The sequence below is a fragment of the Cajanus cajan genome, chromosome 11 (genome assembly GCF_000230855.2).
Source record: "Cajanus cajan strain Asha chromosome 11, NIPB_CcT2T_4, whole genome shotgun sequence".
In the NCBI taxonomy this organism is placed as follows: domain Eukaryota; kingdom Viridiplantae; phylum Streptophyta; class Magnoliopsida; order Fabales; family Fabaceae; genus Cajanus; species Cajanus cajan.
Window position 1 is genome coordinate 32,062,733 of NC_138527.1, and position 141,413 is coordinate 32,204,145.

Genomic DNA, 141,413 nt, shown 5'->3' on the forward strand with positions numbered 1-141,413 from the left:
TTTTGAGTTCCGAGCAAGCAACAGCCAAGCCGAGTATGAGGCATTGCTAGCGGGGATGAGTCTGGCAAAGGAGATGGGGGCAACAAGTCTATCGGCTAGAAGCGATTCACAGTTGATCACTGGGCAGGTAGCGGGCACTTTCCAAGCGAAGGACCCTCAACTAGCCAAATACTTGGAAAAAGTCAAACTTCTATCGGAGAATTTTCGAGAGTTCTCGCTCAACCACGTACCGCGGGAGCAAAACTTGAGGGCCGATCTGCTCTCTAAGCTGGCCAGCACGAAGAAACCGGGAGCCACTCGGTCGGTCATCCAAGAGACCTTAACACAGCCAAGTATTAACGAGCCACAGGGGAATGTTCTCTTCATCCAAGAGGAACTTGACTCATGGATGGGCCCTACATTGCGTACCTGACTCGGGGGGAATTGCCAGAAGACAAGAAAGAGGCCTCGTTGATACAGAGGGAGTCAGTCAGGTTCGTGGTTATCAACGAGCGGTTGTATCGAAGAGGCTTCAGTTCTCCCCTTTTAAGGTGCTTGACCATGTCACAAGCGCAAAGAGTAATGGAGGAGATACACGGTGGAATGTGTGGAAGTCACATCGGGGGACGAGCGTTAGTATACAAAGTGGCGAGGGCAGGCTACTTTTGGCCGAGTCTGAGAAATGATTGTGTCAATTGGGTCCAGAAATGTGATGGATGCCAAAGGCATGCTACCCTGCACCATTCCCCGGCTGAACGACTCCACTCAATTCTGTCTCCTTGGCCATTCAACAAGTGGGGTATTGACATCCTCGGCCCGTTTCCGATAGCTACAAGGCAGTTGAAGTTCTTGTTAGTGGCGGTGGACTACTTCAGCAAATGGATCGAAGCGGAGCCCGTGGCGACCATTTCAGCAGAAAAGGTAAAGGCGTTCTTATGGAAGAGCATAGTATGCAGATACGGGGTTTCTCAGGTGATCGTGTCGGATAACGGGACACAGTTTGCAAGTAAGAGAGTCCGCGAATTCTGTCGCGGGGTCGGAGTCCGAATGACGTTCACTTCAGTCGAGCATCCCCAATCTAACGGCCAGGCAGAGTCGGCCAACAAGATAATCCTCGCCGGGCTAAAGAAGCGTGTCCAAGACTCAGGCGCTTCATGGGTAGAGGAGCTTCCTCGGGTTCTATGGTCATACCACACAACAGTTCATTCATCAACCCGGGACACTCCATTCAATTTGGTATATGGGACAGATGCCATGATCCCGATTGAAATCGCGGAACCCTCAGTGCGTACCATAGCTTTTTCCGAAGAGGATTCCGACCAAGGTAGACGAGTAGACTTGGACCTGATCGCCGAAACAAGGGAGAGAACAAGGATAAACCAAGTGGCAGCCCACAGAAGAGCGGCTTTCAAGTACAACACAAAGGTCGTTCCGAGAGACTTCGTTGTGGGAGACCTCGTTTTGAAGCGGGCTCAGCTAACACCAATGAGGAACAAGTTATCGCCTAAGTGGGTCGGCCCCTACAAAATTGATGACGTGGTCGGCAAAGGGGCTTACCGACTGAGGACCTTGGATGGAGGCATGATACCAAGAACGTGGAATGCTGCAAGTTTGCGTTTTTACTATAGCTAGTCTCTTTGTCCATTTGTATTAGGTGCACTCTTTTCCTAACTTAGTATTTTGTCCCCGTAAAAATATGAGGGGTTTTTGCTGAGAAGGTTTTTAATGAGGCACCGATCTTTCAATTCCAATAAAATGTTATCTCACTGTTTTCTATCATGACTCCTAACATATGTTATTTTAAAGGCACACAAACTCGTGATTGTCGGCGAAAATCGCCCAAGTATAAAAAATCGATCAACTTGTCACTGATTGGTAAAAATCCGACTGGCACAAGTATAAAAAATCGAAGAACTTGTCACTGATCGGTAAAAATCCGACTGGCGCAAGTATAAAAACTCGAAGAACTTGTCACTGATCGGTAAAAATCCGACTGGCGCAAGTATAAAAACTCGAAGAACTTGTCACTGATCGGTAAAAATCCGACTGGCGCAAGTATAAAAAATCAAAGAACTTGTCACTGATCGGTAAAAATCCGACTGGCGCAAGTATAAAAAACTCGAAGAACTTGTCACTGATCGATAAAAATCCGACTGGCGCAAGTATAAAAAATCGAAGAACTTGTCACTGATCGGTAAAAATCCGACTGGCGCAAGTATAAAAACTCGAAGAACTTGTCACTGATCGGTAAAAATCCGACTGGCGCAAGTATAAAAACTCGAAGAACTTGTCACTGATCGGTAAAAATCCGACTGGCGCAGGTATAAAAAATCGAAGAACTTGTCACTGATCGGTAAAAATCCGACTGGGCGAGTATAAATAACTCGAAGACAAAATATTAAACGACCCTACTACACAAAATGTATTCCGATCTAGTTCTAGCAACGAACTTCAACTTTTAGATAAATCTCTAGTCGGTATTTGGACGACTAGATGATTTGAAGTTCATTTTAACTTAGACAAAATTTTGGCATTTCCCTTGTCGGTATTTGGACGACTGGATGATTTGAAGTTCATTTTAAACTTAGACAAAATTTTGGCATTTCCCTTGTCGGTATTTGGACGACTGGATGATTTGAAGTTCATTTTAACTTAGACAAAATTTTGGCATTTCCCTTGTCGGTATTTGGACGACTAGATGATTTGAAGTTCATTTTAAACTTAGACAAAATTTTGGCATTTCCCTTGTCGATATTTGGACGACTGGATGATTTGAAGTTCATTTTAAACTTAGACAAAATTTTGGCATGTTCCCTAGTCGGTATTTGGACGACTAGATGATTTGAAGTTTATTTTAAACTTAGAAAAATTTTGGCATGTTTCCCTAGTCGGTATTTGGACGACTGGATGATTTGATAATCAGGTTATCTTGATTTGATAAACAACTCGAAGACGATTCAAAGGCCATTAAATTAATTTCTTCCATACTCGGTATTGGGGCGATTAGCTACGGCAATAAGACATTTTTATATTGAAGGAGTCGGCGCTTGACCGATTCAAATCTTGTTTTAAAATGGAAAGAAGATCCACTCCCATTTAAGCAAGAAACTTCCACATTATTGTGAGCCGGCATTTGCCCGACCACTAAGCTAAGTCATCCCAAACTTAGAAAATTATCCACTTCATTTGGAGACGGCATTCTGGCCGCTATTGAATTCGGATTTTTGACGCTCATGCGGCTACGTTTTAAATCTAAAAGTTTATTCGGAATCTAGGCGAACTCCTCTCGAAGGAATCTGACCGAGTACGATTGAAAAGCGTTCATATAGCAAATTTTTAGTTCAATTTTGAATTCGGAATTTGACCGACTATCCCGGGAAAAATGTCCATATGACTTTGAATTTTTTAGTTCAATTCTTGAGTTTGGAATTTGACCGACTATCCCGGGAAAAATGTTCATATAACTGAATTTTTTAGTTCAATTCTTAAGCTCGGAATTTGACCGAGTATGCCGGGAAAATGTTCAATTTGGAATTTAGTTCAATTTGGGCTCGGAGTTTGACCGAGTATGCCGGGAAAATGTTCATTTAACTTAGAAAATTTCAGTCCAATTTTGAACACAGACTTTTGACGAGTATGCTTGGGAACGATTCTTTCAAACTTAGGAGAAATTTCTTATTGATTTTTGTAAATCGGATTTTGACCGAGCTCATTATCAAGCTCATGTTAACTTGGAAAAAATTCCCGTTCATTCCAACTACTTATAAGAGGCAAGAACCATATGCGAAGATAACAAAGCACGATATTGCACACAAGGAGAAAAGTTTCATAAGCGATCCAACAGGAAGACAATAAAAGTTCTCAAAGGAAAATGCCATAAAAGCTACAAAATGTAAAGGCGAGACAAGATCCTAAAAACAAATTCAATCATCTTCGGGAGGATCCACGAGCTCGCCGTTTACAATCTCCTTGAAATACCCGAGTCCCCCAAGGTCGACATCAGCATAGAGAAACTTCACTTGGCTGGTGGCAGCATCGAAACCTTCAGTAAACTTTTTTAGTGAGTCCATCTTCGCGGCATGAATATCACTTTGCAACCGCTCGACCTCCAACTTCGCCAAGGTCAATTCACCCTCGAAGACTTGAGCCGCATCGGCGCTTTTGTCGCGAGCAAGTCGGACCTCCACCAACTCTTTCTCAAGGGCCGTCTTCTCAGCAGCCCAAATCTTCCTCTCCTCATCAAAGCCACGTCGCCCTTCGAGCAAGTTATCTCGCTCATTAGCTAACCAATTAAAATCAGCTTTGCTCTTAGCTAAGCCCTCCTCAAGGGACGCAATCTTTTTCCCTTGCAGTTTGGTTTCCCGCACCAGCCCTCGGATCTTATCCTCATTGATCAACGAGAGGGCAGAAAGGCGATTAGTAAGGGACTCGATCCCCTTAGCAATGGAGAAAGGGCTCATTTTCTCCAAGTCACTTCTATCACCTTCGAGCAAGTCGGTACCCCGAATGTGTGTGGAGTGGTTAAACTTCTCATCCCAAAATGAAACGGCGTCGACAGGGTTGGCGCCATGATCCACAGGTTCCCAATTTTCCCCGAGGCAAGCGCTAACGGTCCTTTCTACAGATTGGACCTCGGCATCGCCCTTGTCGGACTCGAGACCCACTGCAGTTTCCAAATTCACCACGGACACGGACTTCTCGCCTTCGCGTCGCCGCTTGTGGGAAGATTCACCAGTTCTTTTTGCCACAGTGACAGGATTGGCAATCTCCGCGCCCTTCTCGGTCGCCGATGCGCCGATCCCAGCAGCTTGGGAGGCTCTCTGCTGCTTCCAAAGTTTGGCCAACTCCCGATTGCTCATACTCGCCATCCTATCTGCATGGTGATCAAGTGAACATTATTACATTAACATGAAAAAATAAAGCGTCACAAAGAAACGACAAGATACAAAGGGTGATCGGTGAGAAACCGATTACCTATATATATTTTCAATTCATAGGGCCTATTTTCTAAGTCTAACAGTTTGGCGGTGTTGAAAACCGTTTTCAATTCCTCGAGTTTCCTAACATCCTCTTGATCTTTCTCGGGAACCTCCTTAGGACTTAACCCGCCACAGGAGTTTGTTTTCTCGTTCCAGTACAAGGGATACCCCCTAAGTAAGCTCTCGTTGCCAGGTGTACAACGAACTCGGAAATAGTATTTCTTGAAGTCCTTGTAGGACGACTGAAAAAGGGTCAACATTCCCCGACCCGATACCCCGTGAATGGACAACCAACCACTGCGTTTGGTGACACGGCATTCAAAAAAATAAAAAAACTTTTCTACGGTCGGCATTATACCGAGACCCCTACACAAAATTTCGAAGCCTCGGATAAACGCCCAACTATTAGGGTGCAATTGCGTGGGTGCCACATTCAAGGCGCTCAGCACCCCCTTTTGGAAGTCGGAAAGTGGCCACCTAACTTTAAGCTTAGAGATTAAAGTGGCATAGCAAAATGTAAAGCCCTCCACACTACCACCTCTAATACACACGGGTTCCCCGTCCACACAAGGCTCACAAATAAGCGCATTATCACCCTCGATGCACACTACATGCTCCCTGCAAAAACTGTCCATCTCAGCCCACGAATTCATTAGAGATGTACAACGAATCACGTCCTCTTTAACCCACTTATACGAATCTTTATAACTTATGGTTTCCATGGTATAATCAAGTTCGAACTTACAGGGGAAACTAAGGGTCCTCTATAATGAAGTAAGGCTAAAAGGGTTTAGATAGGCGTACCTAAAGACACAAAAAGGACTCTTTCTCACTCAACAACTGCCACCGGAACGCCGTACACCATCGTGGTTCAAAGCGGAGCAAAGGCCTTCGACGGAGGGGTGAGAACGCAGAAAGGGAAAAAGCAAAGAGGTTACAAATGATGAAGGCCACCCCTATTTATAAGAGGCCAAAGGTCGCGCGTGGAGGGGAGAACCCAAGGGTTGCACCGCGCGTGGAATGTAGCGACCCAAAACCTAAGGGGCAAAAGGGAGGGACCCACACCATTAACTTTAGCAACACGCTTGACCACGTGGCATCCTCGTTATTCGCACCCCTGCCACGCCGGTTTTGCATTGAATGCACATCTCTCTCTGCTCGATTGAAGTGAAGAGACACGCCTTTTCATGCCTCGGAAATTCACAGTTCAGGTGATGACTCGAGTCTCACATCACTCTCGGCGATAGGACGATAAAATCCTCTCACTCGGTAATCACCCGATTAGCACTTCAGGCCCTAAGCCCTATCGCCTTGATAGGCTCAGGGTTGGAAGGCAAGTGTACCGTCCAGGTCGGATCCCGACCTAGACTTCTCGGAGATAGGGCGACAACGACTCTCACTCGGTAATCGCCCGATTAGCACTTCAGGCCCTAAGCCCTATCGCCTTGACAGGCTCAGGGCTGGAAGGCAAGTGTACCGTCCAGGTTGGATCCCGACCTAGACTTCTCGGAGATAGGATGACAACGACTCTCACTCGATAATTGCCCGACCCCAGGGGCTCAGTACAGCCCTACTCGACCGTATACCGACTAGGCTCCTTAAGCTCAGCTCTGCTCGCCTACAAGGGGGCCACTCGGCATTCGCCTCACTGGGCCCTCGGTTCGGGGACGCTCGGTCGGATTCCGAGTAAGACCGCTCCCACTAACCAAGGGTCATCGTGGCAAGAGCGGTTCAGAAAATCCCTTGATCCTCGGGGCCCAAGCGGCCCATGAACGACGTACTATAAGACCTAAAACCCTAGAGTTGAGCAGACAGATTACACTTTTGAATGCTCTGACTTTGAGGCTCGACCTAGGCAGAAACCCTAGTTCATCCCGTGGCCGGAACAAACATAAACTAATTGTAAGTTATGATCATTATCTAAATAACTTTGTGAAATTTTTTCTCATTGCTAATAAAATAAAACTTAAAAGATAACAGCAGTCTTTAGATCTATATACTTCCTAAATCACAGTAACTCACTTAGATCACAATAGAAGTCTTGCATAGGTTGACTGTAGTCTTCAAAATAACCATCAAAATCCTCTCCCGTAGTACTATCCGTATCTTGCTCCTCGGATTCACTGTCCTTCTCATCTGCATGCTGTCTTCCGCAACGTGAGCGCATTTCAGCCACCAAATCTGAAACGGAACGGACGTTCACAACCAAATAGCATAAGAATGCCGCAACTGGAGCCAGCTTCAAGTTCATCTTCATCAAAGTCACCAAGAAACACCCAAACCCAACCAAGAAGTTACTCACACCAACTTCGAATCCAAGTTGGAGTTGTCTCGACAAGCTCATTGCCATCAACCCAAATGCCCCACTCCAAATCACGTTCATCATCTTGCCGAATCCGCTTTCCACTTTCCCTTCTTCGCTACGGTCTTCCAAAACAGACCACAGAGAGGTAAGTGTTAAGACCACAAAGCCCACGTGTGCTTTCAACAACAAACTCCTCCCAAGTCCCCAACTGCATCTTGGAACGAAGAGCATAAAGATACTTAAAAGTGAGGCTACCACGGTGTACACAACGATCTTCAGTGGGTTCCACTGTCCGAACATGTGTTGGAAAGAGGGGCTTAGGGCATAACAGCTGATTCCAACTATGCTTGACACAAAGCCCGTGAGTCTCCATAGCAACGGGTGGTTTAGGAGTTTTGAGATTGAGTTATGAAGGGACTGAATAATGGTCATTGTTGTGAGGAAGAATAGTAGCTTCAAATTCAAGACAAGATATTGAGTTAGAACTTAATTAGGAGGAGTATTTAAGAGATAATTAGTTAACTTTGTGGGACAGTGACACCCTCGTGGAAAGACAGGCTCCCTCCGTGTGGGACACAATTAACACTTTAAATGGACGTGGAAAATGGTTGGAAGATGTCTACTTGACCGAAAGTGAGGATCTTTTGGGACATTTTTCCTATTAAAAGTGAGTAACCCCATGGTTACCAGGAACTTACCCTTTTTTTTCACTTTTTTTGCGTTTATTTTGTCTTTGAACTGATGAATTTCTAGCGTAAATACAATGTACTTTCGATTTACATGTTTTTCTACAAATTTTAAACCATGGAAGCTGGCGTTGTCTGTTAATTGAGAAATAGGATGATGTATAACTCCTTTGCTAGAATTGCGTGCTAATTGCTAATTAAGGAGAATCAAGTTGTAGTAAAGTTGAAGTAGGTTGATTCTACTTGCCGTAAACACGAGGGATGCAATCAAGTTTTTATGTTCGAATAAATTTTATTAAAAAAATACTCACTTTATGACAGACATTAATTATTATTTTTAATAATATATATTTTATATTAATATCATAATTATAAATAAAAAAATGAAGAATATACAACATGTGAGCCAGTGGTAAATAAGTTTTAATAATGTTTGTATTCAGTTTTGTGAGCTAGTGGTAAATAAATTCTAATAATGTTTGTATTCAGGTTTCTACATGAGGGGGTAAAAACAAAGTAAATGAATTTGGAATGTTTGTCGGCACAACCATTATTTAAGTAATAAAAAAGACTGATTCTCTGGCTGCTGCATCTCTTGACGTGCCCCATTGCAAAGCAAGATTCCATGACCTAATTATACCATCAGCAGAGAGTGACGCAAAAAGAAGTTACGTTCCGCGCGAACTACCTCTAGCACAAAATTCATACAAGCCAATGGATAATTTTATACTCCCCTACATGCCATTGAACAACAACAGGCTACTTTCACCATAATTCTTTTTAAAGTGCTCCAATATATAATCCATATCACGTTCTTGAAATAAACTAATCAAATACGTGTACTAAAATGTGTTAGGATTTTGTGTTAGGCTGAATGGAGGTAATTCAAGTCCTTTAACATGAGATATAAGTTTCATCATAACAATTATTTGTACGAAATGATAGGAAATGAAAGTTAAATATTGTTATGCAAACTGACAGAACTGATCAATTTCACTGAAAAATCCTTATTGTTCCTGTATCTTTCCTATATTGATTTCCTGTTACAGACCATCCAATATTGTTCATTCACGTGAGAGTTGAAAATGATCTATAAATCTTGGGCTAGGAGCGTGTTGAACAAGATTGAAAATCATCAAGTTCTCCAGTTGCTTGCTTTGGTCTTTTGATCTCTTTGAGAATTATAAATTACAATATATATATAGTCGTAGGCATGAAGGGTGTATATGAACCAGCAGCTGAGATACTTGCCTCTTTTGTATAATCTTTTAGACAATCTATCAAGTTCTGACTTCTAAGCAATATTATATTGAAAATTATGCAGATACTATAGAGAGGATATTTGTTCAGTATTTTGTGTTTTCTCTCCTCCGAAGTAAGAAGATGAAATTAATTGTCTTACCTTCACTGGTCTTTCTTTATGAAGCATCTTGTGAATACTGAAATTTCAGCAATCACTAGTACAAAAGGGGTCTTTTACGTCGGATATTTTGAGGCTTTTACGTCAGAAAAGGTTTCGACGTTAATACGGGAGACGTAAATTTACATCGCTTGTCAAAGACGACATAAATTTACGTCGGAGATGTCTTGTGCCCGACGTAAAAAGGGGTTCTTAAAGGGGAAAAAAAGGCAAGAGTTTATGTCGGACTGTACCTTGTTCAATGTAAATTTACGTCGGCCAGTGCTAGGTCCGACATAAATTTACGTCGGACATGGTATAATTCGACGTAAATTCTTGCGTTTTTTTCTTTAAATTTTGGTTGTTTTTTGATATACCCAAAACTTGCATATATATAGTCCAGAATATAAAACCTAAACCAGACAGCCCAGAATAGAAATTTAAATTATATTTCAAAATTGAATGACAAAGAAAATAATATATAAATCTTAAAAAGCATAAATTATGACAATGTAAATCCTATTATCCTAAAAAAGCTATAAAACATATGTTTGTCAATGCTATCAAACTAGAAACATAATATCTAACTAACTAAACTTAGAAATCTAACTAATATATACTTTGAAGAAAAAAAGTTGCCCATTGTTCTCTTATCTTGATGATCTCATCTTCGGGCAATGGAGATGGATCTTGAAAGACCTGAAACATTAATTTAAGTGTCATTAATATGCAATGTTAATTATCCTAAAGGTAAATATACTTAAATAAATTTTGATATGAATTACCTGCGCCCAAGAATCAGTAATACCCGCAGAAACTATGGCTCTCATCCAATACATGATGTAATAGCCACATTCAAACGAGTCTTGTTGCTTATTACACTAAAATGAGAAACAAATAACTATTATTTCCAAAGTCAATAAATTTAAATATTATTGTCTGTATTAATTAATTTGCTAACCTTAGGGTATATGAAGTGCAATGTCTTTGATGATCTGCTTCTTCCACTTAAAATATTAGCTCCAGACACGATTCTAATTAATTGAGATAAAAACAGATGTTAACCAATATATATAATTACAGTTTTAAAACATAATGAAAAATTTTAGTTACCCTTGTAATTGACATTTAATTTTGTGGCTTGGTTTTCGATGTAGTGAACAAAATCACACCACGGTGTATTCCTTAGGAATGATTACCATTAACTTCCAATGAGACCTACATTGTATGACAAACAAATTAGTTATAAAATTACCATGATTAAAAAATCAATTAAAAAACTAACCCGTCAATGTATGGAGCCATGTATATATCTCTTCCTGAGTCACTCATCCATGTATGCATATATTGCAGGATCTGAACCTGAGTGTTTCCTGATTTTTGGATGGATTGAGGCTCAATAAATCCATATACTTGTGCTTGTGCTTGCTCCACACTCAATTTGTCCATGTACCTAACACAAATAATTATTATAAGTTAAGTGTAATTATTGTAAATTTAGACTCATAAAAGAAAATATGACTTACATGGCCCATAGCTGTATGATAGATATATTTAACATGGAGTTTCCCCCAACAATCTTTAATGCATCAGGCAGGGATATGTATAGTGGAACATCAGAGTTATCAACTCCAAAAACTCTAATGTCCCACTGCAATTGAATTGGCTTCTTCTTTAATCGTGGTAATATGGTTAGAAGCTTAGGTATGGGATCATCCTCAGCTTCTGCGATATTAGCATGATCAACATGAGGTTCTCTCATGACCTCCTTACCACGATTGATAAAATCCTAAAGAAATAATCAAAATTAGTTAAACAATAATACAATTATAAGAATATAAAAGAGAAATAATAGAATTACCTTTGTCCGTGCTGAAAGCGGCATGACCAAACGTTTTGGCCAAGATAAGAATGTGTCGGTTGCCTGCCCCACTAGTTAAACCTTTGTATTGGGCAAAGGCACTGGAGCAGCAACATCTTGAACTTGGTCAACCACAACCCGTGTCCAGTCTGGCTGTAGAGGGACACCATGGATGGTTGAGCCACCCTCAAATACTCGGCCAATAGCCACTAATCGTGGGGGGTCATCCTCAACATATAACTCACACTGGTTTGGTACATCAGTGTGAGTATGTTCCGCTGAGGGATCTGGAGCAGCATAACTCCCTTTAGTGCTGACTCGAACACCATCATGAGCAACTACAGTCTGTTTTTGAGAATGAGCCAAAAGTTTAAACTTCTGTTCAAACTCTTCTCGAATGGTCTTCAATTTCTCTTCAAACTGCATCTCCATTCTCTACATAGCCTCTTGACTACAAGAGTTAACAGTGCTACTTGATGATCGTGCACCAAAGAAATCTCGGTGGCTCCAAGAACCACCAACACCACGCACACAGCCTGCATGCTCTGGCCTTCCTATGGCCGTTGTGAGGATATCATCCCAACCATGGGAAACAAATGACCCCTGGGTGGTCTGCTCAACTAAACCCTCCTGCAACATATTAGCAATAAGTATTGTAATACCCATTTTTTTTATTATTAATTATTAATGGCATTTTCGTAAATTTTTTTAAGTTATAGGGTGTTTTGGTAACTTGGAACGGCCTGTTCCAAAAGCGGAACGGGCCGTTCCAAGCACCAAAAAGAAACTAAGTTTAAAGATTGAGAATGGGCCCAGAACGGGCCATTCCAAAAGGAGAACGGGCCGTTCTGATTTTGGAACGGCCGTTCTGGAGGGAGAACGGGCCGTTCTGGATGGGTCCCGAAACGGGCCGTTCCAGTTCAAAAATTTGCGTAAATTTTTTGAGCCCAAAACGGGTGTTCTGCTTTCAGAACGGGCCGTTCCGGGTTAGGTAGGTAGAACTCTATAAATAGGGGGCTGGGGGTTAGAAAATGGAGAACTTGAGAGGAGGTTCTAGAGAGAGAAAGAGGAGAGAGAGAAAAAGAAAGAGAGAAAAGGAGAAAGAAAAGAGGAGAGAGAGGAAGAGAAATCTAGAGAAGGAGGTTCTGCCAGGGGAAAGAAAAGAGAAGGGAGAGGGGGAGGTTCTGCCCTAGTTTCAAATACTGCTTTTCCAAGTAAGGGTAGTACTTATAAGACTTAATCTAGTATGGATGAGCATGATAGGGGTAGTATAACTTTAATATGCTATTTTGTTTATATGAAGATTGTCATGTATTTAAGTTGATGGTTATTTTAGGTGTTTAATTATTTAATTATTATATTGAATGATTTGGCATGGTTATGGAAAAGTTTGTATGTAATTATATAATATGCTATGTATGTGTGGTTTGGAAAGCTAATAGAACTTAGAGGAGTAAGGTTATGGTATGGATTAGATCTCTTAGTGGGATCAGGATATAATCTTTGGAAAAATATGGAATTTGAGAATCCCATGGTGAGGATTCCAATATGGAACTTTTCCAAAGATTATATAATAAACCACTTCAGATGTTAGGTAGATTCTGAAGTACTCCTCTAAGTATTCTATTTGCTACCGGTATGGGGGCAAGGCTGAGTCATACCGATGGATGAAGTGGCCACGATCACCAGGGTTATGTGACGACATAATTCAACTGTATATTTTCCATGAGAGGTTAGGTGTGTGACATGGGTTGATGACATGTTTCACCATATCAACACTTGGTTTGGATGTGTTGAGGCCAACATTTGGTTTGGATGTGTTGGTTACATCATGGATTATACAGTGGTGTGACTTTGTTTTGGATGTGGAATATGTATACATATGGTATGGATTGTATACATTGGTTATGGATTCTTTATTATTATAAAATATGTATGCATTGGCATGGATGTGTATACATTAGATTCTAGATTGGTTTATATTTGGCATGGAAATAATTATTTATAATGTTCATTTCTTTGGTATGGATACATACTGTTGTTGAATATCTAGTTTAATGATATTCTATTTTATTGTACTATGGTTGGTTTTATATGTGCTAACCCTTATATTTCCATGATGTGGACTGTGATGATCTCACTATGTGGGGGAGCAGATTAGGTGTGATGCTTTGAGATAGCAAGAAGTCTTTTGGGTAGCTGCTTTGAGAAGTGGCTAGGCTTAGAGCTTGACCAGCACCTAGGATGTCTATCTTATATTTTCATGATATTAGCTTTTTGGATTACTGTATAATATAAAAATATGTTATATATTTTGGAAACAATTTATATATTATTGTATATTTACACTCTAGCATAACTGGTCCTTGCTCTATTTTCTTTATTATATATTATATTATTTTGGTTGATTTTGGATGTGACGACCTAGGGTGGGTCGTTACAAGTATACCCTAAACTACACTTATGAATTAAATGAGTTGAAATGAAGAGTCTTAGTTTGTATATTTTTACTTATTATTTTACCAGCAACAACCCTTGCAGACTCAGAAGTCATTTGCCCATCTGATTTTGTCCGGGCTGCTATCCACATCTCATGGCGGGGAGGTGACTCCACACAGTCAGCAGACTCAACCCTTGCTGCCTCTGCCCTAGCCTTCATCATTTTTTTTTAATTCATATCCCCTTCTTGACAATAGATGGGGTGCATCATTCTTGCTCTGTCGTTCTTGGGCAGCTATTCTTTTGGCCTGTAATAATACAAAAAAGAAAATGAGATTAATTAAAATAACGATTAAGTATTTGTGTCAATGTAAGAGTTATCAATAACTAACCTGCCAAGAAGGGTCCAATCGAGTGGCACGAAATTGCATCTAGTCCTCATCAGTGATCTGGTACTTTAGACAGAGAGTCTCATTTTGTCGCTCTCCAAATACATACTCCCGTGTCAAGAAAATCTTGAAGTCTCTCCACCTGGTGATAAGGGCAGATAACATCTTCCTCCTCATGACCTTAATGTTGGGAATGTCAAAATTTTGCTATAAAAATAACAACAAATAATAAATAATGTATTTAAGTTATATAATATTGAAGGGATGTGAAAGTATATACCTGAATATCCTGCCACATGACGTTCTTTTCAGCCTCCTGAACGTCATCCCATGATGGAATGATAATAGAAACATGTCGTCGAGCTAAGAATCCCAAATAGCTTTTAAACTTTGCAGCATTTGGGCCTAATGCCTTGCCAGAACGAAGATCCACCTCAATCGGTGTCCTCTCCTTGGCAATGCATCCAGCTGTCAACCCAGACAATCAGGTGACAGATCTACTTTCCCTCCTTCCACTGCCAAACACCGAATCCTCCATAATCCTGAAAAAATTAAACTCTCATTATTAAAATAACGAATTAACTGAATAGACAAATAAAGTAAAAAAGATAATAACAATATAGCAACAAAATAACTAATAAAAAAACAAATATTACACAAACAGAAACCTATTAGGTTGGAATGTTTTCCCATATTTTTTCATCATGATCACTTCGAATAGCATGTATTTTGTCCACTTCATTGTCCGCAATAGGACCAAATGATCTGCTTGAGAAAGACGGTGTCTCATGCATATCTAGAGACTCATCTTCGTGAGTTCCATGCATGGTTCTTCCTTCGAGGACCACTAACCATTTCTCATTACATGGATCCCTGACATAAAAAATTTGTCTTGCTTGATATGCCATAATAAAAGGTTCATCCTTATAACAGACCTTGTTCAAATCAACCAAAGTAAATCCTAAATCATTTGTCCGCACACCCGTATTGCCATCAACCCATTTACACTTGAACACAAGCACTCTAAACGTAACATAATCAATTTCCCAAATGTCTTGTATGACTCCGAAATAACTCATAGATGCTATAATGAGATTTTTATCTTTAGAACTAGCAAAGTGCACAGCCTCAGCCTGAATTGTAACCCCATTGCTTCCATCAATTTTCTTTTTGAACCGTGACAATCCACATGTCGGACACACTTTCAGTGTAGCAAAATCATTTGTATACAATACGCAATCATTAGGGCACGCGTGTATCTTCTTATACTCCAAACCCATTAAACATAGTATCTTTTTTGCCTCATAGTTGCGATTAGGTAACGTGTTATCTTCTGGAAGCATTTCCTTCAACAACTCTAATAATTCTATGAAACTTTTATCAGTCCAGTCATTTCTTGCTTTTAAACTAAACAATCTTAAAGTTGCTGATAATCTTGTAAACATACTGCATCCTGGGTACAGTGGTTGCTCAAAATCAGACTTTAAGGTATCATACACATGTGCTCTTTCAAAATTTTCTTCACCAACATCACGTATCATCTCTTCTAAATTATCGTTCATCCCTTGAAAATTTTCAGTTGTTGACACCGTTGGCATGTCTAATATTTCTCCGTGCCATGTCCATATTGTATAACTCTTCACAATATCATATATAAATAGGTGATCACGTATTTCCTCAATTTCCTGACGTATCTTATTCAAACAACGAACACATGGACAATAATATGCCCCTTTGATGGGTTTCCCATTTTCTCTTGCAAACTGCAAGAACTCTTCAACTCCATTTTTGTACTCTTGACTAATGCGACTTGCATTCATCCAACTTCAATTCATTATCTATATATTAACACAAATTAACTATTGACTCATAGTTATTCATAATTTTTCTAACCTAAACTGCAACCCTAAAAAATCGATAGTAATTTCGGATAAAACCCATAAATATTTCTATTAATACGATGATAAACTAAAGGTCAATGCCTAAAAAGTCCCTCTTTAATGCATTTGGAACGGCCCGTACTGAAACCAGAATGGGCCGTTCCAGATACACAATAAACAAAGATTTATGCGTCTGGAACGACCCATTCTAAAATCAGAACGGCTCGTTCCAACTGCAATAATTCTGTGTTAATTGTTTATATAGAACAGCCCGTCCTGGTTTTGAAACGCCCTGTTCCAGATCAACAATTAACAAACAAATAAATCAAGCAGAATGGCCCGTTTTGGTTGCAGAACGGACCGTTCCAGATGAACATTTAACAGAAAATTCAGAAAATAATTTGTTGAAGAAAGTTACCTCAAATGTGGAATGTGCAGACTCTTAGAGGCTTAGACAAAGGACGAATGTGCAAACAAACGAACTTAGAGACTGAGAGAAGAAGATTGAGAGACTTAGATGAGAGAAAATAATACAAAGGGACGCGCGAGAAGTGAAAGGAACGTTGGGCATTTTAGTGGCTAATTTACGTCGGACCCCCCAATGTCCGACGTAAATTAGTCACTCCATATTTACGGAACTGTCATCGCATTTTTATAACAACGTCTTTATGTTTTTCTGACGTAAATTAGGTGACGTAATAGCCTATTTTTGCACTAGTGAATCTACTCGGTTTTCACTCCCTCGTCATTTTTGTTCACTAAGCTGAGCTAAGCTTAGGCTCAATCTTTGTTTTAGTTCTCCACTTTTCTTATATTGAATTTTCTATGAACCTGCAGTTTGTCAGAAAGAGGTGAAGAATGAACTATTGTAAGAAACAATCAAACAAATACGTTTTTGATGGTATGCTGATGGACCATGAAACTCTTTCGACTTACAACCAGAAGATATATGAGATCTCTAGTTTATTAATTGGAAATGAAATATTAACCGAGAAATACACAATCACAATGTTCTCCCTAGATCAGTGAATAATTAATCTACGGTGTGCACCAATTTCGTGAAGATAGATACTAGATTTATTTTCCTTCAAACAACCCAAAGACTTGATAGTATTTTCTATCGTATGATCTTCCTACATATAATGAGCAAAGCAACACTCTTGCGAGATTTTTGTTTGTTAGATAGTTGTTTGTAATAGTCAGTTTTATAACTGAATTAGTTAGCGGATGTTAGCTAACTAATTCTATAAATAGTTACTAAGGCATAAGAAATAAGGCTGATTTCTTAGATAACAATTGTAATTCTTTTTCTCTGTATTCTCTCTGGTAATAAAGTCTCGAGGTTCTTTCTTTTATAGAGCTTCCTGCAATTTGAGATTTTTCGAACACCGTTCCTAGTATCTTGTGTTCTATTAGTTACTGTAATAACTAGTATCAGGAGTCTTATTCTTGGGGCAAACTTCTTGAAGTCATGGAAGAAAACCATATCGCAAGCAGCTTTGCGTGAAATGGAAGAAAGGTTGGAAACTTGCATTTCGGGGAAACTGGAAGCGAAGATGGTGGAACTTGCGAGTGCGATGCAAAAGACATTACAAGATTCATTGAAAGGGACGTTAACTGAATTATTACACAAAAATTATCATAATTCTGGTATGGGTAATCATCTTTCTAGTTCGGGTAATCATCGTGTTCCTTATGCTTGTGGTACTAGGTTGGCTAGAATTGATTTTCCTAAATTCAATGGTGAAAATGTAAATCAATGGATTTATCAATGTGAGATGTATTTTGCAATTGACCTAACCCCTTAAGAATTCAAAGTGCGATTAGCTGTAGTGCATTTTGAAGGCAAGGCAAGGCAATGGCATCATGCCTTTGTAAAGTCCCAAAAAATTGATAATTGGCCAAATTAGACTGAATACGTGAAGCTATTAAGAATTAGATTTGGGAATTTGTGTGAGGATCCTATGGTGGAATTAATTGATGAATTCGAGACAGCGTTCTACTGTTATCGCTTATCATGAAGAATTTGATGCCATCATTAATCAGTTGGAATTATCTGAAGAATATGTACTTAGTTGTTTCTTGGGAGGGTTAAGACATGATATCATGTTAGTGCAGATGTTTCAATCAACTACAGTGATGAAGGCTTTTACCTTGGCAAAGCTCTATGAATCTGCCAACCAAGGGAGAAATTCAGTGAAATCAATTTTGTCTAAGAGCTCTACCAAACCCTTAATTGCAGCAAAACCTGTCACTTTTTCAGAGAATCAGGTAGATTCATCCAAAGGGAAGTTGAGGAGATATCTAACACCTACATATATGAATGAGAGGAGGGAAAAGGGACTTTGTTATTTTTTTCATGAACCTTTTACGTATGAACATAGCCTGACACACAAGAAACTTCAGCTACACATGGTGGAGATTGATAAAGAGGAGGATGATGAGACATTACAATCTGAGACAATGGTGAATGAGACTGAATTTGGGGATCCACATATTTCTATAAATGCTTTGACTGGGGTGCAAGGATTCAGAACTATGAGAGTTACAGGAAGTTATAAAAAGAAACCCTTACACATTTTGATTGATAGTGGTAGTACACATAATTTCTTAGATGTTAATATAGCTAAGAAATTAGGGTGTAGGATTCAAGATATGAAGCTTTTACAAGTAACTGTTGCAGATGGTAATAAAATGAAGATTGAAGCAATTGTGAAGGAATTTAGCTAGTTTTTACAACATAATAAATTCCAAGTTGATATGATGTTAATTCCTTTGGGTTGCTGTGATATGGTGCTTGGAATTGAATGGTTGGTGACATTAGGAGACATTGTTTGGGACTTTGACAAATTAAAGATGGAATTTACTGTGGTTGGTAAAAGACATGTGCTTAGGGGTTCTACACAGGGCAATGTGAAACTAATCAAGAATCAACAGATGGAGAAAACAATCCTAAAGGGAGTACATTTGTCCATGATTCAAGTTTGTAATGATGAGGCAATATTGCTGCAAAATTTGACAACACATGCTAGCCAAACATCTACTCCTGCACTAATTTCAGAATTATTGGATCAATTTGATGATATATTTGAAGGGCCTACTCAATTACCTCCTATGAGAGAAGGGTTTAATCACAAAATTCCCTTGTTACAAGGTACAAATCCTGTGAACAAAAGACCTTACAGATATGCATGCAATCAAAAAGGCATTATTGATAAGCTTGTTCAAGATATGTTGGCTTCTGGTATGATACAGAACAGCTGCAGTTCCTATGCCAGTCCAATAGTCCTAGTTGGAAAAAAGATGGATCTTGGAGATTATGTGTTGACTATAGAGAACTCAACAAAGGGACAGTTAAAGATAGGTTTCCAATTCCACTAGTGGAAGACCTTATGGATGAACTGAATGGCTCAGTCATTTTTTCAAAAATTGATTTGAGAGCAGGTTATCATTAAGTCAGAATGGAAATTGCGGACATACATAAGACTGCTTTCAAAACACATAGTGGTCATTATGAGTATTTGGTCATGCCATTTGGGCTTACTAATGCCCCTGCAACTTTCCAAGGTTTGATGAATGTTATTTTTAGTAAGTTCCTTAGGAAATTCTTGCTAGTTTTCTTTGATGATATACTAATATATAGTAAAAGCAAAGTTGAGCATTTACAACACTTGAGAAAGGTTCTATCAGTCATGAGAGCAAACAAATTGTTTGCTAAGAAATCCAAATGTTATTTTGGTGTAAACAGGGTAGAGTACCTTGGGCATTTCTTGTCGAAAGATGGAGTTTCTACTGATCTTGTGAAAATTCAAGCTGTCAAGGATTGGCCTTTACCTCAAACTATCAAACAGTTGAGAGGGTTCTTAGGCCTCACTGGTTATTACAGAAGGTTTGTCAAGGGATATGGAACTATAGCAAGACCATTAATTGATATGCTTAAAAAGGATAATTTTTCCTGGACGTACAAAAGTAAAGTGGCGTTCACTAAGTTGAAAGAAGGAATGATAGCAGCACCTGTACTAGCTTTACCAGACTTCAACAAGACATTCATAGTTGAAGTAAATGCCTCTGGTTATGGAATTGGTGTTGTGTTGATGCAGGATCACCACCCTTTGGCCTTTATTAATAGAACCCTCAATCAACAACAACAAGTTCTTTCTATTTATGAAAAAGAATTAATTGTAGTGGTATTTGCAGTCCAAAAATGGAGACATTACCTTCTTAATATACATTTTGTGATTAAGACTGATCACAGAAGCCTCAAGTACATATTGGATCAGAGACTTACTACTGCCTTCCAACAGAAGTGGTTGGTAAAACTCATGGAGTTCAATTTCTCTATTGAGTATAAAGAGGGCAAATAAAATGTAGCTGCTGATGCATTATCTAGACTTGAAGATATTCAATCTCTAGAAGTTATTTGTCAAGCCTTAAATGTGTATAATCTACAATCAGATATGCTTCCTAGAATTGTTCAATCCTTGTAGCAAGATACAAATATACAGAAACTGATTTCTGAGTTACAACTTGATGCTAACTCTCATAAATACCACTCATGGAATGGATCAGAATTGAGAAGGAAGGGGAAGTTGGTAGTAGAAAGAGATAACCAATTAAGACAAGATTTGTTAACATGGATGTTTTGCACTGCAACAGGAGGTCATTCGGGTAGACATGCTACATTGCAGAGGATTAAGGTTGTAGTTTATTGGAGAGGAATGACAAGGGATGTGCAAGATTTTGTGAAGAAATGCACTGTGTGTCAACAAAATAAATATGAAACAACAGCTTCTCCAAGGTTGCTGCAACCTCTTCCTATTCCAGGGCATGTATGGCAGCATATTTCTATGAATTTCATTGAAGGATTACCTCAATCTTAAGGTAAACAGTACATTTTTTTGTAGTGGACAGGCTTAGTAGGGCTGCTCATTTTATGACCCTTACTCATCCTTACACTGCATTCACTATTGCTCAATCCTTCCTAGACAATGTATTCAGGTTGCATGGTTTCCTTGAATCTATAGTTAGTGACAGGGATCTTATTTTCATTAGTAAATTCTGGCAAGAAATAATGGCATGTCAAGGTGTGCAATTGAGGCTTTCTAGTGTTATCATCCACAAAAAGATGGACAATCTAAAGTTATGAATAGATGTTTAGAAACTTACTTAAGGTGCATGTGTTCAGAAAACCCTCAACAATGGGTTAAATGGATTCCTTTGGCAGAGTGGTGGTACAATACTACATATCACACAACAATAAACGCCACTCCTTATGAGATTGTGTATGGCCAACCTCCACCAGCTTCATTGCCCTACCTACCTGGTGAATCTATTGTGGAGTTATTAGACAGAAGCCTTACAAAGAGGGAAGAGATGTTAAAAGTTCTTAAGTTCCATTTGAGACGAGCTCAAGAAAAAATGAAGCAATTGGCCAATAGACATAGAGTTGACAGACAATTTCAAGTTGGAGATTTGGTTTATTTGAAACTTCATTCCTACAGGCAAGGCTCAGTAGCAACTAGAGGTAATAAGAAATTGGCTCCTAAGTACTATGTCCATTTTCTTGTGATTGACAAGGTCGGGGCAGTGGCTTACAAATTGAAGTTACCAAGCACTTCCCAAATTCATAATGTATTCCATGTTTCTCAGTTAAAGAAATATACTGGTGATGCTATAAGTTCCTCAGTTTTGCCTAGCCATATTACTGACATGCCTGATGCAAAGGAACCAGAAGCTATTCTTGACAGAACTTTTGTCAAAAGAAGAGGACAGGCAGTGACAAAAGTACTAGTGCAGTGGAAAAATCAATGTCTTGAAGATGCAACTTGGGAGTATTATTCTGATCTTCGTAGGAGATTTCCACATTTTTGTAATCCTTGAGGACAAGGATTTTTTAAAGGGAGGAGAATTGTTAGATAGTTGTTTATAATAGTCAGTTTTATAACTGAATTAGTTAGCGAATGTCAGCTAACTAATTCTATAAATAGTTACTGAGGCATAAGAAATAGGGCTGATTTCTTAGATAACAATTGTAATTCTTTCTCTCTGTATTCTCTCCGGTAATAAAGTCTCGAGGTTCTTTCTTTTATAGAGCTTCCTGCAATTTGAGATTCTTCGAACACCGTTCCTAGTATCTTGTGTTCTATTAGTTATTGTAACATTGTTCTTTTCAATGTTTTTGTTATTTGATAAAATCTCATATGATGTCCTTATTTTATCAATCTGATTTTTGGACTATACAAGTTTATTGTCTTGGATAATTATTACGTAACGCGTAATTAAATTTTTTAATTTATAAAAGAAATAGATAATAAAATTCAATTTTTTTTATCCATCACAATTATATATTAAACTACCACATCATATAGAAAATATCCAAAATTATAGATAATTCAAACTACACAATAATTTCTTCTATTAGTATCAACAAAACATTTTTATTATGTTAGATGCCATCCAGCCAATATATGAGTTGCATATATACAAGATAAGCTTAGCGACTGGCTGAAATGATGCATAATAGACGAGGACATAAGTATAACCAATGATCAATTTCTTTCTTTATTGGGTTGTTGATAAGCGCTCAAATTATATATTTTTTATGCTTAATTTGGCGCTCTTTTTGGGATAGATGTAAGTAATTTTGGTTGTATTTGACCCTCCAAATAGATAAACTAAGATTAATTTAAGGAGTTACAAGAGTGTAGTTTCTTTGGTTAAAAATATTTCCTTTTTGTGTAGATTTTAATGAAGTTGGAAATCCAAGGCTATAGCTCCAAAGCCAAAGTTGTAGCCACGAAGCCTGAACCAAAAAGAAGTGTTCTAGAGAGTTAAGGCTATAGCTTCAGATCCAAAGCTGCAGCCACGAAGCCTGAACCAATTCCAGAGAGTTGAAGCTTCAGCCATGAAACTAAAGCTCCAGCCTCAGAACATTCTAAGCAGTCCAGAAATTCAGAGCTACGGCCCCTATTCCAAAGCTACAGCCTTGGAGCTTTGTGCATCTTTGAGCACTTCTAAAGCTGCAGCCACACATCCAGAGTCGCAGCCTTAGGTTAAAAATCCCAGCTTTCACGTGGACAAGACGTATTTTAGGGCAAGAAAGGAAGGAAAAGAAGGAATGGAATGGAAGCAAAGAAAAATAAAGAGAAAGATCACCCAGGAGAAGATGAGAGCTTGAAGATTAGATTTGAAGATTTGCTTGCTTGGGAACGAGGACCCATCTTTATTTCTTCTCTTCTATTGTGTAATCTCATCTTTTTATTTGCTATGACCCTCACCATGAGTGGCTAGTTTCTCTTGAGTTGGATTCATTGTAACTACTAACTCTATTTCTTCTTAGATTTATATGATATTCAGTTCTATTACTTGTGTTTAATTCTTCTTTTAATGCTTAATCCAGTTTGTTCACCCGTTTTATGATATTAGGTTTTTGAACTTTGTTGGGAAACATTTTCAAAACCCTGAACTGAATCATTCACCTAATAATCTCTTGTTCTAGGAATAGACTTGATTTTGCTAGTCATTTTGGTTCAAGTTATTGTTTTAATGCAAGGTGTTAATGTTATATCATAGAGGAATCATGTTTAGGATTAATCACCTTAGGGCTCAATTTTGAGGAATCTGGTAGAGCTAATTATTAAACATGGAAGTAATAGAAGTGGAATCATATTTATTTGATGAAGATTAAAGAGTTAGAAAGTATATTTGAATCCAATCTCTTTCTCATATAAGGTTTTTTATTAAATTCATACGATTGCTTTTAATTGCTTTATTATAAACTTAAATCAATATTTCATTCACGTTCTCCATAAACAAGAAAGGAAATTATTAGTATCACCAAATCCCTGAAGACAATATCAAATTATTACAACGAAGCTTGGTCCGCTTGCCAAGAGTGAAAAATCCTTCACCAGTTATGGAATATAATCTGATGTTGGCTTCATTCTCTTGACTTGTGTTTTTGCAGAGTGGTTAAATTTGGGGGGAAATACTGACTCTAGAATGTTTCAGCTCTTAGTCTTTTCCTACAAAATGTCAATTTAAAGCGGCTCTAATAGATTTACAGAATACTTATGTTAACACAGCTTCATAAAAAATAAAAATCAACTGCTCTGATTTGAAATGACCTGTCATCTCTTTGTTTTATTTTGTTTGATCGTTTTAGAGAATTCTTATCTATTTTGATTTGATTATCGCTTTATGATATTAATATAATATTAAATATTTGTTTTTATTATATTTTTAATATTTTTTAAATAATATTCTTTTTCTTTTTCTTTTTTAATACGTATTTTATCGATAAAAATCTAAAAGATTCGTGAGTATTCGGAGAAGTTGCATAATTTTTTTTTAATGAAGCCCAACATATTAATTGCTTTTAAGTTCTATACCAAAACTATAACCATATCAAACAAAATAATGGAACAGAGAAAATACAACCAATTGATCGAGATACTTGGAAGAATACGAAATTATCATTTTTCATTGGCTACTGTACTTTAAATTTATTGAAAAAAAAGTTTGTAATATTTACTTTGCTTTCCTAAGTTTTCTAATTTGTAATTTTGATTTGAATTTGTATGGCAAATGAAAATTGGACTGGTTTACCATCCTGATTTGAATAAGGACTGATGCAGGTATATAGAAGGGAAGTTTTAAAAGCTTTTGACAAATAAGCCGATATTTTTTATGTCCGTTGAATGACACTTGATACCCAAAATATGTGCAGAAATTTTCCAACAGATATGAAAATATGTCTATTGTTCAGTTTGAGATTATTTCATGGTCCTTTTTTTCTGTTTTGGGACAGTTACAATAAAAAAAAAATTTGCCCCCCGAGAGTTCTTTCCAATTCCATCAAAAGGATTTTGGATATGTAATATGTTGCACCCGATGATTGAAACTAGCTAGTTTGACATCATCTAGTTTTTGCCTTCCTGAAAGGCTGAAACTGAAACCTCCGTATTGTTGTGCTGAGAACCAAATTAATTTAGAGGTTATATCTACAGGCAGATGAGAAACATGGAATGTGTGTATGATAGGACTTTGTTATCTCTTTTTACGAGATGTTCATTATTGATTATGGGTGTGCTGCTTCTTTGTTCCCCCATACAAGAGTGAACATTAATGCAATTGCAAAATGCATAGTTAAGTGTAACTTTCAAACCACTTTTTTGTTTGAGTTACCTAAAGTGGTCAAAGTGGAATAACTTGCTACCCACACACTCCCTTTTTGATCTTATGGTGTTGAGTGGGATTTTCACTAACCAGTAAATCTGATTCAATAACCCACCTTATAGGGACCAGATTACTTATGGTCCCAGATGATCATATGAATATATACTGATATTCCGGTTGATTATGAGTTTACTCTATGGCTTTTTATCTATTTGGCACCCAATATGGAAGTGTCTGCAGTCCTAGCTCCAATTATAGTGTTGATTCGTGATCGATTATTGCTTTCAACTTTTTTGGGTGTATAGTTTATTGCCTTATCCAACCACTGATACGAGATCCATACGAAATTTATTATTATGGAATCACTTGTTATTCCACCCCCAGTGTTATCTACTTGGTTAATTTCACCTGGTTGAAAATGAGTGAGATTGATTAACGATGAATCGTGGTAATAGTCAGCAATTTTTAGCTCCATCAAATCGTCACATGCAATACGTACACAACCTCAACAATCCAAAATTATGCATCAAACCATGCCCTTTGTTATGACTCTTTCAGAGTATTATTGCACAATAGTGCATCGATCGATTTTACTTGAAATGAAAGGGCGATAAATATATGCTAAATTTTTTATAAACTTTCGATTTTTGTTGGTACACAACTCCCCAATTCCTTATTCTATAAGCATGGGTACCGAAAAATTACCCTTCGGATGGGATGTATTTTTTAGTTTTTACATCTTTATTATGTGTTGCAGATATTGTACCTATGCTCAAGTTTCATTGTATTAGGACATAAAGGGTAAATTAAATATCCATATTCCACTCCAAAACATCTAAAAGTACAAAATATCCTGTATAATCATAAATATCCAAGATGAGTTTTGTCAAGAAAGCTATCAAGACTAATTAAAACAGAGTTGACCGTTTGAGTGTCTACAACATGCCTTAGATGTTAAGCTGTTTGCGAAAGCATCCTAGCTACATGCATGCATCACAGTTCATGGGGTTGTTCTTTCCAATTAAAGCCACGTATTCGTGAGAAATTATTTCCAATGTTGTCATGGCTGAACTCTAGGGTATCTACACCACTTTAGTATTAGCTTTTGTCATGAACTTTAATAATTAATCTTCTTTCGGTTGAGGCTGACTGGTGGAGCCTTGATCAATTTTTGACGGACGGTACTAACTAATGACTCACATCGTTGTTAATCCTATTGTAGCGAGTATTTAAGAAACTTAGAAGGAAGAGTAATTGGCAGGTTAAGGTTACTCATCCGTAAATTTTCCTCAATCCTCTTAATTTGAGTTATTAACTCTATTTTAGTGAGTCTTTTTGTTGTCACAAAATTACTTTAACTTCAATAATAGAACTTAAGTTCTTAATTTATCTTTATTCACAAAAATATTTTGAGTGAGCCGTATCCTATCTTTATTCACACAATAACTCTCAATTTTAACTTTAAAAAAAATTATAATTAAGCATAATAGTTGTTTATAAAAAAAATCTTAAAAAATCTATGTATTCCAATTGTATTTTTCAAGTTGTTTAAATTAAGAATAAGTTTAAGCCACTTCATTGAAGATGTTTTAAGAGAGGTGAGAATATTCTATTGAACTATATTCTTTATTAGAGGCAAGCTATATCTTCAAATAATTATAGAAGATATTTCTTTATTAGGGAAATATATTATCAAAGAAAAATTTATGTAACTGGCATCTTAATCAATTTTAAACAATAAAGGAATAAAGGAATAAAATATATACATACTTTAAAATCAATTCTTTCTCTTTTTACTGAATGAGAGACCTAACTCCTAAGTTCAAAAAACAAACTACAACAAGACTAAAAACAAAACCTCACAACAGAGAAGTATCTCCCATTTTTCTTGCAAAAGTATATGTCTTTTCAATAGGAAGAAATAATATTAAATCGATTTCCCTATTTTGAACCTTGGAAAATTGCCCAATAGAACACAAATTTCTTTAAAAGCATACAATAAAATATAGTTAAAAAACAGCTCAACCCGTTTTCAATTTTATCAACTAATCAAGAGATATAATGAAATTAATCATCGTTAAAATTTTAATTTTTATTTAAATAACTATTTAATCCATAAGTTCCTTCTGGCATTGGGTACCAACTGATCGTAGAGAATAAAGTTGGAAGGAGACGGATCAAAAAGAAGGAAAGACATTAGATCAAACAAACAAGGGTTACAAGGAAGAAAAGAATAATCCCTGTTGTTTTCTTTCCATGGTACTTTGATCACATGCGAATATACATATACTATTTTTCGAGAAGAGGAAAACACTTTACGCGTCTCGTGGGCCCAAAGTCCCAACCCCCGAAGATCATGTGCGAGATTATAATTTCTTTCGATACTTGAAAAAACAATTTTACCCTCAAAATCACACTAGAAAAATATTGAAGAATTCTCTTAAACGTGAACAACTTGCTCTCATTGATGAATAAAGTAACAAAATTACCATTCCAGAACTACATCATAATTCATAACACAAAATCAAACCGCATATTATTGAAAAGGAAAGCGTAATCTTCGTCATCATCATTATCATAATCAGAAATCCTTAAGCAGCTTGCGAACCTGTTCCAGCGTCACGAACAGCACGACGGTGAACGGTCCCTGCCTCGAGATCGTAGGCACAAACCCCTTGTAAAGGGCCATGGGCCCCTCCGCGCGCACCGTCTTCAGAGCACAGTCCAACGCGCCGGCGTACGGCGGCGCCGCCCCGGGCTCCACCTTCATGTTCATCACCCTCGTTTTAATAACGTCCACGGGGTTGGACGCCACCGCGGCCACGAACCCCGCCGCGAAGCTCGCCGTGACGTGAGTCCCGAGCCCGTCGCGCATCAGACCCTTCTCCAGAATCATCTCCTTGAACTGATCGTACGACGCGAGCTGCGATGCGGTCACGAGCATCGCGCGGTTCACCGTAAGCGATGAGCCTCGCCACAGGCTAGCCACGCCCTCGCTCCGCGCCATCCGCGTGATGGCGTCCACCACGGACTTGTAGTTGCGCCGCTCCGCCGCCGGGAGCCTCCCGTCGGCCTGCATTCGGACCATGGCCACGTCGGCGGGGTTCCCGACGGCGGCGCCTACGCCGCCGGCGATGAGACCGGCCTCGATCTTGCGGGTGAGCGGCATGGTGCCGGCGGCGGGGTCGGTCCACTTGGTCTTGAGGACGTCGTAGAGGCCCATGCGGGTGGTGGAGTAGAGCATCTGGCGGAGGACGGTGGCGGAGACGCCGGAGAAGAGTGCGGCGACGCCCTCCTGCTGGACGAGGCGGACGCCGACCGCGATGGGGCCGACGCGGGGCTGGGGTAAGGCCGCCACGTGGACAGTCGAACCGGTTTGGAACGCGAGTGCGGGCCGGAGGTTGTGAAGCGGTTTAGGGACATTAGTTTCGCCCTGGAGCTGCATGCGGACCTTGATGAGGTCGAGTGGGTGTGTGGAACATCCTGCGATGATGGAAGCGATCCCTCCCTCAGCGAAACCTTTGACGCCCATGATGTTTTTGTTTGGAATGGAGTGAGGAGTGAGGAGTGAGGAGTTAACTAGGGTTAGTTGTGTTGGTTTGAAAGAATGAGAAAAGGTTGAACTAATGAGACCAATTGGAATTAGGGTTCATCTCACTGGAGACCAGGAGATGGGAGTGGAGGCCGCAGGCTATGGAAGAAGAGTGTGGAACCGTGGGCCTTTGAGACATATGCTGAAACGATAGGTTTTGGTTTTGGTGTGAGGAGAGAGAGAGAGGGGGAGAGGCTTTTATAGGGGCACTAGTAGCGTGTTGTTTGGAAGGTACTAGCTAGCAGTAGGAACTAGGAAGGATCTACTTTGTAACGCGATTACAGGACGCGCCAACTTGTCAAAAGTCGAATGGAACCACTCTCTCTCTCTCTCTCTCAATAAATTCACGCGCTTCTAGGAAACAGTCCTTCTTTTCGGGAAATTAAAATATATCCGATTAATTATATTTGTTTAGAAAATTCATTCGTCTGTTAAATTTGACGTCAATTCATAATTGAGGAAACTCACGAAAGCCAATGCGTTTTTGAGATTTTTTTCTTTTTAAGGTAACATCGGATGAGAATTCGTCAAAATACATTCAAATCTCTCGATTTTTCTAAATTGCACTAATTTTTTTTTAAATCTTTTAAAATCATACACACTTTTTTAGTTTCAAGTAAATATTAATTTATTTATTTATTTATATAAGTAATACATACAATTCTTTATATAAAATAATATTATTTTTATATTATTAAGAAAATATAAATTATTAATATAAGTGTCTATAATTAAATAAAATTTGATTTTTTATTCAATTTTAATTCTCAAATCTTATTTCAATTTAAAAAAATAAAATGACTTCAACAAACAATTTAAAAAAATAAATTGAGTAATTATTATTTTTTAAAATTAAATATAATATTGTTTATAAATGAAGAATAAATACATATATAATTCATAAAATATGAATTTTTTTTTTTCATTTTAACTAATGATATTATTTTAGAAGAGATGAGTGATTTTTAGAAATTAAGAAGAAAGTATGTCTCATTTTAATATACTTGAGGAGATATAAGTGCAATATTTTCATTTATTAATTATTTGAAAAACATATATTCATATCCATTTAATATTATTCAAAAAGATATGATCTTAATTATTTAAGAAACGTTATATTGTCTTTGAAAAAGAAAATAAAAGCAACATTATATTGTCTCTCCCACAATAGATATCGCTGTAAATATTAAAAAAGAATTAAGAGAGTTTTGTGTAATTTTAAAAAATCTTAGGAGATGTGTAATTTATTATCTTTATTGATTTATAAATTAAATAATAAATGTTTTGTGTGCTTTATGTTTTTGTGAATAACTTTTACTTTAAGTGAAAATAAGAATCAAAATATGCGATTTTGATAATACAATTTAGTGCCTTTTTTAATTTTACATTTTGAGAATCTACATCAATAGATATAAGATATTTTAATTAATTTTTTTTGTATAAAAGAATCCTAATCAGTATCTGTAGTGCACTGATTAAAGAATTAAAATAAAAAATAATTTATTAAAAAGTGTATCAGCACACTCTTTTATATGATTTTATTTTAAATTTTAATAAAAATTTTCTACATATTAATTTTTTAATCGGTATCTTTTGAACATTGTGAGACCCCATATCCGTTTTTTTTTTTTCTCTTCCTCACTATCACTCTCATACTCTTTTCTCCTTCCCTCATTCACTCTCAAATTTCTTTGTTTTCTCTTTGCCTTTGGTCTTTCTCTGGAACCATTAGGTGATGGAGCTGAGGAGTTGTGTTGGAAGCTAGCACAGGCGCAGGTTTTCTTTCTTCTCCATTGATTTTCTCCGTCCATCCTCCATCTTCTTCTCTATTCTCCGCGATCCCGAAGCTCGGATTCTTCACTGAGGTAAGGGAAGCTAGTTACTTTGCTGTTTTTGGTTGAGAATGTGTCCTAGAAACTCAATTGTTGTTTGTTGGTGGTTGATCTTTGGCTGAGATTTAAGAAAAAACTAGTTTTCGGGGTTTTTCGGGGTTAGGTGAAAATTTGGTGATCTTTCCTTGTTTGTGGTTGCATGTTGAAAAAGTTGGTATTTTCGGGTTGTATGATGAAAATATGATGTTTTGGACCGATTGCATGTGCCTGGGGTGTTGATTTTGCGGGTTTTGGGTGAGATTTTCGAACTGGAGAGAGTTGCTGTTTGAATTTGCGTCGGGCGCAGTTCTTCGCGCTGGGCGTGATTTGAAATGGACAATTTTTGGGTGAACCGCGCTGGGCGCGGGGAGAACCACGCCGGGCGCAATAGACCTCTGTAGGTCTCTGGTTGAGAATTGCGCTGGGCGCGCTTTTAATGCGCCGGGCGCGCATGTGATTTTCAAAATTGGACTTTATAGTCTTCATGAAAGTTGTAGCATTGGATTTTAGCTTTCCAATGGCGCTAGAATCACCCAAAAAGGAGTTTTAGAACTCTAGATATGGCTGTTTTAGTGAAGAGGGGTCAAGCTGCTAGCATTACTTATAGCTGTTGCGGTTTTTAGAATTTTTAACAAGGTAGATGAAGGATATAGGACCTGGTGACTTCATGAGAGTTGTAGGAAATCTTCTTATCTTTCATATGAGATAAGGATGAGTATGGTAGGAGTAGTATAACTCCTGATGCCCTGTTTTCTGTGAAGGTTTCCATTTCACTTTTAGTGATTTGGTTAAGTTGAAAGTTGTTTTAGGTGCTTAGGTGTATTGGTGTTGTTTGGGTGAGTAAGTTGACAAGATAGATGAGTTGTAAACAAGATGGTTGGGTCGTATTATGTGTTGAACATGTTGTGCATTGTGAAGTTGTTGATCATGCTATTTTAAGCTGTTAATGATTAGTGTTATTGAGCTGAATGATGATATTGATGTGCTGCGCGGAGCGCGGCCCTTGTCGCGCTGGGCGTGAGACTCCTTGGGAGTCTCTGCCTCGAGAGCACTGGGCGCAATTTGGTTTGCGCTGGGTGCGAGACCAAGGGAGGTCTCTACCTTGCCTGCGTTGGGCGCGGGTTGGGGCACGCGGGGCGCGTGAGACTCCTTAGAGTCTCTGCCTGGACTTGCACTGGGCGCAATTGGGTATTGCGTCAGGCGTGTGAGAGCTTTGAGCTCTCTGGCTAAGTCTCGCCGGGCGCAGGCACGCTAGCGCCGGGCGCGCTGGCCCTGGAGCCCTCTGGTTGTGCCACGCCGGGCGCGACCATGAGTGCACCGGGCGCGTATGAGGATGTGAAGTTATATGTTGAATTTGCTGATAATATGGTTTTATGCTGATTAATGTTGCCAATGTCGTGTGATGAGAAGTTGTGTTGTGCTGTGTGATGCTAATGCTGAACCTTATTGTTGGAGTCGAGCTAAATGATATGCTGATAGTTGCTGAATTATGATGTAATCGCTGAGCTGAGGTGTAGTTGATAAATATGTTGTGCTGACTAGATGTAAATGCTGAAAAATGATGTTAAGTTGTAATGGATGTATATCGCTGTGCTGAGCTGGGCTGTTATTTATGATTTAAATACCGATATATAATATGGTTGTGCTCTAGAATGATGAGTTGAGTTGTGAGTAGTAAGCTGTGTTGAATACTACTAGCTGTGCTGTATGTTGAGGTGCTGTGCTGTGAGCTGTTTTGCTGTGCTGTTTATTGCTGAGTTGTATGTTGTGTTAGCCACTATTGTGGTGCTGTTATAGCTGCTATGTCGGTGCTGTTAGCCACTATTGTGGTGCTGTTATAGCCTATGTCGGTGCTGTTAGCCACTATTGTGGTGCTGTTATAGCCGCTATGTCGGTGTTAGCCACTATTGTGGTGCTGTTATAACCGCTATGTCGGTGCTATTAGCCACTATTGTGGTGCTGTTATAGCCGCTATGTCGGTGCTGTTAGCCACTACTGTGGTGTTGTTATAGCCGCTGAGCGGTACTGATATTGCTGAATTGTTGTGGTGTATTATAAGTTGTGCGGGTGTGTTGATAACTGTAGAATGTCTTCTATTCATATATTTATATATGCATGTTGTTTCTTTTCACTAGCTTACCCTTGTTGTTTCCATGTGGTTTGGACTGCGATGATCATACTACGTATGGGAGCAGAGCAGGGATAGGTTGGTGGCTTACGGCAGGTCTGCAGTTGGCAGATAGAGCTTGATTCTTGTGGATGATTTGGTGTTTTAGCTACTAGGTGTAGTAGCGATTGATGTATTTTGTACATTTGAATCTAGTCAGACTTGGGCCATGTATATATGTATATTATAGACACTATATATACACTTGTTCCTTTCTGTCCGATTTTCAGGTGTACTGTGTAGTGTTAGTGACCAGCTGGATCGTTACAAACATTAGTTGACAATAAATTTTACATAAAATATAAAATTATGGATGAGCTAATTTACATATCCAATAATTAAGTTAATCACAATATAAATAATCAATTATAAATATAAAATATAGTTTTATATTTTAAATATTTTAAAAAGAAAATTATAAATTAGTTTAAATGATTATGCACGTCAATTTATTGAGTTGAGTTTATTTTGACACTCTGAACCAACTAAAGCATTATGACCAAAATTAAGTTATGTTTAAAAATAATATTAGTTTACACAATATATCTTTTTAATTTGTAAAGTAAAATATAATATATATATATATATATATATATATATATATATATATATATATATGAGGAAGGATTTTTTTTATAGAAGTAAGTCTATCTAAATTTATTCTGTTCAATTACTCATGTTCTATATCAAATTTCAACGATCCAACCATTGAATTTAAAATTAGGCTATGATTCAGTAAAATCAAGTCACTTAGACTGTTTACCTGTGTTATAAGAGATTTCCTTATTGAAATGTGTGACAACGCATATAATTTATCTATTGTGCATATGCGATTGACTTGTTGAATTGTGTGATGCATTTGTTATGTTGTAATGTTGTTTAAGTTGAATAATCAGTGTGTATATGATGTGTTGAATTTATATGCTTACCCATTATGTGAATGATGTTGGATTACATTATTGAGTTATCTTAAGTTGAAATTATGTTATATTGTGTTGATAAATTGCATATTAATATTGTGTTGAGGTGGGATAAGTTGTTTATGTTGATAGTGTAGTAGTTTTAAATTCTATGCTGACTATGTTGATCCTTTACATGTTTTCATGTGACTGGATTATAATGATCATATTTGATATTAAAATAGAACAAAAAAATAAATTATCATTGAAATTCAATTTGAGGTTGTGCAAGGTGATAGCATTGAAAATCTTGAGTTATCTCAATGTAACTAGACGATAATAATATTGTTTGACTAATTACTAAAATTTTATTTTCATTCATGAATCATGAGTACTAAATAACTCTCTCTTTCTCTTCTCTCTCTATATATATATATTTATTATATAGTTTATTAGTTAAAATACTTTATTTGTATTTATATATCTTATGATAAGTATATCCAAATATTATAAACATATGAATTTTAAATATTTTTTTTTTATATTTTCCTTATTAATAATTAAAATTTAAAACCATTAAGTATAAAAATCTCGCATTGCTACTGTATGGCGCATCAAATTTATTGGTATTAAGCCAAATAAGCCAGAATAAAAAAACTAATCCTGAAGTCACGGCTACCCGAAAGGTTAATCACATAATTAGTTTGTGAGATTTTCTTTTTTTGAAAGACAAAAATTAATAATTTTACTCTTGATGTAACACTTGGTACTTCAAATCCGTAGTTGGCCATTTAGAGTCAAGAATGGTAACTTATTACTGTCAGATTGATTTATTATTAAAATATGGTTGAAAGTATGTTACAACGAAAAATTATATAAAAATTGTTTTTCGTTGAAAAATATAGTTTTTAAAAAAATATAATTAACATTACAATGAACAAACTCAACCTGTTCCCTTAGCGATAAAATAAAAATAAACATGTTGTAATAGATCACCATTCACTCGTGTTTTAAAAAGTTGATCAATTTTATTATTATATTATTTCATTTTTAATTATGTTATATATAATTTAACAGCAATTATTATTTTTTAAATTGACTTAATTTTTTGATTTTTTTAAAAATAAATTATATCAAATATGATATCTCTGATTCTCTCTATATATAATAATTATCTTTTACCAAGGAGTTTTTAGGCATAATTTAAAAAAAAAACATTTTTAGTTGATTGTTTTGACAATATCGTTTTTAGATATCATTTTAATTTTTTTACTAATTTTAATATAGGTTATATTATATTTTGTCATTTATCTTAGTTTTGTATTTATTTTGATCATTTATTTGTTAAAGTATTTATTTTAACACTTTGATCTTTTATCATCTTTATATTTAGTTTAATTTGATCTTTTTAAAATCAAATTTTTTAATTTTGTAAAATAATTTTAAATTAATTTTTGATTGATTAAAAAACAAAACTTGTAATATTAGATTCACCTATATAAAAATTATAAAATTTAATATGCACATTCAAATTCAAAAAAGTCGTATTAATATAAATGTCTATAATATTAAGTCACAAAAGACTCGTTAAAGAGCTGTGTTCATATTTAATCCATTATTACTAATTTTTATTTATTTTATAAGATAAATAATACAATTATTTTCTATTAATTTAAAAATCAGCTTAATGTATTATAATCCAATGCAAATTATTATTTATTCTATTATATAAGAGGTTTCCTAGTGTATACTCGTTTATTTATTTAGAACGAACATTTTAACAAACTATGCATTAACGCATTTTATGAAAATTAAAGTTATATATTGTTAATAAAAGAAAGTTGATACATGTTAACAACTTAGTTTATTAATACATGTTAACTTGTTTTTTCAGAATAAACATGTTAGCAAGTTATATCTTTGGTGTTTATAATTTTGTGAAAGACAAAGTTATCACCCGCTATTTGCTAACATAGTTTTTGAAAAACAAACAAGTGTATATATTATAAAACTAAACTAATTAACTATGTTATTGAAAATATATTTTGTGATTTATTTGTTACAGTCTAATAATGTTTAATCATCATTATGTAACCAAAAAACAAAAAGTTTAGTTATCATTATTCGTAAATTATAATCTACGTGACCAAAGAAAAGAGACATGAATTATAATCTAATACCTTCTTAAGTTAAGTAATGAACTTGATTTTTAATACATCTCATGTAACACGTTAATTACATCAGTCAATATTCGGAAAGTGGCAATGAATTCAGAACTCACAAGGGTGGACTTTAGGAAATCACATAAATAATAATATCCATCCAACATAAATGCCACCATCTACTTGAACGTTAACCACTTGCTCAAAGAGAAGAACTAGTAAGCAGAATTGAAAAATAAAGGCGACGTAGAGTCCAATGGTTAAAAGCGTCCATTGCATGGAACCAAATGCTATTCTAGATTCTTGACTTTGCAAATTGCAAATTTGTCTTCTTCAAATGTAAACCAAAAGTGGATTTAATTAGACTTAGAATACATTTGAAATAAAGTCAGAATTATTACTTTATGTTATACTAGTAAGACAATTGAAAATTAAAAAAATGTTATCCTTTTATTATTGGTATAGAATAAATTGTTGATTTTATTATAACTATTTTGAAATTATATTTATTTAATTAATTATGTAAAAAAATAATATTATTATTATATTAAAATTAAACATAGCAAAAGTTTCTTCCTTATACATGCCTTCTACTACCTTCCATCAGTTCCATGTGTCCTAGATGCTGGGAAGGACTGGTTCAGATGTTGATCAAGTGAATTGTACAATAGTTTGTCTAGGAGAATAAGAATATTGTATAAGAATAATTGGAATATATAGAAGATTAGCGACTATAAGATTTCTTAAAATAAAATATTAAAATTCTGCATAGAAATTGTTGAACTAACTTTATAAAAGCAATTATTGCATGATATTAATGGTTCATGAAATGGAAATTTAGGTCAGAGGTGGTGTCTGGGGCAGGCAGAACTGAACCTTCCCTAGTTCCCAACTGACCCATGTGGGCCTTACTTTGGAAATTTCTTCCCTTCCTAGTTTTAGGTTACAAAAGGTAAACCCAAAATTAAATAATAAAAAACACAAAACACTGTCGTCGCCTGAGAGATTCGAACTCTCGCGGGGAAACCCCATGTACTTAGCAGGCACACGCCTTAACCACTCGGCCAAAGCGACAACTTGTTATATTATACCCAAACTATAATATTTCTCTAATTTACTATTTTTATTTTCCGACACCCTACTCTACATGGGAGCCTTGGTTAAATTTTGAGTGTGGATTTTTCTGGTCTAAATAATATTGATTAAGAAATAAAATAAAATAAACTTAGAAATCACATTAAAGATATATTAATCATAGTAGGAGCTTTATTTAGTATTTTCTGAATTACAAGTAAATCTGTTTGTTTACTTTTCTATATACATGCATTTTAATTTTATCAAATACTCCCTTGAGATTAGGAGCTTTGGCTAATCTTGTGTAATAATTGTATTCTTTTTATGGATTCATGGAATGTGGTCTCAAGTGTACATTGAATCACCCAACTAATCCTTTTGTTATGGTCCTCATGCAAGGCCCAGAGATGTTCCAACTCACTCCTAATGTAACGGTTGTGAAACATTGAATAAGATTAGATGACAATCTTATTAACTATTGTAAATGTAATACAATGATAATTATTCTAGTCTTCCTCAATTGGATCACATACCAACATTCATTGTTCATTCTACAGTTCAAATAGAAACAATTGCCTTATTTTGTGTCTGGTGATAAATGAAGAGAAAAATGACATTGTATAATAAAGTAAAAATTATTGCTACTGGTTTAAATATATGCCAAATCAAGGCATACCAAAATCAAGTTTCTATGTGTTGTTATAATCTAAATTAATAGTTTGATATATGCTCACTACATCTGATCTTTATCATAGATATGTCAAGTTTAAAGATGTCAAGTAAAAAAAAAAAACAATTTGTTTTTTTAATCATCTCATTTTTTTATATATAGAAATGATTTGGGTGATTTATTCTGAATCAAAATGTAAGTTTTGTACTTCAGATAAAATGTAAGTCGCAATTTGATGAGATAGTCCTCCATCAAATTTAATGCGTTGCGAAATATAAATAATACTACCAATTCATTTTCTTATCTGCTCTCTCCTCCTCCATTTAACAAGGCCTTATAACTCATACTTTGAAAAAACAGAGGAACAAATTTGAATTTAATGAATTTTTAATGGTATGCTTATAAAATAAAATAAATAATAATTCATGGTATGGACCAGACATTGCATTCGGGCCAAAAAGATTTGTAGCCCATTATATGAAAACCGAAGTGATGGGTCTACCAATGAAGAAGAGATGCCTTTTCATTTGAAAGTTAAAGTGGAGAATGCAATAAAAAAGGGAAGAATGTTCCCTTCTTGGTTGTCCTTCCATAGTCCAAAATAAAGTTAGTGATTGTGCAGTTTTAAAAACATCACAAACTTTGAATCAGACTCGAAGACAACCATCGAAAGCATTATTACAGGAGGTACATGTAAGAATTTTATCCAAACACATTATTGTAAACTTAAATACTTGAGGTGTTAAAAGTATCATTACATAATGCTATTCCTCGAGTGTTTAGAGTTTAAGGTGAAATAATTATTGAATTGAAACAAAATTGTAGCACTGTATAAATTTATCCAGGCCAAATATTTTGACATTTTTTTTGGAAACTTTAAAAATGTAACTTTTCGTACATTTACATTTGATTGAAAAGTATGGCTGTCGTTTATTCTCTGGCTATCAATAAGAGCATGGACCTACATGTTAACTGAGGGAAAAAGTGAAGAGTACCCTCCCTGCCATTCCTCTTTGATCATTATTGACCAAGAAATTTAATTCGTTATAAAAGACAAAAACCTAAATATTGTACCCTTCGTTCCATAAAAATATTGTGTTTGAAATAAAATAAAAATCTTAAAATAATTAGTATATTAATTTTTCAATGTAGTATTTAGTTTTTTCTTTTCATTTATATCTTCATAATGATTTTTAAAAGATAATTATTGTATTATATTATTTCTTACAAAGAAGATTCATCGCAAAGTTAATTTTATAAAATTATCGTTCTCTTTCATTTATTTAAATTTGAGTTATTTTGACATATCACATTCTTGATGTCATATATAAATTTGAGTAGTCAATTTGAATGTGCCACTCTATTAGCGACCCACATAATTCAAGAAGAAATGCAAACCTTCAAATTTTAGTTAACATATTAGTTCTGTATGTTTAAGCTTCTTTTTTTTTTCTTTAAAAACGCTTATTTTTAATAAAATAAAAACTTTTTAAATTATTTTTTTATGTGTTTGTCTATTTTTTTTTTCAAATAAGTAATTTTCTATTTTTTTAATAGTCAACTTCTACTTATTTCTTAAATATTTTTTTTAAAAATATTTGTTTAGGAACACTTATTTTTAAATTTAAACAAATAAAGTCATTATAAGGTCTTGACTTGAAAATAAAATAAAATTACAAACAGATTATACAATAAAAGATAATCAAATAAATAAGTTTCTTAAAACAATGATTTGCATCGCATTGTATATATATAATGTTAAGTTAAGGAATTTGGACAAGGAATAAGTCTAAATAAGTTAGACATCAAAGAGCTAAGTTATTGAAGTAAAATAAATTGTTGAATTGTGAAAGCCAAAATGTTAATCATATGTATGTACATAGTGTGGTGGTGTAATATGTATTTTTTATTTTTCAAGTAATTTTATAATATATATATATATATATATATTTTTTTTTTTTTAAGTAAAACATAAAATTTACTCAATGGATTCGGTTGAATTTTCAACACTAAAATCCAATATCAATATAAAGAATACTAGATTTAATTAGGTTGGGTTAAATTTTACTTGAACATTAAACATACTCGAGTTAGTTGGATAAAATTAGATAAGTGTAAGCATAAACACCCTTAAATCTAAGAGATAATAACATATTAACACAAAAATAATTCTTAAAATACCATGTTTTATTATTCTACTTTCAGACCTAATTATAAGTAATATAAGAAAAATACTTATAAAAAAAAAGTAATATAAGAAAAATTATCAATAACAAAAAGTAATTAATATGTTACTTTTATTTAATTGTATCATAAATTCAAGTTTTATTTTAAATATATCGTTTACTTTAATAAATTGTTATATTTAATATTAGTTAAGTGGATGGATAAAAAATAAAAATAATAAATGAAGTGTATTAAAAAAAATTTAACACCAAATAATTTCAAAAATTAAAAATTAAAAATCATAATTAAGATCGGGAAAAAATTAATTTATTATTTATTTATAATTATAGTTACCGAATAAAATAAAAAAAATGTTTTGAAAATGAGATAAGAGCATCTTTAATACATTAATTATCTTAGAGTGGTGGGCCCTTTATTACTTTTATAATTAAAAAAAATAAAACTTAGTTGTAAAATAATAAACCAAGAGCGGAAATCAAAATGTATACGTTATAAATTGTAACCTTGGCATTCAATTGAAAGTAAAATAAAATGATGAAATGCAAGGATGTGGGGTTATAGGTGGACCCATTTAGTAACTTTTTTTTTTCTTTTTACAGAGATGCTGGGTTGGATGGATAAAATATTTTATGAGGTTATTAAATAAATAAATAAATGAGTAATTTGTACATATGGGACCTATTTAAAAAATTCACATAAGATGTTGAGTTGGAGATGTTTTTAAGTAAATATCTTATTGTAAGTCCAACATTGTTACATTATATTTAGCTCACTAATTTTTTGTTTTAATGATTAAATTTTAAGCTACCCTGACATTCTCATATATAAATAATCAATAATTTTTAGTTTTAAAGTTAGCACCCCTATTTAATATTAGACACAACTTAGCTTTTAAGTAATATGCAATATCACTTAGACTTTCTATAACATTGATTTTTAAAAAAAAATATATACATGTTTAGAGTTAAGCAAATTGTAAGTAATTTTGGAGCTCAAATGAACTAGTTATCGATCTAGAAAATTTATTGCTGAAATAATGACTGTGTTTCACATGTAAAATCTATATTTATAGGAATTTTATGGTTGATAATAGTGGGTACAAGATTTTAAAGATTGGTGATTAAATGACAATTATTTTGAAAGATACACTTTTAAACATTGAGCAATTCATAAGCAGCTTGTGATAAAGTTGTTCTAAGGTTTAATATTCCTATTAGACCCCCAACTACCAAACTGATAAGCATTTTATACCATCACATAGTTGACTGTCATTAGTAGATATTGTGCCTTTGAGAAATTGTTATTTAATTACCAATTACTAAAATTATGCAATCATTATCGTCAATTACATAATACTCACAAATACTTTTACATTCGAAACATATTCGTTAGTTAAATAATGAATTTTCTAAATAGATGTAACATATATTATGTCAAAACGTCTAACACATAATTTACTTTATATGAAAATCAGGTGACAAATCCTTGTTTTATGTCGATAAAATTGTAAAAATGTAAGAAAAATAAAGAATATAAATAAAAAAAGAAAAAGAAAAATAATCCAGCACACCATGTAATGACATTTAATGACAACTAGACATAATTTGTATTATTATTATAAATAAATAATTCATAATAATCTTAAACTTGCATATGTAACATTATCTTTAACCCTTTTATTCTATAAAATTATAACTTGATATTTAAAGTCTTCTTTTATGCACCTAAAAAAAAGAGAAATATTTTACAAATGAGTAAAGAATAAAGATCCTCTTCATTTTTTTTCTCTCCTTTTTATCATTACTAAAATTTTAAAAGTATTTCTATTGGGTTCGTAACATTTACACTCTCTAAACAAAAATCAGGAAAAAGAATAAAAATGTCTAGACTACTCTTACTCTCTTGAGAATATATCCACAGAACACAGGCACTGGTGACCCACCTATGGTGGCATTCAACTGGCATTAATAAATAATAATAATAGAAGGGGCAGTAATAATAATATTATTATAAGCGGATGCAAAGAGCACATTGTTATGATGTGAGATTCTAGGCTTGTTGGCACTTTCCAAGTACAGAGATTCTACCATCCTAACTCCTAACTCCTAACTCCTAAGGCGAAGGTCATTAATTTCAATATTTCATTTTCATCATTCAGCAACAGTGGCAACGTTACTAGTTGCATTTAAATATATCGGAACGCAGCGTTTTTGTATATGTTATAAAAGAAAAAGAAGAAATAGTTAAAAAGAAGAGAGTTGAAAGTTGAAACGTTACTGTGGAATGATGCAAGGAGAGAAGGATGTCGAAACGGCAAGTCCCGGACGACAAGAGAAACGACAAACAGATCGCTGTGTCGCATATTCGCAATTCGACAATCTGAGCTGAATCGAAAACCATAAAACTCGATTTCAGGGCCCAAAACGCACTGCGAATCAATTCATTTTCATGCTCGCGCACTCGCACTCACACTCACACTCACACTCACTGCCTCCCCACTCGTACTAGTCAGTAGTCACACCCTGCGCCACCCATTTTCGTTTCCCCATTCTGCCCCTGCTGGGACCCTCCTCGTTCCGCCGCGGAGCGCCGTCCAGCTCGCCGCCGGAGGCTCTCTATGCATACCAAGATTACGACGCTCTGGATCCTGTGTTCGGGGCTCGTCCTGGGTGCGGGATAAGGTGAGGAGAAGCGAGAGCGATGCTGGTGCCGGGGATTTTAGGGTTTCAGGGTTTGGTCTATTTGTTGCTGGCGTTGGGTTTTGCGGTGATTCGGCACGTCTGGAGGAATGCCGAGGCGAAGAGGGAAGACCTCGTCATGAGGTTCGCGGAGGAGGATCATGCTGACGTGGCGGAGATGGAGGTTGCTGCGGCTGAGTCGGTGGAGTACTCTTCTCCGGTTCCCGTGGAGTACTCTTCTTCGGTTCCGGTGAATGTTTCGCGCTGGTACCAATGTGCGGTGTGTTTTGCGCCTACCACCATGCGCTGTTCTCGCTGCAAGGCTGTTAGATATTGGTTCGTTTTCATTCCTCCTGTTTATGTTTTTGAACTGCTATGCTATGTTGTTGTTAATATTAACCTAACAGGTGGAAGAAATGGGTAGGAAGCATGATGAGGGATTATTGGGGGTGCTAGAATTGGGAAAGCTTCCTGTGTTGATCTTATTAATTAGAAGTGATTAGCATTTGTTAGGAAGGGATAAATGGTGGTGGTGGTTGAATGGGGGGGGGGGGTAGGGTTGATGAATTTAGTTATCTAGTGCTTTGGTCTCAATTTTAGTATTTCGTGTTCATGAGGCACTGAGATTATACTTGTGTAGATGTTTGGGAAAACTTTATTGTTGGATGAGAGACTTGAGTCCAATATTCTTGATTCATTCATGTTTATATTGCCTTGTCTTTAATGTGGCCTGTTTTCTCATTCATTCTATCGAAGTAGTTGCCTGTTTGAATGCTGGTTTAGAATAGAGAAACCATGTCAATGCTACTTAAAGATGTGATAGCTATCCAAGAGTTCAGTATCGCGATACTCAGACATCGACGCGTGTCGAGTAGTTATTGTGGACAATTTGTTAGGTGGATCATCAAAAAACACATCCTCATTGTGGGACCAAACACGCTATAAGGCGTTTCCATTGTCTCTGATGTTAGGAGCTATTGTTCTTTTCCTTTTGCTTGTCGACAAAACAATAATGAATGTTCTGTGGGTGATTGCTGTTTTCTTAATGTTTGTCTTTTTCGTGTTTGAAATTGAAACGTGGTTGTTTATTTAGAGCTTCATTTTGTCGTCTTCATATTAATGCGTCTTCATATTAATGCGTAGTTTTACTAATGGGGCCAAATGTGCAATAAGGTCTTTCCATTGCCTTTGAAGTTAGGAGCTATTGTTCTTTTCCTCTTGCTTGTCGACAAAACAATAATGAATGCTTTGTGGGTGATTGCTGTTTTTTTAATGTTTGTCTTTTTCGTGTTTGAAATTGAAATGTGTTTGTTTATTTAGAGCTTCATTTTGTTGTCTTCATATTAATGTGTAGTTTTACTAATGGGACCAAACACGCTATAAGGCGTTTGCATTGCCTTTGAAGTTAGGAACTATTGTTCTTTTCCTTTTGCTTGTCGACAAAAATAATAATGAATGTTTTGTGGGCGATGGCTGTTGTTTTCAATGCTTGTCTTTTGTGTTTGAAATTGAAAAGTGTTCGTTTATTAAGAGCTTCATTTTGTCGTCTTCATATTAATGCGTAGTTTTACTAATGGGACCAAACACGCTATAAGGCGTTTTGCATTGCCTCTGAAGTTAGGAACCATTGTTCTTTTCCTTTTGCTTGTCGACAAAAATAATAATGAATGTTTTGTGGGTGATGGCTGTTGTTTTCAATGCTTGTCTTTTGTGTTTGAAATTGAAAAGTGTTTGTTTATTTATAGCTTCATTTTGTCGTCTTCATATTAATGCGTAGTTTTATTAATGATTGACGTAGCTGCATTCCTAAATATCTGTAGTTTCTTTTGCCTGTGTCTCTTCTCGGTTCAGTGACATTTCTCAAGCCATCATTTCAGCCTCTTATCATGTTACAAAGATTGTTATTCATTCTCACAAGCATGCTTTCTTGTAGTTCGGGTAAGTGTCAAATTAATCATTGGAGACAAGGTCACAAGGAAGAATGTTGTCCTCCAACTACCACCATGGAGCTGAATGATGAAGATATTTTTTGCAGGGCATCAGTATCCCAAACTCAGTCTGGTTTTCATGGTAATGGTTTTGATTACACACAACTCTTGTTATATTGTTTCGTGCATGTATGGTTTATAATTTAGCTAGATTCTCTGCAGAAATCAAAGGAACACATGATGGGATTTCATATTCCAATGACTCGTATTCCAACCTTAATCCTTCAGTTGCTGCAAGAAAATCATTTGATGATAACTATCACAGCAGATTTGCCAAATCTGTCTGCGATGATAATAATGATGATTCAAGTGTTGCTTCTGCTCATAACAAAGAGACAGTGTTGACCCCCACAATTTCCTCAGAATCTACATATTCTGTGAATGTTGAAGTTAAGGATTCTAGTGCAAGCAAAAGAAGCAAGACAAATCCTAGCAACACTAATGATGAGACTCGATCTAAATCAAAATTTCCCAAAGTTAAATCTGACACATCTCATGATGAGGCAGCAAATTTGGGTAGCCATGAACGCAGAAGAAAAGTTGCAATAGTTGAAAAATCAGCTGCAATAGATGCCTCTAAATGCAAAACTGTGCCTTACTTGAGTGGTTCAAGTAAATATGCTGTAATTGATGATGTAGAAGAAGAATCGCATTTGTCCAAATACAGAGAAGCACGGAGATCATCATCTAGTTCTCGTGATCGACCATCCTCAACTACTAAGGGGGATTCTCTTTCACAGTCCAAGTGTATAAAAATGGACAATTATCATACCTTACCCACAAAAGTTAGTGCGATTCCAAATCTGCAGCAAAATGTTCGTAGTGGTTTGAAAACATCAATGCAAAAAGTTGTCCAGCAGTTTAGAAGCTCAAAAGAGTCAAGATCCAATTCAGCGTCTGCCGAAAATGAGGTTGGGAATATATTTGACCTATTTCTTTATACACGTAATAATAATTTTGTCTCTGTTGATTTACAAATTGCATATTTGTTTTGGCAGATGGGCTTTCCTTATGAACTCTTTGTGGAACTTTACTGTTATGACAAGATGAGGCTATTCCCCTTTGGCCTTACAAACTGTGGGAATAGGTATTGTAGAGTTAATTCTCATTGACTGGTATAATTGTAATATGTTATAGGCTATGTAAGTTGTAAGTTGTAACTGATCTAGTGAGAGGAAGGAAAGAGCTATGAGACTCTTATTTTGTTTTGGAGCTTTATGTTTCTTTATTTTTTCTTTCAATACTCTCATGTGGGGCATAGTCCTACAATTATGAGCATAGAGTGTGATAATTGCGATGAAAGAAACTTTTGCAAGTAGAGTAGGCCTTTGAGAAACTTTTGAGAGAACATCTAGGAAGTGGTCTAGTTGCTGGCTGGCTACTGTCGTACTGTTATTCAATGCTTGTTTCTTTGTTGCGTTTCATGTAGTTCAAGGGAGGCACATCTAGTGCTTGTTTGTATAGCTTTTCTCTATTCGACATTAATTTCCTTCTAATTGAAATGTTTCTCCTGCAGCTGTTACGCTAATGCAGTTCTCCAGTGCTTGGCATATACTAGGCCTCTGACTTCATATCTTTTTCAAGGGTTTCATTCAAAACGATGCAAGTTCCTCTTAATAGTATCTTCATGATTAAACTTGTCCAATTATCAAGACCTTGTATTTAATTAAATCTTCAAATTTCAAAATGCTTTCACTAGGTCAGAAGAAGGGATGGTGTTTTACATGTGAGTTTGAGTATCTGATTCAGAAGGCAAAAGAAGGGAATTCTCCACTTTCACCAATTGGGATATTATCTAAGATACACAAGATTGGAAGCCATCTTGGGCATGGGAGGGAAGAAGATGCTCATGAATTTTTGAGGTGAGGCAAATAATTGCTGAAGCTGTGAAGCCATCTTGAATTTATACGTCTGTCTACATGATAAATTGCTCAACTGGCAGGTGTGCGGTTGATACAATGCAATCTATTTGCCTCAAGGAAGCAGGTGTTTCAAGTCCTTTGGCAGAAGAAACAACTTTAGTTGGTTATACTTTTGGAGGTTATCTACGATCTAAGGTTGTTTCCAGTTGAACAGTCTATTTTTTCTTGAGGTTCACATTTTCAACTTTTACAGAGTAGGAAGAAGATAGTTTCCCTCTATATTGAAATTTATTTGGTGCAAATTTTAGATAAAGTGCTTAAGATGCCTGGGGAAATCTGAGAGGTACGAGAGAATGATGGACCTGACTGTTGAGATTGATGGGGATATTGGAACTTTGGAGGAGGCTCTTGGGCAATTTACAGCACCTGAAATCTTGGATAAAGATAACAAGTATAATTGCAGCAGGTTTGTTAATTTTCTTTCCATTTTCATGTTTATTCCAGTCTAGCCTATTATTTTTAACCTATAATGTTCAGGCCTTTTTATTTTCTTTCCTTTTTCCCTAGCAAGTGTAATACATTTCTTTTATTAAAGCCAAGCCACGTGGCAATTTAATTTTCTTTTCATTTTTTAATGATAGATATTAAATCGACTACTATTCAATTTCTGTTTTGCAGTTAAAATTGAGCTTGAAAAGATCATAAATGATTTGATAGTAAAAATTGTCAAGATTCAGATTCTTAGTTTTTAACTAAAGAGTTAAATTCCTAAACTTAATAAGCAATTGCTGATTTGGTCTCTCTTGCCTGAAACTATAGTTCTAAGACACAATCCATCCATTGTGTAAAAAGTCATAAACAAAGCTGCGTGGAGCTTTAAAAGTAATAGTAGAAAAGGTCCTAAACCTATTGGAAGGTTAAATATAAGATTTTATTGGGAGGGGAAAAACTAAAATGATTTAAAATTGATGAGAAGCTGTAGTAGAAGTGTGTGTTTTTTTCAGATGTTAATATGTTAAGATCCAATTGCAAGGTATGAGACTTGAGTCCCACATCGAAAGTATGAGATTCTAGTGTGGGGTTTGTAAGGCCATGGGCTCTCCAACTATAATAGCTAGCTTTTGTAGTGTGGTTATCAAGGTTCTTATCAATTGGTATCAGCGAGCCTTGCATCATGTTTGGGGCTACTGTATAGATAGCTTGTGTGGGTGCCATAATAGTTCAAAATTATTGGTTAATAGAGAACCAAAGTGAATTTACCAATAAAGCATGGTGGGATGTTAGAATCCAATTGCAAGGTATGAGACTTGAGTTCCACACTAGAAGTATGGGATTCTAGTGTCGGGTTTATATGGCCATGGGCTCTCCAACTACAATAGCTAGATTTTGTGATGTAGTTCTCCCAAGGTTCTTATCAAAATATATGCAATATTCGCCCGGGACTAGTCAAATGGGCTAGTGCATGGCCAACCCGCGTTGGCATTGGGGTTGTGGAGCGTGGTGGGATGTTAGGATCCAATTACAAGATATTTGACTTGAGTCCCACATCAAAAGTATGGGATTCTAGTGTTGGGTTTATAAGGCCATGTGTTCTTCAACCACAACAACTAGCTTTTGTGGTGTGGATCTCCCTAGGTTCTTATTAGAATATATGCAATGTTCACTCAAAACTAGTATGTTAAATATATGATTTGATATGATTTATTCATTTATAATTAGGAAAACTTGTATAGTGAAAATTAGGGATTCTACTCATTATTAGCCGTTATCTTTTATTTTCTTATTTCCTTATTTTGTATCCTTATTCATCATAAATAGAGGATTACATGTGTGGTAACAAAACACCCAATTCCTATATGGTGTCAAAGCTAAAGGAGTTGTAGGCTTTTTGATGGTGGTGTTCCACCAAAAATGCCGTCATTGGCCCTTGCACGTGTCCACATGTGTTGCCACTCTCTAGCATGTACGTTTCTACATGAACAGTACTGAAAACAACTACGGATCTCTTTCTCTGGGAAACCACACCACCAAAGTCACCACACTCGAGCGATCACAACTCCACCAAAAATGTCATCGCTCATGCTTAAATGCATCTCCTTTCTTCGACATGTGCGTTTCTGCATGAACAATATAGCGAACAATTGTAGATCTCCATGGGCAATTGTTGAGCCACTCTTTCTCTAGTGCAACCACACCACCGGAGTCACTAGACTTTGGTGACCACAGTGCCACTAGAGGTATGAGATGTTAGGATCCAATTGCAAGGAATAAGACTTGAGTCCCACATTGGAAATGTGAGAACCTATTGTGGGATTTATAAGGCCGTGAGATCTCCAACTATAATAGCTAGATTTTCTGATTCGGTTTTCCTGAGGTTCTCATCAGAATCTATGCAGTGTTCATTTGGGACTAGTCAAAGGGGCTATTGCTCAACCAACCCACGTGGGTGTCGAGGTTGCATAGTGTAATGGGATGTTAGGATCCAATTGCAAGGTATGGGACTTGAGTCCTATGTTGGAAGTATGAGATTCTAGTGTTGGGTTTATAAGGTCATGGGCTCTCTAACCACAATAGCTAGCTTTTGTGGTGCTGTTCTCCTAACATTATTATCAGAATCTATGCAGTGTTCACCCAAGACTAGTCAAAGGGGCTAGTGCACAACCAACCCACATGGTGGGATGTTAGGATACAATTGCAAGGTATGGTACTTGGGGTTGCAAGGCAGGGGTGTTAGAGCCCGAGGAGGATTCAAGAAGATTGACGGAGATGAGGTTCTTTTTCTTGAATTTCCAAGGCGAGATTCATGGGCAAGGAGGAGGGTTTCAACCTCTTTGATGGACAAAACATCAAAGCGGCTGCTTATTAGGGAGACGGTGGACTCATATTCCTCCGGTAGGCCCTCAAGAACAATGTCCAAATGTTCTTTAGAGGAGACAGAATCACCAATGGCTGTGAGAGAATCAACCAGGTATTGGATGCGAAGAAGGTAATCGAAGATGGTGCAGTTGTCAAGGGTGGTGTTGCGAAGATCACTGCGGAGTTGTCGGGCTTTAGCGTTTGTGTGGGAATGAAAGTACGCATGAATCTTGTCCCAAATCTGGAATGAGGACTTGCAACCGATGACGCGAGTGAGCATGTCCTTGGACATGGAGGATTGCAACCAGGAAAGAAGTAACTGATCTTGCCGTTCCCAAGCAAGGTACTCTTCAGAGACACGATTTTCATCTCTGTCAGAAACCGTGAGAAATTTTGGAGGAATTTGAGGATTGACCAGAAAGTGATGAAGACGATGGCCTTTGATGACCGGTTCAACTTGTTGGCACCAAAGAAGATAATTCTTGGTGTCAAGTTTCTCAGAAATAGTATGGGCGAAGGTGAGAGAGGGAGACGAGGAGGGTTTTGCTGGGGCAGCATGAAAGTGTGGTGGTGCAGTTGAGGAAGACGATGGTGGTTCTTCGGCCATGAGGAGAGACCGGCAGTGAGAAAGAAAATGGCTGAGAGAGAGGGGAGGAGGGATTGAAGGGATAAAGAAGGAAAGGATCGATGAGCTCTATGATACCATATTAAGTAACAGAAAGAATTGAGATGAGAGATTCTTGAGAATAGAGAAGAGAGATTGAGCGGAAGCAATTTAGTAGAGAAAGGAATTATATTTTCAGTAGTGATCAACATTACAACTTGTCTATTTATATGTATCAATAGCTTCAAAGGAAGCTATAGACACATTGACCTGTTGAACAGGTAACCAAACCAGAAAACAGAAAATAACGAACAGATAACAAACTAATACAAGAATAAAACTAATACAATGCGAAGGAGTAAAGATATACTCCAATAGGGATTGAGTACAGAACCAGCTTTGTTGGCAGTTTTCACTTTCTACTGCCAAAGAGAGGTGCAGGCAGCAGCACAGGGTGGTGGAGGTGGGGTGTTTGTGGTTAGCAGCAATGAAATCGAAGAAGTTTTTGGGTTGTTGGTTGTAGATGAAGTGAGAACGTGAGAGTGGGAGTGGGCTGCAAATGAAGAGAAAATAGAAATTAAGGATTTAATTTTAAAGGGATCTGACCTGGAAATCTGGGTCCACTTTGCCTAGGGTGGTGTTTTGGCAGCAACAAAGAGAAGTTATAGGGTTGTTGGTTGTAGATGAAGTGAGAACGCAAGAATCCAAGAGTGGGCTTCAAATGAAGAAAAAAGAGAAATTGGGGATTTTTTTAAAGGGATCTGACCTGGAGATGTGGGTTCACTTTGCCTCGCTGGGCATTGATGCTCTGACAAGTTAATGATGAAGATTGAAGATGATGAACCCAAGCTGATATTATTTGCCAGACGATCCTGTGAACAATTCAGTATGCCACTCAACTTGTAGGATTGTACAATCCTACAATTAAACTTGCAACTTTAACATCGTTGGTCATAGTTCCGCAAATATATATTGTGTACTAGATATTTAGAACTTTAGGTATTTTGCTCAATACATAGTTTGTCTTCTGGATTTTTGCGACTTTATGTAGACTTCTTTTTATTCCAATTTTATGAAAAGACTGAAGTAGTGCTACAAATGTCATACAGTTTACAGGGGGGAGAGAGGTATTTTGAGGGTTACTTTTTCTTTCCTTTCCTATGTGGGAGTGGGACACGGACACAATATTGAATCATTGTATGTTTCTTTCTGCCTATCCAGATGTAAAACCTATGAGAAAGCCAGGAAGAAATTGACAGTATTGGAGGCACCAAATATTCTCACAATTGTATTAAAACGATTTCAGGTACATCTCCAATATTAATTTTGAAGTTTCTCTTGTTATCTAGTCACTTTGTTCTATGATGTTATTTTAGTTTTATATTATGTATCTCATGCATATTCTGCTGTCTACTTTGGCAGTCTGGTAACTTTGAGAAGTTGAATAAGTCGGTTCAGTTCCCTGAGGTTCTGAATATGGCTCCATATATGAGTGGAACAAAAGATAAATCTCCACTATACAGCCTTTATGCAGTGGTTGTCCATTTGGATATCATGAATGCTGCATTTTCAGGTCATTATGTCTGTTATGTGAAGAATATCCAAGGAGAATGGTTCAGGACTGATGACAGCAGGGTGAATTTTTTAATCCTGATATACCTTTTCTGTGTCTGAATGCTCCTCCCCTCCCCCACGTCCCTCCAAAAAAATTAATTAGAAAAATGTTGCTGTCATTTGCTCATTTGATTTTTGGCTTTGATTTTTATATGTGCTTGTCTTTTAATTTGACAATGAATATATTGAGCTAGGCTTCAGTACACTAAGAATCAATAAAGAAAAAAACTAAAAATAGGAAGAAAATTTAATATATTGAACTATTCATTTAAAGTATTTTTTATATATATATTAAGTTTCAGAAGCATCATAGGATATTTATAAATGCTTATTTAAAAGCTACTGTTGCGTTTTGTTTCTCAAATTTAAAGAAATACCAAAACTTTCTAGAAAACATTCTATGAAATACCATTGGAAGTTTATTTCTTAAACTCGTCATTAATTTTTAAGATACTCCTTTTGTAAAAGTGAGACTATCAATATGCATAAATCATTTGAGGTGAAATTCTTATGTAAACTGAGGATGTCATTTGTGTTTCTATTTAGGTAGAACCCGTTGAATTGTCAAGAGTCTTATCAGAAAGGGCATACATGCTTCTTTATGCAAGGTAGTAGGCCTGTGAATGTTGATGTATAATTTCTGGTTTGATGTTCATTATTTCTGTGGAATGTCTCAGCAATAATAATAGCATTGTTTTATGCTAATTTTAAAAATCTTCAGGCACACTCCCAAGCCACTGGGTTTAGTAAGTAGCAATGCTATCTCTTCTGCTGGAAAGTTCAAGAGGAGGAACCTGGAGGCTATCCCTGCTACTTCTAAGATTAAGTCAAATTCCATGGCCACAAGTGGTGATTCTTCCTCCCTACAGCAGAAGAGTGTCAAGTACCCTTACCGGAATGCTGTCGATGATTCCTTAAGCACTGATTTTGCATATCCAGAAGAATGGAGATTCCAGTATGGGGGGAAAAATACAATGGTGGATTCTTCTAGCGAAAGTTCACTTTTCAGCTCTTCAGATGCAAGTTCTTGCAGTACTGCAAGTATCAAGGACTCAGCCAGTACTGCTGATTTCTCGGATTACATATTTGGTGAGGTGGGACCCAATTGGTATAGCCACTATGGCCTTTCATCTAACTTGGTGTCATCCTCCTATGATAACTTGGATACAGATTACTTAGTGAATAGTGGTGCAAGTAGAAGGCTCCGGCAGGATTCAGAAGATAAACCAGTTTTGTATGCTAACAAAAACAAAAATCAAAGTGGCAGTAGGGGAATTGACCTTAAAAGGTATATCACTGCTAACCATTATGACAAAAAATCTGGTGTACATGTGAGAAGAACAAGTGGAGACACATCAGCTCAAACGTTTTATTGAGTTTGAGTTGAGAGATATAAGCAACCATCTTGGATATTTTTGGTGTAGTGAAGAGAATCAGTATTTCGCTAATCCTAATAGAATGAGGATTCCTGTTCAATGTTCATTCTGTACTCCAATGACTTTATTTATTCATTAGTATATAGAACAAATATAAACAAAATGAGAAAACAAAAATAAAAATTAAATCGGTGATAATTCACCATTTACAATATAGTGTATGCAGTTAATAATCACTTTATAAGAATCTTCCGTTGAGATTTGATTCAATTTTACTACGTGGAGTTTTGGAAGCAACTTTTTGTACTACCGTGCTCTGCAGCATTTACTTTTCGTGAATTTTTTTATCCACATATGTCAGTATTTCTTTCCCTATTCTTCAACAGTTCAACTCGGGTTATGGCAGGTAGTGATTATTAACATGAGGCTGTTTACGGCAGATAGTGATTACAAAAGTGATTATCAGTGTGGTTGGAAACACTTTCTGCATTCAATAAATCCTGTATATTGAGTGCCGTAAAAGTTACAACAGGTAGCTTCCATATCCGTAACTAAACACGCACTACATGTTAAACCCTCATGTTATTATATACTTTTATATGAAGACTCAAACATGGTATCCTGATACAAACTATAAAGTAAAAATTAAACTTCACTTGCATAATGAGACACGGTAACCCTAAAATGTGAGAAAGCCAGGGGTTCTAGACAGCTCCTAGAGGCTAGAGTCATCATTATTCTATAGTCTTCAAAACTAGAAAATATTGTTATCAGTCCCTACTCGTTATAGCTCCTAACTGAGTCAGAATCAAGGACAGAGTTACTGAGTAAAACGCCTCATCTTAAAGGCTGGCTTGTGCATGGCAACCTTCAAAGTGCTCTTCAGCATCCCTAAACCATCATTTCCAATACCTTGCACCCACAACACACTTCTTGTCCTACCACCCACACTCACTATCTCAGCCTTTACCACTCTGGTTTTCACTGACCCTAGTGCCCTTGATATTGATGACATCAATCTTGGACTATCCTCACAACTCAATGTAGCCTTCACTAGGCCTTCATTATTACATTTTCCCAAATTCAACTTGTCTGCCCCACTAGGAAACTTTACATCCTTTGATGGGTTAGCAGAGTTATCTTCTTCCAGTTTTGTTACCTTCTTCTTCAGCTCCTTCACTTGCTTGATAGTCTCTGCCAATACTGATGCCTTGTCCCTCTGTTATGGTAACAAAATATAAATTCAGCAATTTTGACAAGAAAAAATGGGGACAAGATTGTAATCATTCACTTTTACACGATTTTATTGATTTTAAGGAATCCTCACAAAAATCCAAGGCATAATAAACCGTTTGATACTTGTGTCTAAAACTTACTTTGATCAAGTTGGGGAGGATATTTCGAAGGGTTTCATATTGACCATTGATTCTCGTTCTCCGTCTCTTTTCTGCTTCACTATGTTTCTTAGCAGCCAATAATTTGATCTCTGCCTTTGATCTTGGCTTCAAGAAACTGGTTTTGTATGTCCTAGAGATGAATGGATGAGGAAAGCTACCTCTTATCATTTGAGCTTCTGAGTTATAGTAATTCCGAACATGTTGCACGCCCTAAATGGAAAGATTTTAGTAAAACACAAGAAAACACATTTTAATTGAACTATAAACAGTTGAACTTGTGATAACCTTATTACCTGTCGAAGAAAAACCATGGTATTCAACTGATTTGCCTCCTATGGAAGATTGTATGCTAAAAGAGGTAAGTAAAATGCAACTAACTCGGAACAAGGAAGATTGCTATATGTTTGCCGTTGGTCACAACTTTCTTTATAAGTAAGGAACAGATCTTCTTTAATGAAATATAAATGAAAGGTGTAATTGCAAGTCCAAAACATATTTTTTCAATTTAATAAGATTAAGAAAAAAATTCCTTCCAATAATGACCCATCAGAAGATAATCACAACATTATCAGCATTTAAAAGAGGAATGCTCTAAAATTTAATTTTAAGATCCTTACTATAAAATCCTTGATTTGCTCCCACACGATATCTTTCTGAGTAAAATGTTTTTTTACCACTTAACTGAATTTTTTGTTTCTCACTTGGTTATAGAGCACGATGGGCCCATTAGGCCCGGTTGTGGCAGTGGTCCCACATATAAACCTGGTTATGCTTGCGATTATTATAATAAGTTTTCATTTTGGGGGTATTAACTTGGTATATATTGTAGGGTATTAATTCAGGGATTAAGATTTATTTTTAGTTTTTAACTACGTTGTTTTAGAACAGTGAAACCTTATGATGGTGCATATTTTATTTGCAGCATTTTACCACGTGGATGTTGAATACTCCATTGTTCAACTTGACAATGATTCCTGCATGCATGTAGCTACTACCAAGGGGATTCAGTTATTGGTTGGTTTAACGTTAAACACTAGTTGGATACTAAAGAGTGAAGACAAGGAAGGCGTGAAAAAAAAAATGAGAGAGAAAAATGTTGGGTCAACAAGTCTTCTCTATTGTGTTTCTTTATTTTTCTTTCTTTTCTACTTTTGCGATTTTTATTGTGTTCTCTTTTAGTTTCAGAATCTTGAAATATTAGTAAAATGATTCTTAAAAAATAATAAATTAACTGTGAAGATTTAACTTAAATCAATGGTTAGGATGAGTGGTCCATTAGTTATGTAACGGCGTATTATAAAATGAACTATTTAAATAACACGTTATATTATTAATACATAATTATTTTTAAAAATTATTAAATATATAACATATTGGATTCACTTTGTTAAACTCAAACACATCAAAAGTCTTTTTAATCGGGATAGGTTAGTGAAACGAGTAGGTCATAAACACTTCTATATAATAGTGTAAGTGTTCCTATACCCACATCCACATGGTGTAAGGTGCACGATTTGCATTCTTTTTCTTCTTTCTCGTGGTTAATATTTGCCACAACATTTTCTGGGAATGAAAAATCATTAGAAATTTCTTTCGCTACAAGAAGTGCAACTCGTCTGAAATAGTTTTTTTTTTTTTTTAAAAAGGGTACATCATATTCAGTGATTTTAAAATTAAATTACTCTATTTTTATAAATAAAAAATTCGAGAAAATATGATCTAGAGAAAAATCCACATAAGATTGTTGACTTGTTTGTTGAAATCTGTAGTACATGAACTTCTTTGAATCAAATTTAACTCTTCTAAAATATGAAATAAAATAAGAAAGTATTTATTTATTTATTGTTGAGTTGAAATAATTATATTTAAAGATTATTTTATTTTAGTGGCAAATTCATTTGAACAAAGGGCAATTAAACTTACACCTAATCTTAGTTGTTAAATTAAGAGATAATCTATTGACTCTAAATTTCTCAATCAAAAAGAAGGCTAAATTTTTTTATTGACATCTCATTTTATTGATTTTAACTTTAAACAATTTAACTCTTTTATTATTAAAAAGTTTAATTTAGTCTGTAATTTTTTTTATGTGTTTAATTGAGTCGAACAATATTAACTTCTTATGCATGCAGCACGATAAAAAATAAAAATAAAAATTACACATTGCCTTGTAGAAAAACCCAATTCCTCTTCTCATTGCACGATTAAAGAACGAATTCCTGAATTGCTTTAAGTTGGTATTTCAATGTAAGGATTGAAGAATTGGAACAGTCGTGCGGAAGGAGAAAACTTTAGTGAAGTACCGTATTTGCTCATATTCGTGAATGGTGTTGTTTTATTAAAATTAAAGTTTTATTTTAATAATATATATTTATATTTAATATAAATTTAATAAGCTAATACATTAAATATAAATACATATTACTAAAATTAATCTTTAATTTTAATTAAAAAGCAACGACAGTGCACCCAAGTTTTGTGCAATTAGAATTTACAAGGACCTCTCTTTCAACAAATTCTTTATTGCTATTCCTTCCTTCAGCGAGCACCTCCACCTCTCTCTCAGGTGGAAGGATTCAATTGAATGAAAATTTTCCTATATTCACAAAACTACCAATTCTTCTATTGAATCAATGCCACGCTTGGGTTGAAGTCCTAACAACACACCACACTTAATATACTAATTTTTTATGGGTTAGAATTTATTCAAAATTACAAAATTAAAAGAGAATCATTAAGTAAATATTATACTTGTTAACTTTTATATTTTATAATAAATTTTAACTAATTAAAAAGATTGTTTTCAAAAGAGTATTTTAAATAATGTGTTAGTAGCATTATCTTTATGTAACTTTTTCTATTTATACCTTTGCGTAGTTGATAATTAACATTAGTTTAAGCATGAATCCAAAAAGTTTAAGTGAGACATTAATGCTATTTTGAGTAAAATTTGCATGGGAAATGAACATTATTAAAGAAAGGGCTGTATAGAATGAAGTGGTTAAAAATATTGTAAACATTTGTAAATTAATAAATTACGATAATTTAGTTCAAATTTATAATTATTAATAAAAGAAATATCTCTTTTAATAATTATTTTTATTTTCATTTTTTCTTTGAACCTTTTGTCCACTTATTTATACAATAACTCTACCAATAATATATTAAATAGAGGATAAAATGAAAAAATGTATAAAAATGATAATAATGTTTGTAAGTAAAAATCAACATGAAGTGACTCAATCCAACTAATATCTAAATTAAATATTTTTTTATGCGTAAAAAATTAGAAGAACTAGAGGGAGTGGACCAATTTTACTGTGACATGGTCACGATGTGTAATTCACTTTAAAAATATTTTTAGTTTCTTTATTTATTTTTAGGATTCAATTTAATCTCACTATTTTAAAAATGTCCATTTTAGTTTTTTTAATTTGAAAAAAATATTTATTATTACTCTTTTTGTCCAAATTGAAACTAATTGCATTAATGAAATTAGATAAAATAATAATATTGAACGTTTTTTTAATTAAAGGATCAAATTGAATGCTTTAAAAATAATGAAATTAAATTAAACATTTTAAAATAATGAAATGAAACTGAATAAAAATTTATCTAACATTTTTTTTCTAGATAAATTTAAATTTTCTTTTCCTTATCTTAGCAAGATTATGAATAACAATAAATTGAGTGCTTACAATTAAAAAAATAATTACAAAAATGAAGGAGTTATACAATAAGAAAAACTTAATAAATTTGTTTTTAGTCCCTATAATTTTTATAAAAAAATTTATTTATGCTTAAATTTTGTTAGGAAATTTATCAAATACGATCCCATAAAATCTATTTACAAATATCTCTGTTAGTGAAAATATCACATTAAATCTAGTTGATGTTACATAATTATTTCAATTATAATTTTAAATTTGAGAAATTAAAAATATATTTAAGTCATAAAAAATATTAAATAGATAAAAAAAATCAAATTCACCTAGAAAAAAATGTTACATAAATTTCTTTTTCAATATAATTATTTTTTGAATATTTAATTTGATTTCAATACTTTTAAATGATTTAATTTAATCTTCTAATTTTTAATATTAATGTTTAGTATTGTTGTTTCATCCAATTTTATTAATAACGTCAATTCAAATAAAATTATGATATTAAACATTTTTAAAAAAATAAAAAACAAAATTAAGTCATTTAAAGATAATAAAATTAAATTAATCTTAAAAATAAATAAATCAATCAAAAGTATAATTTTATTTTTTCTAAATATAGAACTCTTAAATACACATGCTTGCCAATTCTACTATAACACGGCCACCTCATCGACCTACACGGTTTCGGTGGGATAGGTGTGCGTTTTATGTAAATTGTTAATCCCAATTTTCTCAACTCTTACTATTCATGTTAAAGCAATAGAAGGTAGAATAAAGATTGAGCCAAGAGTAAAAAAGAAAATTTATCCTTTAACAAGACTTATTTATTATAATAAAATGAAATATAAAACACAATTCACTGAAGAAAATATGTTAAATTTTGTTTTAATATTAACCATCTAACCATAAACAAAAGGTCAAAATTGATAGTTATAAAATACTACCGAAAGACTCTTTTTACTTATATATATATATATATATGACTTTCTTCTGATTATCGATTGTATTAATTATATTTTTATTAAAATACTTTTATTTAATTAACAATTTTTTAAATAAAAGATAATAAATTCTTAAAATTAATTTGATAGAAAAATTTTCTTCATGAAGATAAATGAACACACAAATATTTCTATTTTTCAAATATTAATTAATTAGATAAAAAATAATTAAACAAAAAGAGAAAATTTTAGTTTAAAAGATGTTAAAGATAATTTTAAAAAATAGTTTAAATTATTAATAAACTTAATGGTCTTAACTAAATTAAATAATTTTTGAAAGGTGTAATTATTAACATATGACTAAGATCGGCTATAAATCTAAAGGGCGCACATAGTCGGTTGGTCATGTCCAATAAGGGCACAGTTACTAATAATGTAAAACATTTACAAGTCTAATTTGAAATAATGTAAAACATTTACAAGTCTAATTTGAAATGTACAAGTTTTAGTGCATATTTAGTTACACGTCTTTTTGGACGTGATTTAGAGAAAAATTATGTTTAAAACGTAAAAGTTATAACTTATAACTTCTATTTTAACGTAATTTATCACGTTGAAAACTTGGATCAAACATACACTTAATATTTTTCTTAGTATGCAAGGTCTTAATTTAATCCTTAAGACGTGAGGGGTGTCCTACTCGAGCTCAAGCAAAAAAAATTATTAAAAGCAAGTCTAACACATTTCCTAAAACACACATTACAATATAAATTAATAACTAAAATTACTCTAGAGTTGACTAAAGAGTTGCCTAAACAGCCTTTATATCCATTCTACTTCATCTGGTTGTTGTGAAGGCCTGAAGGCTGGGTCCCCCAACAGCATACCCCTACCCTAGTCAAATGCTACTCATGTACCAAAGCAAGAGGTTAAACAAGTAAATAAGATTCACTTATTATATGAAGAAAATTAACATTCTTTTTTTATTTTTTTTTTCAATTATGCTATGGCCCATGACTTGGTTGTTTTTGCTGTTAGATCATCCAACAGCTTTTGGCAGAGATCAAACACTAATCTCTATTGGAATAAGGCCAGGCCAAATGACAAGCTATTTAATCAATTTGGACTAGGTTCCACAGACGGCTCCTTTAACTTAAAAGAAATCGTGTAATAAAAATAGACAGATTTAAGAGCAGGCACTTTCAGTAGAGACAGCAGAGATTCAACAGGAATCTCAATTACTTGATTCTTCCATATGCAGTAATAGCAAATGTTGGAAAAAGCAATAGCGTGCCATAAATACTAATCAGAGAAAACAACATGCAGAGGTGAATTTGCAATGAGTTTTAAAAGGCACAAGGGTGACTGAAAAGAATGAACGATTGAAACCAAATGTTGTGCAAAAGAATTTTTCATAAAAGATGCTAAAAAAAATCCCTGTATTTTTGCTGTCTTTCGTGCAATGTCTTGATAAGAGATTTTCTAATGAAAACCAAAGCAAATACTTCTCCATTGAGCTAAACCAAACCAATATAAGCTTTGGCTTGAAACATTTCAGTCACTTCATTTCTTAGGTGAGTCCAACATGCTGAAATTGTTCACTTACATGCCCTGGTGATCCCTAGACCCTAGTAACCATCGGTGTAACAATTTAGCAAGACCAAGGGGGATAAACAAGAGAGCATACTCTTTGAGAAGCTGAGCCGAATTGATAAGAGATCTCATTAACAACCAACACAGATAAAAGGAAACTCAAGTAGCAGTCTTGGCTTCCACAAAACTAAACTAACAAATAGTAAAAAAAAAAAAAAACCTCATTCAGATAACGGAAATCGACTATTTTCTTTAAAACTCGGAAGGTGTCATTAGAAGTGGCATTACAAAAATGGTAAAATATGAACAAGGCAATGCCTCTTTTCCAAAATGACAAAACCCCAAATCAACAACTATACTCTAATTTCCTGTTTTCAATTGTTCTCCACTCCCCCAAATAATCTGTGCAAAACACTATCCAAAAACACTACTCAATACTCAGTACTCACTAATCGTCACTACCAACCTACATGATGCTACTAGAATTAGCAAAGAAAGCAGTGCGATCATGATCACCTTTTGCATTGCAATTTGCATCACTTGTCAAAGAGAACACCAACAAAGACATCATCATCTCCTTCCGTGAACTCCAATTCACCATCATCCAAATCCAAATCCAAATCCGAGTCACTATCAAGAGTCCTCCTAGTTCTGCTCCCTAGGGCTTTATTCGCCACAGTCTTTACCCTCATTCGCCGCTTCTCACTACCTCGCAACCCTACGTTTCTCACAAACCCTAACCCTTCATCGTCATCAGAAATGTACACGTATTGGGCATTTTGTTTAGCGAACACGTTGTTATGATTATTCTCCTCCGTCTTAACCTCATAATACATCAAAGCCACACTGGCCTCGCAGGAGTAGTACTGGCGGAGCTCCTCCCCCTCGACCACCGCGTCGCCCACCTTGACCGGCGGCTTCACCGCCTCGCCCTGGAAGGACTTCTGGCAAGCCTGGCACAGCAACGCGCAACCCTCGTACCTCTTCTCGTACTCGAAGAGGTTCCAGCAGTAGGGGCACGCGGTCCAGAACGTCAACGCTGCGGTGGCGCGTTGGAGCTCCAGGTCGTGGAGGGCGCGGCGTTCGGGGTGGGAGAGCACGTGCCAGGCCTCTTGGACACGTGCGAGGGCTTCGTCGGCGAAGGGGAGCTTGTCGGGGCTGGTCGGGTCCAGGAGGAGGGCCAGCGTGGCGTACTGGCGGCGCGCGAGGTCGCGGTTGGCGCCGTCGGAGGGGCGGAGCTGGAGGACGGAGTAGAAATCGGCGGCGGAGAGGACGTCAGCGACTGCGAGGACTCGGGCGGTGGAGTCGGAGGGGGGGAGGCGGCGGGCGAAGTCACGGCACTGGGCGAAGCGGCGGAGGGAGAGCATGGAGGAACAGGTGGCGATAGGGTTATCGGGTTCGGAGGTGGATCCGTTGAAGGGATCCATTTGGGTGAGGGAGAAGTGAGAAGAAATGGGTTAATGGGTTATGTTATGGTGAAGGATAAGTACAAAGGGTTCTTTCGTCAATTTCAACTAATTATTTTGTTCCATTTTTTCTTTTTCTTCCATTGCTTTTATTTCCATATATATATATATTATGTTGTGTAGTAGAATGATACCTATATATTTACATGGATTACTTTCAATTTTACCTATGTTAAAATTATATTTGTTTATAAAATTACTTTTATATTGAAATAATATAATTAATTATTTGATTTCTTAAAAAATATAAAAGTATAAGTATTCAGGTTGAATGCAGTCTTTTATATATATATATATATATATTTTACATAAAATGTTTATAAAAAGTAAGATTTTTTTACGGCATCAAAATTTATTTTAAAATTTAAAATGAATTTTAATCATCTTAAATTTAAATATTTATTAATTTTAAAATGTGAAATAATATATGCATTTAATTATTTTAAAAGTATATTATAAAATAATAAATTATTACATTTATTGTATTTATAATTTTACAAATAATACTTTAAATATTTCTTATAGATTAATAAAAATCATTTTAAATTTTAAAATAAATTTTAATATCGTAAAAAATTTGCAGACTTGATCTAAGATTATTTTTAAAAAATTTAAAAATTATTTAATATCTCATTTTACTAATTCAAATTGATAAATAATCATAAAATTATTTTATATATTAATTTAAATTAATAAAACAAAGTATCAGATAATTTTTAAGTATTTGAGAACTTTGGGAGGCAATTTGGAAAATGTGAAAAAAATTATTGGGAAAAAAAAATAGCTACTACACAAAGTAGAAATCGCCCCCCTTCAAGGCTTCAATGGTTATTTGGGAACTGAGATAGCCAATTCGTAATTGAATGCTAAATTTCTAGAAATTAACGAGTGGAGCAAATCAAGAGTGCATCAAGATACTACGCTAGTAACAAAGGGGTTGAAGTTGTGGCGGAAGATGAACAAAAGAACACAGCAATGAACGAAAGGGGCAACAGGCAGCGAGGGAAGGGAGGCAGAGTTGAAAAAAAAAAACGTAAAGTTGAGAATAAGTTTCTTGCAGTAGCTTTTCGGAATACTACTTATTTTAAATAAAAATAAAAATAAAAACTTCATAAAAAAGCTACTTTTACTTTTTCCAAGTGCTTTTACTTCCAAGTTTTCGGTTTAACCTTTACTTATAAGTTAAGCTAACAATAAGTTGGCCATACAAATCTTAAATTTAGACTTTCAGCGGCAGCTGATACCACTTCTTTTCCTGTACCAATCCAAATTTTAATTCCCATGTCATGGGAATCAACTTACCCATCTCCTTCTTTGAGCATAAAAGCATAGAAATATGGAAGCTATTTTTTTTCCTAAAAACGTCCTATGCTCAGGTATACAATTTTTAATCTTGTAACATGAGTAAACACGTTTCCTATCCATATATTCTAGGAAATATGATGAGATAACTTGAAACAAACACACTCTAAGAGTCCTATCAGTTTGATTCTAGCTCAACCAAACCAGCCTGGTTTTCTTTTAATCTTTTCCAAACTGATACCCCATCAAAAAAAATTTGCATTTGCTCCTAGAACTTCTGCAGATTTTTATTTTGTAATGAAGATATGCATAGATGCGAGAATATGCCAATCAGTTATATCCTACTTCAATACTTCATCCATGAATAAGAATTTTACAGTAAATGATAAATTAGAGGCAGGAGCAGGTGTAGCATACAATCAAAAACTTTTTTATATTCCACCTCCTCCCCTCCCCTCAAGGAAAAGAAAAGCAATATTTACTCAATAACCAAACCAGTTAAGAGACAATTGCTTTTCATCAATGTAATACTAATTTGTTCTTAACTTGGATGACAACGAACCATTTTCCTTGCTATTCATGGAGAAACTCTTTCTCAGCCAGAAAAGCACAATGTATGTATGAATCACGGTAACAACTACAATGAAGACCCCGATATAGACACATGCAGTTGCAGCACAAACATAAAGGTACCTACAGAACAAATTGATAGGGTTATTTTTCAAGTTTATATGATATCTATAAATGTCAAAATCAGGAAAAATCCCTATAACTTCAACAACAAATTCAAAAAAACCACAAGGGATAGTTCTGTGTTATGCATCAACTTTTAAACATAAGATTCAAGGATGACTCACTTGGGAGAAAAGACACTCCAAATAAATAAATGATTCCTCATCAACAGCAAGACAATCGTGTACGCAGTCAACAGAACAGAATTTATGCTCAGAGGTACTAGGCAAGGAAATCCAAGAAGGGTCTTGAGAATTTCTCCAGAATTTCCATTTCTAACTAGTGGATAGACTGTGGCCTTGACAGAGATGTACAGCACCATACTAAGAAAGAATAACATTGGGGATGCATAAGTAATGATGAACATTAGAAGACCAGAAAGGAAGGTTGAGTGACTTGAAATTCCCTGCCAATGGAAGGTAATAACTTGCTGATGAAATAGATATTATGAACAACTCAAATCTTAAAATGAAGAGTAGAACTAGAAACTAATATGCTCTTTTTAAAATAATCACAAAAGAGAAATAGGAGACATTACAATAAAAGCTCCAGCCACATCAATTGTAGCTAGCGTATTACTGTTCCCAAGAGCAAAATGGCCTGCCATTCCCAGATTGTACAGAGCAGTAATCTAAGAAATGCACAGTATCAGTATCTGATCAGCATTTTAAACTCATTTAAACACTCATTATGCATTAAAAGGGCAAGATGTGTAGGAGGAAGTACAAGTAACATGGCATAATCACAGTGCAATTTTTCAGTATCAACTAAAGCAATTTTGTAATTTTACAACCATTTAATTTTGTTAGAAAAAAAAAGAAGATAATATCACTTCTCAAAAAAATGAGAGAGAAGCGCTTGAAAATCACATTTCCAACTATGAACACTATACCAATAAAATTAAGAATAAATAGTATATACACCGATAGCATAAAGGTCTTTTACACTATCATCCAGTCAAAAACTGTCACATATGATAAATTTATTGACTTTTATAATAACTACTTTAGAAGTTATGCTAAGGAAACTTTTTGATTGGTTGATAATATAAAAACTTTTACAGTAACATTACATGCTTATTAAACCCTAAAATTAAAAATTTATATATAGAAAAAGTCCAAAAATGAACTTAAATTACCCATAGATTCCAGTGCAACACTTTCAGAGTTAGCACAATTCTCTTGGAGCCAAAACCAATGTGCAATCAAAATATAAAATAAAATCCAACATTTATTAATGGCACTTGCAACTAACCTCAACCCACTGCTTATGATGTGACCCACTTGAAGAAAAAGTAATCATGCTGGCCAAGATATGAATAAAGAGCAAAAACACAGGCATCGCATTGATGGATTGTTGAAGCAACAACTGCAGAAGGCACCAGGAAGTTACGTACAAGCATCCAACTATGTACAAGGAATCTTTTAATACCAAAATTGGTGTCATGTTCTGAATTTCAACAGGAACAGAAGCAGACAAATAGAAGTTCCACCTTGAGCATATTTCAGGAGTTTGCATAGGCATAACCCATGGCAAAACCAATACAACAGTGATAGTAGTGATTCCCAGAACAGCATAGAATATTTGTACTGATAAGATGGAATCCTTATTGTATGCGGCAGACATGTACTGATGTTTCATAAAATGTTGTAATTCCAACAAACCAGACATTAACAAGCTGAACCCGATCACTATTAAAACTTTTGTTTTAGACTGCATTACGAACAATACAAATATGCCCAAAATGATGACCATGGCACATGATGCTATCTGAATCATGTTTATATATTGGCTTCCAGCCTGCTCAAGCCACTTAGAAATGTCAGGAAGGTTAGTCCAATTTACACCACCTTGATGCCAGCCTTTCAAAATCCTTCCAGAAAAAAGAATAAGGATCAATGAACTTATTTGGCATCCTGATATATTGTTTTGTTCCTTTATTGAACTGAGTAAATAACGTGCTTTATCAAGGTCTAAAGTCTGTATTGCTTTCCGAAAAAATAACAAGTAAATTGTGGATGTTAAGAAATGCCAAATATAATGCTCTTCCTCAATCATGGAACTTGATCCCATACTGATGACAAGGATCAGGACACCAAACAAAATGAACACCTCATCAATTTTCCATGGCTTTAAATAAGTATCAAGGTCTTGCATCTCCCAAGCAGGAACTTCTTTGTGGATGACAAACACAAGTCCCAAAAGTATCAAGCATGATATGATCAAAGCAGCAACTCCAAAAACAAGTAAATTAATTGGTTTCTGCACAAACACAAGTGTGATGAAAAAAAATAGAAAGAGAGAAATTTTAAGAGAAGCTTTAAAGACACAAATCAGTTAACATGATGGCAATATTCCTCTCAATACTGGCTATTGATGATCTCAAATAATATTCCAGGTTATACAAGGTCAAGAAATTTTGACTCAGAAGATCACACATACATCAGTTGCTTTGTGTGATAGCCACTCACTTGCTGAGCTCAGAAACTCATGATATGCTGCAACAACGCTGTCATAGCCTTCTGTACTATTAGACCTAAAAATAAATGTCAAGTAAAATTGTTCACAAATATTTGCTATGGAATTTTTTAAAATCTTGGCACAAGCACAACAAAATTGTCACCATACCTGATGATTACTTTAGCCTTCCAGGCGTCATGAAGAGTAGCAGCATTTAAATACAAGCAACAAAACAACTTTTCCTTGCTACCTTTACATTCACTGATTGTGGGCCCACTATTAGTAACGAAGGCATCACATGGAAAATTTCTACAAGACAAACTGGACAATTGTGTTTGAAGTAATCTGAACAATTGCCATGAGTTCAGCTGCAGTGCCCTCAACTTTTGGTCATCTAGCTCAGCAAAGAAGCAAAAAAAACAAAGGATAAATCACATAATTTTACTGTTATAACTTGTTAACATATAATATGCTTGATGAAAGCTGATATCAAAAAATGACATATCACCTGCTTCATTCTTCTGTTAAATAGACAAGCATAGACAGAAAGAGAACTAACCTGTCAGAGAGTCAACCATTTGAGAGATCAGAACACCAATATTATTTTTTGGAATTGGCACGCCAAAAAGTAAAGCTAATGTTGGTGCAATATCAACCTGGTGCACAATAATAAGATGTAAATTGCATACATATTTAACCACCTCCTACCCAGGATCTCTAGTTAAATGATATACTGTCACTTGTCAATGACTCAGTGGTTGAATTGTTAGGTTCAAGATTGACAAACGAGAAATAGGGAGTAATGAGATAACAAAATACTTTTCAACAGTGCAGGTAACAAATTCATGTAAAAACATAAGAAGTTCACCACATATGTATGCATGCAGACATAATTAGGGTAATGCACTAAATGCAAGAAGATTCCCTCATGCTTGCAATAGAGGTAATACATCAAAATGCAAGGGAAGTTAAGAAAGTTATCAACAATGGTTAGTTAGTTCTTTGTGCTACAACCTACGAGCATGAAGTATAGCCTCATTTCATTACCTGAAAAATTGTGTCATGATTGGATGATGAATGGTTAAAGGCATGGGTTTTTGGTTCAATAAATAGAGCTATAGAATCTGTTTCCTCATAGGATGAACCCCCATGATTACCATTCTCGGTCATTCCATGGTCACTGACTACAACCTGTATAAAAATTTGCAGCAGATATTAATCAAAACTTTGAATGATGTAAATAATAGGGAAGAATCATATGTTAATCAAGTAATAGTAAATTCTTGTAATAATGTGCAATTATCTTTGTATTTATGACACCAAATATAAATATATGCTCTGCTGTGTGATTCAAACACTTGGAATTTATAACATGTCTCTTGTCTTCTCTTTCTCTTAACAGTGTGCAGGCTCAAACATGCAAATGCATCCTAAATTAAAATGATACAAGAACTATATACGTTAAGAAGCTAATAGATAATCATAGGAAGGAGATGTGCACACAAAGGCTTTATTGAAATCTGACTTTGATTCAAATGTTGGCAAGCTGGGAATAACTAACATTACTCCCCAGCTTGGGGTGGGGTGGGGTGGGGGGCATCAGAAATCAATCCCTATCTTTTAGGAGAATTGCAGCATCTCATTAATCAGAAGGATTACAGTCAACTATTCTATTTTTATTTCATTCCTGTAATTTTGGTCCTCCTGGTTAATTCTGGGAATATCCTATTAATTATTTCCTTTTTCATTCTCTTCCTTTTTTCTATATAATGTATCTATGCTCATATGAAAAAATACAGAGATGAAATAATTTTCTTCATACTCTGCCCATATAATTATGATTATATTAATGTCTAGAAATGTCCAGATCACAATAAACAAGTCATGAATTCTTATTGGAGTATATCTTTACTCCTTCGCATTGTATTATTTTTTATTCCTGTATTAGTTTGTTACCTATTTGTTATTCTTTCTGTTTTCTGTTCTGGTTACATGTTCAACAGGTCAATGTATCTATAGCTTCCTTTGAAGCTATAGATACATATAAATAGTCAAGGTGTAATGTTTTATCAGTTAGTGAAAATTACAAATTTCTTCCTCTGCTAAAACTGCTTCCACCTGAACTCTCTTCTTCTCTCTCTCAATTCTCTTGTCACAATTCCTTTGTTGCTTAATATGGTATCATAGAACTCATCGATCCTCTCCATCTTTATCTCTTCAAACCCTCCTCCCCTCTTTCTCAGCCCCTTTTCTTCTCGCTGCCGGTCTTTCCCCATGGCCAACGAAACACCATCGTGTGACTCAACTGCACCACCACACTTTCAAGCTGCCCCCGTAAAACCCTCCTCGTCTCCCTCTCTCACCTTTGCCCATACTATTTCTGAGAAACTTGACACCAAGAATTACCTTCTTTGGTGTCAACAAGTGGAACCTGTCATCAAAGGCCATCGCCTTCATCACTTTCTGGTCAATCCTCAAATTCCTCCAAAATTTCTCACGGTTTCGGACAGAGATGCAAATCGTGTCTCTGAAGAGTATTTGGCTTGGGAACAACAAGACCAGTTACTTTTTTCCTAGTTGCAATCTTCCATGTCCAAGGACATGCTCACCCGCGTCATCGGTTGCAAGTCCTCGTTCCAGATTTGGGACAAGATTCATGCGTACTTCCATGCCCACACAAACGCCAGAGCAAGACAACTTCGCAGTGATCTTCGCAGCACCACCCTTGACAACCGCACCATCTCCGATTATCTCCTTCGCATCCAATCCCTAGTTGACTCTCTCACAGCCATTGGTGATTCTGTCTCCTCTAAAGAACATCTAGACATTGTTCTTGAAGGTCTACCAGAGGAATACGAGTCCACCGTTTCCCTAATATGCAGTCGCTTTGACGTTGTTGTGATTCAGGAATTGTGTGTCTTGTTGTACACACACCAATCTTATTTATAGAGTGAATACAATAAATGATAGAGATACTAATCTCTTATATTATGGAAACTAATCTAATCATATCCCTAATTGATAGTAAGGATAATATATGTATCCAACAATATCTGTACAATATCTGCAACACTCCCCCTCAAGCTGGAGCATATATATCATATGCGCCAAGCTTGTTACAAATATAATCAACCCGAGGCCCTTTAAGAGATTTTGTGAACACATCTGCTAACTGGTCACTAGAGTGGACAAATTCAGTGGTGATTTCTCCTGAGAGCACTTTCTCTCTTACAAAATGACAATCTATTTCTATGTGTTTAGTCCGCTCATGGAAGACTGGATTGGAGGCAATGTGGAGAGCAGCTTCATTATCACAGATGAGTTTAGTTCCCTGAGTGTCTCCAATTTGAAGTTGCTTGAGAAGTTGTTGTAGCCATGTGACTTCACTTGCAGCTGCTGCCATAGCACGATATTCAGCTTCCGCAATGGATCTAGCAACTATAGTTTGCTTCTTGCTTTTCCATGAAATTAGGTTGCCTCCAATTAGAACACAATAGCCAGAGGTAGACCTTCTATCTGATGGTGATCCTGCCCAATCAGCATCTGAATAACAGACAATTTTGGAATTGCCTTTGTCCTCGTATAGTAGTCCTCGGCCTGGTGCCTTCTTGATATATCTGAGTATCCGCATTGCTGCAGTCCAATGACTATCACGAGGATCGTTAATGAATTGGCTTACCACACTTACTGGGAATGCGATGTCTGGCCTGGTGACAGTAAGATAGTTAAGTCTGCCAACAAGTCTACGATATCTTTCTGGGTCATCCAATGGCTCCCCCTGACCAGGAAGAAGCTTGATGTTGGGATCCATCGGAGAATCACTAGGGCGACAGTCAACCATACCAGTCTCAGTGAGAATGTCCAGAGCATATTTTCGTTGAGAAATTGCAATACCAGAAGTGGAGTGAGCAACCTCGATCCCCAAAAATATCTAAGTGGACCAAGGTCTTTCATCTGAAATTGGCGTTGAAGATGAGATTTGAGACGACAAATACCATCGGAGTCATCACCAGTAATGACAATGTCATCAACATACACCACTAAATAAATACAAAGTCCAGATGAGGAGTGAAGGAAGAAAACAGAGTGGTCAGCTTCACAACGAGTCATACCAAACTCAATCAAGGCGGAGCTGAAGCGTCCAAACCAAGCACGAGGAGATTACTTCAAGCCATAAAGAGAACGACGAAGACGACAAACAAGGTGAGTCTCATCGGAAGCAATAAAGCCAGGGGGCTGATCCATATAAACCTCTTCTTGCAATTCACCATTTAAAAAGGCATTTTTAATATCCAATTGGTGTAGTGGCCAATGACGAATTGCAGCCATAGCAAGAAACAAGCGAACAGAAGTCATCTTGGCGACAGGGGAGAAAGTATCCCCATAATCGAGGCCATAGATTTGAGTATAGCCCTTTGCAACCAATCTCGCTTTAAAGCGGTCAATGCTACCATCTGGTGCAACTTTCACTGTGTACACCCATCGACAACCAACAGTAGACTTGTCAGGTGGTAAAGGTACCAACTCCCACGTGCCACTAGTCTGCAAAGCATCCATTTCATCTAGCATCGCCTGTCTCCACCGAGAATCAGCCATAGCTTCACCTGTAGACTTGGGAATAGACACAGAATCCAAAGAAGAAACAAAAGAAAAGTAGGAAGGAGACAATCGATGACAGGAAAGAGTACAAGCATATAAAGGATGAGGATTGCGGGTAGTGCGAATACCTTTATGAATGGCAATGGGTAACTCAGGCAAAGGATGTTCAAGTGCAGGAGGCATCGCTAGAGAGTCGGTTGGAGCAGAAGATGAAGCTGGGGGAGTTGTAGATGGAACCACCTGTGGATGACGTGTCCTACGCTGATAGACAAGTAATGGTGGTGGATCAATGACTACAGCCAGAGCCGGAGTTGGAATAATAGGTTGATCATCCAAAGAAGTATGACTAGTAATATCCTCAGAAAAGAAAGGAGAGGATGACTCAAAGAAGGAAACGTCAGCGGAAACAATATAGCGTTGAAGTTGTGGACAAAAACAACGATACCCTTTTTGGAGTCTAGAATAACCAAGAAATATACACTTGAGAGACTTAGCAGAAAATTTATCTTTACCTGGAGTGAGATCATGGACAAAACATGTACAACCAAAGACGCGAAGTAGAACAGGATAGAGATCTTTTTGTGGATATAGGATGGTGTATGGGATTTGATTGCTGAGAACAGAGGAGGGCATGCGATTAATCAAGTAACAAGCAGTAAGAATCGCATCACCCCAAAATCGAAGTGAAACTTTGTGATGAAGGAGAATAGTACGAGCTGTCTCAACCAAATGACGATTTTTGCGTTCAGCTACACCATTTTGCTGTGGTGTGTGGGCACAAGAGGTCTGATGAAGAATACCTTGGGAGGAAAGAAAAGACTGAAATTTTGAAGATAAATACTCTTTTGCATTATCAGTGCGTAAGGTTTTAATAGATTGACCAAATTGAGAAGTAATTTCAGTGAAAAAACTTTGAAAAATATGAAAAACATCAGAACGGTGTTTCATTAAGAAAACCCAAGTACAACGCGAAAAATCATCAATAAAGGTAACAAAATAAGAATAACCTAAAGTTGAACAGACTCGACTAGGTCCCCAAATATCGGAGTGAACCAGGGTACATGGTGACGCAGCACATTTATGGACACTAGATGGATAAGATTGACGAACATGTTTTCCTAATTGACATGACTCACACTGGATGTTTTTAACGATAGAAAGGTTAGGAACTAAAAGTCGTAATTTTTCCAAACTGGGATGACCAAGACGTTGATGAGCAAGATCAGCAGAGGTGGAAACACACGCAATCGGTGATGAGAGACGATACAATCCCCCAGACTCATGTCCTGCTCCAATCGTCTGTCCAGTACGCCGATCCTGAATAAGAACAGAATTATTAACAAATAACACAGAGAAATCAAGGGTACTGGTGAGTTTGCTAATGGAAATTAAATTAAAAGGACAACCAGGAACAAACAGAACAGAGTGTAAAGGGGGGTGAGGGAGGGGGTGAATTTGACCAATGCCATGAACTTTAATTTGAGAACCATCGGCAAGAGTAATAGGTGGCAAGGAGTCGGAGAAAGACAATTTAGAAAAATAAGATTGATTACCAGTCATATGATCAGATGCACCAGAGTCAAGAATCCAAGGTCCAAGAGAAGGAGACTGAGACATAAAGGCTACAGGATTACCAGAGTGAGCCACGGTAGTGGCAGGCGAGGCAGATTGTTGAGCTGCTCGAAGCTGAAGAAGATCTTGATACTCAGAGGCAGAAATAGTGACATCTGTAAGAGAGGAAGAGCCGGCAGAGGAGGTAGTATTAGGCACATGAGCAACATTCGCTGATGATGACTGTTCGCGGGCCTTTTTGCGACAGTTGACTTCAAGATGACCAAAGAGTTGGCAATAATTGCAGCGACGCTTCTGTTTTCCATGACCTTCGTTACGTCCATTACCACGATTAGATGAGTGAGAAACAAGAGCAGAGGAGTCTGTAGCAGTTGCAGAAGGAGTAGCAACCGTATGAGAGATGGAGAGACGCAACAATTGTTCACTAACAATGTCGTATGTAGGAATAATAGGGGCAGACAAAATCTGATTACGGACAGACTCAAGCACAGGAGGAAGACCAGCAAGTGCAAGAATCATGAAGAACTGGTTTCGCTGTTTCTCAAAGCTCGCCACATCAGAGGGGTAAGGCATTAAATTATTGTAATCAGCAATCAGACGGTCAAGCTTACTCAAATATGTCTGTATGTCCCTATTCTCAAGCTTAGTGGTCATCATAGTGGTGATGACGTTGTAAAGACGTTGAACATTATTAGCGTAAACTTTCTTGGCCTTGTGCCAAACATCGTAACATGTGTCAAATGCTTGATAAGAATGTTGAAGGTTCGGAGCAATAGAAAACCAAAGAACCGTACACAGCGAGGCATCAATTTGTTGCCACTGCTCACGGTGGTCGGTAGCAATCTCAGAAAAATGAGTGGTTAAGTGGTCCGCACGTCCTTGACCACGAAACCAAAGCTGAACCGCAGCTGCCCAAGTGGTATAATTGGCTGCTCCGGTCAACTTTTCACACGGAATCGGAGGGATGTTGGTAAATGTCGTAGTTGAAGTAGAAGCAGCCATGAAAGACAAATATAAGTGGCAACGATTGGCGGCGGCAAAAATCTGCGGCGGCGTCAAACGACGGTGGTGGTCGGAAGTCTACGGCGGCGGTCGGCCGGCGGCGGTGGTCGGCCGGTGAAGGCCCTTGCAAGAAGAAAAAGAGAAAAAAAAATTCTAAAGGAATAGACCTAAGCTCTAGATACCATGTTGTGATTCAGGAATTGTGTGTCTTGTTGTACACACACCAATCTTATTTATAGAGTGAATACAATAAATGATAGAGATACTAATCTCTTATATTATGGAAACTAATCTAATCATATCCCTAATTGATAGTGAGGATAATATATGTATCCAACAATATCTGTAACAGACGTTTTGTCCATCGAAGAAGTTGAAACTCTCCTTCTTGCCCACGAATCTCGCCTTGAAAAATTCAAGAAGAAGAATCTTGTCTCCGTCAATCTTCTTGAATCCTCTTCGGACTCTAACACCCCTGCTCTGCAACCCCAAGCCAACCTTGCCCATCAAGATTCTCAATTTTCCTCCTTCCGCGGAGGTCGACAGGGTGCACGCAGTGGGCGCGGTGGCCGCTCCAATCATCGCTATGGCCGTGGCCGTGGCAGGTTTTCTGGCACTCAATGTCAGGTTTGTCATCGCTATGGTCACATTGCCTCCACTTGCTATTATCGGTTTGATAGAAACTTCGTTCCCACCCTACCCTTTGATAACTCCTTCCCCGCCAACACCTCCACTACTCATCCTGCTTTTGGCTATAATCCTTCCCCCTTTCAGTCTCAGTCTGCACCTCGCCCTGCTAATTTCTCTAATGGCGTTCTGGGGCCTCGACCACCCAATCCTAACACATCCCATGCATACCTTATCTCTCCTGGGAACCTTCACGCTTCTCCCTCAGCTTTGGCCATGTCTTCCTCCTCCCCTGGCACCAATATATGGTATCCTGACTCTGGCGCCTCCAATCATGTCATCAACGTCTCTCACAATATACAACAATACACTCCTTTTGAAGGGCCAGACCAGATTGTCATTGGAAATGGTCAAGGTCTTCCCATAAACTCCTCAGGTGTTACTCATTTCTCTTCTCCTCTCAAACCTCACATTTCTCTTACTCTTCATAATCTTCTCTATGTTCCTACTATCATCAAAAACCTGATTAGTGTGAGTCAATTCTGTAAGTATAACTCTGTCTTCTTTGAGTTTCACTCAACCTTTTGTTCGGTTAAATCACAGGACAGCAATGAAACTCTTCTCCATGGAGTTGTCGGTCCTGATGGCTTATATCAGTTTCCATCTCTGCTTCTGCCAAGACAACCTCCTGCTGTTCTACCCTCTTCTCATACTGTTTCTTCTAATTCTGTTTCCTATGCCACTTGGCATTCTAGACTAGGGCATGCCCATAATGATGTAATCAAATCTGTATTCAAACTGTGTAACTTTCCCATCATAAATAAAAGTGTTTCTGATTTTTGCACTTCGTGTTGTCCTAGCAAATCGCACAAATTACCCTCTCAGTTATCTAAAACTGTTTATCATACTCCCTTTGAATTAATCTACAGTGACCTATGGGGCCCTGCCCCTGTTTTGTCTGATAACGGTTACCAATATTATGTTACATTTGTTGATGCTCATACTCGGTTCACTTGGATCTTTTTACTCGGTTCATTCGTGATCTCCTCAGCCGCACTGACATGTAAAACTCCAAACCTATCACTTCACCCATGGTCTCTGGATGTAAACTTTCAAAATCTGGTTCTGACAAATTTCTAGATGTGTCCTTATACAGGTCTGTGGTTGGTGCCTTACCGTATGCCACAATAACTCGGCCTGAAATTAGTTTTTCGGTCAACAAGGTGTGCCAGTTCATGTCTAATCCCTTGGAGCAACATTGGTCTACTGTCAAGCGCATCCTTCGCTACTTAAAAGGAACCATCTCCCTGGCCTCCATCTCCAACCCGCTCCTCCTAACTCTCCCTTGTCCATTCAAGCCTACTGTGATGCTAATTGGGCCTCTAACCCTGATGATCGCCGCTCTACCTCTGGTGCCGCCATCTTCATTGGACCCAATCTCATCTCTTGGTGGTCCAAGAAACAAACTGTTGTTGCCCGCTCCAGCACTGAAGCTGAATACCGCAGTCTTGCTCTTGCCACTGCTGAAGTTCTGTGGATTCAAACCTTACTCTCCGAATTACATGTCTCTCATCATCCTCCTGTCATCTACTGTGATAACATGAGTACCGTTGCTCTTGCGCATAATCTTGTCCTTCATGCTCGAACCAAACATATGGAACTGGATCTCTTCTTCGTTCGGGAAAAAGTAGCTGCCAATCTTCTTCATGTGGTTCATGTTCCGGCCATTGATCAATATGTTGATATTCTTACCAAGTCCTTATCTCCTTCTCGATTTTGTGAGCTTCGATCCAAGCTCAAGTTGGCTGATTCGTTGCCTCACCCTACTTGATCTTGCGGGGGGGCTATTGGAGTATATCTTTACTCCTTCGCATTGTATTATTTTTTATTCCTGTATTAGTTTGTTACCTATTTGTTATTCTTTCTGTTTTCTGTTCTGGTTACCTGTTCAACAGGTCAATGTATCTATAGCTTCCTTTGAAGCTATAGATACATATAAATAGTCAAGGTGTAATGTTTTATCAGTTAGTGAAAATTACAATTTCTTCCTCTGCTAAAACTGCTTCCACCTGAACTCTCTTCTTCTCTCTCTCAATTCTCTTGTCACAATTCCTTTGTTGCTTAATAATTCTACAGTACACAATTAAAGAAAGTAATAAAAGGGTAGTTCCAAACCAGAAGTGTTTGCCCTTGATCATTTGCTAGATTTTGCAAGGTATTTATATGAATCATCTTCACCACTTCATCCATTTCAAAAAGTTTTTAAGCCCATATAATTATGATTATATTAATGTCTAGAAATGTCCAGATCACAATAAACAAGTCATGAATTCTACAGTACACAATTAAAGAAAGTAATAAAAGGGTAGTTCCAAACCAGAAGTGTTCGCCCTTGATCATTTGCTAGATTTTGCAAGGTATTTATATGAATCATCTTCACCACTTCATCCATTTCAAAAAGTTTTGAAGCCATTAATACACTGAAATAGTAGATGTCCAAGTTAATCTTAGAGAACAGAATGAAATTTCATTATAGAGTGAAGAGATAATGATATACCTGTTACGCCCACCTATATGTCCAACATGATCCAATCCTAGATAATGAAGTATCTAAAATAAATTTAGTAAAATGTATATACATGAAATTAAATCTTCATCATAAAGCATCATATAATGTAGAACTAGACAAAAAAAAATCACCTTTGATATGTGGTGAAACTAATCAATGCATGAAAAAACTAACAAATATGCCAAAGCACACTTGGAAAGCTAGATAACAATCACCACATGCACACTACAAAATGATGCTTATATCTAATACTCAGAAATACACCAAAGTATACATGACATCATCAGTAATATGATATCAATAAAACAGCATCTAACTCTTTGGCCAGAAAAGAACATGCAAATGTGAGAGGGAGGGGAAGGGGGACCCGGGGGTTTAAAAGCTGCAGGTTCTATACTATACTTTAAAAAAAATGGCATAAGGTGCACAGAGAATATGTACTAGTTTGCAAGGTGAAAATAATCATAAAATGGAAAACCAAATAATATTAGTTGGGGACCAACCAACTTATGAAGTGGTCACAATTACTTACCAGAAAATTCCAATCATCCCTGCTAAGTTCATCACCAAGATGTCGAGACACATTTTGATCTACTTGAACAGTATCCTTAACCTGTAGTAACAAGAGCAACAATGTAAAATAATAAAGCAACCATACTTTTTACATATAAACTTTAAACCATTGAAAGAACATGCTAAGTAAAGAAACAAATTGCCCTGCTGTGTAATGAGAAATGCTAGTAGATTGAGAGGTCAAATAATTATTTTTATATTGTAAAAGAACACTTACAAAAAAACTGCTAACTCCATCATGTCTTTCAAATAAACCAGGAAATAACTTAAGCCATGTATCATCACCATGCATAACCATTTTCCATCCAATCTTAAAGAACTGAGCTGCAACAAACAAGTAATCATGACATCAATACTATTTCAAAATTCACAGGTAGAAAAAATGATATGATCAATTTTTTCCAACATCGGTTGCTACAACTAACCAAGAAGATTGTCATCAAAATAAGCCTGGGTGTTAAAGTTGAAAGCCACATCCAGGAAACCCCCAATTGCTCCAGAAACCATGGCCTGGAATGACAAACAAAAAGCATACAATAATTAGAGATCAGAAAAAGGAAAGGAAAACCATAGCATAGATCATATGCCCTCCTTCCGTACTTCCAAATTGGAAACAGGCAAGGACACTAACCTTCAAACGAGGCATTGTAACAGTTGGAGCAGCAGCAATTGCATGATACCCAACAGCCATGCCATTTGCCAACAATGACTGTGTATATGGCATAGCTTCCATGAAAGCCTTGCTAGGAGGCTGACCCTTCTTCCCAAGCACAAACTCTGCTGGAAGACCATCAATAACCTACAGCAAAAACATAAACCTCAGTCCACAAACAACGAAATCATAGACCTAACAAAAACAACATATCCGGCAACAGGACATTACATACCATTAAGACAAGTCGATCATACAAAGGCTGAATCTCAGATAGTTCCTACACAAACATTTTCTAAATCCATCAGTAAACACAAAACTATAATCAGAAATGAGGGCTGCATCAAATCAATTCTTGAGAAGTGGATTATAAGGCTAACTCAACCTTACAAAATCAACTTATAAGATGAAATTGCTCTCCACTCATTCACTATTATGGTTCCATTACTAGTCAATGTGGGATCTACACAACAGGGACTAGACATCTTAAGTGTAAAACTTGCTTAACTAGACAATTGCAGGTAATTTGATAGTGGGTGGCACCGTGGCACAATAGGCCCAACATTAATCAATAACCACTAGGAAATATGCTCTGATATCATTTTAAGAAGTAGATTATGAGTGTAAATCTTACAAAACCGGCTTATATTATACACACTTCTATTATGACCTTATCACCAGATCATACACAGATCTCCAATTCACGACAAGTACGAACGTAAATAATATATTAAATATCGTATGCTGTGATGTGGCATCAAACAGACGATTATTCGCAACAAGTATAGAGAATATACACATCAAGGTAAGAGTCGGAGAAAATTATGCATTCGCCAGCACAACCTGATACAAAAACCTAAGGTGATCTGGAGGAAGAGAAGCATCGCTCTGATTTGCAACGCCATCGTCGTCGCAGGTTGGTCGTCGGAAACTCTCCGAACAACTAACGGTGAAATGAAAGTGAAATGAATAAGTGGTAAAAGGTTAAGGAGATGGAATATTGTTATTAGAGTGTTACCTGTGGCCTGAGAGAAGAGGTTTGACGGGGAAGAAGCCGAAAATGAAGATGGAGAGACCGATGAACTGAATCGTAACTGCTGCAATGGTGAATAGTGTCAGCTTAGTGCAAGAAATTGAAGACATTTCATTCGCAGTTTTCTCTCTCTGACATAGAATTCATCAATTCACAATGCGAAGTTACGGGAGAAAGACGAGTGGGTGCAAAATGAAAATACTTCACTTCTACTATGGGCTACTTCGTCGTTTTGAAATGTTTAAATATCTTACAAAATTAACGTATTTTGATTTTAGTCGTGCAATTTTTTTATTTATCTAAAATTTAAAATTATTATTTTTAGTCTTTATTTTTTATTTGATACTTTTAATTATATTTTATTTATTAAAGGATTAAAGTTTATTCACTTTACAAAAATAAAAATGATATTCTAAATTTTAGAAGGATTAGAAAAATTACAAAAACTAAAATCAAACAACATATTTAAATCTTTTAAAATAAAATTATAACAAAATACAGTTCTTGTCTGATCTTAGAACAAGGAAGGCATGTGTCCGGCTATAAATTTGAGTGAACATTCACTTTAATATATGAAGAAACCAAGAAATATTAAATAAATATAAATCAATAATTTTGTCAGTTGAGAACATAAAAAGAACTTAAATAATAACATTTTTTTTTTGTATCATGGACTTATATAATAACATTAATATATATAAGAATTAAAATTATGATAAATAATTAAAACTTAAAATTTATAGAACATTTTAGATTTTTTTAATTTCAAGAATTAATGTAATGTTTTCTAATTTTAAAGATTAAAGTGATTATTTATTCTTAAATTTACGTGTCACTAAATAATAAGCTTATATTAATCATCATGTAAAAATCACTTTAAATGAATAATTTTTGCAAGATAATGTACATAAACATGAGGAGGAGTTTAAGGTAATTTTAGCATGAATTTTAACATGATTTTTTTACCATTTGAATGTATTTTGAGTTTTTTTTATTGATTGTGTTTGTTGATATATTTGTGTAAAAATTATGACAGATCTATAATTTTCAGTGGACAACTATCTAATGTACCTTTATTAATCACCCTTAGATTAATTTAGATTACACATTTTTATCATGTATCCCCGTCTAATTTGAACTCCTCTCAACTTAGCATACTCAAATTTGTCGCCAGTGTCATAGAGGAAGCCATGAGTGGTGACCAACTCTCGATGATTGATAATGACATTGGTAATCGAAGAGCACAACCATGGAGCATCATGGAAGAACACATCATAACAAAATGCAATATTGAAGTGCATGACGGAACATGATAGTGGAGCGTGAATCAATGACAAAGTGCATAACAAAGTACTACAACGAAGGGAAAAATTATGGAGAGAAACACAACAAGGTGTTATAGCAAATAGTGCAGCATAACAAAGAGTTACAACATGGTGTTGTAGGCTTGCCCCGGAGGTCGATAGTAAAAGAGTGTTGCGGTGGAGGGCGAAAGAGCATAATGACAGAGCGTGATTTTAAGTGCTTAACATATTAAAACATCTAAGCATAATGACAAACTATGATGTTCAAGCATGATAGTAGACCGCAACATCATAGCATGTGACAAATCGACAATGGTGAAGAGAGCAGATCTGATATGAAAACTTGGAAAATAATATGGCTTGGAAGATGCAACATATTAATGTAAAGATGAAATTAATCTTAAGGTCAAAAGTTGTGGTATACCATAATATGTAGCAGTAATCCAAGCTAGCCCCCCTCAAAAATTATCTCTCCAATTTTGTAAGATAAACAAATGTTTCGAATATAATAATCTATCATTTTGACCTTTTAGCATACATTTGAAAAATATTATATAACTGGATTAAAATTGTCAACAATCACTAAGAGGAAATATGTTAAGTGACATCTAAAATATATTATACATCATCAATAACACAACAACTAATGTCAAAAGCTCTTTTAAAAACGTTTAAACTTATAAAAATGCAAAAAAAAAAAATAATAATAAATGAAAGATTAAAACAAAATTAGATGAGACCATCATAAATAACAAAACTCTTTCTTAGTATTTAACGCAAATAAATATTCAGAACTCAAAATCTAGGCCACTAATTAATTTGAAACAATTTCGTTGATTCACATAGACGGTAGGCCCTTTTCCTTTAAAGACACTAGGCTTGAATAATTATTTTTTATTTTATATTTTTTCATAAAAAAGCTACTAAATAAAAAAGATATCTACAAAGGAAAAAGTACTACATGAGTGCCAAAAAAATTCCTCATAGATAGAAGTTCAAATGAATATCAAGTCGAAAATAAGCCTGTGGACTAAAATTCTTTGGATTGATTACACCTGATAAACAAAATTTTAGTACAAAAAAATACCAATATAATTACAACTAAATACAACAAAGAGCATACAGAACAATTGTACATAATGCACACAATGGTTCCCCGCCACTCAATGAACCACGTAAACGCCGATGCCTCAAATGCAAGCTACTAGAGGCATATAATGTATATAGTACATATTTCATAAACCTCTTTCCTTTTAAAGGTCATGTTCTCATATCTTTCAGCGCACCCCCTTTTTCAAGCTCAGTGATCAGATCCCTAAGTGATGGAACCTTCAGAGCCAAGGTCCTATATAATCTAGAATATCGTGCTCGAGTTCCATCGGGAGTCCTTGCCAGGGCAAGCAAGCTTAGAGCTTCAGGTAATTCAGCAAATACATGCTTCATTTCCTCCAAGTTCATGTTTTCCAAAATGGACGGCCTTGGGGCAACCCTCACAATCTCACCTCCTTTAGGTTCCTGAACTCGAGCCTCGGCTTTAATGATTAGTTCTGAATTTGAGTTTGCTCCACATTTGATTATAAATGGTGAGGTATTGCCCGTATTGAATTGAAGGACGTTCCATTGTGCCACATCAGTTCCAGATCCAGAGCCTGTATCAGTTGACGGCTTGCGAGAATGTGATAGATTTTGAAGGTGATCATCTTCTTCAGGAATTGACTGCATCATAAAAGACGTATTAGGAGTCACAAATCAAAGGCCAGACCCAGATTCAGATGAAAATGACTAAATTTACTAATTTAGCACAGATGCTAAGAGACAGAAAAGCATTTCAAATTGTTTTCATCCAATCATTCCTTTGTTTTCTTTTGGGTGCAACATTTCTCACGTATGATTCCAATTGGCTGTGCAAAAAATTTAGTTAACGATAATTTAAAAAAGTAATATCAAATAGTCAAATTCAGAGAAAAACCAACATAGTCCAAAGCACAATCTGATTCCTTCACCACCCCAGATAGTTTAGCCAGAGCATTAATTTGCTTACCTCAACCATTCGGCGAGCATCTGCAATGTACCTCTGAGCACATTCATGATCAATTTCAAGAAGCGAAGGCATTTGTTCTGCCAGTTTATCAAGAGAACCAAGCACTGTTCTTTTCTTACTTTTCTCGATGGTGATCACAGTAGAAAGTTTAGTTATATCCTGTTCAAATTATACTAGAATAATTACTTTCAATTAGAATACTAAAGCTTCAAAAACAGATTTCTATATATATATATATATGAAAAAAACCTGGACTTGCTTCAATATTCTATCAAGTGAAATGAGAGATGCTAATCGTGCATCCTCCGCAGCAGTAGAAGGATTTTGAATAGATGAACCACGATTTTCCAATGTCAGCAGAGCGACATCACTTCTCATTTGTTGTAAAATCTGAAAATAATAAGACAAGAAAATAGAGCATCAACATCCTTCTTTAATTGCTATTTAAAACTTAATTGACCACTATCATTGCAATAGTACAAGTCTGACAAAATTGACAGAACATTCAAGAATGAAAGGCTAATGTTACCAGAAAATTATCCCTCCTTTAGTTGACTATTTTATTGCTCAGTAAGAACTGTAGTAATCAGTTTTACCAAATTGATGTCCAGGACTACATAACTGCACTTTAATTCCTTTGAGTTCAACGATCATGTGTTGTCTATATACAAGAAATGGGAAGGAGTAGATGTTCCATTTATATTTTCCTCCTAATTACATAACGATTCTAGAAGTGCTGAATAAAACCGGGCAAACAGAAGGAGAATCAACAGAATTACTAAACAAGTAATTTCAATATTTGTATGGTACTTTAACTTCCTCTTATCAAAGCAATTTCCAAGTAACGTGAAAACATTTAAAAAAAAAAAAAAAAACTGATGCATAACAATAGCTTGTTATATTAATATTTCCCATGCAGTTTTTGCGTAATGAACTAATGCAATGACAAAACCATCAACTCATGACACAACTCTAGAAATGCAAAGACAAGTTTATACAATTACATGCATGTTTAATATACAGCAGTTGAATAAGACTGTTGAAAAATATCTCCAATTTTGGGAAAACATCTGTTTAGGGGCTGTATATTTTCTGCAAATAATTAGGACTTGACTATGCATCATTTTCCCAGTTTCCCAATATCAGTATATATAATTAATCACGCTGTGGATTACCACAAGCAAATCAGCATTCTTTGATCCATCTCAAGTGAAACAAAGTACCTTTCTTCTCTTGTGATCAACAGATTCTAGAGCTGAACGCAACTTGATCACCTGTGCTGCATCTTCAGCCTCTTCTGTTGCCAACGTACCCGCAATATCCTGATAAGCCAACGTTAAAAAAACAAGGCTTAACACATAATTTAACATGTATGTGAAAATTAGTCAAACATGAAGTTCCCTTCATTTTTTTTTTTTTTGGGTTTAGGATGTGCATTTCAAACCACTAAACCAACTTAAGTAAACCCCACAAATGTAACTAGCCATAGATGGGAATGAACAACTCCAACATGCAGCAAGGCAAATAGGTGATTTGAATAAAGATTTCAAAATGTAAGTAAAAAATTAAAGATAAATTCGATCTAACTCAACCCTAAATGTTGGTGGCCCAACTTCAAGAAGGCTTTTTTCATACCCATATTAGAAATGAACTCAGCCCAACTCAAAACCAAAAGCTAGCTCAAGTTAAGAGAGGATTGCTCAAGCCTTGTAAGGAGTATTTTGGCCATATTTCTAGCAAATGTAGTAGGCCACCTTCACAAAAATATAGCAAAATTTTGAACAGTAGTTTTTTCAGCTAGCACCAAGTTTAGATTGAAAGTTTAATGAGATACAGTTAAACAAAATAAAAAAGATTTAAGGGAGATCAAAAGGGATAGTAATATAGGAGCATAAAGTAAGAATCATACGAGGTACAAAAAGTGGGGATAGAAAATGACAGTGATGTCCAGGACTTCACTGCTAACTGAAGAAAAGTATTTCGAGAGCTTCTGAAGACATGTTACGGTACTTTTAGGCATGCATGTAGGCTAAAAGGTGGTTTTTCTGTATCTCAATTCTCGGCTATTAAAGTTGATGTTAATATACTTTATGGCCTGAACAAGCCAGAGCCTTCCTAAGAATTTTATGTTCTCATAGTCTCCCAATTTAAATAAAATAATATTTTATATTCACCAAAACAAAGCTCCTGCCAATATCTTTATACCGGGAAATTATTAGGAAGGAATCCCCTGATGAGACAATAAAAATGGAACTATTTGTACCCCAAAAATATACAAGATGACAAGCATAAAAATATAGATTCATTTGTACACCGAAAACATCCAATATGACATATATGCTCCAACTTGAGGGAGTGTTAGAAAAGCATATTTATTACATGTAAATATGGACATATCCATTACTACAAAACAAATTAGGGATTTAGATTGGTTCTTTTTGTGTCTATAATTGATTCTTTTGTACCCTAATATGTGATTATAAATAAAGAGCATGTGTGGGCATACAATAGGGGCTCCTCACACAAGAACACCTCCATTTGAGAGAATAAACACAACATTCAATATATCCTTTCTATTATGTTTCGGATATATGCTCTTGCTATTATACTTCCAGTAATCAAGAACATTAAACGTACTATATTCATTTAGAAAAATCATTCTAGACAAATTTAAGATGAAGCATACCTTCAAGTGCTGCAGTTGAGAAGTATAGACACGTTTTGAATATTCAAATAAAAGTTGGCCAAGGGCATCAGTTTGGGGAGGCAGAGCACTGCCAAGTCCAGCCATCCAACCATCCATAATTGCAGTTGAAATAAGCTCCAACTGACCAGTTGTCCCCCCCAGTGCTTCATTTCCCATAACAGAGAGAAAATCAAACTTCTCTGCAAGCCAGGATCTAAGTTGGCGCTGCAGCTCACCTGCTGGAGTATGCACAAAGAGTGCAGCAAGAGCCTTGTTTCCAATTGCAAAAGTTTTTGCTTCCCCGCTAATTTCCCTAAGCTTTCCCCCAGTTACCTGCTGTCTCCAGGTCTCCTACACAGTTTATTTAAAATTGTAAAAACAAGGTGACATACACACGTACTCCATTCCCTAAAGAGGTGTAGATGATAATATGGGATGGCATCATCAAGAAATAGCAATTTTTTTATGATATTCAAAATTCAAAAGAAATACACAAGAAAAAAAATCCTGCTAAATAGTTTTCTACCACATCTAACCAGAAAGATTAATAGATAATATTAGTACCTCATCAATCCCACGTATCTTCAACACAACAGATGAAAATTTAGATTTCTTTTCTGGCTTTAAATTCACTTTAAATCCCTGGATCTGCTCATCAGCATATTGCACAGAAGATCTTCCAGGACTACTTGCCCGGCTGGAACTTCTACTGGGTCCAGTGTTGGACTTTTCAAGAAAGCACTCAACTGGCAATACCTTCCAATCCAATGTGTAAGATTTACTAAATTAGAAAAGGGTATGCCCACCAGATTCAATAGAACATCACTAAATACACAGTTAAAGAGAGAGAGAGAGAGAGAGAAATACTCTACCTTAATGGATTGCAACTCTGGGGATCTAGCAAGCAAAGATCTTATATACAAGATTCTAACACGAGAAACAAGCATGGTATCCATTACTCGCTTTGGTTCCATTTTACGAATAAATGAAAAAACAGCATCCCTAATTTCAGCAAGTATTTCATGTTCTCTGGAGGCACCAGCTTTGATGACAGCAGCCAGAACCTGCAACCATTATGAACAATGATTGTAAAATTGTATCCCGCAAGCTTAAGCTATCAGGGTCTTTTGTATTTTAAAATGCCTCACCATGCAATATGAGCTGAAATTCAAATTTTACTTAGAAGAATGACGGTAAAAAGGACCAAACCCTAGACCACTAGGTCATATGAGCTTTGACCTCTGATACCAAAGCATGAACCAAATATTTTCAAAAGCTTAGCAATCAGGAGAACTCTCACGAATGGCTTTATATCAAAGAATGGCGTATACCTGCATGTATTTGATTTGGTCTAGGCACTTCATAAAGATGCAGACCAATCAACATCAAACACTTTTTTTCAAGGGTGTCTATGCTCTTACATTTTTGTATAGGCAAAACCATTAAAAAGGATTTAGAGGTCAATAGTTTGTGTATTACAGCAAAAGATTATGGCAGTGTTTGATCCATATATCAACCTTATTTAAGAGGAAAAAAACACTATTGTTGTTGTCTATTGTCTTATATGGATACGGGATAAATTTGTGTAAATGCCCAATCTCTTGTGCTCTGCACATGGTTGGTTCAAGGGAATTTCTACTACTGAAATGCAAAGAATTGGACAGCTTTTTTAGCATTTTTGAGCAACATTATCTCTCAGTTTTCATTTATTTTTTTATTTTTCAGGAGGAATATTATGGCTCACAAGATGCACTTTTTACTCCTCTCATTAGGAATATATTGTAGCACATCGAGTCATTGACTGATAACCATAAGAAAACTATAACTAATCAAGCTAAAATATATTTTTCAAACTGAATTAAAAGCAAACATGCTCTAAGGCCCACATTGTGGCAACTAAAGCAAAATTCGCAATTGAAATGAAAAACTTCAATGCACCCAAGTCAATGTATTATCCAGCCAGAAACTAGAAGAAGAGGTCTGAGCATACTTAAGTTTTCAATTTTAGAAGTATAATAAGCACAGAAACATTCTTATGGAAAAGACTAAAAAATCAAGAGACCAATTTTGCACATAAATTACAACTTAATTACTTTCAATAAACCGAAGCACCCTAATCCATACCAGCATCAAAAGCTTGTTTGCACCATCAGAAATGGCAGCAAGGCCTTCATATTGATCAGGATTAAAGTCATTCAGGGCAGCAGTAAGATATTCACCGGCAGGGGTAGTCTTAACTTTCTCAGAAGCAGATTTAATTAAAGCAACCGTGCCATCATTCTTATCTGTCACCATTAAAGATGAAGGAAGAACATCCACAGATCGTGCTCTTGCAGTGTTGCTGGTGTCGTTCCTGTTTCAATAAAGTGAGAATAAAGCCAATATCCATAAGCTTAAATACAAAATACAACTGCAAAATATATGGGACATAAAGTAATATTATACCTTCCCATATTCTGAGGCTGAACATTAACTGATCCACTAGATAATGGACTTGAAAGCTGAAAATAAATGGAAAAATCTTAAAATGGCAGAAACACCACATTCACAGCATAGAAGCATGCAATGCAAAATGATTTTCGTAGTACTTTTGGTTCTGCCATCTATCCCTTTATTTTAGCATGTGCTGCTAATAGCCTGATCAAAGAAAAGCAAGCAAAAATGATGAAACAATATTTAAGAAGCCCTCTAGTTAAAGCCACACAGACAAAAGCTGGTTTATTTTATTTAGATGTGTTGAAATCTCACACCAACTAGTGATATGGCCAAATTAGTCTATAAAAAGGGACAACTCTCACCTTATAAATCAATTTTGTGGTGTTGAGTCAGGCCCTAACACCCAATTCTAATTCTAATATGGTATCAAAGTCTATCTTAACAATTATTGTCGAGTCTACCGAGCAACACACTATTAGACGGTTATCAGACCATTTGCAAATGCAGTCCCAGAAACTCCAAACTCAAGAAGTCCAATTCTTTGTGGGAAGGGAGTTGTCCAAAATCCTACATCAAATAATGAAATGGCTAAAGTAGTTTATATAACTGAGGGACAATGCTCATCTTACAAGTCACTTTTGTGAGGTTGAGTTATATACTTATAGACCAAATTCTAATAAGTAAAAAACATTTGTGCAAAGTAAGACAAAGGCTATCGTGAGGAACCGAATCGTGGTTTATGGTGGACAAAAAAAAATCATCATTACATTTTCAATTTAATATTGAATGGTTATGATCAATACTGTTAACCTTTACTATCATTTTCTACATAATTAAAATAATTTTGCACTTTTCTTCTTCACCAACCCCCACTCGTCAACACCAACCCCAACTATGTCAAATTCCCCTTCCCCTTTGATCTCAACTACCTCGTCTTCTCCTCCAACACCACCATTCCACTTCCCCTCCAACCCACTCCATTGTTGCCCCCATAAGACCCATCAATGCTCTCTCCTCCAAAATTGACTTTGCACATCCATTTCTCAAAGCCCTAACGAAGTGTGTTTCTCTCATAGTTATTAATCCCAGAAAGCAGATCAGAATGGCCGACTCCAAAAGTGGGATAGTGGATAGCGGGATAATGCTATTCTAATATATATATATAAAATAATTTATAATACATATAATTAAAAATATACATATAAAAAGAGAAACATAAGTTAATTTATACATTAAATATTTTCAATAATAAAAATTTATAGTAGTTAAACAAAATAAAAAATTAAGAAAACAAAATATTTAAGGTCTTATAATAAATTTTTTATTACTTAAAATATTATCTGAATTATAATAATTAAAAATAAGGAGAATTTACTGTCTGAAAAAATAGAGAAGTAAAAGGCTCATTAACCAAACCAAAAGAGAAAATAAAACTTAGGCCCATTTCACCCAACTTTTCCAACCTTAATTTTTTTTACTACAACCCTTCTAACCCTAAGAGACTCATAAGCCACCACCTACCTTCCCTCTTAGAAGAAGAAAAATCTGCAAATGCCGAAGAAGACATGGTCGTTGTTGGAGAAGACAGATTTGACACCCATCGGAGAAGGTAGATCTGCTAGAGAAGAAGACAGATCTGCAAAGATCTGCCAAAGAAGATGACAGATCTATAGGAGATCCGCCAGAAGAAGAAAAGAAAATCCACCGCCTACTCGCGATCGCGCCGCCATGCTTCGCTGCTTCCACAGCCGCTCCACTCTAATGCATCGCGATAGCAACCACTATAATTGCTATTGACTACTATGGTTTCTCTCGCAACTTTACACGACCCAAAATCCCTCTCTATCTACACCACTAAGTCTTGGAAATGTGGATTTGGGGCCCAACCACAAAATCGGTTTATAAGGTGAGGATTGTCTTCCACTCATAAACTTTTTGTTGCCTTTATCTCTAGTCGATACGGGACTTGAGTTTTCTCCAATAAACCCCTCACGACAGGCACTATTGGGCTTCGTGCATGAATAAATGGTGGGTGGCTCTTTTTAAGTGATCTAGGATAGGTGAGACATTTCCAAAACAACCACTCACATCTAGCACTATTGAGCTCAGTGCGTGGATAATCGATGAGTGACCATTTTTAAATGGATTTAGGATAACTCTGATACCATTTTAGAATGTGGGTTTAGGAGCTACCTCAATATTACAAAATTAGCTTGTAAGGTGAAGATTGTTCGCCACTAATATACTCTTCGTTGGCCATATTTCTAGTAAATGTGAAACTTAGATTTTTCCCAATACTCTGCAAAAACTCGGTGTGCATGATGAACCACTTATGCATGAGTGGATAGTTGCAATGACAACAACACATTCCCTTTTTCACTTTTGAAACACAAAAATCACCCAGAAAAATATTAACAAATACAGAGATGCCACCTCCTTAAAAAGTTGGATGAGAAAACATGGCAGAACAAAAAATATTAAAATGCATACTTATAGATGAGATTGACAGTTGAACAAAGTTAGGTTTTCCCTTCTTAGTTCGCTCAATTTCCTTCTCTTTACATGTTTCCCAACCTCCTCAAGCAAACCCCAAAAATTTCTCTTCTAAAATCTCAAGGTTGGAGTGTCGCCTTGATTTGCGAGAGTTCATTGGAAACGTCATTTGAGGTGCTCTAGTTTTTCAACACCACCACACCCTAACAGCTTTCAACAACCCTAGTTTTTCTTTCTTCCTCTTCTCCCCCCACCACTCTTTCTCTCACCTTGCGGCCATAGTAGGCCTCACCCATAAGCAGTGATACAACTTCAATCAACAATTCCAAGAATTCTAAATGTCAATTTTTATTTTTTAAGAAATTGATGATAAGTTCAAAGCAAATAACATAATAGCAATTCAAATTAGTTGATCCACCACAACCCATTTGGCTCACTCTTCCACTCAAGCATCCATCTAGAAGTTATATTTGTGCGAAAGAGAGAACATTTCCAACTACTTGTTTGCATTTCTTTTAATGCATACAAAATCCATCAAAAGAATGCAAACGGATTAGGATTTAAGAATCACACAAACACACACGTATATGCATATCCAATTTATCTTAAATTTAGTATGCATGGCCACCGCAATATGACAATAATCAATCGTTGAACTGGTAAAATTATTATCCTATATAAAGTTATTCAATTACATAAGAGTACAAGACTTAACTATTAGAGTAAATGGACCCTTAGATCTTGAATCCATTGTTGTCATTTACATTCATTTCAAAGATATATAATATGTAAGGGTTAATTGCATTTTGTTCCCTAAACATTTCACATTCTTACGAATTTTGCCCCCAAATAACTTCTTTTGCAGATTTTGTCCCCAAGTTTTGAAAATGTAGCAAATTGTACCCTTTTGTCAATATTCCGTTAAAATACAGATAGGATGTTGAAGTAAACATCAAACTTTTACTTTGTCATAAATCTTACCCTCAAATAATGCTTCTGTTTGCTCCCAACTTTAGAAAATGTAAATTGTAACCCTCTGTTGGACTATATTTAATATGATTGTAATCGACTAGTTTGAATTTATATTAATATTCATATAAGATAACTTGTGGATATTAAATAATTCAGTATATTAATACATATACAATTCATACGCATATAACTACAATAATACAAATTATATGAATATGGTACAAATCTATACCATTTAGATCCATTTAAAATTCACATAAAAATTCAATCCATTTAAAGCAAAAAATCCACATAATCCATCCATAACAATTTTTTTATGAATGGATATTCAATGCATCCATAAAAGTAATGTTTTAAAAATTAAATAATTTTACTTTTGAAATATTTTATTTCTATATCTTTTCTTTATGTCGTTACATAATATAGTCTTTTAAAATTCACAAGACTTTCTTGTCAAAATAGCCTTTTGAAATCTCAATCCAATAAACATTTCATATTATAATCCAATGGATTTTGAAAAAGTAATGGATGGATTCAATTCGATTCATTATTTACTTTTATTTACTTTTATTGTAATAAATGGATGGATGGATGGATGGAATGAATGATGGATAAATGGATTCATTTGTCACCCTTAAGTCTGGTTAGACTTTAGTTCAAGTTACATTAATAAATTTGAAATGATAATAATAACAAAAATAATTTATTTTTATTTAAATAGGTTAGTCTGTTAGACCTAAAAAGATTTTTAAATGACCTAGATTCTGGTTTTTTAATTCAATATGCTTCAATAAAAGCTTTCACCTGACCCATTTTCTAAAAAAGTTTGGTCTGACCTGGGCAAGTTAGGCCATAGACTCCTATCGAGCGGCCCTACCTATTTTCATCCCTAGTTAACATAGACATTAAACTAGTTAACAATATAAAAAGAAAAAGTCAATACATCAATACACTTCTCGAAGTTTAAAATCATCTATATGGTATACATAAATATGTGATATTTTTATTATTGTACTGAATTATCTTATATATATGAGTTATCTTAGACAAATATTAATACAAATTCAAAATGGCTAGTTATACTCATATCAAGTATAATCTGATGGAGGATTACAATTTGCAACATTCTCAAGATATGGGGTGGGGGCAAAATTTGCCAAAAAAATATTTGGAAGCAAAATTCGTAACAAAGTGAAAGTCTAGAGACATAAAATGCAATTAAGCATAATTTTTTATTGGTGTTTTAATGGACAATTAATGAAGGGAACAACATGCAACATTCTCAAAATTTGGGGGAAAAATCCGCAAAAAAAATATTTGGGGACAAAATTAGCAACAATGTGAAAGTTTGGAAACAAAAAATGCAATTAAGCCTATATTTAATGCAAAATAGTTGAATGAAGTATCAATTAATTTTAAAATACTATGAAATTCTTATAAGCTTGATCTACCTTCTGAACATAATTCAATCGTTGATGGATAAAATTCAACATCTATAAGTTATTCAATTTCAATGGAGTGAATTAAGACTTATTATTGATGTAAAAGGACCCCCACCACTACACAACATAATGAATGATAAGTTGGGAGCAGTAACTCTGGTAAAAAGTAAAATTTGCCTACCTGAGGTGATCCAGCCCGAGATGCTTTCTCAGTCAATTTATCAAATAATTTCTCATTTTCTACATGCAACCTCTGCAAAATATTGAATTGAGTTCCTCACCAGAACAAAATGAAACTAATGTAAGTGTGTAAGAATCAAAACAGCGGAAGAATTCAGCAAAATATATATTCAGAACTTATGGCAATGGCACATTTTGATACAGGGGTTACTTATTCTATCTTGTACAATCTATAAAGTTCACAAGACATGCAAACCAGAAATGAAAGTTGAGATTTCTTGGTTGTAGTTTTAGCATTTCCCCTTACTCAACATATTAGGATGGTTGGAAAGGATTTCAACATGAGCAGCCGAAGATAAGGCATTTGTAGCTAGGGCTGTTCATAAATTGAATTTTTGAAAAATTCAAACCAAACCGAACCAATATAAAAATGGATCAGTTTATCAATCCCTTTTTTATAAAGTGGATTGGTTCGATTTTAAAAATTTAAAAAAAAAACATTGGATTTTTAAACTGAATCGGTTCGGTGTAATTTGGTTATCCACTTTATACTTATATATGAATCGTCTTTTTCAAAAAACCAAACCGATCTAGTTTGTTGAAACAAATCGATTAACTGAACCGCTTTTTTCAAAGTGGGTCGATTTGATTTTTTCTCAAAATGAATTGGATTTTATAATCTAGATGGAATCGGTTTTGGATCAGTTTAAATCAGTTTGGATTTTTTGCACACCCCTACTTGCAGCCACTTGACCAATGAGCCATTTGTTTGCTAAATCTATCCTCAATTAAATAAATGACTACAAAAAAATTAAAAAGAAAATTGAAGGAGAAAGAAGAGAAAATTAATAACCACAATCCAATGGGAAACAAAATTGGAAGAATACTGCAATCAGACTGAAAATTGACGAGTATAACAGACCTCAATCAGAGCATCGCGTTTCTTGAGTTCCTCTTCTAGTTTCTTGGCTACTGCAAATGAATCCATGCTATCCCCTGTTGTCCTGGAATTAGATAGATCTTCAGACACTGTTTCTGGGCCAACATTTAACCTAGTGTGGCTGGATATAAGGGCTTCATTGAGTTGTACTTCGAGGCTTCCAATTTTAGCCTGTATCAAAGGATTAAAAGAGACTTTGTACATTATCATGCAAGCACAAACAAAGCCAGTCACATGCATCTAAATCACAGTTGATATAGCGCAAATAGTACTTCAAGACAATTTAAGAATTTTAGTAGAGGGTTGAGGTGGAGCATACGATATAAAGTTATTCTTGGGCCTCCACTTAACTAAAGTTTTTAGTAGTTTGTTATTGACATGCCATGAGATCCTCTGACCAAAGTGGTCAAGATTTTGATCTTGCTGCCTTATTCCTATACATAAGTAGAATTTCAGCGCAAGGTAGAATATAGGCCTATGCACTTTCCATGCTTCAAGCTCAAAGGGCACTTACATAAATAAGGGGGGTGTTAGAGACAGTCAAATCTTGAGCCTTTACCAAATAGCATAAACTTTTGGACAGCTAGTCTTTGACAGGAACAATGTTGTGTTGTTGTGTATACTGCAAAGGTGGTTGGTATTCTTGTCCATATGCTTCATTTGGTTTAAGGTGAGAATAAACTCCAATAGGTACATCTATTAAGACATGGAAAGAGCTAAGGAAGCCACTGGGCAAACCTCAAAGAAAGATGAAAATAAAAATAAAAAGGATTGTTTTTAAATTATTGGTAAAAGATGAGAAGTGCAGCTTCAACATGATTTGCATGCAGCTGACTATTTCTGGAACCTAGAATTCATTCCTATGTTCAAATCATTCATTATATTGACAGAGATGAATAAGTTCTTATGTCTTTGCCGAATTGCATACAAAGGATGATCCTGCTAAGTTGTTATTAGAACATTGCACACAAAACATTATTTTGGAATAATTTTTAAATTGCTATCAGAAAACAGCAGTGCAATGATATATAACTGTGAGAAAATGAGAAAGGTTATTTTTCTGAATGTGCTTGAGCGTTTTTTCAATCCAGAAGAATAGACTTATTTATATTCAAGAGTAATACAAAGATAATTAATGCCAAAACAATTTACAAGAGAACAATTAAGATACAACAACTTCCTAAGATGCATTGAACCTAGCAATACAAAGTATCTAGGCTATTGGAAAAATAAACACTAAAGAAGTCCTCATCACCTAAAATATTCTTATTTCCAACAAATTATTAAAGAAAACGAATTTGATAAACCATTAAATAGTTTATGCAAACAACTATATATTAACCTGCAAACTTTGGATGGTTGAATCGCGCTGTTGTATCTGCAATTTTTGCTCTTGTTCTGACTGTAACATATGAGCAACTTGATTTCTAAGCTCAGCATTTTGTTCTTTCTCTACCTTATAATTATCAGCCAGCAAAATATGCTCTGACTGCAAAAAATAAAGCAATGATGTTGCTTACTAGCAAGCCTTCTGTTCAAAGCTGACAATCAAGTGTTGTGTGAATGTTGACAAAATGTAGACATATCTTGTACAAAAAAGTTTACATCTCTCCAAACAAAGGAACATCCAACATCAACTCTTTCAAACAATAGACATAATAGGAAAAAAAGTGAAAAAGCAGCACCAAATTGGGATAATAAGTGGTCAAACAGTATCTATCTTTCAAATTTAAAGAAAGATCACGTGACAAAAACTACACTATTTGCAACATAGGAACAGTACACAGGGACAAAGCAAGAAAATATAGCAAATTTGATATTCTAGCACACTGATGAGAAGACAACAATATCAGTTAGATGTGTTTCAGATCCATGCAAACAACTGGATCGTTTGACTGAATATTTAACGCAAGCCAAAAACTGATATCAGAAAATGCTACAAGAAATGTTATAGAACATTTAACTGTGTTTTAACCACTTAAGAAAATTATTTAAAGGCTGTATAAACTTTCTACTTCTACTCAATGATCGGGTAAACCTTTAAATCTGCTTGCAATGCAGAAGAAACTTTCCATGCCTTCTTTACTTCATTGAAGAGTAGAACACATTGATCATTTGCATCTTTAAGTGCTTGCTTAAGTCTCAGACCTTCATGTTTTAGATCTTGGATTTCTTTTTCCTTCTCATATAACTCCTTACGCACATTGTTTGCCTATAAAAACATCACAACTTAAATATGGAAGATATATAGTAAATTTGTAACCATCACAACTGAGTAAAATTGAACTTCCTATAAAAACATTTCAATTTCTCAACAAACTTTCTATTAAACTAGCAAACACTGTTTGAATTGAGTAAAAGGAAGGTTTCAATGCCAAAATCATCATCATATCCATATAATATTTATGATATATACAATATGCATGAATAATGATTTAACTTCTTCCACAAAATCACAGATGGAAATAAAAAGCAAATAAAAAAATAGAAGTCATTCTTTTGCAAAGGAGGAACAGGGTTATAGAAGAACTTACAACATCCCTCCACTTCTTAATTGTATCTCGATTTCCAAGGCTTAATACAGAACTTCGAGCTCTGGAAGAGAAATTGAGAGACAGTAATGTCTCAGATAAATTTGAAGAATTTGGACACACATTTACAATCATTAGAGTTTTTGAACTCCCACCTAAAACATTAAAGAAAAATTACAATAAAAATGTTATCATGTGTCTAAGACCAAGCAAAAATAATTGAATTCATAGTTATCAAGAAACAATATATAGAAAAGGCTTAAATATGTTTTTGATTCCCATAAAAAAATTCTTTCTCTTACATATCTCTAAAATTTGAAATTGCTTGTTTGGGTGCCTATAAAATGAGAGAATTTGAGTTTTTGTTCTTGTAAAACGTTTTTTTTTTTACTTTCATTCCTCCAAAGTCTAAAATCATTTATTTTGGTCCCCTAATAATGATGATTCAAAGGAAGATAAATAACATTTATTTTGAGACTCTAAAGAAAAATTTATAAACATCACATGTTGATATTGTAGCATAAACATTCGGAAGTGTCACTTATAATGGTCACTTGACCTTCTATTAAACACACAAACTGCCTCAAATAATAGTACAAGCCAAAAATAATGATTTTACCTTGTAGTGGGATGGAAATTAGAGAAAAAAAAATTATAAGAATTAAAATCAAAATTCACATAATTTATAAGGACTAAAAACATATTTAAATTTATATAAAATTAGATTGAGTTAATTTTCAGGACTATGAGAGAGAGAGATTTAGGGAATTCAGTAAATTGTATTATTGATGAATGAAAAAGATATGTTCAAAGACTACAACAAACGTATATATAGTCATAACCAACTTCTAACTAACTATGACAGTTAACTAACTTCAATACACTTAATAAAGATGTTTATTATTCTATTCTCTAATATAACCCCCACAAGCTCAAGGGGGATGAAAGATAGTGGACGAGTCAGTCACATTGAGCTTGGACTGAAGAAACAGGAATCTCTTGGGCGACAGAGCTTTAGTTAAAATATTTGCATATTGATGCTGAGCAGGTATGTGTGAGATAATAAGAGCTTTGCTTAACACCTTCTCTCGAACAAAAAAGATGTCTAGTTCCATATGTTTAGACCTTGAGTGTAGCACAGGATTGTGAGATAAAGAAACAGTGCTTTGGTTTTCACAAAGTACTTTGGGAGTATTAAATTTGACTTGCAATTCCTTTAGAAGGGATTGAAGCCATAATACTTCAGTAACAGCTTGAGCTTGAGCCAAGGCTCTGTATTCAGCTTCAGTGCTTGACCGTGCAACAAGCAATTACTTCTTTGACCACCAAGATACCAGATTAGGACCAAGATAAATGCACACAGCAGAGGTAGATTGTCTATCATTAGGATCAGCTGCCCAGTCAGCATTAGTGAATGCAGTGAGATTAAAAGGATTAGTAGATGTAGCAGGTGTGAACAGCAGACCATGACCAAGAGTGCCTTTGAGATATCTAAGTATCCGTTTAACCACTTTCCAATGCTCCTCCATTGGTAAGCACATAAACTGACTTACTTTATTAACACTAAAAGCAATTTCTGGCCGTGTAATTGTGGCATATTGCAGAGCACCAACAATGGATATGTATAAGGTTGGATCATCAAATAATGTGCCATCCTTAGTGAGTTGTTGACCACCAATCATAGGAGTGGATATTCCTTTACAATCCTCCATTTTAACTCGAGTGAGAAGGTCAGTAATATACTTGTCCTGAGATAAAAACAGCCCACCTTGAGAAGTAGCTTTAACTTCAATACCCAAAAAGTAGTCCAAGGAGCCAAGATCCTTGAGAGAAAAATTGGCATGAAGCTCATCAACCAATTTTTGCAACAAGACCGATGAAGTACCTGTAAGAATGATATCATCTACATAGACTAGCATGTAGACAGTGGCTGTGGAGTGAGAGAGAATAAACAGACTCGGATCACATTTGCTTTTGGTAAAACCAAGCCTAAGTAAAACAGAGGTCAATCTTTCAAACCAAGCACGAGGGGCTTGCTTTAGACCATAAAGGGCTTTTTGCAATTTACAAACAAGATTTTTGTTTCCAGATTGAACAAAGCCAGGAGGCTGAGACATATAAATGTCCTCCTCAAGCACTCCATTAAGGAATGCATTATTAATATCCAGCTGTCAAAGAGGCCATCGAAAGGAAATTGCCAGAGAGAGAACAGTCCTAATTGTGTCTGGTTTCACAACTGGAGAAAATGTTTCTGAAAAATCAATGCCAGATTGTTGATGAAAACCTTTAGCAACAAGTCTGGCTTTATATTTGTTGATAGAGCCATCAGGATTTTCCTTAATTCGAAAAACCCATTTGCAACCAATGGGTTTTCTGCCAGAGGGTAGATCAACTAAAGTCCATGTTTGATTGTCATGAAGAGCTTTGATTTCTGCTTTCATGGCATTTAACCAGTTAGAGTCAGTGAGAGCAGCTTTCACTGTCTTTGGTTCTGTGGTAGACAAGTAAAAGTGTGGGAGTGATTCGTGGTTGAACAATTCCATTCTTGGATTGAGTAATCATTGGATGAACATTAAGTGGCCTAGCAGAAGATGAGTTTGAGGGAGAAGCAGGGGCAACAGACGATTGTTGCTGAAAAACTGAAGGTGAAGGAGAGACAGCAGTATCAGCAATAGAATCAGAATGCAAATTGTTGAATCTTGAAGAGTCTGAGTTTGTGTTGAATGCAGACTGAGTTGATGTTGACAAAGGTGGATTATGAGCACAGATTAAAGAAGGGATTGTTGACACCAAGGTTGCAGCGTTGGTAATTTTAGGCTTGGAAGAAAACAGTTCATGGTAGGGAAACCGCATTTCATTAAAAATAACATCCTTGCTGATGTAAATTCGGCCAGATTTACTTAAACACTTATAACCTTTGTGGCTAGGAGAGTATCCCAAAAAGACACACTCCTCGGATCTAGGTTGAATTTTGTATTGATTATAAGGTCTAAGTAGAGGAAAACAGGAGCAGCCAAAGATCTTGAGAAATTGGTAATCAGGATTCTTATAGTAAATCATTTTATAGGGCGATTGAAAATCAATGGAGGAAGATGGTAACCTATTGATTAGGTAGGTAGCAGTCAAGAATGCATGATCCCAAAATTTTAATGGAAGTGAGGCATGATGAATCATAGCTAGTCCAAGTTCAACCACATGTCTATGTCTCCTCTCGACCATGTCATTTTGGTGATGAGCATACGGACATGTAAGTCTATGAGCAATGCCTTTTTGTTGAAGATAGGAAACCATAGGACGAAATTCACCACCACCATCAGTTTGGACAGATTTCAAAGGATATTGAAACTGTTTTTCCACAAGAGCCTTAAAATTCAGAAAATGAGAGAATACATCCGATTTCTTGTGAAGGTAAATCCACATATAACGTGTACACGCTTCAACACACGTTAAAAAATAAGAATAACCACAACTAGATTCTAATGATGCAGGTCCCCAAACATCAAGAAAAACAAGTTCAAGCGGTTTAGAATAGACGATTGTTGAAAATTGAAATGGAAGTCTATGAGATTTTGCAATACAACATGAGTCACAAAAATCAGAATTTTTATTGATAGGAGGAACATGAATATTACAAGATTTTAAAGCCTTAGTTAGTGCATCATGATGAGGATGCCCTAACCGCAAGTGCCATTGTTTGTAAACAATAGGAACAGCCTTTGTACATGTTTTAGTAAGAAAAATACAAGGTTTAGAGAAACTAGAAACTGAATTTTCTGGAATATCATCTTTTGGTGATGCACTCTTTGCTAAAGATGGATGAAACCGATAAAGACCATCTTTACCAAGTTTTCCTTCAAGAAGAGTCTCGTTCAAATCCTGTGATTTGACAAAACAATAGTGAGGATAGAATACAAAGTAGACACTATTGTCTTTGGCAAATTTGGAAACACTCAACAAATTTTTGGTTATATTGGGAACAAGGAGAAGATCTTTTAAGGACAGAACAGTAGAGGGACGAATGGGGGACCGAAACACATTAGAACCAATTGAGGTAATGGATGTACCTTGGCCATTAGCCATAAGAATGTGCTCAGCTCCAGTAAATTGAGCACTTTGAAGTAAATGCTGTGGATCGGGAGTGGCATGGTGTGACGCTCCTGAATCAGGAATCCAAGTTGTGGCCGTGTTCAGGACAGGTACAGTTCGCTGTGAAGAGGATGCAGAGCTTGAATGAGCTTGCTGAGTGGCAGATGGAGCTGCTTGGAATGCAAAACCAGGTGGTGTGAAGCCAAAATTAGGAAAAGTCGACCCAAAACAACCACTTGATGCATGTGTAGGCCACTGTGATGATCCTGGATGTCAAAAAACGTTGGTTGATCCATGAAAAGGTTGAATTCCAGTATTAGGAAGGAAGCCAAAATTGTGAGAGCCATAGCCGGTTTGAGGTCCAAGACCAAGGCCAAAATTCTGAGGACCATAACCAGTTTGAGATCCAAATCCAAGGGAAGTGTAGGGAGAAAAATTAGGACCAAAAGGTAATCCAAAACCACCAAACGATCGTTGATAGCATGTTGAAGCTTCATGTCCTCTTTTATGGCATATTTGACACTGAATTGATGATCCACGGTTTCTGCCACCGCGTGAACCACCACGACCACGTCCTCCATCATAGTTCTGACCAGAAAAACCCGCATTGTAGCCACCCTGAGAGTCAAAAGCTGAGTTCTGAAACATATTCTGCTGAGAACTTGGCATTTGTGACTGCTGAAATGCCAGATTCGCATTTGGAGCTCCATTGACAGCTGAGGTAGTTTGAGCTAGATTTATTGTCAAAGGTTCTTGAATTACAAACATTTTGGCTTGTTCCAACCACGCTTCTTGAGCAAGAATCATAGTTTCAATTTCACCAAGGGAGAGGGCATTATCACGACTGACAAACGCTGTGATCGTGGAGATTAACGAATCATATTCAATTGGAAGACCTCCAAGAATGCATTCAGCATGCTCTCTGGGGGAGACAGGGCTTCCAATTGAAGCAAGAATTTCAACTATAGTGCTAATTCGAAGGAGATACTCAGAACAGGTTCTGGTACCTTTCTTGATGGTGCGAAGTTGAAGTCGGAGCTGTGGCTTTGATTTTGGTGAGAGAGTGAAAATGTTGAAATACCATATCCCAAACTTGATATGAATGATGACAGGAAACCACTCGCGCTTGAATGGAGTCAGAGAGTGTAGTTAAGAGCCAAGAGAATAGAAGCGAGTCCTTGTGATCCCACGTGGTGTATACAGGGTTAACATTGTTTGCATCATGATCTTCACTGGTAATGAATTTCATCGGAATTTTCGGATTGATAACAAACCTCTCAAGGTCATGAGCACGAATTACAGTTGTGACCTATTGCTGCCAGGTCATGAAGTTTTTCTCATCAAGTTTATAGGTTACACTTTGAGAAAAAGTGTGAGACAGTTGAGGAAGCCTGAGAAGGAGCGGAAGCCATTGAACAGACGAAGCAGAAGCAGAGACAAATGCCCAAGAATCTTCAAGAGCGAAAAACAGAGACAACGAAGAGTGCAGAAGACACACCTCGAACCAGAAAGTATCGCAACAGAAGTTTGCGAATCGTAACAAAACAGCGAACAACAAAACCAGCCAAACGCGACGCGACCAAGCAAGAACGGCGCAATCAGTGACAGTGAATCAGCCAAACGCAACAGACGAGCGTCAGAGAAGCAATTTCGAACACAAAGGAGGAAACAACGCAAACACCCCAAGGTTTGCGATCGAAAACAATGAACGGACGCGATGCAATCAATCGCAGTCGTAGCGCAATGCAGAAGCAGGCACGAAGAACAACAAATCGTCGTGCGCTAGAAGACGACACAGAAGATCGAAGACGAAAAAGAAGAGAGAAAACAATTCCCGGACCCTAGCTCACGATGATACCATATGAGAGAGAGAGATATGAGAGAGAGAGATTTAGGGAATTCAGTAAATTGTATTATTGATGAATGAAAAAGATATGTTCAAAGACTACAACAAATGTATATATAGTCATAACCAACTTCTAACTATGACAGTTAACTAACTTCAAAACACTTAATAAAGATGTTTATTATTCTATTCTTTTTTTTTATATAAAGAAATGCAGGTAAATGTTCATAGTGTCACCTCAAATTGTATGAGTTGTTCTGTCCCACATAGAATAAGAAATTATCCATTGTTAAATAAAAATTCAAAGGTTAAATTAAAATTACCTAGGTTTCCTTTCACTTTCATCTCCATGGATTTTTCTTTTCAAAACAGTCATTAGCATTGAACTTATAAGTGTTTACAAAATAACCCACATGTTGTTTTAACACCGTCAGTTTGTTAACCAGGTGTTTCTTTGTCAAATAGATGCTTCTTTATGTGCTTCTTTTTAATTGTAGAACGTCCTCTACAGATGCTCCTTCGTTCTAGTAGGAGCTCCTGTAGATACTCAACTCTTCTTGGTATGTGCTCTTATGTTCCGCATGTACACATTTAGATGCTCCGTTTTTTTAACGTTAATATATCCAGCAGGGAGTAAATTGATGTTGTTATAATGGAAAATGGTGGAATGGACTATTTTGAAAATGTTTACAAGTGTGAGGACAATTATAAAAATAATGTAGCAATAAAATTGAAAATGGATGGAAACCATAAGGACTAAAGTTTTAATTAACTGTTTAACCTAATTCATAACTGACAAACCTTCCGTAGAATAGAAACTCACATTACTAGCATGGTAGAGCGAAATTTAAGCCCAAGAGTATCAGATATGGATTGCCCAATTTAGGATCCATAACATTACTCTTGGGTGTTCTAGAAGCTACAACTTACCTTTTAATTGTATCTTAGAAAGATATTACTTTGCTAAGAGTGCAGACTAAAAAATGTCAAACAGAATCATCTAGTGACATCAAATAGAGGAAGTATTGCAAGTGCAATAACACATTGGCAAAAAGCCCACTGTTCTTCTGAACAGAACTATGGAAGTGACTTCAGATTTTCTTAAAAAAACTCAATGCCAGTTATCAACTTATATATCTGCTCATTAGTTTCCTTTATAATTTGTACAAGAGTATCTTTTCCTCTGCTTCAAATGATTTCCTCCGGCCCTTAATAAAAATTTTCCTTCTGTGGGATACTTAAAAAAGAATTGCCTTGGTTTCATAGGTATTAAAAAAAGAAATTTTCGAGTACAAAACAACTAAAGAATCTTCTGTACACAGATGCCAAAAGCCAAAATTATAATCAACAAACAGTTCCAGCAACAGAAGGTTACCGTAAGTTATATGCTTATAAGAAACCAGTTTTGAAATAAATATATAAAAATAGACAAGGTAATAAAAAAAGGTAAAACCAGAATGGTACATATGCTTCAACACAGTGCAAAATAAGCTAGAAAACTAACAGACAATGAAATGAAGTGAGAAAAAGACATGTCAATTTATGTGGAGGGTGGAGCAAGTTTGGATTAATTGTATGTAACAACGATCCAATTAGAGAATGATGAAGAATTACATCAAAAACTAGGCAGAGTACCTAAGTATTGATTATATAATATAATAGCATGCAAAAGCCACATTAAACATGTAAAAACTTGCTAGCATCTTAAGAGGCCCATACAATTTTCTGTTGTCATTTTTACATCAAGAATTAAATAGTCCGGTGTCTAACAACTTAAAGACCAAATAGATGTTGACATAAGCTTATAATATGTAATAAAAAAATAATACCAAGTGAATCCGCAAATAGTTTTGTTAGCACCGAGTTTTCATAAGGAATAACATCCTTTTTTGATGTCAAAGAAGACAAAACATCTCCCAACCTGTAAAGACATTTCAAATGCAGCAAAAAGTAAGACACCGAAGTTTCTTAACACATAAATATTTCTCGTTCTTCACACTCAACTAGTTAAAAACTTCAATATGAATGGAAAAGGAAGTTCATGAATTTAACAAGGAGAAATCAGATACCACTTCAATTTTGTGGAATTAAACCAGTATTAACTAATTTGATTCAAAACAGTATGCCAAACAGGTCCAGATTCTTAGTACAGGTAAGACACTCGATAAGTTGCAATCTAAGGGAATAGGTTTAGTTGTCCATTTTTGGGGATTATAATACATTTAAAAACACTTCTTGATTTGCTATGTCTAGGATTTATTTACATACATTTAAAATCATCTATCACTACTTGATTGCGTTTCTGTGGTGGTCATTCAGAATTGATTTCTCATCTGTTCTTAGAATGTGGATTTAAGCCTAACTCAACCCTACAAAACTGGCTTGTAAGGTGAGGGTTGCTTTCCACTTATATACTATTTAATTGCCTAATCTCTAGTCGATGTGGGACTTGAGTGTTTCCCAATACACCCCTCTCACGTTCAGCACTATTGGGCTTAGTACGTGGATAAATGGTAGGTGGCCCTTTTTTAATGATCTAGGATAGACGACCCATTTTTAAGGATCTAGGATAGCCTTGATACCATCTTAGAATGGTGGATTTAAGCCTAACTCACTTATATATTATTCAACATGCCCAACTCTAACCAATGTGGGACTTTGCTTCACACTTGAATTCCAACACTCCCCCTCAAGTGTAAATCCCTTCTACATGGTCACGCTCTCCCTCAAGCGAAAGCTTTTTTTCTTTCGTCCACGAGTATTCAATGGTGGCCTTACTTGCACTGCTGTTGCACTTCAACGACACACATCCTCCACACCTCTAAGGGAGACTTTCAGTACAAGGGATGATCTTTCTCTTTGGATCTCCTCATAGTAGTCAATCCCGGATAGCGGCGCGGAGCGGCCGACCCTAAAACTGGGATAGCGGGATGACGCGGAGCGGGATAACCGCTATTTAAATATTAATTTATATATATTAAATAATTAATAATATATATATAAAAGCTAAAAAAACAAAAAAATAACTCCAAATTCATGCATTAAACATTTTTAATAATTAAAAGTTCATAGTCCTCAAACAATACATAATATAAAATGTCTCCAAAACAAAGTGTTAAAGCTCTAAGTAAGTAAAAAATTAAACATTATAATCAGAAATTAAAAATAAAATTTGCTAAATTAAATTTAATCAGAAATTAAAAACAAAATTTGTTGAATTAAATTTAATCAGAAATTAAAAATAAAATTAGCTGAATTAAATTTAATCAGAAATTAAAAATAAAATTTGTTGAATTAAATTTAATCAGAAATTAAAAATAAAATTAACTGAATTAAATTTAATCAGAAATTAAAAATAAATTTTTCTGAATTAAATTTAATTAGAAATTAAAAATTAAATTTGCTGAATTAAATTTAATCAGAATTTAAAAATAAAATTTGTTGAATTAAATTTAATCAGAATTTAAAAATAAAATTTGTTCAATTAAATTTAATCAAAAATTAAAAAAAAAATCAGTTGAACTAATTTAATAAATAATTAAAAAAAAATATGTTGCATGTTGCATAAAAGACAGAACCAAGGAGAATAGGGGAATAGAAGAAGACAAACGCGAGTCGGAGGAAGAAGAATAGAAGACAAACGCGCGTCGGAGCTTGCGGCCACGTCGAAGCTGCGTCGGACCTGGAGGCTCGTCGGAGTCGGAGGTGCGTCGGAGCTGGAGGCGCGTCGCCGATGGAGGTGCGTCGGAGCCGGAGTTCGTCGAAGCTGCACGCGATCGCCAGAGAAGAAGAAACAGAGAGGGAGAGACGAGCCGAGGTGTTTGTTTTGGATGAGTCTGAAATCGCGAGAGGGAAGGGATGATTAGGGCAAAAAAAGCCCATTGAAAAGACTGACTTACCCTTAATGAAGGGTAAGTCTGAAATCGCGCCCGCGAATCCGCGATTTGGGCCGCTCCGCTACGCCTCCGACGCGGCCGCTCCAGCCGCTACAGAAATCCGCCACGCGACAGCAGCCACATTGCGGGGTGAGGCCGCTCCGCTCCGGAGCGCCGCGATAGCGGCCGCTCCGGCCGCTATCGCCTAATTCCATTCAAGATCCAGCCAATACTCGTCTGAGCCGATCACCAGTCATTTGGTTGAACCACCGGCTCTGATACCAATGTTGGGGAGTTTTTAACACCGGGGGAGCACTCCACAATGGGTAATGAGTAAGTCACACAAGTGAGCTTGACACCACAACATAACCTAAAACTTTAAGGCATTAGATAGGTGGATCTTTCTCACTTATATATTACTCAACATGCCCAACTCTAACCAATGTGGGACTTCGCTTCACACTTGAATTCCAACAAATTGTTTAGGATTTTTATGGTTAACAGTAATGCCAAGTGTCCTAGACTCCTAGGTCCTTGGCCAATTTTTGTTGACTAGCTTAAGTGAGCATGGTAGCACAAGTAAATAGGCTAAATTTTTATGATAATCTGCAATCTATACTACTATAGTACTATTTGGTGCATTTGATTGGATCTTAACGCTCACAATTTTTAAGGGTGTTTCATTGGTACAGCAGCTAATTTGTGATGAGATTAGATGAATGGCTTCTATGTGGTTTGAAGCACATTATTTTTTTAAGGGCTTTCGCTTAATAAATATAAAAAGAAATAAGGCAGTTTTGCTCCATTGATGTTTTCTCTTTCCCCATTGTTTTAGTTCTCCTTATTCTCCAAAGTCCTTCTACTTCTGTTCTCTGAGTGTGTTTGGCAGGGTATTTCATGAGCTTATAAGCTCTTTCGACCAGCTTATAAAATGTTTAGAAACTAGCTTGACCAAAATAAGTTTGTTTGATGCGAGAGTATATACGAGCTTGTTTTCATATGCTAATTGAAGTAGCTTATAACTTAAAAGCTCTTAGTTTTTTCGTCTTCTCTTTTTTTAGCCTCATAAATTTATGTGAAATCCTTTTTTTACCCTTTCTTAATTTAGAAATTATTTTGCCTATCCTGTCATTCTCTCACTTTCTCTATAAATTTATTTTGCCCTTTTATATTTATCAACTAATTTTACTAAATATTTTAAATTCAATCAACTAACTTGTAAGTTTCTACCTTTTCAGCTCAGCTTATAGCATATAAGTTTTCAACTAGCTTATAAGCTAATTTTACCAACCACACCCTTTGTCTCTCTAAACATCTTCTAAATGAAACACTAGAATTACTCTAATCATGTGAACTTTCTACAGACACCACAGTGAACACACACGGAGCATATCAAATGAGAATTCTTGGTTATTATGAGAAATAAGATTTAAATTTAGTTATTGGTCATGTAACCACCTAAAAAAGTCGTGCATATATCTTTTAATCTCAAACATTCAAATATAATGTTTAAATTTGTGATATCTAACATTTAAAGATATATATATATATAGTAAGAAATAAACATGACTTTTTTAACCATTAAGTATTAATACCTTCACCATAGCTACAGCTACACAAGTAACTCTAGTCATGTAATATTTTATTTCTTTTATTTTATGTTCATTGTACTCTAACCTTACCAGACCCAGATAAATCAAAGACCCTAGCCTCTATGACTTGAGATCAGCATTTTTATGGATCTAGATCGCAATTATAAGGAGGTACCTACAAATCAAGTAACAGTATAAATTAAATACACTCTTAAAAAGTGCTGCCTAACAGCCATAATCCTGTAGGAAACAGAAAGCAGAACTAGCTCTTAGAATTTGGGTTTAGGACCTAAATTAACCTCACAAAATCAACATATAAGGTAAGGATTGTCCAAGCTTTATAAGCTCTACTTAAGCCATATCTCTAGGCAATGTGGAACTAAACCATCACCAATAATGTTGCAATTAAGGCAGCCCCTAGAGTGGTTGTAACCAAGGCAGGCTAACAGTAATGGCAATTAAAGCAGCTTTCCAACACTCTCCCTCATGCCCAGGGCTACTAGCCAAGACCGTGGCAAATGCAGGTAATGGATCTAGGATGGGCTAAAATTCCATCTTAAAATTTGAATTTTACGTCGAATTCAACCCCATAAAATCAACTTGTAAAGTCAGAACTTTATAAGCTTTATTTAAGTCATATCTCTAGTCAATGTAGAACTAAATCACCACTCTTAAGGCTGCAATTAAGGCAACCCCAAAGAGACTGCAACCAAGGAGATCGAGGGATGACTGCAATTAAGGCGAATTTCCAACACTAGCCGTATGAGGCCCAACTATCTTCGGATTTGCTCCCCAGGCAAATCAGGGATAACAAGAAACCAGTTGCATAACCTAGTACTGTTTACATCAGGGAACGAAAACCGAAAAACCACCAAAAATCGAGAACCCGGAGAATAGTGAAAGAGGATTGATATTTGACATTAAGTCACATGGGTGGACGAAGAGCACTGCTGACTACTAAGCAAATAAAACATAAAGTTGACACTAGAAAATGAAGTAAAGAATTATAAATACATTACTAAAAAGACATACGCTGAAAGAGACTTCATAACATGCAGAAAATCCGTGACACGCTCACCACTATCATCTTCTGTTATCAAACCTTCACTTCCAGCCAAATCAACCAGAGAGAGCTTGCTATATGAGTTTTCACCAGTGATTAAATTGTTACAAAATATGTGTATTGTAACAATCCTGACAATACAAGGCATAAAATGAAATTCAGTTATCTGAATTAGTGTACAGCAAGCATAATAAACTTACACAGAACAGATGAACACAAATATCAAAACAGTAACAGCCATAATAAACTTTCTGAGAGAACATTATCATGGTGGTGATAAATTTGAAGAAGCATTAAGACAGTCAAACTAATGGACATTGTTGCTTTTGCTTAATTAGCAAATAATTTTTTTAATTTTCAGTCTTTAATATTTCCTGCTTCCTATTGTTACTTAAATGAGTCAAAAAAAATACAATATGTAAAAAGAAAAATAAGAGTTGAAAAAAAAAAATCTTTAGTGTATTATATTGTATTCCATGCAAACTTTGATCTATGCAATGACATCGCCAATTTCCTATTGGTGAAAATATGCTACCAATAGAAATCTATCATGCGACATCAAACAGAAAATATAAAGCCAATTTGCAATATAACTATGTATACTATAGGCAGAAACCATACAAATGAGAAACATTAATCTTTAATGGATTATTTCTTCGACTCAGTAATGCAGCTTTCAGAACCCTAGAAAAGTCCAGAGGGTTATCAACTTTTTCCTGCACTAGTTCTATGAAATATTCAGGTGATCCAAAACACAGTTTAGGCAAGCTTTTCCCTGACTCCGAGTCCAAGAGCAGATCCCTTATCTGTAAGCACATAAAAAGAGACTATGAAAACCTTTATAATCCCAAGTCAACCTAAACCAGGAAACAAATCATAGACCAGCCAGAAAAGGTGCACAAAGTGAAAAGAGAAATAGACCTGTTCATTATAGAGCTCAAAAACAGTAATGCAGAATTTGTATTGAGAAGTAGCAGTTGTGTCCAAGTTGGCTAAATCAAACAACTCCTCAAAACAGCGAGCATATAAACCCCTATCATAGTTTGATCCTTCCTGAGAATAATGAATGAACGTAGCAATGCAAATTATCAGGCATTACTGACTCAAGAAGATAAAGAACGTTTATAAATAATAAGTTCACCCACAATATAGGCCTTTCAATTTTAAATCAACACTGAATTCTAGACCCTCATCCAAATATTTATTTCTTTTAAAAGAGTGGGATAAATTCAGCACTAACACTTGGAAAGAAAGAAAGAAAGAACAACCATAGTGTGTGTCTTTCCAGAATGTGTTTGTCCATATGCAAATAAGGAAATATTATATCCATCCAAAGCTGATTGCACCATTGGCTGAACATCACTGAACAACTCAGCTGCAAACATAATATAAGAGATAAGTAAAAGCAAGTCAGACCATTACCAGGATTTGAAGTTGGACCCCCCTCCAGCTCTCCCTAGTCCCTCCCCCACCCCACCTAAAAACTAGTAACATGAAACAACAATTTTACCCTGTCCAACATGAGGTCCGTAGACTCTATCAAATTCAAATTCTTTCTTGGAGTTAGACAAGGATTCATCTCCAGTAATTACACGGATGGTATAATCATCTGGAAATTCAACAACTGAGGGACCTTCATCTTCAAATAATGGCCTAGTACGGCAGAATACTCGTATGTTTCCTGCAAATAATAGAACCACATTTAACAGATAGATAGATCATTCCAGCTCAGCAAAACATGCATTTGAATATGCTTAAAAATAGGCAGACCATGTAGTTGACTAGCTTGAGTTCCGGTTAATGTATATTACATATTACTTATAAACAAACAGCATCACTGAGGAGCCAAAAACAAAGTCAATATAATAGCAAAGGAACTACATATAGCAATCACCTTTAGATGTCAATAAGTCATTGAACAGTCTCCTCTTCTCATTGATCACAGAAGATATCCTTGCCTCGGTTTCAAGGGCTACTTGATCTGACATTCACATGTGCAGTACAAAATTCAAAATTTAAAAGTAGAAAACCTACAGCATAATGGCTTAACAAGAAAAGATAAGGCTAAAAAAATTTAATATCTTTATTTTTTATAATTTATATTACATTAATTTGGCACCTTTTATTCTAAATGTAAACTTGTTATTATTAATTGATATTGTCATATTTTATTAAAATTTAAACTTAAGTATTATATTATATTTAGTTTAGAACTTAAATATTATATTTCATTAAATGTTAAAAATTTATAAATAATGTTTTATTTTAATTTTAGTGTTATAAAATTATGTTATTCTATTTATTTAATATTATTTTTGTATTTATAATTATTATTATTTTATTAATACCAATTTGAGCACAGTTCAACCACTCTTGAGCCATTGAACCTTGAATCAGTACCTAAACCGGTTTAATGACTGATCCGATTTTGAAAACATTGTTATAAACTACACCATGAAGTCTAAATTAAATAGATTGATTACAATATTTGAAAATGATTATAGGAGATTTTGTGCTTACAAATCAAATATGATATGCATATAAAATAACTGCACAATAATCACAAATATCAAAAACAGATTTCCATATTCAAATCAGATTCTCAACATTCCACTTTAAGCTGATGCATATAAATCATATGCACTAGGCTTGTTACATATATAACTAATTTGAGGGCCTCTTAAGCATTGGATGAAGGCATCTGCCAATTGGTCATTGGAGTCGACAAAGCTAGTGGTTGTCTCCTAATTCGATCTTCTCCATGATGAAATGACAATCTACCTCAATATGTTAGATCCTCTCATGGAAATGTGTAAAGCTGCTAGATTGTTGCAGATTAGCATCATTTGCGTAGTCTCTTTGAAATGAAGCACTATGATATCGTTGTTAAACATTGGTTATTGCAACACAATAACACTAGCATAGTAGCCTAGCAGGTTTCACCAGAAATGCAATTGCAACAGCATCACATTGTGGAGGCCGTGAGAAATGCCTTCGCAGCCGCCTTGCCCATTGCAGGTCTGGCATCACAGATTGGGCAAGGCAGAGGAGGAATGCAGTTATTAAATATTCCATAGCATTCATTATCGCAAGAGAATCCCTATTCATAGTGAAACTTTGCACTCATCTCCCTTCGGATCCAGCAGGTAGAACCAATGTTAGGATCCCAGAAATTACAACAGAAATAAGGACTTCAATGAATCTGAAAACAAGCTCAATGAACATATACAATAGACGAATCACTCCCTCTCCCATAGCAAAAGATCCTAACAGAAAATACTTTCTCAGCCAAGCCAAAAGGCATAACAACCAAATTGAACCTCCTCACTTTATCAAATAACCTTAACCCCCACCCCTATATACACACTAACAACCTACCAACTCAGCTCCTCCACATCCCCTTAGAACCTTCTTGATTCTTACCCCTTAGTATGAGTTCAATAGTTGGGCCTCTTGACCCATTATTTAAACCAAGCCCTGTTACCATAGCATTAGGACCAGGGACAGTATCAGCACTCAGGAATCATGCTGACATTGTGGGAAGGGAAATAAACAAGTAAAAACACTATACAAGTGTGATAAAGGAGCAGATAATGAAATGAAAATCCAAGTAGCTAAGAGGGGATAAAAAGGGAAGAAGAGAGAGGGAGGGCAGGAAGATGTGAGCAGAAAGGAGGGGATAGTGCAGGCCTCCTGGATGCCTAAGTTATCTACATTTGCCTGATTGCCCTATTTTTCCGAGGGATTCACAATTTAACATATGGATCAGTGGATGCAGGCTTCTGCTATTGATATCACACTGACCTCTGTCAGCAGAGCTATAACTAATAATACTATCTAGATGACATATTTTATTCCATTTCTAATACATATATAACAGTAGAGCTTATTTAAATGAACTAAGCTTAAAAAGCACTTATTTAACTTGTTTCTCCAAATATAACCTAAGTGATCCAATCAAGAAAAAAAATAACAATACAAATGACAAATATCATTATCAAAAGAAGCTATATATAAAGAACCACAAGTCAAGACAAATTAGAGTTACCTAACTTGTGGGTTTTCTCTGCAAGAACACCAAGATATCGTGTAACCCGGTCAAGTTTTGCATTTGAATATTCTTGAAGTTCACTTGCTTCTTGCCTTAACTGCAGGTAGTCATTTCTAGCAAGCTGTGCAAAATACCTGATGTGACTGTTAACATGAGTCTAAAACAAAAGTTGCATGATCCATAAAGATCAGCTAGGACACCACATAAAAACATATATTCCAACCAACATGACTGGTGGTTTGTAATGTAACATTGCTTTAAATAGTATAAAAGATGTCCCAGAAAACACATTTTCTAACCATCCTTTTCTTTGATACATGGCAGCATGGAGTTCTGAACCAACAGACTACCACAAGTAGCTCAACCCCCCCCCCCCCCCACCCCACCCCACCCCAATCAATCCGATCCTACTAAAAGTCTTAAAAAAATTAAAATAAACTACCCTTCCCCAACATAGTTTTATATACTATAATTATGGATTGTGGAAGAATTACCCTTGCTTGTATTTTTTCAACACCATATATGTGCCAAAATCAATTTCTCTTAAATTTTATGCATAACATTATGTAATCCAAAACTAGACAATTCTAAGCGAAACTTTTCCAAAAGAAGATAACTTACACTCTTTTGAATCCACTATGTCTTCTGAATTGCTTCCAATTACCACTTATTAGTTAGCAAATTCTATGGCTAAACGTTAGAAAAGTAATCCATAGACTTAGATGATTAGCTATTGCTAGCTAATGAGAGGAAAGTAATTATTGATTTGCCTACATCTATTAAGGAGAAAAAAAAACATTAATCTAACCATTTACTTTCTAGTTTGCAAAGTAACAAATAAACAAATTGTGCATAATTCAAATAAAATGTTATGGCATTGTTCTAAGGAAAAATGTTACTATTATACTAATATAGAGTATTTTGCATCTTTAGAAAATAATCTTTTTTTTAACAATTTCCTAAGAGAACTTATTAAAAAATAAAAAATAAAAAGAGACAGCAATTATTTTTCCAAAAAAAATCCCAACCAAACATGTGAGGATATGAACCATTCAAAATTAATTTAAACCAGCTGCAGGGTAAGTTTGGTTCAAGTTTTACATAAATATAGTAGAATTCAGCCACTACAAGATATTGAGCAGCCAAAACATGATGTATATATACTTGTGGATAAATAACATATCTTTTTTACTATTAGAGAATAATCTAACTTGTTCTTATGTATTGTACTGCTTTTGATTTGGTACAAAATTTAAAGAGTTTGTTTGTTTTTATTTTATCTCTGGTTAAAAAATGCATAAACTAGCTTGAAACTAATTTTATATATCATTTATATTTATATATTTATATTAGACAAGTAACTGCTTTTGATAACACTTAAATACTTAGAACATATTTGGGACAAATTAATTTGGGAGATTTCAGCTGTTTTTTGAGTAAAAAATTGTTTGCAAGATAAGTTGGTTATTTGGGACAGTAGTTGAAATTTGAGAAAAAAAATAGACTTTTCTTCTAAAAAATGTTATTTTCGTACATCTGAAAATTTGAAGCTAATGATTATTTCTTATTATAATTAAAAATTAAAATCAGTTATACATATAATCATTATTGAACCACTAAGGTCAATCTAGTGGTGGATGGAGATTAGAGTAAATGAACGAGGACTCAAGTTCAATCTTCACTGTCACCATTGTAATCCTTCTTACTGATTAGAAAAAACATAATCAATTATTGAAATAATCTAATTTTAACAGTTGTCTGAAACACATTTTTAGCATTTCTTAATCTCCAACACTTATTGAGAAGATATTTTAACCTCCCAACTCTAAGAAATCCAATGCAGATTTTGAAGACATTAAGACACGTGAAACTAGATGTGCACCTTAATTCAAAGCCATGTAATAAACCTAACAGAAAAGGAAAGCAAGTGGCATTTTCAAATCTAGAATCTTAATTAATGCTGACTGAACCTAATTGATATATTCAAGCAACTGCTGTGAGAAATTACTACCTACGACTATATTCTAAACACTAGGATACGCCAGTGAATCCCTTCTTAACTCAAATTCCTCTCTCAATACTCTATCAGTCTATCTTGTTGCCAGCACTAACAGCTTTCAAATTGAAGAAAAAACAGTTAAGCAAACAATCAAAAGCATACACTTCGATGTCTTCTATCAAAGGCATTACACGCAACGAGACAAATTTTGGAAAATGGAACGTTATTAAGCAGGTAACTCTTCTTTCTTTCGTGAACACACCAATTTTTTTTATGCTTTTTCCAAATATGGAAAGAACAAAAAATTGTTCATCGTGTCCATCTTAGCACTTAGCAGAACTGCACGCCATGTTAGGCAAACAATTTCCTCCACTGCAAGTTAAATCCTCTTCAGATTCCAAAACTAATTCACAGTCAAACCCCTCGCCACTTATAAAACCGATGCGGAAGCAGTAACACTGGAACTCACCGAAATAGCTCGAAACCAAAATTTCAGTTTCAGATACCGAATTAGAAAGAAGAAGAACGCGCTAAACGTGGAAGTGAAAACGCATTACCTTAATTTTGTCTCGTAGTCCCTCAACCTTGGAAGCCAAGGAGTGCGGAGGAACCGAGGAGGTGGAGTGTCTCCTCACCAACGGTGAAGTAGGTTTCTGATCGTTTTGCTCCGGCGACTGCGACGGCGACTTCCACGGCTCGAAGCCGGTGAGGTCCCAGCTCCAACGGTTACCCTGCTCCGCCATTGCCGTTGCCGCGAAGCACCAGAAACCCTCTCAGATTTCCTCTCCCTCTCCTTCGAAATAGAAACCGAAGAATGCAACGGAATAATTATAATTAATATTAATATTAATATTAATATAATTAATACGAATTTTTTAAAGTAAATAAAAAATAAAAATAAAAAAGATAGGAAAAGAAAACACTGACTCGATGGAAACAGCTTTTTGGTTTGTATAATCATCATTACAGTACGGTACTGGCTGTGCTTGTAATAATAACAGAGGGAGGAAGCGGGGTGTTTGTTTGGTTTTAGAGCGCCCATAGACGGTGTCGTTTTCGAAAATGGTGATACTGTTGGGCTCTTTCGGCCCAACAATATTCTCAAGGGTTTGCTCTCAGTTACTCATTCTTCTTGAGATTGGACCTGGGTTTTAACACTTTGTTTTGTTGGTCAGGAAATGGAAGTGAAAGGGAAGAAAAAAGAAAGAAGGAAAAAAAAATTTAACAATGAGATGCTACATGGTAAAAAATAAATTATTAATAATTAATATTTGTGAAAGAACTTCAGGTAACCACCTATAAATTTCTTTAATAGTAAAAAAAATGTTTACCAACCTTCTGTATTCATAAAATTACATAATTCTTCAAATGTGGGAGATTATGCTTGAATAAATAAATAAAGGTAATTTATACATAACGAATTTTATAACATCAATCATTTTTAAGTTTTAACTATAATATTTAATTGTATATTATAGTATAGGAACCTTCACGCTCTTTAGCACGAGATTTTGAGTCTCGCGTGTTTACTATTCTACCACCAAGACATCTTGAAAGTGAATCAAATTCCATGAATATGATATCTATATAGTGTGATGTATGGAATATATGACAAAGGTAAAGTGTTAGATTCTTTTTATTGATTGGTCATGTCATATAGGCTCGAGTCGGATATCCAATTAGTTCGATTTGAATTATCTGGAGAATATCTTATATATATATATATATATATATATATATATATATATATATATATATATTCTATAAAAAAATGGATAATTAAACCTATTTCTCGATTCAATAGAAGCCCAAAGAGGTGAATTTAATACATGGATCGTAAGTATACTCGAAATTTTATAGGAGTAAATATCGAACTACTCTAAGTATTTCAATTTGTTATAACTTAACATGAATTTATTGGTGATATTATAATGGTATAACACATCCACAATATAGAGATTATTATTCTGATTTTAGAAGAAATTATTGAGAAAAATATATTTGTATATAAAAAAATATAATTAGATAATAATATAAAATTATTTTATATCGTGGGTGCATAGCTTTTTTCTAATTTAATATTAACTAAAAAAAAAGAGATATTGTACCTCTTGTTTTTGTATAATGTCATTTTTCTCAGTTTATGAAACATGTGTTGTAAACTAATAATATCTCAGTTAAAATAAATATTTTTAAAATAATTATCCAAGAGAAATTTTTAACTTTAACTTTATGAGATATAATTTTATATTTATTAAAATATTATGAAACTTTATAACATGCATAATCATTATACAAAATAAATGAGAATAAATTAATGCTTCTACTTGAATTTTAGAAGAAACAAATTAGCAAACTATATAAAGATTTTGTTAAATAATATTGACCACGTAATTTGTTAAACATTTTTTTTAAATCAGTATGAGTGTATAGAATTTTTTTGACTTAAGCAATTTTTTTTACTTATTTTGTAAATGATTATAAGATTATCAGTTTTTTTATTATTTTATTTGGAAAAAAAACATGGACATTATATTGATTTTTTACCCAAAGACACAAGTTAAGAGAAAAAAATTAAAATGTTTGTTAAAATATTATTATATTAAGACATGAAATTCATTTTATTCTTTTTTATCATAATTATTTTTAGTCCACTAGATCAGAGAATAATTCTACTCGTGGCAGTGATTAATTGATTATCACTAAGGCAGAGAACAAATATAGATTTTTTTTAAGATAAATCGTCACCATTAAATGCAAAATTCTTAACCACTAGCTCATTGAGTTAAATTCATTTTTTTATTCATAAAAATTATAACAATGACAACATAATTTTAAGTAAAAAATAATAATCTAAAAAATAGAAGAAGAAAAAAACTAAAAAAATAATAATATAAATTTGTTATCAATACAGTAAGCACTTATTATATTAGTTATAAATGATCACTTGATTGTTATCTAAAAAACAACTTTAATTCAAAGCTTACTTTTCTAATTAAACTGAAAAACATGTTTGATACACTTCATCATTGTTTTTAATGCACCCGTTAATAATTAATAATGCCCACTAAAGAATAAATAATTGGAAATATATAGTTAAAAATGTCTTTAATTGCTAGCATGTTTTATTTATTACGTTAAAATATGTTTCTATTTATTAATTTGTCATTTACAGTATTATGATAATATTATTTATTATTTAATTAATTATGTTCTGATTAAAATATATTTTAAAAAATAGTGTATAAAATGTGGTATTAAATGTCAGCCAAATGATAAGTATGTTACTAAAATATTGATACTTTCAAAAAATGAAGATGATTGATTACTCTTTAAAAAAAATGAACTATATAACCTCAAATCGCAGATAAAAAGCAAGTGGAGTTTTTCGAAGTTGGACCAAATGCTCAAATTACGAGACATTAATCGTAAATGTTCAAAATTAATTTGTTGCAATTTTATTTTATTTTTTATCTTTCATCCTTGAAGCTCCTCTTTTTACGACTCGTTTACGAGCCCTTAAAAGAAACGCCTTCAACACATTATATGGTGTGTCGTGATTATTATATTTGGTTGATGTGCAACCCACTCACGAGACAAAGCCAGCCAACTTAACTTTGCCAAAATTACATCCTTTAATAATACCATATCATCCCGACATGGCATGTTTTATGGCCAGTATATTTGTTTTTATGTCATCAAAATGTTACACCCTCACCTCAACGAAAGCTGCATATAAACCATAAATGAATCTTCGTGAAAGCTACCAAGAACAAACGAGTTTGAGTGATTTGGATCAAAGAATAAATGATATCTAAATTAAACATAAAATTGACATTCAGTTTATATTAGTTTGCTTCCATTTGAATCTAACATTAAATTTCAACCCCACTAAATTGATTTTTGGCAGTATGTTTTGATTTGGGTTGATGATGTTTTAAATTCTTTTAATTTATTAACATAATTTTTTTATGAAAATTTATTAACATAATGTAAAATTTATAACTAAATTTATATAATTACTATGTTATTTTGTTTGATTTTTTTTCTTTTTCCTAAACTATTTAAAATATTTTAGTTAAAAAAAATTGCTTCTTAATGTTATTTAATATTAATTTTAACAATATTAAGATATAACATTTTGTTGTGAATTACTGTTTATTTAAAATTTTAATATTCAATTGATTTATTGTGTTGTTGTGATGTTTTTAAATTTTTAAAATTAAATAATTTTTATGAATTTAGTTGTTTGAAATTGTTTCACGTTGAAGACTTTGTTTATTAAGTTTGGGAGATGATATATGAGATTTTATAAAACTTGAATATCATAAGTTCATTTCTTATGATTTTTTTAAAAAAGTTTTAAATAGATAGACTCTAAGACAAAAAAAGTTATTTTCTTTTTTTGACTTCGTAAGAGCATCTCAATCGTTCTCTAATGGCAGTGTTGTGATAATTGATTAGAGATTCAAAACTAAGAAGATGAGAATCGAATATTGAAGTTGACATACGATGAACTCTTGAAAAATCTTGTGCTTCTTTCCTTTCCTTGTTTATGGAAAATTTTAGTAAAGGGAAACTTTTGTTTTATTATTTGAAGTTGTTGCATGTTGAATTTGTTGTTAATTTTCTTATTAGTAGCTTAATTTATTGTTTTGAGGTGGTTGTTGAAATTGTGAGGTTGAGGTTTTTGGGGGAGGTGAACCCAAAATTCAAAGTTTGTTGATCCTTCATTGTTTAGTGAATGCATGTTGGATTTGAATTGATTTTCATGTTGTATATGTTGTTTTATAATCACTTTGATGGAGCTCATATGAGTTTTGATGGTTTGTTGTTAAAAGAATTGAGATCTTCTTATGTTGAAAAATGAGGTATAGAACTAAAGTTATGATCCTTTTAGTTAGTAAAGGTTAAGTTATCAATTTTAGGCTAAACTGTTACATTTTCTTTTTATATTTTTGTCATAATAGATGTTTTAATTAAAATTAGAGGTAAACATAAAGAGTTGTAGATAATCTTTTTAGCTTTTGTATGAGATAAATGTGAGTTTGATAGGATTAGTGGAATTTCACATGTGTTATTTTATGTGGAAGATGTAAATGTATGGTAATTGATCTATGTTAATTTTCTTATAACATATGGTAACATGTGATGTTGTATAAACATGTACGCGTTGCTTAAGTTGAAAGGTGTATGTTGAATAATACTAAGTTGTGATGTGTGCATATTTTGCATGTTCTTAAGTCAAAACTTGCATAAAAACTATAGGAGAGATTTTTTTAAAAAAAATTAAATATCTTATTATGTGGGTATATGTTGTGATGCTCTAAAAGTCTAAAATGTTGTAAAACCCTTATTAAGTATGTTGTTTCTTAAAAGTGGAGTGTCAAATTTCTTGAGACTTTTACTGATATAGTATGGGATTAGGTCAATCCACACTATATGCGTTGTGGTCTACTAAGTAAGATATGAAATTGAGGGATCAAATTTTAAATTCATTATTGGAAAGGTGTTCCGGCCAAAGGGTGGCCTAGGGTTTTTTCATAGATCGTGCCTTAGAGCCAGAACATTCAAAAGTGTAATCTCCCTTCTCCTCTCTAGGGTTTTTGGCTTTATAGTTTCTTGTTTACGGGCCTCATGGGCCCCGAGATTGTCGGGATTCTCCTTAACCGTCCTTATTTTAAACGTATTATTTTAAACACATAAAAGCTAAATTGGCTCGTAATCGGCCTGGCCCATTCCGAGAGGTCCAATCGGGCGTTGGCCGAGTGGGGTATCGGTCCTCAAGGAAACGGTTGGGACGCCACCTATCGGTCGTAGGCCGAGGGGACTCTGGAGAAGGGAGGGGTGTCGGATCAAAACCGATAACGCCATACTTCGTGTTGGTCCAGCTACGGACCCGCCGAGGTGGCGACTGAACTATCGTAACGGAAGATATCCTATCGGGATTTCGCCGTGACGGTACACTTGCCTTCCAGCCTTGAGCCGTTAAGGCGAAATGGCTTAAGAAGGTTGAAATCCGACTCTAGTGGCAACATGTGGCTATAAACCGACCGATCCTTAGGGAATCGGCCGAAGCGGTGATCAAGCTACCGTAACGGAAGATATCCTATCGGGATTTCACCGTGACGGTACACTTGCCTTCCATCCCTGAGCCGTTAAGGCGAAAGGGCTTAAGAGGGTTGAAATGTGACGTTTGGGTGTCAAATGTGTGACGCTTCCCAAGAGTTGTCTCTTCGCCTTACCCTTGAAGAGACATGCGTTTATTAGGGCGTCGTTGCCCAAAGGAAAACATTATTAAAATGCCACGTGTTGCTAGGGGCGCGTATCGTGAGCGTTAGGATCCCAAGGGTCAGGGGTCGTGGCGTTCCACGCGCGTTCTTTTCCACGCGCAACCCATCCTCTCTATAAGTACCCCTCATTGGCTAGTCATTTCACTCTTTTGCTTCTTCTTTCTTTCCTTGTTTCTTCTCCGGCCCGCGCTTTTTCTTTTTCTCTGCCTCTTCACGGTTCTTTGCGGTGGTTCTGAGCCATTTTATAAAAAGAAGGAAGTGTTTTGTTTTGAGATCTTGTTAGGTACGCCATATGCCCAAATATTTATTGTGCTTGGTAGTTGCTCTCTGTCTATCGTTGTAGTTTTCTTGTCTATATAGGGTTTAAATCTACGGAGTTCGTAAATTACAAGGAGGTTTATGACTGGGTTAAGGATGATGTTTTAAAGTGTGAGTCTTGCATCAATTCTTGGGTGTCAATGGAAAATTTTAATAGTGAGCATGTAGTGAGTAGGGTCTCTGATAATGTCTTAGTTTGTGAACCCTGTGTGGGTAAAGAACCTGTGTGCATAAGTTCGACCTCAGAACGTTTTACTTTTTGTTATGTTACCCTGGTGGCTAAACTTAGGGTTAGATGGCCTCTTACTGAGTGCGAGAAGGGAGTGCTAAGGATCTTAAATGCAACCCCAACCTAACTTCACCCAAACAGTTGGGCTTTTGTCAGGGGGTTTGAAATTTTGTGTTCTGGTCTCGGCCTTACCCCAACTCCAAATAAATTCTTTTATTTCTTCGAAGCCCGTATTAGTAAACGTAGTAGCTGGGCCTGTGGGTAGTGTGTCGGGTCGGGGATTATTGTCTTTGTTTCAGTCGTCCTATAAGGACTTTAAGAGATCCTTTTTTCGCATTCGGTGTCTACCGGGGCATGAGAGTTTACTTGAGGGGTATCCTCTCTTCTGGAACAAGCAACCGACCTCCTTTGGTGGGCTAGATCCCGAGTCACTCCCGGAGGATGACCGAGAGGACATTAAAAAACTTGAAGACTTGAAAACACTTTTCAACACCGCGAAACTCCTAGATCTAGAAAATAGGCCCCAAGAGTTGAGAATATATATAGGTATTTTGCGTTTGTTTTTGAATGTTGAACTGTTTTTCTCATCTTTGTCTTAAATATTTTTATCGCTAAATTCTGGTTGCCTTTTTTGCAGAGAGAATGGCGAGCTTGGGTACTCATGAAATGATGAAGCTCTGGAGGCAGCAAAAAGCTTCTCAAACCGCTGGTGTTGGTGAGTCGGCCACCGAGAGGGTTGTTGTGGTCGAAAATCCTATGGCCTTGGTGAAAAATGCGGGCGAATCTTCGCTCAAGCGTCGCCGCGAGGCCGACCGGCCCATATCGGTAGTCAATTTGGATACTATCGTAGCTTCCGAAGGAGATAAGGGTGACACAGAGGTCCAATCGGCCGAGAGGACTCTCAGCGTATGCCTTGGGGAAAACTGGGATCCGGTGAGTCACGGTCCCGATCGTGGAGAGATGGCTTCTTTTTGGGATGAAAAATTCAATCATAGTGCCCATATTCGTGGAACTGACTTGCTGGAAGGGGACCGTACGGACTTGGAGAAGATGAGTGCCTTCTCCATCGCTAAGGGAATCGAGTCGCTGACCAATCGCCTATCGGCGCTATCACTTGTCAACGAAGACAAAATTCGTGAACTGGTGAGGGAAACTAAGCTGCAAGGGAAACGGATTCTGTCCCTTGAGGAGAGTCTCAATAAAAGCAAGGCTGACTCTAAATGGATATCTTCTGAACGTGATAAGTTGCTGGAAGGTCGTCGTGCCTTTGAGGCAGAAAGAGAGGCTTGGTTGGCGGAGAAAGCGACGATGGAGAAGGAGCTGGTCGAGACTCGTCTGGCCCGAGATAAGACTTCCGATGCTGCTAAAGTCTTCGAGAATGACTTGTCTTTGATGAAGGTTGAAGTTGAAAAAATTCAAGGCGATCTTGAAGCGGCCAAAATGGATTCTCTCACCAAGTTCGTCCAGGGTTTTGATGCGGCGACTACACAAATCAAGTTTCTCCATGCCGATCTTGACATTGGGAAGATGGGGTATTTCAAGGAAATTGTTAATGGGGAACTCGCGGACCCTCCTGAGGACGATTGACGCTGTCCTTCAAAATTTGTACTCATCTTTATATTTTCACTTTGTGTTGCGTTTTTAATCTTAGGTTGTTGTTGTTGTTTTTATGAAGCACACTCTTTTTGTTCAATGTCATGTTTCACTAAATTTAAAAATTCACTCCCCAAAGTGAGCTTATTTCCGCTCAAATGCCAATGTCAAAAGATGATAAAATTTTTCTAAGTTAAACCAAGATGAATATACGTGAGGCTAAACGGCCACATTCCTATCGCTATATAATAGAATTTTTCCCAACTTAAAAATGAGGGTTCATGAGCTCAAATCGGGTAAATTCCGATTTATATATTACTATAGAATTTTTTCTAATTTTGATATGAAAGTTGATGAAGTCAATCGACCCAGAATCCTAGACGGTAAAAGTCCGATGAACATGAATAGAAATTTTTTAAAAGTTAACAGAGATTTCATAAACCTAGCCGGTAAGAAAAAATCCGATTAATGTAAAATCCGATTCAATTTATAGGGAATCTTTCAAGTTAACTAAGGCACTACGTGGGGACGTTCAGCCAAATTCTGAGTTGATATGATGGAAAATTCACCTGGTTAGAGAGTCGTCGCTCGTCCTGGGAATCGGTAATATATCAAATTCAGAATCCGGAAAATTTTCTATTGAAATAAGCATCCTCCAAGCTACTCGGTTGAAAAGCGAGTCAAAGATTGAATAAATTTTCAAAGTTAACTAAGGATTTTTCCACGCTTAGTCGTCCAAATGCCGATCCACATGACAGAAATCTCTTCAAAGTTGAATTCTTGCGACTCCAATCATCCAAACTTTGATTAATATGACACAGAAAATTTTCTAAGTGAAATATATACTTCGAGTTAAAAACTCCGTGTTGAGAGCTTTCTTCAAAAAATGGAGCCTGACCAAATAATCAGTCATAAGCCGTCTCGGTATGGACGTGCAAAGTTTCCTAAGTTAAGACGGAAATCTTCCATGTGCTCGCCCAAATACCGACTAAGAAATGAGAAGAAAATATTTCCATTTAGGATATGACCTCATGATCGCTCAGACGCCGACTAGAAAGTAGACGAAAGGAATTAAATTCCAAAATCAATTGTGAATTAAGATTCAAGTAGGAAAATCGTCCTTAAGCCGACGTGCCTGTCTTGGATCACCCAAATTCCGGCTAGAAAGACGAACGAGATTTTTCCGAGTTATTTATACTCGCCTAGTCGGACTTTTACCGACAATCACGAGTTTTCGTCTTCGAGTTATTTATACTCCCCCAGTCGGACTTTTGCCGACAATCACGAGTTTTCGTCTTCGAGTTATTTATACTCGCCCAGTTGGACTTTTGCCGACAATCACGAGTTTTCGTCTTCGAGTTATTTATACTCGCCCAGTCGGACTTTTGCCGACAATCACGAGTTTTCGTCTTCGAGTTATTTATACTCGCCCAGTCGGACTTTTGCCGACAGTCACGAGTTTTCGTCTTCGAGTTATTTATACTCGCCCAGTCGGATTTTTACCGATCAATCACGAGTTTTGTGCCTTTAAAATAACACATGTTAGGAGTCATGAAAAGAAACAGTGAGATGATATTATTTCTTATAATTGAAAAGGTGGTGCCTCGTTAAAAACCTTCTCAGCAAAAACCCCTCAAATTTTTACGGGGACAAAATACTGAGTTAGGAAAAGAGTGCACCTACTAAATACAAGTGAATAAAGAGATTAGCTATAGTAGAAACGCAAATTCGCTGCGTTCCATGTCCTCGGTATCATCCCTCCATCCAAGGTCCTCAGTCAGTAAGCTCCTTTACCGACCACGTCATCAATTTTGTAAGGACCGACCCACTTAGGTGATAGCTTGTTCCTCATTTGTGTCGCCTGAGCGCGCTTCAAAACGAGATCTCCCACCACGAAGTCTCTCGGAACGACCTTCGTGTTGTACTTAAAAGCCGCTTTTCTGTGGGCTGCTACTTGATTTATCCTTGCTTTTTCTCTCGTTTCGGCGATCAAGTCCAAGTCAACTCGCCTTTCCTGGTCAGATTCTTCTTCAGAAAAAGCCGTAGTACGTACTGAAGGTTCCGCGATTTCAATCGGGATCATGGCGTCTGTCCCGTACACAAAGTTGAATGGAGTATCTCGAGTCGATGAATGCACTGTTGTGTGATATGACCATAGTACCCGGGGAAGCTCCTCCACCCATGAAGCGCTTGAGTCTTGGACACGCTTCTTTAGCCCTGCGAGAATTATCTTGTTGGCCGACTTCGCCTGACCATTGGATTGGGGATGCTCAACAGAGGTAAATGTCATTCGGATTCCGATCCCTCGACAGAATTCGCGGACTTTCGAGCTTGCGAATTGTGTCCCATTATCCGATACCAGGACCTGAGGAACACCATATCTGCATACTACATTCTTCCATAAGAATGTTTTTACCTTTTCCGCTGAGATGGTCGCCACAGGCTCCGCCTCGATCCACTTGCTGAAGTAGTCCACCGCCACTATCAAGAATTTCAACTGTCTCACGGCTATCGGAAACGGACCGAGAATGTCAATGCCCCACTTGTTGAATGGCCACGGAGACAAAATTGAGTGGAGTCGTTCAGCTGGGGAGTGGTGCAAGGTTGCATGCCTTTGGCACCCATCACATTTCTGAACTCAATTGACGCAATCATTCCTCAGACTCGGCCAAAAGTAGCCTGCCCTCGCCACTTTGTATACCAATGCTCGTCCTCCGATGTGACTCCCACACATTCCACCATGTATCTCGTTCATCACTCTTTGCGCTTGCGGCATGGTCAAACACCTTAGAAGGGGGGAGCTGAAACCTTTTCGATACAACATTTCATTGATGATCACGAATCTGGCAGACTCCCTCTGTATCAACGAGGCCTCCTTCTTGTCCTCTGGCAATTCCCCCCGAGTCAGGTACGCAATGTACGGCCCCATCCATGAGTCGAGTTCCTCTTGGACGAAAAGTATACTCCCCTGTGTCTCATTAATACTCGGTTGCGTTAAGGTCTCTTGGATGACCGACTGAGTGGCTCCCGGCTTCTTTGTGCTGGCAAGTTTGGAGAGTAGATCGGCCCTCGAGTTTTGGTCCCTCGGTACGTGGTTAAGAATGAACTCTCGGAAGTTTTCTGATAAGAGCTTAACCTTTTCCAAGTATTTGGCCAATTGAGGGTCCTTCGCCTGAAAAGTGCCAGCTACCTGCCCCGTGATCAGTTGAGAGTCGCTTCGCGCTGACAAACTCGTCGCCCCCATTTCCTTTGCCAATGCCATGCCGGCCAATAACGCCTCGTACTCGGCCTGGTTATTGCTTGCTCGGAATTCGAAGCGTAGTGATTGTTCCAACAAGATTCCTCCCGGTCCTTCCAGAACGATGCCTGCTCCACTTCCTCCAAGGTTCGATGCTCCGTCCACTGACAAGATCCACTGCGTCTCTCCGACCTCACCCTCATCGGCGGGCGCGGTCAACTCCATCACGAAGTCGGCTAATACCTGGGCTTTGATTGCCCCTCTCGGCTCATACTTGATGGAGTGCTCCGACATCTCTATAGACCACTTCATCATTCTTCCTGCCAGGTCGGGCTTCTGTAGTACCTGCCTGATCGGATAATCGGTTCAGACTATCACTTCATAACTCTGGAAATAGTGTCTCAACTTTCGCGCCGTAACCAGTATCGCGAGAGCCAATTTCCCAATATTCTGATACCTCGTTTCCGCGCCTTGCAGGACTCGGCTTACGAAGTATATCGGAACTTGGGTGCTTTCCTGCTCTTGGACCAACACTGCACTGACTGCTCGGTCGGATGCCGATATGTAAACCAATAAGGGAAGATTCGGCCACGATTTTTTTAGGATCGGCAGCGAGGCTAACGATTTCTTAAGTTCTGTGAAGGCTTCCTCGCACTCGTTTGTCCAGGCGAATCGATCGTTCTTCTTTAGGCATTGGAAGAGCGGCAATGCCTTGTCGGCCGACTTGGACAGAAAACGGGATAATGAAGTCATCCTTCCCGTGAGTTGTTGCACCTCCTTCACCGTGGAAGGACTCCTCATGTTGATTATCGCCGAGCACTTCTCAGGATTCGCCTCGATGCCGCGATGAGTTAACAGGAAACCGAGGAATTTTCTCGCTTGAACTCCAAAAGAACATTTCTCGGGGTTCAGCTTGCGCTGGTATTTTCCTATAGTTTCAAACAGTTCCTTCAAGTCGTCTAAATGCCGATCCAGACTCATCGATTTTACCACCATGTCGTCGACATAAGCTTCCACATTTCGGCCCAGCTGGTCCATCAACACCTTGTCCATCAAACGTTGATACGTTGCACCTGCATTTTTCAAACCAAAAGGCATTACCTTGTAGCAGTAGTTGGCCTGGTCGGCGATGAATGCGGTTTTGTCCTCATCGGCTGGGTGCATTCGGATCTGATTGTAACCAGAATACGCGTCCATGAAGCTTAGCAACTCATACCCCGACGCGCCATTGACGAGGCAGTCTATATTCGGTAGGGGGTATGAATCCTTCGGGCACGCCTAATTTAGATCAGTGAAATCTGTGCACATTCTCCATTTTCCGCTGCTTTTTCGTACCATCACAACATTTGTGAGCCAGGTCGGGTATTGTATTTCTCGTACGAATCCTGCCGTTAGTAACTTGTCAGTCTCTTCAGTAATGGCTTTGCGCTTGTCCTCGCCAAACTTCCTCCTCTTTTGAATGACGGGCTTTGCACGTGGATCGATGGCTAGTTTGTGGCACATGAAATCGGGGTCCACTCCTGGCATATCTTTGACGTGCCACGCGAACGCTGACATGTTCGCTTTCAACACTTCAATCAATTTCTCGGCGTCCTCCTGGCTGAGGGACGTACCGACCTTCACTTTCTTTCCTTCCGCCAACGTCACCTCCTTAATGTCCTCCGTAGGAGCTGGTCGGTGATCAAAATGGCTCACCCTGGGGTATAAATCGATGGAGTGGACCTCCTGCTCCACCTGCGCCGTATATAGTCGTCTTCGCGCCTTCAAACTGTCACCATAGCATTTCCGAGCAACCTCCTAGTCCACTCAGAGAGTTCCCACAGTACCGTTCGGTAACGGATACTTCACCTTCAGATGGGAAGTGGACACCACCGCTCCTAGCTTGTTCAGGGTCGGCCTGCCGATCAGTATACTATAGGATGACTACGCGTTGACTACCAAATACCGAACAACCACCGTCTTCATCTAAGCACCCTGGCCGAAAGTCGTTTCCAGATCGACATATCCCCTTGCGATGACCTGGTCTCCTGCAAAACCCACTAGAGTTCCTGCATAAGGAATTAGTCGATCGTTAGGTATCTTCATGCCCTCAAAAGTTTCCCAGAATAAAATGTCAGTGGAACTTCCCTGGTCGATCAGTACACGCTTCACATTGTACCCCATGACGATTGCTGATACGACAACGGGGTCGTCCTCATGAGGGGCTACTCCTTCGTAGTCTGAGTCCGAGAATGAAATCTCAGGCTGAGTAGGTCGCCTGAATTCCGATACTGTAAGTACCGACCGAGTGTATCTTTTTCGGGCAGCAGAGGTAGCTCCCCCGCCCGCGAAGCCCCTTGCGATGGTGTTGAAATCCCCATGGATGGGTTGCTGATGGGCTTCCGACACCTTTGCTGACGCATCTTTGGGAGGAGTTCTCTCTTTACGCCTATCCCTCCTGGTGTCATCTCGCGTGTGCCTGGGTCGCCTATCTGACGAGCTTCCCTCCTGCTTTCTCGCCACAAACTCCTTCAGTCGTCCCTCCTTGATCAAGCGCTCGATCTGTCTTCCCAAAACGAAACAATTTTCAGTTGAGTGCCCGTGAGTCCTATGGAACTCACACCAATCGGTTTGGAAAGGGCCAATTGACGCTCCGTCGCCGCCGGGAACTCAAACAACGATGCGTTGTTGACATCGTGGAGTATCTGTCGCCTGGGTACAGTGAGTGGAGTAAACTTCTCTTCTTCATTACTGCGCGTCCACTCGCCCCTTGACTGACCACCGTGATCGGCTTGCCTGTAGTTGCCCTCCTTCACGTTGTATCGGTCACGTCGTTTACTCCAGTCTGATCGCGGTCGAAGATATTTTTTTCCCTCCTTATTGCTACCCCCTGTTTCTCGGTTCTCAGCTGCCCTCTTGATATTCTGGTTCTCTTCCGTCTTGATGTGGCTCAAGGCGAAAGCCCTCACCTCCGACATCGTTTGACAATTCGCCCTTTCGAGCGCAATGTCGAAGGCTCCGGACCTCAAACCTTTCTGGAAAGCGATGACCGCCATCCTCTCATCCAGCGATGCTATCCTCAAGGCGACCTTGTTAAATCGTTGTAGGAAATCTTTCAGAGACTCCTCGCGTTGTTGCTTGAGGTCGAACAAATCTGACGTGATCGGCGGCTTCTTTTTGTTAGCAGCGAATTGTGCCATAAACATCCGAATGAAAACATCAAAGTCGGTGATGGATCGGTCAGGGAGGCCACTGAACCAATCCAGCACCGCCTTCTTAAGTGTTCCCATGAATAGCTTGCAGCGGACCTCCATACTTCCCCCGCAAATCAACATCTGAGCTCGGAAATCCGTTAGGTGTTGACTGGGATCCTGCGTTCCGTCGAAGGGTTCGATCTGCGGTATTCGATGATCCCTAGGGATGGCCTCGGCCTCTATGGCTTCCGAGAAAGGCCGAAAATCCCTTGGGACTTCCAGCATGACATCCTCCTCCACCGTTCTGGTGTTGGCCTCTATTCTGGCCTGTAACTCCTCCGCTCGCCTCCTGATCTCCTCGTTCTCGCGCTGAATGGCCTTCTCTCTCTCCCTGGAGCGTGCATTATCCTCCCGCAGGCCATTGATCATGGCCATCATCTCCTCCATGGTAGGGGGTTGAGAGTTGTTGTTGTTGCCGCCTTTCGCCATGGTAAAGTGTAGGTCTTTCTGTATGACTTGGGGCGTAGGAAAAGTTTCATCGTAGCCCCACGGTGGGCGCCAAAATGTTCCGGCCAAAGGGTGGCCTAGGGTTTTTTCCTAGATCGTGCCTTAGAGCCAGAGCATTCAAAAGTGTAATCTGCCTTCTCCTCTCTAGGGTTTTTGGCTTTATAGTTTCTTGTTTACGGGCCTCATGGGCCCCGAGATTGTCGGGATTCTCCTTAACCGTCCTTATTTTAAACGTATTATTTTAAACACATAAAAGCTAAATTGGCTCGTAATTGGCCTGGCCCATTCCGAGAGGTCCAATCGGGCGTTGGCCGAGTGGGGTATCGGTCCTCAAGGAAACGGTTGGGACGCCACCTATCGGTCGTAGGTCGAGGGGACTCTGGAGAAGGGAGGGGTGTCGGATCAAAATCTATAACGCCATACTTCGTGTTGGTCCAGCTACGGACCCGCCGAGGTGGCGACTGAACTATCGTAACGGAAGATATCCTATCGGGATTTCGCTGTGACGGTAAAAAAGGCATGTGATATCACAAAAATAGTTAATGACCTATACCCACATACGATTTGGTTAATATATGTTAATAGCGTGGTGGGTCCACATCCAACTTATATTATACTTGACAACTAGTATTGGACTTTTTTAGCGTAAATGTCAAATTCTGATAAATCACGTTGCTTTATATTGATATCAAACTTTACTTTTAACTTAGCAAGTCAAAAAGGTTGTATTATATTGATCCAATAAGATTAAGTCACTTAAACTACTTATATATATTGTACGAGATCATTTAATTAAATTGCGTGACGACACACATAAATATTGTGTTATAAAGTTGAAATGTTAAAAAACTATTATTTTAAACATTGTATTATTGAAGTTGTGATCTTGTTGTTAAATTGTATAATTAAGTCATTCTTTTATAAAATGATTACTTAATTGAATATCATAAAATTTATCTATATTAAAAAAAGGTTTTAACCAAATACCTACAAAACTTTATTATAAAAAAACCTTTTAAAATATTTTGTAATCCTAATTTAATACATGTATCCAAATATCGATCTCTCCTACATCTAAATATTAAAAAAAAAAAACTACATGCTTACAAAATTTGACATCTTTATGATCATTGTATTTCATTTTAAACTTCTAGAACTAAAATGACGAGGCATCACAAAATTAAGTGCTTAACTTCCAATCCATTAACCGACCTGAGATGAGATTTTCTCTTATAGTTTCTTAGCATCAAGGGCTACTTGTTTTCCAGGTTATTATAACTAAATTTAAACTCCTTGAACTAGAATGAGAGTTCAGGCTTCAGTAAACTACCTAAGTGCATAACTTTGGACATGGAAATGGAAACAAGGTGAAGTTTTCTCCTACAAGTTTTTAGCGTTGAAGGCTATTTGCTTGCAAAAATTGAGTAGATTTCGGTCATCGTAGTACAATTTGGAAACTTGAAACAGCAAAGATGAATTTAGGTTTCACCATACTTCCAAATTATGAATCGATTTGAGATATGGATAACGATTCTATTCGAACCCTATAAATACCCATGAAAAATACCCACAATTATGAAGGAAAAATTTTAATCGTGAAGAAATAATAGGGAAAAAATACAAAAAGAGATCGCCAATTTAATTTTAGTATAGAAAATTAGTTATGATTAATTTCAAATCAACATAAAAAGCACTAATATCAGTAGGCATGCACTTAAACACTAATAACAGCCATATCCTTTTGAATTTTGGCACAAAATTAAGTAAATTAATGAGGTAAATTTTCCACCAAAAAAATAATACAATACATAAAAACTGGTCATTTGAAAGATCATATTATAATAAATTAGTTAAGTTACACATGAAGACTTAAAAAATTTCCAAATACTTAATACTAAGATTGGAAATAAACCACACACTTAAAACAGTCAACATTTGATTTCTTTATAAAAAAAACTCTAACATTATGAAAATAACACAAAATCAAAAGTCTTAGGTCTCTAACTCTAGTAGGCTAAGGAGGAATGTGGAGTGTCGACTAAAATATTATAATATTAAGAATGAATAAATAGAAATTTGAGTTGAACTTTTAGTCCAAATTAATTTTTTTTACTAACACCAATTGTTTATAAAAATATAAAAACAATAATATATATATAAATTTGTAATCTAATATAAAATTATTGAATTTGTATTTTTTCAATATATGAGAGGGGTTACCTACCCGGGATAACCTCCTTTTAAGAGGGGTTACTCTAAAAGGACAAAATGGTTGTGTTTTTTGCGAAGAAGGCTTGGAGTCCAACAAGCATTTGTTCCTCTTGTGTCCAAAGGCTTGTGCTGTTTGGGTCATATTATACGCTTGGTGGGGAGTGTCAGGGGTGCTTATCAACGAACTTAGGAGTTTTTGTCATCAATATATGGGATTGGTGAGTGACAGTAAGGGTATTAAGCGAGTTTGGTCCTTTGTTTGGTTTGCAGGTATATGGCAGTTATGGAAGGCTCGAAATGAGAACATTTTTAAAGACAAACTCTTTAAGGTGGAAGAGATCGTGTTCATGGCACAGTTGAGATCATGGGAGTGGTGTACGGCTGCTAGAATGAAGTCTTCTTCTTTTCCAGAATGGTAGATGAACCCATTGTCCTGTGCAAGTGTCCCTTAAATCTGTTTTTTCTTATTTTTGGGTCATCTTGTTTATAATTATGACTTGCACTTCTTGTGCACAATTTTCTTGGGATTAATAAATTCTTGACTTATAAAAAAAAAAAAAATGAACCATTCCAAATTTTATTTATTTAAATTGATTAAGATTCATTTAATTTTTAAATTAATCTTGTTCCGTAATCAGTCTTAATACTCAAACTTACGTTACCCTCTTTTCCAATAAACTTGAAAGACACCATAAAAGAATCCTATCCCATCACGCAAGGTTATCCACACCACACCAATGCCAAAGATTTCATGACTCTTGTTCAAATACTCACGAGCACTAGCATCTTACAGGTGTTTCGTTTGCCATTTGAATGTCATTCAACGAGTTTTTTACGCTTTCCAAAATAGAAACATAAAGTAAGAGAAGGAATAAATTCACGTTCAATTTCATCCGACTTGAAAACAAACACATTAAACACCAATGGAGGACTTGTTCATCACATTACCTCAGTACCTAAAGAGTAATTAGAGAATATGTTTCTGCCAAATTCACTATTTTTAATTCTAAATCCGATTTTAACCTTGAATGATAAAACACACAAAATTAGGAACTAAAAAATATATCATAATGGGCGAGCAACATTATTCAATTACGAAAAATTTACAAATCACGGGTTTAATTACATAAACCTTGACATAGGCATTAACATATATATAAGTGGATGGTAACAACAACAAAGCACGAGTAACGATAAACGAGATGGGGTAGGTAAAGGTACTATCTTTTTGGTTTGATAAGTATCTATTCTATATTTATTTTTATATTTATGCAGAAAAAATATTCAACAAAATATTTCAATCATAATTATAACTAAAATTTAAATAAAATTTGCATAAAAAAGTTTAAAAATCATAAAATTTAAATTTAAATATTTTTTACAATTATAATAATAGAAATAAATAAATTTAAAAATTGAATTTTGAATATTCAATCATATAAATTTAAATTTTAAATAAGAATATTAAAATAAAATACTTTAATATATATAAATCAAAATAGAAGATAATAAAATACAATATATAATTATTATAAATCTAAATAAAGTCCAAATCAAATCAAATTCATATAAATTTAAATATAATCAAATTCATATAATTCTAAATAAATTAAATATTAACAAATACAAATATCCAAACATACATACATACATATCATGATACTTATTCTCTCCTTATTTACATGAAGGTATAAAATATATCCCTATATATTATTCAGAAATACCCATTTATAATATTTATTTGTTATCCATTATAAATTTTATCTAAAGACATTCGCGGTTACACATTTTTGTTTTTCACATCCCTAAACATAGGTTAGTTCAAGTGAAGTAACTAGCTAGTACTCTGACGCCGTTGAGTTGGAGTATCAGAAGCTACGTACCAAAGAGTAAAGAGAAGAGACAAAAGGCTTATCCAATCCAATCCAACGTTCACGTTTTAGCAGAATAAGATGCATCACGCGTCTCATCTCATCCTCACGTTTATGCGGGTGACATAACAACACCACCAACATCTACTCTCTCTTCCAACTGCAATCTCATTTTTGACCTCTGCCATACAAATTACTTCACCTCTTATCAATAGCCCATATAGCTACTGTCAGAGACACTGTTTTCTTGTACAATGTGTTTTTATTGTCATGCACTACTACGAGAAAGAAATACGTACTAATTTATATTTAATAATAAATTATAAAAAACAGTAACTTGTACGTACCAAGAATCAAGATATATAGTAAGATGATACATGTAATGTTACATGTTTAATAATATAACATGAAAAAAATATATAACTTATTTTCTTGCTCTTGTGTGTCTAGGCACGTCAAAAACTGCATCTATAAAGACGTGGCTCTGCTTTCGTACTCCCATCACATGCTGGAACTGGTAGTAACCAGTAATAGTGCTGTAGTTCTATTTTTGGTGAATAGTAATTAACTAATAATGCTCTCTAGCTGTTTTGTTATCGATTTATGAACATCACTTACTAATTTTACAGTACTTATAATTTCCTTTTCTAATTTTATAATTTAAAATAAATATTTTTAAAATCTTATATTTATTTTCTTTTTATTTTATTAATTTTTTATAATTTAAGATAAATCCTATTAATTTATATACTGATCTTTTGTTAGAGAAAAACTTTTCTTGTCATTAAAACTTTTTAATCTTTTGTGTTGCTACGATAATTTTTTTTTAATTTTATTAAAATAAAAAATAATATCTCAACAATGAGCATTGTTATATGTTCTAAATCAAGTTCTGAATCAGCATCCGAATAATTAAAATATTTATATTTTTAATAAATTTATTATAAAATAATTATTTAATTTAATATTTTAATAATTCAGAACAAGTTTCATAATACTTTTAAGAGGATACAACATGTTTCCTCAACAATAGAGATACATCAGAAATATAAAACATAAAAAAACTTAATTTAAGGTAATTATAATAAAATAAAATTTATTTTATGAACATAAAATTGAAGTAATACTTTTACTAATCAATATAAAAGAGATATATTATATAAAAAAATAACAACAAAGATTAAAAATATTAAAAAATTAAAAATATATGATTAAAAAAATTATATTAAACTATAATAACCAAAAATAATTAAAAAAAATAGATATAGGGATTAAGAAATTTTATTTTAAATTATAGAGAATATAGTTAAAGTAAATAAAATTATAAAAAAATAATTATTTAAACCTTAAAATTAATTTGATTATGCATTTCAGTGACGTTTTAATTTTTGGAAAAAGATATTCTAATCACGTTTAAAGTCTGTGTGAGTGAAATGGGGGAGATAAATAGATAATAAATAGGGTGGGGTTCATGGTTGTTACCTTGCTCAATTTGTCTTTAAGGTGACCCAAGATGACCTATATTGCTATTGCTATTGCTATTGCTATTGCTATTGCTATTATAGCAAATAGTCTTTGATGTACGGAAAGCCATTTTTCCCGTGAAAAAGTAATATATTATGATGAATCATTTGCCTCACCCTCACCCTCCCTAACTATTCTTTGCCTTTTTCTCTCAATTAAAAAAAGGGCTTTACATTATTACGCTTTTTTTTTTCTTTTTCTTTTATGGTCTGTTTGAGAAATGAAAAGTTGGAGAGAAAATAGGGAGGAGATTGAAGTTAAAAAATGTGCATTATTATTTAAATAAAGGAAAATCGAGGAAAAAAACTGTGTAAAACTTAATGCGGGTTCCACGAATTTTTTACCCAAATATTTTTTTTTTTAAATTACAAGATTAATAACTGTGCAGATTTATTTACCAAGTTAAAATCATTTATTGTGCAAGCTCAGAATTCGGTTCCCGGGGAACCGAATTCTGAGTTGGTTATATATATATATTTTTCGTGTTTGTGGGGGAAATGTGGATAGTTGTTGGAAGTGGAACGGCCCGTTCCGAAAGCAGAACGGGCCGTTTTGCTTAAAGCCACAGAGTGAAATTTCTAAAATTGAAACGGGTCAAGAACGGGTCGTTCCAGAGTTAAGAATTAACGTTGAAATAGACCCATGAAACGGCCCGTTTTAAAGAAATTTTTTAGTCATTTTTTTAACCTGGAACGGGCCGTTCTTGTTTTAGAATAGTCCGTTCCAAAATAGAAATTTACACATTTTTTTCCAAGTGGAACGGCCTTAGAACGACCCGTTCCAGGAGCTGTTTTAACGAAAGGGAACCTTGTTTGGAACGGGCCGTTCTGGTTTTGGAACGGCCCGTTCTGGGTAAACAGTAAAAACGCAAGTTTTTCTATAAATAGACCCTCTCCCCTTCATTTTTTTCACACGATTTTAGCTTACCTTCTCTCCTTTATTCCTTCCGTCTACCCCTTTTGAATCACTTTCTTAGAATCACGTTCATTTCCTTTAAACCTTTCATAAAATGTCTTCTTCAATCTACGTTATTGTTCATTCTGATGGTTCCATTAACCAATGTCCGAATGAAGGAATCACCTTCTCCTCTCCATCTGCAAAATTAGTTCGTATCAACAGAGGAATTACTCTAGAAAGGCTTCAAATAGTCATCCACAGAAAGCTACATCGACAAGATTCTGAGAGGGTGGCTAACATACATTTTCGGTACCCTATTAGACTTGGCCCAGGGGTTAGTAACTATACATGTGTTGAGTTGACGGATGATGAAGACGTTGAGGCACTTTTCAATGTTCACGATTCTAATCAACTTCAATCAGGTATTGAATTATATGCTACATTTACTACAGTTGAATCACATGCACCACAAGTTTCACCTTCACGTTCACCTTACGAAATTTATCAAAGTTACCAGTACACTAACCCATCTGGCCCTTCTTATGATATCCCCTCTAACTACGACATTGAGTCATACACACAGCTTTTAAGTGGTCCAATCATGGACCTTAATCAAATACCTTCTCAGCCATTTGAGCAAGCTACACCTTCTGCTTCTTAACCCAATGTTGAAACCAACATTGAAGATGATGTTGTTGTTGGTCTCCCAACAGAAAATGTCTTTGATCCTTTTAGCGAGGACGAAGACGAAATTCTCTCTGCACATGAACATGATGATGAAGAAACCCTCCCAATTCCAAATAATCCACCACTACAACCACAACCAGTAGCCATATACAACCCACCTCCACACTTTTTAGAGTTTCCCAATGAAATCTAACAAGACACTGAGTATAGCCATTTGTTGGAGCGTGATATGGTTGTGTATCCACCTGGAACACTATTTGTTGGTCAACGCTTCCAAACAAAAGAACAAATGCAGGACGCCATAAATAGATTTCACATTGTCAACCATTGCACTTACAAGGTTAAAAACTCAAGCAGTAGTAGGCTTGTTACGGAATGCGTTCACCACGACTATGCCTGGAGATGTCGTGGTATATTGCGCACCAGGGAACAACATTGGGAAATCATGATCCTTGAGGGCCCCCACACATGTGTTTCCCCACTTATCTCCCAAGATCATAATAAATTGGGATCACAAATGATTGCTCAAAGCATTGGTGAAATTATTGAGGTTGATCCATCGGCATCCATTTCAACCATCATAGCCCACATCAAGTCCACCATGGGTTATACAATTAGTTACAGAAAGGGATGGTTGGCCAAGCAACATGCCATTGAGAATATCTTTGGAAACTGGGAGGAGTCGTACAACAAGTTACCAGGTATGTTGCAAGCAATGCAAATGTATGTTCCAGGTTTTATTTGAAAATTAAATACGCAACCGACTTACCAAGGTGAATTATTGGACGAGGGGAGTGTTATATTCAAAAGGTTATTTTGGACCTTTAAACCATGCATTGATGGTTTTACCTTCTGCAAACCAATTGTACAAGTAGATGGTACCTTTTTATACGGGAGATACAAAGGTACACTATTGGTCGCAGTTGCGCAAGATGGTCGCAACAACATAATTCCTATTGCATTTGCTGTTGTTGAATGTGAAACTAGCGATGCATGGTTTTTTTTTTCTTAAGAACTTGAGGCGGTATGTAACACCGCAAGATGGGTTGTGCCTTATTTCTGATCGTCATGAAGCTATTCAAAGTGCATACTCAAGAAATAGAAGTGGCTGGACGGAAAACAATTCTGTTCATGTCTATTGTATTCAACATATTGCACAAAATTTCATGCGACGATTAAAAAATGCAGCACTAAAGAAGGATATCGTCAATATGGGTAAGTTTATCATTACTTTTTTAAAAGCATTTGATTATTACTTTTAATTATTTAATAATTTTTTTTTGCAGCTTACGGGATGACTGAACCTAGATTCTTTTACTATAACAACATAGTAAGAGATACTAATGTTGAAGCAGCTCAATGGTTAGACAACATTCCTAGGAAAAAATGGACACTAGCATGGGACAATGGACGATGTTGGGGACACATGACAACAAACCTAGCTGAGTCAATTAATTCCGTATTGAAGAAAACACGAAATTTGCCAATTTGTTCCATGGTAATGGCCACATACACTCGTTGCAACAAGTTTTTCGTTTAAAGAGGTAGGGAAGTGGGCGCAATGATTAATGTTGGACATGTTTACTCGGAAATTGCAAATAAAACTATTCAAGATGCACAGTCTAAGGCAAATACTCATAGAGTTATCAGCTTTGACAGATCAAGCAGTAGATTTCTAGTGGAAGAAACGCAACATTCCAGAGAAGTTCGACCAACTGGGAGATTTGCAGTAAGGCTTGATGAATTGTGGTGTGATTGTGGCAAGTTCCAGAAAGTTCATATCCCTTGCTCACATGTATTTGCTTCATGCTTACATGCACATCATGACTATGAAAGGCACATATCTCCCATATATACCTTACAACAAGTTGCAAAGGTATACGAAGGACAGTTTGGAGAGCTTCGACATGAAGATTATTGGCCTACTTACACTGGTCCAACTTTGTGGCCAAATCTAGAACTGAAGAGAATTTCGAAGAGTCGACCAAAGTCCACCAGGATTAGGACAGAGATGGATATTAGAGAACAACATACTCATGTAAAAAATTGTTCTTATTGTCACACTCCTGGTCACACTAGGAAGACATGTCTGAATATTAGTCATGGATGTAGTTCCCGCCACCAATGATCATTATTGTTGTAATCAGTTGTAATAAATTTATTTAGTTATGTAATATTAAAGTTAATTACTTTGTGTTAGTATCAGATAGTACGTTGTGTTTGTGTTGAAATCGTATATTGTGTTGAAATCGTATATTGTGTTGAAATCGTATATTGTATTTGCTACAATACTTATAATTATAATAGTTTATAACCTTCTTAGTGCAGTAAATGTAAAAATGCATAACGTTAAAATTCATATTACATTGATAAAGACACATAGTACATTAAAATAAAAAAACAATAACATTAACATAGAGTGATTTATATACATTTTTCAATCTCCGTAATGGTGTCCAGTTCCACAACTAGGGCGACGTCTATTACGGCCTGGATTACGCCGTGGAGGTTGTTGCTCATAAGGATTTGGTTCATCATCAACCACCGGATGTTGAAATGGTGCTGAAGAACTTCCAGGTTCATTACCGAATTGTGGACGGTAAAGAGATTGCATGTATGATTGTGCTGAAGAGGGAGTTCTAAAATCTACTCCAAATAAATTTGTAAAAAAATCCTCTGAAGTTGTTGCAAATGAATGTCGTCTGTCAATTATGTTTTGTTCAGGAGTGACGTACTGAGGATTTGATACATGCTGACCAGTCTCTTCATGCGATCGCATGGAAGTTCCACCAGTCTCAAATGTTGTGGAAGTCCTTCGTTGTTGATGGGTCCTTGGATTTTGTAGTAGTCGTGACATAGATAAAAAATAGATGGAATTGGCCATGTACCATTCCATGTATTCTCGTGTGTGAAATAGTGGGCCTTGCATTGGATGACCCATCAATGTGTGCTCACGTCTATTGTTCCATATGTCGATCCATTGAGCATGTCTTGTAACCTAATTTTCATCTTGTCTTCCCCTCATGTCAATGTTGTGCAGGTTATCCAAATTATTCGGTGGAGAAGGGACATCCTGGAAGAGACAAAATTGCAATTTCACTCTATCAGATTGGTGTCATTCAACAATTGCAAAACAAATAATGGAGGTGCATGATGTCCATAGCAGAGCATCTCTATATGCTTGCATCGGTATTGCTGTTTGCAATACTCCATATGGCGCCCATAAAAACTACAAAAAAAATTAAATTTCTTTAGTTAACATATTATGCTAAACAAAAGAAAATAAAAAATAATAATAAAACTTTGATTTTAAACAGTTACCTGATCATTCTGAATGTGATCAAACCTTTATCTATATCCAACAACATCATTATGAGGTACATTTTGAAAGTTTAAAACTCTGCCCCCGCTCCATTTACAGACTAGAGGGAATGTTGCTGGTAACCTGGAAATAGGCGCAATATATGGCATGCGATGCCATGCCCAAGACTGTAACAAAGATGCACAACCACCCATTGTTTTGCTACTAACATTTGTAGCTCTACACATTTCCCTATATAACATAGCTAAACAAGCCGACCCCCAACTATATCGTCTTGTTCTTCTAAGATTTATTAATAAAGATAAATACATAAGATGTACATTATTGCCTGTTTTGTCAGGCATCAAAACACCTCCTATTAAACCTAATATATATGATATACAATGTGCATCAAGTTGTTCTTGAGATGGCTCCTCCGGTAATTCTAACATATTTTCTCTTAACCACTTTAACTTAATCATAGAGCCAATTAGTGACTCACCTTTAACTGGCATGATTCCGAGATAGGTGGAGCACATTTCCTCCCAGTCATATAATGTTGGGCCAATGACTGGTAAATCATCAACTCTTAAGCCAAGTTGAAGTGCAACATCCTCCAGTGTTATGGTGCACTCTCCAGTTGGAAAATGGAATATATGAGTCTCAGGTCTCCATCTTTTCAACCAAAGCTGTGATTAATGCGTGATCCACTTTCAGATGTCTGAGCTTTGCAACCCCAGAAAAACCAACTTCCTCTAGTATAGGAACAATTAGAGGGTGAGGGTCTGGCATTGAATGACAGTGAGAACAAATAATATTCTCAGTCTCCTGCAATAATTACCAAAATTAGTACTAATTTGTTACAAGTTTATTGAAATTTAAAGTAAATAACGAAAGTGCTAAACTTACCGTTCTACCAATGAAAGCAGACCTATGCTCATTTTGCTTCCACAACAACATTTTTGATATTTGGTTAATGAAAATTGAACCAAAAAAAGAATTTCTTACTATCAAGGTGAATCAGAAGCAGTACAGGAAAGGAGTAAAGGAGACAAACTTAGCTGAAATCGCATAAAAAAAATGAAGGGGAGAAGGCCTATTTATAGAAAAACTTGCATTTTTACTGTTTACCCAGAATGGGCCGTTCCAAAACCAGA

The 141,413-nt window shown here is 35.9% G+C and overlaps 8 protein-coding genes and 1 non-coding gene across 11 annotated transcripts in view; 3 read left to right on the forward strand and 6 right to left on the reverse strand.

Annotated features, from left to right (window-relative positions):
• The window catches only part of LOC145953510 (uncharacterized), a 5,061-nt gene extending 4,649 nt beyond the window's left edge, over positions 1–412 (forward strand). The window contains exon 3 of the mRNA XM_083067479.1: positions 1–412. This exon is cut by the window's left edge and continues 392 nt beyond it. Coding sequence (XP_082923605.1) covers positions 1–412 — 412 coding nt within the window.
• A 6,462-nt stretch (positions 413–6,874) lies between these two features.
• On the reverse strand, positions 6,875–8,111 carry LOC114915969 (uncharacterized). Its single transcript, XM_029271532.2, has one exon. It carries the CDS (start codon positions 7,693–7,695, stop codon positions 6,967–6,969), a length of 729 nt encoding a protein of 242 aa, XP_029127365.1. The 5' UTR covers positions 7,696–8,111; the 3' UTR covers positions 6,875–6,966.
• Positions 8,112–27,529: 19,418 nt separating this feature from the next.
• Positions 27,530–28,869, reverse strand: UCP5 (uncoupling protein 5). The gene has a single exon (XM_020361383.3). It carries the CDS (start codon positions 28,624–28,626, stop codon positions 27,676–27,678), a length of 951 nt encoding a protein of 316 aa, XP_020216972.1. The 5' UTR covers positions 28,627–28,869; the 3' UTR covers positions 27,530–27,675.
• A 7,908-nt stretch (positions 28,870–36,777) lies between these two features.
• TRNAS-GCU (transfer RNA serine (anticodon GCU)) lies at positions 36,778–36,859 on the reverse strand. Its single transcript has one exon. It is a non-coding gene; the product is annotated as a tRNA-Ser (tRNA).
• A 5,067-nt stretch (positions 36,860–41,926) lies between these two features.
• Positions 41,927–52,800, forward strand: UBP17 (ubiquitin-specific protease 17). Its single transcript, XM_020360716.2, has 12 exons — positions 41,927–42,730; positions 44,328–44,464; positions 44,545–45,293; positions 45,381–45,469; positions 45,899–45,984; positions 46,082–46,244; positions 46,325–46,439; positions 46,553–46,710; positions 50,926–51,010; positions 51,127–51,339; positions 51,865–51,926; positions 52,040–52,800. The coding sequence occupies exons 1-12, from the start codon at positions 42,417–42,419 to the stop codon at positions 52,692–52,694; spliced, it is 2,826 nt and encodes a 941-aa protein (XP_020216305.2). The 5' UTR covers positions 41,927–42,416; the 3' UTR covers positions 52,695–52,800.
• Positions 52,801–53,261: 461 nt separating this feature from the next.
• Positions 53,262–54,638, reverse strand: LOC109799792 (transcription factor bHLH131). Its single transcript, XM_020360417.3, has 3 exons — positions 54,385–54,638; positions 54,071–54,301; positions 53,262–53,913 (listed from the first exon to the last, which is right to left on the reverse strand). Exons 1-3 carry the CDS (start codon positions 54,400–54,402, stop codon positions 53,515–53,517), a joined length of 648 nt encoding a protein of 215 aa, XP_020216006.1. The 5' UTR covers positions 54,403–54,638; the 3' UTR covers positions 53,262–53,514.
• Positions 54,639–63,319: 8,681 nt separating this feature from the next.
• Positions 63,320–79,107, reverse strand: LOC109800795 (Alkaline-phosphatase-like family protein). Of its 3 annotated transcripts, XM_020361672.3 has the most exons (17): positions 78,863–79,099; positions 78,688–78,787; positions 78,080–78,124; positions 77,824–77,991; positions 77,618–77,702; positions 77,410–77,516; positions 77,152–77,232; positions 76,608–76,660; positions 76,428–76,530; positions 67,298–67,441; positions 66,810–66,906; positions 66,419–66,644; positions 66,233–66,326; positions 65,045–66,052; positions 64,329–64,421; positions 63,916–64,196; positions 63,320–63,751 (listed from the first exon to the last, which is right to left on the reverse strand). In XM_020361672.3, the coding sequence occupies exons 1-17, from the start codon at positions 78,985–78,987 to the stop codon at positions 63,589–63,591; spliced, it is 2,973 nt and encodes a 990-aa protein (XP_020217261.1). In that variant the 5' UTR covers positions 78,988–79,099; the 3' UTR covers positions 63,320–63,588. The 3 variants fall into 3 exon arrangements, with proteins under 3 accessions (XP_020217261.1, XP_020217262.1, XP_082923188.1); XM_020361673.2 differs by lacking the exon at positions 78,688–78,787 and having other exon boundaries at positions 78,863–79,003; XM_083067062.1 differs by lacking the exons at positions 63,320–63,751; positions 63,916–64,196; positions 64,329–64,421; ... (3 more) ...; positions 66,810–66,906; positions 67,298–67,441 and adding an exon at positions 70,412–72,166 and having other exon boundaries at positions 78,863–79,107.
• A 2,036-nt stretch (positions 79,108–81,143) lies between these two features.
• On the reverse strand, positions 81,144–115,485 carry LOC109801518 (kinesin-like protein KIN-14B). The gene is made up of 24 exons (XM_020362601.3): positions 115,342–115,485; positions 114,972–115,207; positions 112,413–112,536; positions 110,259–110,345; positions 109,875–110,045; positions 109,633–109,739; positions 109,286–109,417; positions 108,986–109,170; positions 108,334–108,495; positions 103,664–103,755; positions 95,906–96,057; positions 95,410–95,583; positions 94,714–94,860; positions 93,354–93,542; positions 92,433–92,504; positions 87,354–87,409; positions 87,033–87,261; positions 85,781–85,972; positions 85,473–85,664; positions 84,909–85,259; positions 83,446–83,544; positions 82,472–82,612; positions 82,223–82,381; positions 81,144–81,897 (listed from the first exon to the last, which is right to left on the reverse strand). Exons 2-24 carry the CDS (start codon positions 115,155–115,157, stop codon positions 81,442–81,444), a joined length of 3,855 nt encoding a protein of 1,284 aa, XP_020218190.1. The 5' UTR covers positions 115,158–115,207; positions 115,342–115,485; the 3' UTR covers positions 81,144–81,441.
• Positions 115,486–137,184: 21,699 nt separating this feature from the next.
• Positions 137,185–138,495, forward strand: LOC145953511 (uncharacterized). The gene is made up of 3 exons (XM_083067480.1): positions 137,185–137,656; positions 137,943–138,170; positions 138,242–138,495. Exons 1-3 carry the CDS (start codon positions 137,185–137,187, stop codon positions 138,493–138,495), a joined length of 954 nt encoding a protein of 317 aa, XP_082923606.1.
• Positions 138,496–141,413: the final 2,918 nt, after the last annotated feature.

Excerpts from the sequence above, each read along its gene's own strand:
- LOC109799792 (XM_020360417.3), bottom strand. Across the intron at positions 53,914-54,070 it reads TCCTCCCCAACTTGATCAAA|AGGGACAAGGCATCAGTATT; the intron begins GTAAGTTTTAGA and ends TTACCATAACAG.
- UBP17 (XM_020360716.2), top strand. The coding sequence starts at position 42,417 with ATGCTGGTGCCGGGGATTTTAGGGTTTCAGGGTTTGGTCTATTTGTTG. Across the intron at positions 45,294-45,380 it reads CAGCGTCTGCCGAAAATGAG|ATGGGCTTTCCTTATGAACT; the intron begins GTTGGGAATATA and ends TTGTTTTGGCAG. Across the intron at positions 46,245-46,324 it reads GATGCTCATGAATTTTTGAG|GTGTGCGGTTGATACAATGC; the intron begins GTGAGGCAAATA and ends CTCAACTGGCAG.
- LOC114915969 (XM_029271532.2), bottom strand. The coding sequence starts at position 7,695 with ATGACCATTATTCAGTCCCTTCATAACTCAATCTCAAAACTCCTAAAC.
- UCP5 (XM_020361383.3), bottom strand. The coding sequence starts at position 28,626 with ATGGGCGTCAAAGGTTTCGCTGAGGGAGGGATCGCTTCCATCATCGCA.
- LOC109801518 (XM_020362601.3), bottom strand. The coding sequence starts at position 115,157 with ATGGCGGAGCAGGGTAACCGTTGGAGCTGGGACCTCACCGGCTTCGAG. Across the intron at positions 112,537-114,971 it reads GACTACGAGACAAAATTAAG|CTTGCTAGAAATGACTACCT; the intron begins GTAATGCGTTTT and ends TATTTTGCACAG. Across the intron at positions 85,973-87,032 it reads CAAACAAGCTTTTGATGCTG|GTTCTGGCTGCTGTCATCAA; the intron begins GTATGGATTAGG and ends TAATGGTTGCAG.
- LOC145953511 (XM_083067480.1), top strand. The coding sequence starts at position 137,185 with ATGGTTGTGTATCCACCTGGAACACTATTTGTTGGTCAACGCTTCCAA. Across the intron at positions 137,657-137,942 it reads GTCGTACAACAAGTTACCAG|CGATGCATGGTTTTTTTTTT; the intron begins GTATGTTGCAAG and ends ATGTGAAACTAG. Across the intron at positions 138,171-138,241 it reads GAAGGATATCGTCAATATGG|CTTACGGGATGACTGAACCT; the intron begins GTAAGTTTATCA and ends TTTTTTTTGCAG.
- LOC109800795 (XM_020361672.3), bottom strand. The coding sequence starts at position 78,987 with ATGTCTTCAATTTCTTGCACTAAGCTGACACTATTCACCATTGCAGCA. Across the intron at positions 77,517-77,617 it reads TTTTGATGACAATCTTCTTG|CTCAGTTCTTTAAGATTGGA; the intron begins GTTAGTTGTAGC and ends TGTTTGTTGCAG. Across the intron at positions 64,197-64,328 it reads ATGTGGCTGGAGCTTTTATT|GGAATTTCAAGTCACTCAAC; the intron begins GTAATGTCTCCT and ends TTCCATTGGCAG.